The 130783-nt window shown below is 39.2% G+C and overlaps 1 protein-coding gene across 2 annotated transcripts; it reads left to right on the top strand.

The window, feature by feature from the left end:
- Nucleotides 1-37950: 37950 nt before the first annotated feature.
- spon1a (spondin 1a) lies at nucleotides 37951-109425 on the top strand. 2 transcript variants are annotated; one of them, XM_080490249.1, is made up of 16 exons: nucleotides 37951-38354; nucleotides 39667-39773; nucleotides 46433-46566; nucleotides 56600-56673; nucleotides 57149-57271; nucleotides 61533-61681; nucleotides 84919-84983; nucleotides 97107-97308; nucleotides 99660-99800; nucleotides 100640-100715; nucleotides 100828-101010; nucleotides 103896-104066; nucleotides 104641-104808; nucleotides 105183-105347; nucleotides 107387-107653; nucleotides 107761-109425. In XM_080490249.1, the coding sequence occupies exons 1-16, from the start codon at nucleotides 38123-38125 to the stop codon at nucleotides 107922-107924; spliced, it is 2421 nt and encodes an 806-aa protein (XP_080346375.1). In that variant the 5' UTR covers nucleotides 37951-38122; the 3' UTR covers nucleotides 107925-109425. The 2 variants fall into 2 exon arrangements, with proteins under 2 accessions (XP_080346375.1, XP_080346376.1); XM_080490250.1 differs by having other exon boundaries at nucleotides 38110-38354; nucleotides 107393-107653.
- The last annotated feature ends 21358 nt before the right edge of the window (nucleotides 109426-130783 follow it).

Below are 130783 nucleotides of genomic sequence, written 5' to 3'. Positions count from 1 at the left end.
TCATCTTCGGGACGTCTGTATTCTTTTGACAGATGACTGAGCTAAATAACACAGCAGCATAATGTACCTGTATCTCCTCAGTTTGTCCTACAGTTTCCTGTGAAGAGCAGAAAACCCGGCTCCCAAACAGGACTGTGATCTCCAACACCAAAATAAGGAAATGAGTCGGAGGTTCACACGATTCACTCAGTGAGCAGTCAGAACGGCTGGTCATTGTTTGCAGAGTTATTAGAACATGCCGAGTATCAGAACAATATCAGAACAATACATCAATCTTCAACGACAGGTGGAGGTGGGTACATCTTGGACAGGTCGCCAGGCCATCACAAGGAAAATTCAAGGAGACACATTCACACTTATCAGGGATTTAGAATTTCTAATTAACTTTTATTAAAACAGCTTCACAATCACCCCTTTTTAATCTGGCTTTTTTAATTTTTTTTGAAATAAATGTTACTTTTATCTCACTAATTGTTACAGGAGGTCTGTGGGAGGATGTCGGGAACTGTTTTCAGGCACTTATGTGCTAAAAAGTAATTCATAAATTAAGATTGAAGGCATGAGCCTCACTTGCATGTATTTTATCTGTGGGAGGAAACCAGACTACCTGGACAAAAGCTATGTACGTACGTTTGCATAGCGAGAGTATGCAAGCTCTTGCTATACATACGTATGTATTGATTCAATGTTACACTTGGAACTTACATATACACACTGAAAGCTCATAATCTGTGACTGTTGTGACCCCGTGCTATAATTATTATTATCACTAATGTCATTCCTCACTTATTAATAATTGAATTGCTGTGAAGTTAGAGGATACAGGAGACAAAGACCAACCACTGTGGCAACCCCGCACATGAAAATGCAAATAAAAGAAGGCAGTGTGTGTGATCGAATATTTGTCATGGTATATATTCTTGGTTTACTATCGGAGAGCAAGAGACCATTAAAAGTTCCAGATTTGTTTCCCTAAAATGTGGACAAGCCCGCCATAATAACAACATTTTTACTGCTGAAAATCATTTTGTGGCACTTCTCCTTGGGTCATGTTTTGTGAGATCTGAAAAATAAGCACTGTAATTATTTTATTCAAATGTTGTCAAAAAAAAGCCCCCCCCCCCAAAAAAAAGCTGAAACATACCACATCCACGTAATGACAATATTAAATAATTTAATGTTCAAACTAAGACTGTCACATTCTTTTACGGCATTTTGTAAATACCTTTGTCTAAAACATTTGGTGTTTATTCTGTGTGATAAGAGACCATGCCAGCTATTCCAAAGAGTGTGTGTGTGTGTGTGTGTGTGTGTGTGTGTGTGTGTGTGTGTGTGTGTGTGTGTGTGTGTGTGTGTTTGTGTTGATATCTGCAGTTCAGCACTTTCCCACCAGGGCTCAGCCTAAACCCAGCCAACTAATGCTCATACTTCAGGAACAAAGATTTATTCTTATCTAAAATGGTGCACAAGCTTGACCACAACACACCATGATCTTGTTTTCTTTTAAGCAGAAAGAGTTTAATTTAGCATTAAAATGTCACCTGAAGTGGAAAAAAAGAATAGCAGGGACACCAGCTGACAGTGTGTGATACACTGCAGTTGGAATAAAGTTGTACTTGTTTTGGTTTTGACATATTTTAAAAATGGACTTTGTACACACAAACACAAAAATGAAACCTTGACATTTCCAAACATTAACAGAACCTCATATTCAAACATGTTTGAGTTGGGACAACATCTCTACTAAATCTTATTTCATCAACCTGTTTTCAAGTAGTTTCTCTATGCTCACCTACAACATGACAGTATTTACGAGAGTGTATGATTTGTAAGTATCAGCTTGGAAGTCAAAAGCAACTTGCCTCAATATGTCTTGTAAACTCAAAGCTAGTCTTTCAATTATAGAAATGTATTTGTTATTACTTAACAGAAGCTCTGAAAAGGCTAATAAGGCCAAGGATGTTAAAAAATAAGTATAGCTTTATTGGTTTAGCATTCCTCTATAAACATTTTAGAATGTCAAGAAGTGAAGACCTGGTATTGCGAATGTCACCATTTCTAAACAAGCAGTTTCCATTTATCTTTTACAAGAAAACAACTTAGATTTAATGTTCTTACATTGACGAAACATTTTACAGCGTTTGAGCCTGCAGTCATTCTGAATTTTGCACATTCAGCACATGACCCATTGTCTAGACGCACGCACGCACCCGGGTTCTTGTACAGCCTCCGAGGCACATGCAGACTTGAACTGATCCTGCCCAGTCTCTGAGGAATCAATCGGGACTTTCAAATCAAATGAAACGTTTACCTGATTGCAACACATTTGCCCTCTTTGTGTTGTGAAGGTGGCAGCCTTATGTTTGCAGTGTTTGTATTTTATGGACATGTGTGTACCTTTACCCATATTTTGTTCAAAGATAACACAGTGGCTCATCATCATCAGACCAAACCTGCAAAAAGTTGGTCAATGCAGAGCAGCAAGAGTCTCTTATCAACTAATTTATAACATACCATTTTTTAATAAGAGAGAAATTCACATTGAGCAGAGGTGCGTAAGAACTAACAATTTGGCCCTCCACATTAGTCCTAGTTTGTTTTTTTTATGTCAAGAAAACTGATTTCCCTGCCCTGATGTAGAGCAAACGTTCTTCAAGTCATCTTCAGGCATATTCTATAGCAGATTTGAAATGATAAAACAAAACAACAACAACAAAACTTTACACTTGCGGTTTGTTGCAAGGGAGATCTCTCCAAAGTGTTGTTGCATTACTTCTGATACCCCAGCTTACAAAAGTCAACTTGCATCTTCACTTACATCTTTGCTCTCCATTCAATGTGTCTCCTTAAGACATCCCTTCATTTTAATGCAGCAACATGCACAACACCGATACACATACATACTTGTATTTAATGTCGTCTCTCTCAGGTGCGGTGTAGATATAGTGAACCTAATTTGGCAGGTGTAATTAAATGTAATCGAACTCTGAGGGGCCATTATGTCTAATAAAGGCTACTTAAAGTAATTATAATACAACCTTCTGCACAGGCAGCAGCACCAAGATGAGATAATTACCAAAATGGTTATTGCAAGGACAGGTCAAAGGAAGAGAAGAGACATGAAAGTACCAGATAATCTTCTGTGACATTGTGAAGTGATGTTTTCTGACAACAAAAAAAGACAGCTTTTCGGTTTAAACTAGTCAGTCTGAGGCAATACAGGAGACTCAATGACATGTTAAATGAAGCGCAACTGCAGAGTCATAAGGTCTCGATGAGACCAACATATCAAGCCACCCTTAAAATCTCTAATGACAATCTCTATCCCAACAGATACAATTTTGTTTTTGTCTCCATATAATTTTATGTGCCTGAAAATGACACTTTGTTTTCCACTGGCTGAACTCTCTCCTGGTGATGTAATTTTAATGTACAAACTCAGTGGGTGGTGGATTGAAAGCCAGACTCAGAACCAGACTGACAGAGCCTCATTAGCGGCTGCGACTCTGAACCACGCAGTAGAATAAAACAGGAAAATTATTGCAGATTGCTGTTCTTGCAAAAAGACGCTTCAGCTGGTATGAATCATGCGCTTACTGTAAATAAAGCTTTGCAACTTCTTTCTGCGTTGGGGAAGATGAGCTCTAAATAGCTAAACCTTTGGTGAAGTTCTGTGTGGTTCAGCTGCCATTTCATGTAATTCTATTGATTCTTTCTCTGCCTCCTCCAGTCTTGTACATCACTGCAGTCCACTTAAGCTGTCCACCTCCTCACAAAAATCATCAGACCACTGCTATAACCTGGTTACTGTCCATATAAGATTTGTAGTCCTACATTACCACATGATACAGAAAACGCTCCCACTGTATGTTTCCTTGCATGTACTGGCTGTTTAGAGACACTAGGGGCTGACCAAGTTGCTTTCAGTCGATGCGGAAGAGCAGCGTGTCACCTTACAGTCAGCAGGATTGTTTTTCTTAAAGGACATACATTTTAAACTAAAGTGTGAGTTATGAAATTACAAGTAGTGGTCATACTCATAAGAATAAGAATTAAAAAGAATAATAATTGCAGTGGCAGATTTAAGAGTGCTCACTGATACTGTGACCATAAGTATCATTTTATATTTTAACCTTGTAGTCATTTATATTTTTTATTTTTAGTTTGTCTGTTTTAGTGTTGTTTTCATTTTTAATTAGTCTATAACTTTTATGTTTCATTCTTGCAGGAATCTCTTATTCTTGCTAATTGATCTACTTGGAAAATCTATCTTCCGCCTGACGTCTTTTGATGTCTCATGTTGCTGATATGAAATCATTTTTGATAACAAAAATGTCCACTTGCAGGTTGTCTTCAATAAATGGAGGCACGGCTGTACTAGAGGCAGGGGGAGAAACAAAATGGGACATTCTCTTATAGCCAGTGTTCCACTTTTTCTCCCAGCAGATGCTCTGCTTTTGTAGATTTAAAGAAAATAGTTTTTGCCTAATAATGCTGAATGAATATTAATAAGCGGTTGATCTGGGTTTCCCAGTTCTGTTTGATCACAGAAACAGCGTTAATGTGTGCTTAGGTCACAGGCTCTGTTGGCTGCTATAAAGGGAGTAATAAATTGTAACAACCTGCACACTCAATTCAATTTTATCCACTCTCTGATAACATCTGATGAACCTTCAACAGCCGCACCATTACAGTATTTCATTTGCATTCAAGTTAGCACGAGGCTAAAGCACGGACCAGGCCCAACTGATACACAGCTGATAGTGACCACAAAACTGGTCAATAAACAACCATGAGATAAGACACACCTGATATAAAAACACTTTTCGAAGAGACTCAAGAAGCAGCATCAGGCTTGTATAAATTGGTGTGACCTAATTGGGTCTGAACTAATCTGTTATCCTCAGGTAGAAAATAGTATTTTTAGTCATTTTAATGATGTGATGATTGAAAGTCTGACTTGTTTCTGAGTCAGAATCATTCAGCAGTGGCAGCTAATCAAATATGCTTTGCGGTGCTTCATGAAAATCATGAAATACTTTATTTTTGAATGAGCACAAACAAACAGGAGTTAATTAATAAACTGATACATACAACTATAATCTAGAAGATCTGCTCTTGTAATCTGCACTTGTGTACGGCATTTTTATGCCTGCCTATCTTTTAATATATCGGCCAGTCTAGATTGTGAGACTGTGTGTATTGTGTGATCATTAAAAAAGATGTCTGATTACAGAAAAAGACAATTTATATGCTTTGAAGTGTAAAAAAATAAATCTAAATTATGGGTTCCAAGAGCTCGCCTCCAGGCAGCTGACGTTGAAAGGTCGGTTGGATCCTCATGGTCCTGGGTAACCTGAGCCTCATAGCGGAGTCATTAATAACTTTAACAATAGGAATGGGCTATTGTATAGGAATTTGATTTTAAAAAAGCGGTCCCAGGTGGAGAGCCAGACACTTTGCTCCACCTTGTAATGAGGCGCCTGGCAGCGAGGTCTATCAGCCGCCTGCTTATAAGTTGAAAGCTCGGGTGGAAGGAACTCCCACCTGTGACTCCAGAGCTGGTAATAGCGGAAGCTGGTAACTCAGGACAGAGTGCAATGGGGACAGTCTGGTGGAGGATCATGGCAGAGTGTGGTTGGTGAATTTAAATCAGACGAGGTGTTTGGCAAAGGTGGAAGAGGAGCCATGATCCAGAGGAGAGACTGATCCATGCCCCCAGCAGCTCACAGACCCCCTCCAGAATTGTGAGATGAGTTGGGGACCCGATCCGACACCGGCTCGGCTGGGAACCTGTGAATCCTGAACACAGCATTCAGGAGGCACGCCGCTGTGTCTTTGGCAGAGTGCAGTTTAGACATGGGGTTGAAGTATTTTTGGAGAATCCATCTCCCACAGTGAGCATGACTGTGTTACCTTATGACAAGGGTAGCCCTGTGATGAAATCCATCGCAATGTTGGATCAGGATAATCGAGGCACAGGACAAAAAACTGGACAAGAAGAAGTCCTATGTTGGCCACAGACAGGACAGGCAGCCACATCCTTCTCCATACACGGCCACCAGAACCGCTGTCTGGCCATGAAGAGTGTTCTCAAGTGTCTGATTTGGCTCACTGGGTTTTGTTTTGCAAAGCTTGTTTCTCTTGTTCCTCAGACAATTAATGATAATAAAAAAGATTAAACAAACTGCTTGTCTCTAATTAAAGGTAGGACTAGGCATTGATCTATGAACCAGTGAGGCTATATTTTAAATATACATAAGCGGGACTTGTTGAGAATAGAATACTGGATTTCTTCTTTGCCACTTGCTCATTAAATTACAGCCTTGTCCTATTTTTAATAGAAAATATTCAAAGGCGTTGGCTGGGTCGAATAAGCAGAGCTTTGGCTGAAGCAGAAAGGCTGGCAAAGCCTAGGTTTCTTATTTGGATTAATATCCTCAGCACCTGTCTTCAGGGAAATTAATGGGTGTTACTGTAAGCAGCTTTCTTTCTTCCTCAAACCTTTTCTGCTGATTTCTTACTTTATTGACCTCTTCTGCCAGCTCCTTGTACTTCCCTCTGTTGTCCTTCCCATATTTTCCCTCTGTAGATTAATTGCGCAGTGATACCGTATGTTAAAGACCGCTGTGAGTTTCCCTACCCAGCTGCTTGAAATAAGGAGTAGTCAGCAGAATTTGTCTGCTTGGTTTTCACTTGCCACTTTTTATGTACTCCCTCCTTCCTTATTCAGCCCTCCTTCAAGTCTCCTTCCCTTGTCCTCTGTCCGTCTCACTCATCTGCTGCTTTCTGTGCAATTTTCCTGACTGACACTCCCACAATGTGGCCAGTTTTAGTTATATCCTCGCTATTTCTGTCCAAGGCTCAACAATTACTGAAAGTTTTTCAAAATCTGCCTAAATTATAGAGGATTTTTGTACGCGATAGAGTGTTATTTATGTCATAAAATCATATTGTTATTCTGATGTTTCACAATAAATGGGAATGCTTATTTTGGGAAGGACTCTGGCGTTGTTTTTTATTCATTATATTCCGAATGAAGTGGAAGCTGCTGGCAGTCTATGCCTGGTCAGTTTGGATCATCCAGATATTACTGTCTTGCACATTGACTTTGTTTGACATTTTTTCTTTGAAATAAAAATGTAAAAAAAAAACACTATTTGTCATTGTCTCTTTCAGCACTTCAGTTGTAGATTTCAGTAACAATAACATTCTGCATTTTCATGTTGATGCATTGATTTTTCCTGATAGAAGCTGAAACAAGCTGATTCACTGATGAGTCATCTTAATAATTTGGCAGATATTTTGATAATTCATTGTTTCAAAAGGCCCCGTGGTGTTGTTGTGATTAGCACTCTCACTTTACAATAAGAGTATTGTTGGTTAAATTCTTGCTTGTGGGTCTTTTTTGTGTGGAGCACAAATGTGTATGTGCATGCTTTGGTTTTTGCTTCTTAATCCAGTTTTGGGAACATGTTCACAGTTCTTTTGACTTTTCCCAGAGTCAACTATGTTCGAATCCAGCAGCCTATGTGAAGGATGCATGGATTGTTTCAAAGATTATTCCAAGCTAACTCTGTCAATCAATATATGCCCAGATTATAACCACTTAGCAATATAAATACAGTATATTTGCACCTCTGTAAACTGAGAAGGTTTGGACAATTTTGGATTATCAAAACAAAGTCACATTCCTTGTATTGTTTGACTCTAAAATATTTAATATTTCCCCAAAATATCGGCATAATACTTAAATGTTTTTGGCAACATTTATTTTTGGAAGCATCTCATTGAAAAAAACAAAAACAAATCTCTTTATCCTGTTACATCTTAGCATCTTCACTAGTGTGCAAGTGGTAGTCCTGACTAATAACACTCATGATTAGCTCTCCGTTGATACAGAGTCGATAGATTTAAGCATCAGCTCAAGTAAATGTGGAAAGACTGAACTTATTCAATCTGTTAAATTGGATTTCTCCATATGTGTCCTTGTAGCAGTGTTGCTGCTAAAGAAGGCTATCATCATGACTGTTTGCCAGAATTAGGTTACCCTTGGTCTATATAGAGTCATGATGCAATGTTTACTCTTTGTAAGCTTTAACAACAATTGACTCAGCCAAAGTCAATTTGATAGGAGCAGTAAATTCCATGTTGTTGCCTCAGGTATTGATGAAATAGCCTAATTTTATGCCCTGTAACCTCTTAAAATGTCAAAATTGAGCAACTTTTGGAAAATACAAGTCTTTACCAAAGAGTCAATGTGGTATTCTCACGAAGCAGCCAAAATCCATAACAGCAGCTTTGCGGTGCAGTTGTGTTCTTCTCACCTACCTTGGACACCTATCTTAGTAAATTGCGCTTTCCATACTGTGACTTGTCTTACTGCTGCTGTCAGGTATAAGGAAGTGAAATGAGGCAAAGGAGGGAATGGAAGCCAAAGAGGCTTATTGAATACATAAATCACTTCCTGGATAGGGGGTATGTTGTTTCATTGCTAATGGATCTCTGCCACTGCTTCGTAAATCACAGTATGTAGAACCAGACACTGATACTCTGAGCTTGGACTCAGGTAGGGAGAGAAACAAGACATTCTGCTCCTGTTTTATGTCTTCCTGTACCCCCATCTCCACCTCGGAGCAATTTTGGGTTCACACAGAAGAGCAAAGCAAGCAGTATTTAGGTTAGTGCTCGCTCTCCTGCCTCTCTGGGTAAATGGTCACTTACTCAGCCCAGTCAGGGCAGCATTAATCCATGAAGCTGGTCATACTCCCCAAAAGGTCATACTTGACCGGGCAGCTATACTGTTGATTCACATTATTACTCAAAATTATTGTAAAGCAGAGATAAATGTATGTTGTTTGCAAAGACAACCAACATATTCATTGCATGCTAACATGCTATCGTTACTATTCAGTCATTTCTTTCTTGATTGAAATCCCGATGCCACAGTGATAAAACAATTTTTTGTATGCTAATGTAATCAAGGTCATGGAAGGAAGACAAGCAGATTCATGATATCACAGTATAACTAATGCATACGTTCAGCACTACAGCTTATGTCTACAAACCCAGTTCAAAGTTAAAGTAAGTTTGTATGAGAAGACTTAAAAGTGCAATAAAAGCACAAGAGAAACAACTGCCTGTTTAGTCAAGATCATCTCCTATTTTATATCACAAATCCCTGTTTTATTGAGTAAAAATGTAATTCAATAATCTCATCTCTTACTTATTTAGAAATAAGAGAAACCCAACCAAAATACTAATATATCCAGTCCCCCTGAGCGGCTTTTTGGGTAATTGTTTATCCATTTATTGCACTCTGAACTATCTTTGAGATTAAATTGGATTTAGAAGTCATACAAATCTGTGTAGGCAAGCCAATTTATTTCGAAAAGACTACATCTTACTCTAGTAACAAATATACAAGAAAACACTGATGCCATAGATTGGCGCAATGCTTGTCTAAAGGCACAAAAACAAACAATAAACACAAGGTTTCATCTACTGCAATATAAAGTGGTTGATGAGAATGTACATAAAACCTGGTAAACGCCACCATATGTCTAACAACACCCCAGACGTATGCAATAAATGTGTAAATGGGAAGGTTCCTTGTTCCATTGCCTATGAATGTGATTGGGTCCAACATTTTTTGGAAAAAGATAATATGATTCTCAGTCATGTTTCATGCCCGTAATGCCAAACTATGTGTGTTTGGAATATATGAAGCCCTAAAAACTTTTTAAAAAGCTCTTAACAGTATAACGTTTTGGACTTTGGACTCCTCCAGGCACAGAGAGCTAAGAGTATGGACACCCCTCACATTGAACATATGGAGTGGACAAGGGAACTTGTATAATTTATTTATTTACTTATTACTTTGGGAAGACAAATAATACATTATTGAAGATGAACACAATACATAAAATCATGAACATCTGTGAGACGCATCTTTACATTTAATCTGGTCTGAATTATTACTCTTTACTGAATGACCGGAGTATGGGTGGTGCAGGTGAATGTATGTATATGCAGGTTTGTCATAGTGCTATGTTATTGCTGTTCATGATTGTTAGTTGGCGGAGGGATAAAAATAAAATGACAATAAACATATTGTGAAAAAAAAAAGGAAAGGGCGTGGATATGACATTTGTGGCTGACAGGAGTCATTTGTTTTGCATTGCTTAACTTCCTATGACAAATTCTGTCCTTAGATCCCAACTGTCCTGCAGAAGTTGTGTTAACAGACGATAAACACGTCAGCAAGCAAAAAAGAGCATACAGTGGAAATCAGGTGGAAAAAAATCAGTGGGATGGTACAGATAAACATGTTGAGATGCAAATGGGTTTTCAGGTGGCTGTGAGTCTCTGGTGGCTTCATTTCTGTATATCCATGGTATAATGATCAAAAGTTGTCCATTGTGACTGTGGGATATCTGTGACCACACCCGGCAGGGATGACGCAATGCTCTAACTTTCACATCACTGCAACAAAATCAAAACTTAAGCTGCAAACTTAAGCGAAACACAAGTCAGCAGAGATTGTCTATGGCTTCATAATATTCCACCATCATTTATCACACCATCGACTCATTTATCTTACATGAATACATTATTTCATGCACCATGTGGATTACTCTAAGCCCTAATTGTGATGTATGTCCAATTCTTCATCAAATGAAATAAGTTTTTGTTTTTTAATTAAAAGTTCATAGTGCTCTCTGTAGTAATGACTGAGATGTTCTTTCTCTGATCGAAGAAAAACAAACAGACAGTTAACTTTGGCTGTTCTGATATGACTGTTAAAAATACTTGAGGTTTTTAGATTTTTAGAAACAGCCAAAATAGTATTTATTTTCTTGAGTGATGTGTTTTTGTGGCTTGAGCGTTACACAAGGTTTTTGTATTTCTAAATCAAATTACTCACATAATTTCCAAATGTGTTGAACTGATCTATGAAATACAGTGAGAATCAGCAGCTTCAACAGGATTTTAATTGTCTCGCACTTATTCTTTTTAATTAAAGTGCGAAATTGCCAATAAAAACAAGAAAAAGGAAAAATTTAATGTTTGACATCTGTATCACCCCATCATTTTTTGCAGTCTTAATTATTTCAGATTTGAATGTGGAACTATGCCTAATGCTTATTATCAATAATAAAAACATTGATAAACTAAAATAGCTGTGTGGTAACGGGGGTAACAGTCACGTAACATATTTTGTCACTCGAACAGCCTCAACATATTTGTTTAGCCGATTCTCCTTCACACTATTCACACGCGCAAAGAGCACAGATACCTTTTGGAGATACTCAAGTTTGGGCATCTTTCACAAGGACATTTTGGCAGTGGACAATTTGAGAAGGTGAATCAAACTGTCGACTTTGGGACTGGAAGAGAACACGCTGTGATGTCTGGACCACCCTGTGGCACTCGACATGATATCTACAACACTTTCAGTCAAATAAATTAATTGGCCAGAAATAATCATTAGTCATAAATTCAAAAGTTTCAAAATGAGTGGAGCTGAATATATAAGATCAAAAGATGTACTTTATTCTGTTCGTAAGAGATATCACCTCATACCTCATGAAAATAGAGGCGTGCTGGACAAAACCATACTAATTCACTACAATCCCTGTTCACAAGCTCAATCTTCCCACATTACACGAGTGCCAAGGTATTTTTTGTGTGGAGAAAATTACTTGTGAAGGGAGGTAACATTTTGTTCTGTTACTCCAATGCATACCACTAAAGGAACATTGTCCGTGGCCACAGATTGGTGGTTGTGGTGTTAACCCTGCTGGAACATCTTCTGCTGATGCAACCTCAATTTTACAAAAAGCCTTTTCCTTGTTCTCTAACATCAGCGGATGGACGCGAATGACCCCTGAGAGAGGAACATAGCAATTCTTTCTTGTCCACCCTTAATTAACTTAAGGATATTGAACTAACAGCCCATTTGTCTGCTTTTTAGCATTTTCTGAAATGATGGGCTATTTCATAGTAGTGATTCAATTTTTCTGAAAAAATAATCTGTACAATGAATAATCGGTTCACGGTGCTCTTAGTGAATTTCCCCTCGCTGTTGCTCTTCCATGTCACGTCTGTATTGTGGGTAAACCCAAGGTTTACATTGGTCTTTAAGTGAAATTAACACAAAACTATAAGAGCATGAGAACAGCTGACTATTCACGGCTGTGGGAATGTAATTGTTGAGCCCTTTCAGAGGTACAGTACCAGGAGTAGGTGTGTGCTTCATGTTTGTGCGGAACAGCATGGTGAAAAGGCTCTTAGTGAGAAAATAAGTTTGTATCCTCATGACAAACATCCATTAGTGACTTACAAAGCTTACAACTGTACAAATTAAAATATTCCACAGCCTGCCAGTAGTGAGAAGTTGAAAAAAGATATATTGTCCAACAGAAGATACGAATAATACTCAAATTCTGAGGTTATGGAGTATAAATAAAAATAACTTTTTTGTAGCTTTGGTGAGTAAATTTATTTCTTATCCACTAATCCTTCAATTTCTGACTGTTTTTGAGGCCGTATATATTTTTTGCAAGGTTAGAATATAAGCGTCATGGCGCATTATCGGCGACCGCTGCAGTGATTTTGTTTTTGATTATTCATTTTCCACTTGTAGTGGTGGATGATTTTGAAGCTCGGTGCCTTGACGAGTCAGTCTTGAACAGGGTTTTTATGAGCTGTTATTCACAGCTAGACATCTTCCCAGGGCACACTGCGTTGTCTGACCTTCAAGCCAGAATAGCTCAATTCCTCTTGTCTGACACACTAAAGTGGAGTTTTATTGAGAAACAATGACAACACTGCTATAATAACTAACACGCGGCCGATAACTTTGGAGAAAAGTCTAAATATTACCATTACAGCTTGTTTTGGACTTGATGGATGTCATGAGAAAATGTATAACCACAAATTTTTAACGTTTGTGCTTTATGACATGTCCATGCAGTCAGAAACAGAATGTCTCAAACCGGCCATACTGGTTTTTTTTTGTTTTTTGTTTTTAAATATAAACACTCACACAGACAGGCTGTGATCATCACTGTTTGTGTCAATTAATTGATTTCACAACTTTTATAGAAAGATGATTGCTCTGTAAGAAATGAGTTCACATGGTTTCTCTGTTTGACCTTCTCTGGTTTAGATCTGGAAAAATTGAACGGGGGTCACGCTCAGCAAGATTTATTTATCATTTTTGAGGGTATTTGTTTTTTCATTAAAACACTTAGTTTTTTTAAGAATGTAATTTATTGTAACAGTAATAGATATTAAATTAAATAATGAATGGTTAGTTACAGACTTACTGGATTTCTGATAAAAAGGCTCATCCTCCCAAACTCTGCAATATGCTGAGCTAAACTGAATTTAAAAAGAAAAGAATAGATTGCTGTGAATTCATTTCATTTTTATATATATTGGTCTGTCTGTGGTCTATCTTTTTCAGATTAACAACAGGAATGCCGTGTTCCCATCTGAATAGCTCTAAAATTTCTGTCTCAGTACAATGCTGTTTTGGCTTGTCCATATCCAGCGAGAAAGCACACAATGGGTGGCCACTTTCCATAGCGGGAGGAATGATTGGTAATTTTAAGGGAGGCTACAGCCTGGAAATAACATGACAAGCCCATATCTTACCCTCAAACAAACTGACTTGGCTGAATGGGGTTTGAAGGGAGGGACATAGATATGAACGATTTGTTGTAGCTCATTGTATGGAAGGGATTGGAGGACACCGCTCCTTGTCCTTGTGGAGTTCCTGAGGACTGCATATTAAATGTCATTGCCCCTTAATCATACACTGCATCTGGGTGCAGTCTCTTTATGAGCTGTCGCTTTCCATTCAGAGACAATGAACGGTTTTAAAGTCCCCTGCAGCCTCTGTATAAGCATATGGTCCTTCATAGTGAACCCTTAGATTGAGACTGCATTGTGTGCATGACTATATTCCCTTGACTCTGATTCTAGCCAATACACTCACACAGGCACATTCTGCAAATACATGTTACATCTGTGTATTATAACAATACACGTGATGTTACTACGCCATAGTCCTGTGCACACAGCATCATGAATAGAATACAATAGAATACAATGGAATAGAAATACTTTATTAATCCCAGAGGGAAATCATTTTATAGTGTTGCTCTATGCACATAAAATGGAAAATAAAGTTAACAGGAAAGAAAGTAAATAAATAATAAAAATTTCTATCAATATGTACAGGATGTAACATCAGACATTGCCAGAAGAAGGTGCTCATTTACAACACATTTACCTCATTTACTTTCACCATGAGTGCTCGCCAATGAAACATGAATGAATGAATAAACAGTCAAATCCCCTTCTAAGGTTTCCTTTTGTATTTGAAGTCATTAAAAAGCAGCAAGGAGTGAATAATCCGACAGGAGTCTAAGGACCTTTGACTCTATTGGTTTTCTGTGTTGTTAGGTATTATATTTTGAAGAGCGGTTCAAACAGTGTTTCCTGCTCTGGGGTCTGGGACTTCATTGGAAGGGGAGAAGAGATCAAGGGAAGGACCAGAGGCTTTACTTTCTCCGGGGTTGTCAAAATCACACGTGCACATGTCAAATAAAACTTTAACAAGAAACTTTCTCGAATCTTGAGCGGATCTGCAAGATTGCCCATTGCTTTTATTTTTGAAGATTTCTGCTTTGGCATGTTGGTGAGAGTGCTTGTGTCTGCCAGAGGTCGGAGAGGGCATTCTTAGACTATTTTTTAGAAGCTATTTGAGGGAGAGGGCGCCATAAAAAAAGTATGTTTTATTGCTGTTCATCTGCAAGAGAAACGTACTGTCCAGTATGCCACACGTGTGATATAGAGAAAAACTGACTATAACCTAAGAGCATGCTTTGTGTTCTAGTCAATGAAAAATTGTTTTGTGACTGTTGTGACCTGGTTGTTTTTTTTAATTAACATGATTGAACAACATGACGGAATTCTTTTAAAATTAGCGGTTTGGAGTGAAGGGCATTGTACAAAATTGGGGAAACAACAATTCCGAACACAGATTTATAATGTGACAGAAAATATTAATTGATTCTGTTAGTACTTGCAAATGAAGGTTGTTCACTGACAGGCCTCCCTGATGTCTTTTACATTTGTTTTATCATTATTAGGCCAAACAGAAGTACACTAAAAAATCACGAGAGGTAACATCTGCTCTGAAATATTTATTTTTAATTGGAATTTGGCTAATTAGCCCATGGTGAAGTTTCAAAAATTAAATTCCTCTCCTGACTTTTATCAAGGTCATTGTATAAACGCCACGCTCATCATGTTGGCATAAGCACAACGAATCTGAGACACACGGCACTTGATCCACGGTCAGTATGGAACAGCTGGAGTCGTTGATTGCTTCGGTCCTCTGCACTAATTCACTTACGAATCTCATTTAGTGTGCTGCTGGTGAAGAGGAAGGAACATGTTTTAGATAGCGGTCCGCATTTATGGCTCTTTTGAGATGACTATGTTTTTAATGAGCTGAAAGAAGTGCAGTGAAATATCTTTGTTTGAGTTTACAATTATGTGCTGTCACTGTTCCAACATTTGACGGCAAATATTGTTTTATATTTATATTAACAAACAACAACAACAACAACAACAACAACAACAACAACACATAACTCAAACAGGCTCCCAGTGTCCAGATTTAAAGGGCCGAGAGGTTAGTTAAGTGGACTTAGGCTCTGAATTTTGCAGGTGCGTCAACTGGGAATGGCCTTTGCACCGGTGACTTTGAGTTGGACAAAAAAGTATCCATAGATTGGTAATTACTGTGATTGATTGAGGGCGAGGCAGACTTTGGAGCATGTCCTGATGCCATGCCACATACAGTATACTGTACGAGGAGGATACAGAAAAGATTGAATATCTCCAGAATGTTGGTGAGTGAAAAAAACCCAAGGAAGACTCTTTAAATTTGTTTGACCAATGACGCAGAACATCGCATAACATTCACCAGGAATAATGGACAGTTAAAACTAGTTGATTGCAGTAGTGCGATGTTACTGATATAGCTGTTTATAAAGTAAACTGTACAGCATGCACATGGTGTGTTTTTGCACTACGTCAGGTGAAGTTTGTTTTTAGATTATTTTTTAAACAATTTTGTTGTCCTTTCATTATAGAGTTACGTGGCAGACTGACCATGTTTTGTTTCATTAAAATAGAAAGAACGTGGGAATTATATCAACTAAGTTGTGCCAATAATTGACTCCCAAAACAAAAATGGACCTTATTGCACTATGACTGACAGATTGAAGATAAACTTCCGTTTAATGAAACAACAATAAAGAGAAAACAAGTAAAATCCAAAGTAATATGGAAGAGCTTTTGTGACAGAATTATGACACCATCAATGTAATGCTTGCTCTCAAATATTCAAATGTGTCCATAGCACTATCCTATAATGTATCACACATGAGTTGTTAATACTTCAATATGTAAATAAATGCTTGTTTGAATGTCTAAACTTAAATACTGTGCCTCTGAGAAAGCGTTTTGACTATTTCAGAACTAAGTAAAGGTAACAAATGGCAAATGGACTTCACTTATATAGTGCTTTTCAACTGTGTAAGCAACACCAAAGCACTTCATATTGTTACTCACATTCACCCTTTCACTCACACATTCACACACCAGTGGATGCTGCTGCCTCGCAGGGCGCTGTCACTCCAATGGGAGCAATTTGGAGTTCAGTGTCTTCATAGCTGATAATTGATACAGTTTTCTACTATGTAGGGACCCCTGAACTGTAATGGCATGTCCTGTATGGATATCTGAAATACATACCACAATAAACACTTTGAGCACACCCTCATAAGGATTTCTGGAACACAGAACCCATTTGAAACTGTTCCAAAAGTTAAGACTAAATACACAAATACAAGCAAACAGCCAAGCTCGAAGAAGCACTGTCAATGCTAATGAAGGTATTTCTCTCCCTACAAAAAAGGATTTGCCAACTTGTTCACACAGTTTCATGTAAACCAAACAGGCCATTACATTTCACTCCCAGCTGTGGCCCTCCTGATGTTTGAATGAGCTTTGCCAACTGCAGACGCAGTAGGAGCACCAAGCCTTGCATCGCAATGAGACTCTGTAATGACCACTTAGTACTCGAAAGACAGTCTATGTTGCTGCAGGTTTTTTGCACAAATATTTAATCATAAACTTTCCAAATGAGTAAAATATCCTTGTAGGATGTTTCTGGGTTCTTTCATATACTGCAGTGTTCCCAAGCAATGTTTGTTTCCTGCTGCTTTTGACACAACGTTTGAGCAATAATGTCACAACATAACATCAGAAGAGATACTCACGTCTGCATTCCAACATGAATTTGACCACATTTCCACTTTTGACCATACTCATGAGAGGTGAACATGTACCAGGCAGTACAATGGATAGGAACCCATCTTCTTATTGTACTCAACAGTTTTCTTTCTATTTGTCTTTGTCTTAAGGACCAAATCAAAAATAGCAATGCCGGAACCATTTCTCGTCTGCAAATGGTAAACAGACTCCAATCATTTGCACAGCTTCAGCACACTGCCACGCAAGGTGCTCGACTTCCTTTGGGAGAACTCTGTGCTTCAGTTCTGTGATACCAAATACACTTTGACACATGGCCAGGGCGAGAGGAGGGATCGAGTTGCCAACCTTGGTAAGACCACTTACTTTACAAACTGATCCACAGCCAAACCCTCAGATTTTTCTTTTTTTGTTGTCCTTTGCGGTTGTTTGACAATGTAGAGTATTTACTGTGGACAGATCCAAAAACTCACCAAGGATGTGTGACTACTCATGGTTACTGAAATCTCATCTGTAATGCACATACCACTATTAAGTGCAGCTATGACTAATGTAATGCTGTTTGCTGTCTTTGGTCATAGTAAACTAACAGTCCCTCTGCAATGTGTCAAATATCTTTACTTCAAGAAATCACTGGACATGAATTTGGAGGACAGTAGCTGCTTTTGACGGTCAGAGTATAATAATCAACCCAAGTCTGCCCAGTGCAGAAGAGCAAGAGCTCAAAGGTGTAAGAAAGTCTGTAAGAGCAAAGGTGCTTCTAGGAATTCTTTTTTTTTTTAATTTGAGGGAATGGATTCCTAAAAGTCACTCAACAAAAAGACTGTTTGGACTTGTGTTAAATGGTTTAATTGTGTGTTTTATTTTCTTTACAGCTTGAAAGACCAAAAGAAAAAACAAAAAGGGAAATTTAAAGAACACACTGAATAAAATGATGCATGGAAGCATACAGTACATGCGCTCAACTCCATTTATTTCAACTCCATGACTATCTTTCAAGCGAATATATTCTCTTGCATCTCATTATTGGATTGACCTCCACAACAAAGAGGTTATTGATTCTTTTGCACTGTCACAGTTTCTTCTATATACTAGATTAAAGAGGGAAAAAGTACCCTAAACGAAGCCCTGTAATTTATCTCATTACCACCCACCTCAAGTGTGCAGCAAGTGCCTTTGAAGAAAAAAAGCATTCAAATTAGCAAACTGAGGTGATCCGAAGGACACAAACTTCCTACAGGAAGATGAACAAAAAAAAAAAAAAGAACGTACTGGAGCTCCCGCTTTTCCTTTCATCCTGTTTCAACAATAATGAGCAAAATCCTGAGAATTGGTCGAACATAATGAGACCAAAATATCCTAATGATAATCAGTAAAACACCGAGATAGAAACATCCTAATTAACGTTTTGCAAAACATTCCTTCTCCATTGTCTTATCCTTCTCAGGTTTCTCGATTTTCATTGTTTGTTTCATTCTATTTATTACAAATGCACTCAACTTTTTTTGCCTTACTTTGAATTACTGCTTCAAGAATCCGTCTTGCTATTATAAGCTAAAACTGTACTGGGTCTCAAACACATAAAACTGAAAAGGCAGGGCTTTTTATATTTAGCAGTGGGTGATAAAACCATATTTATTACAGAGAGTGTGATTCTGTTCATTTTACAAGGAATTATCTAAAATATATGTCTTCAAAGGTAATTCTTACATAACGATTTGGGACTTGTTTGGGAGCAAAACCTGAATATTTTATCTTTTGTTTCCTTGAATATACAACCAATTCAGAGGAGATATGCATGTATATTAATCCAGGGTACAGGTTGCTTTTAATGTCTGTCAGCTGCAAGCGAACTGAGTATGAATACATCACTGTGAAAGCCTTACAGTGAGTCAATGGGCCGTAACAATATGCATATGTTGCTGTTTTATGTCCAGTCAGCCTTGGTAAATCAGGATCAGGGTAATAACTATTTTACTCTGCAAGAGTAAAATTTCCTTTGTGAGCTACAGAGCTTTTGCAATGCTTTGCCCTGCAGCCATTAGCCACAATTCTGGAAGATAGAACTGGCAGTAAAAAAAATGTGTATTTACCTTTTATGAGATGAAAGCATAAATGATATTAACAGTTGCCGCATTACAACTTACAGATTGCTTGGGGTTACAAGGGAAATCATATCAGTTGACTATTTTTGAGTATTTATAGTCGTGAGAAAAAGAAAACACTTTAAACATAGCTCAATAACCTGAACGCTTTTTTTTTTTTTTTTTAACTTCACATGAGAGTTAAATGTTAATCAATTCACCTCAAGAGTGCTTTCTATAAAGGAGGAAGTGGAAAAATGATCAAACTGAGTCTGATGACCAGAGAGAGCACCGGTGTCAAGCTGGGTTTGTTGTTCTTGATGAATGCATTTATAATGCGTGCTTTGAAACCCATTAGTTGTCCTAAATGAGTTGCAGAGTAACATTGCTGAATTTGTTTAAAGTAATTAGCTTCACCTTAAATTATTCCCCAGAACATATCAGAAGTGGGGACTGTGAACTGAGGTAAACCTGGCCTGAGGTTTGAAACTGAACAGTGTGTAGAAAGCTAGAGTATACCAACCTTAGTAAATGCTGCAATGACCAATGTCATACTGCCTAAAACGTCCTGTGGATTTAAGAATGGTGCTACACTTGTAACTCTCATAACGCAGACAATAAGCTCATGTAACTTAATCCGTCAAAGAAGTTTAAACAATCATTTAAATAAATATTAAGTCAATGAAAAAAAAACCTGTTGTAATAACTAAGTGTTTTAGGATTTTATATGTATGTCTACATTTTTGAACCACTTTTAGCTTTAGTGTTCAATTTCAAATTGTTCCAGTGACTCACTTTATTTAAGTTCATTTTTGTATCATCAAAACAGCTTGTGTTTTGTGTTGCTAAATGTATATCCAATGTGAGTTTCAACATTAATTGATTGGGTCCTTATTGAAAACAGTTATATTTGGGTTTATGCATTTAACACAAGTTGTTTACTGTATTTGAAGTAAAAGTAAAAAACTAACTAAAAAAATTATGTGGATACCAAAAAGAATATACCCACAAAAGGCCACAGTGCATGTTGCTAAATGCATAAGATGCAAATTGTATGTTGCTGAATGAAAAATGTTAATTACTTTTTTTTGGGACGATAACTTCTGAAACATCGTGGTTCAAAGATTGTGTCTTATAGATCTATATTTTCCTCTCAGATGTATATATTAAACCTCAATGTCCATGTTTCCATTAAATTCACAGAAGTCTGAGCTGGACATTGTGGATTTGTTGCTATGGTTATGTAGCTTTTGACAATACTGCCCTGCTGTATCATTATTTGGAAGAGGATAACTGCTCTTCAGCAGGGCAGAAAGATTTCATCACCGCTATCAAAGGACATGCTGTTCTACCTGTGTTTGATGGGAAGTGATTTTGTCAGCACTGATGAGCTACATTATGTGAAAGACAATGAGCGAGAAGGAGAAATAGAGTGATGCAGTAGATTGGCATAATTAAAATCACCTTTCCACTGAGAATTAATTTATCTGGCTTCTTTGGGGATGGTTCATCAATTCCACAATGATGAGGATTCTTTGGGAGTAAATGCATAATCTAAATCCTGCAGCAGGAGCAATGTGACCGTCTTTGTGGGGAGTATGGGACCCTCTCGCTTGCCCTCACTTCCACAGGAAACTTTAGCAAGCTACAGTATGACTTTTTATTCAATACACAGCATGGCAAGCAGACTCGGTTTCAATGCAGCCAAAGCCAAAGAACAATTCACAAAAGGATAAAAGTGGTTGTGTGCACTGGTATTACATATGTGTGATATATCTTATGCACTCAGTGGGGGGTTCTTTGAGAGACATAATGCATTCAGTAGTGTCCTGTTGCTCAGCAGAGCTCATTTGGCACTTAGATTCTAGGCTTCTGTCTCCTAGGTGGTCATCTTGTGCTGACGATGCCTTTTGCCACAAGGGATTTCTATTCCACTGAATTTCTGTACTGTTATTATCTTAATAATTTGAATGGCCGTCGCTCAATCTATATTCTAACACCTATCAAAATTTGTCTGTGTTACATTCAAACTTTGAGGGAGTGAAGCACTACATTTATGTATCACTTGGTAGGGCTGGGGCAACATAGTGGTGCGGTGGTTAGCACTTTTGCCTCATAGCAGGAATGTTTCCCCATGGTCCAAAACATGCAATTGAAGCTCACTGGGGTGTCTAAATTGCCTGGTGTGAATGTGTGTGCGTGCGCGTGGGTTTCAGTCTCTTTGTGTTTGCAGTAGGTGACCTGTCCAGGGTGTATATCCTGCCTTCTTTACCCATAGTCAGCTGGGATTCACACCAGCAGCTTGTGACTGAGAATGAAATAAAGAAGATGGAAATAGGGTAGATCTGGATGGTTGAAGGATTAAAACTTGATAGCACTTCGACATTAGATGTCTGTGTTATCATGCTGACCTCAGTCTGGAATAAATTTATTTAGAATTTAAGAATTTATCAAGCGTTTAATGTGAAATGTGTAGGGGGAAATATTTAGAAGCTCTCACTGACATTGCAAGACGAGTAATAAATTATTGGTGTAAAACGGACTGTAAAACGTGCATGCGTGCGTGTGTGTGTGTGTGTGTTGATATTCAGAAGGGGAGCAACGTTTTATTGTTTTGATTGAAGTTTTCATGATTCTGTATTTCCTTCTAGCAGGCAGAAGGGAGCACAGATCATGTGGACTTCTTCATCTTCCTGCTGTCCTTCTTTTCTAGCTTTGCAGTGTGAATGTCTCTGAGGGGAGGTAGTGGTTCATGCCACCATCACTATCTGCTGCAGGTCCTTCATGTTCTCTGGTCCGTTGAAGAAGCCTACAGTGCAGCAGCAGGCCGGGAGGCTCTTTGTGGATCAATCAGCGAATGATTTCTTGTTTGTCATGAAGGTGAGGCCAGCTGGGATCCGGACATCAAAGAATTTCATGGTGCATTTTACATTATTCCCTGTTTAGGTTTTTTCACAGGACCCTGATCATGCAACTGTAAATGCGTTACTGACTTTGTGGTGAAAAAAATGGTTGTAAACTTTTGTTGAAAACCTGGAAATCCTTTACTGCATAAGACTAACACTTAACAATTAGTTGAAATGTGGAAGTCTTTTTTGCACTCTACTTGGTTTTTGAAACATTTTGGAAGAATAACACTGAGTAATAAATGCTTCCTTCACTAAAGCAAACACAGCTGAGAAAACAGTTTGATTTGTTCATTAACATTTATATGTATTAACATTTATTGTACATTCATGTTTAAGTCTTGGACTTGCTAAACAATAACTTCAAAATGTTAATTTTGTACCTGTCTCTCTCTTGTTTGACTGTATTTCAGATACAAAAGTATTAATTGTAATGCCATGAGCATACAGTATATCACACCTGGAATCCCCCCCCCCCCCCCCCCCAGCACAAATCCTTGATTGAGATTCGATCCGCTCAATCAAATGTTGAGTATGAATCGTTCTCTAGAGTGCAGTCACAGTGAGTGGGAGTCTATGTGGCTCACAGCTGACACTCAAAAGACCACATAAAAACAGTTTCTGGCATGTTTCTAAGCAACACACAAATGTGCAAACATACATAAATAAAAAGCAGAGTTCGGATTTTTTTTTTCCTTCCCCTTTTGTGTTTTCCAGCCTTGTCTCAGACCCTGATAGCCGTCTTTCTGTTTCCAGTTATAAAACATCTCTACTGCTCCCTGCAGTGCTCTTACACCTTCAGTCTCGGGGGAGATCGGTCGATAGCTCAGGAGCAGATGCTTTCCAAATCCCCTTCATCCCATTTATTTATATGCTATTCAAGTAGAAAAAAAAAGAAGATCAGGTTTATAATGAACTTGAAAGGGTTCAGTAAATTTTGTAAATCAATCCCTGACTGGATGTATAACACAAAAGCTAACATTTCACGCTGACTCCCTTCACTTGCTCACCTCATTGCTCTCTGCCCTCTGCTATTTTCTTCCGTTGATCTCGCGCAGCCCAGTGTCAGACGGCTCATTTCAACACTCCACCGCCGACCAGCAGAGTGCTTGACATTGTCTCCTCCTTGCTGAAGTCAAAGTCAGGTTAAGATCACAAGCTCTTCATTAGTATTCAGGTGTAGGAGAGCTCTCCGGGGCTGCGTGGGCCCCAACTTTGGCCAAAGCATGCTTGAGACAAAGAGCTATTGAGAACCAAGAAGAAACAAGCATCCCAATTCATCATTCACATCAGAGCCACTCCTTATTTCTGGATGCTTGCAACCCCTGTCAATCTCAGGGAAATTGAGTCAGACAGAAAGTACTGTGGAGTATGTATTTGTTTATTTCTTTACCATTTAGTTTACTTTCTGTATCAATCTTGAGAGGCACAGAAAGTGTCTCGCAGACACATGTGTCCTTGTAAAACAATAAGTCTATAATCAAAGTCACATTTAACATTTTAAATCGCCCAAATCACAACTTCCAATCTTTAAGGTTGATTTTGGCAGTTTGAGAACAGCGGAAATACAATTTCACTCATCGGAATCGCTGGTTGTCGTTTTTTGTTTTCTTCAAATCACTGTTGTGTGATTTCAAATGCTCAAGTCTCCTGTAATCTGCATTACATTAACAGTGCTGACCTTCCTTGGGGCCACTTGTCTTTGTAGGACACCCGATGGTGGCATTGAGAAGGGCCCTCAGCCAGCTAATTGTCAACCAGGCCTGATTGTACTAAGAGCATATGAAGAGCGCCTTTCCCCTCGCTCAGCGTGGCTGCTGACCAGACCACCTTTACACAAAAGTGCAACCCAAGAATACCCTACAAGTGAGACTACTTGAGTTTACCTCATCTGTGTGTAACAAAAAAAAAAAAAAGGGATTGAAACATGGCCTTGGGCTTTGTTACAAGTGTAAGTCATTTGTAATTTCACTCATAAATCCTTGGTGAAGTGGCCATAACATCTGCTGCCATCTCAGAAGTTTTATGTCACACGTTTTATTCCCCACATCCCAAACACTCTGCTTCTCTTTACAGTCTGAACCACATCTGTACCCAGGGTAGTCATTCCAAACTAATGATGCCCGGAATATGAATTTAGTCCAAAGACTTTCTTCTTACTTCTTTTTGTGTTTCATACTTTTTTCATTATCTTGTTCCCTCATGCTATGGCATAAATTCACCCTGACTGACCTTCAGGCAAAAAAAAAAAAAAAAAGCGACTTGGCTCTTTCTTTCATCTCTACCTCACCTTGATAGCAACAAGCTGCATACTTTTTTTTAATTTGGCAAATTCTATGCATTAAGCACCGGTAATGTGATGGGACTTAAAAGTCTGCCTTTTAATGCCTCGTATTAGGATGAAGACGATAACCTGTACTGCCTTTCATATTGCTGGAATAATGGTTTGCCAACTTTCTCTCAAAATGACTTCCTTTATATATGGGAACCTCGTTTTGCTTGTCTTGAACAAACTCTCCCGGATCAAACTGATAGAATATCAAAGCAGTTTGTTGTACACACACTTTGCCATGCCTTATCACATTTCTCGATCCAGTTAAACAAACTGTCAACTGTTATCGGCCAGAATGTTTTCATGTTGGAAATGTAAAAAGCTACAAAGCTGTCAACACACTGCTCAAACCCTCTAATGCAGGCCTTTCACTCTGTTTTCATTTCAGTAGCTATCAAAGACACATGCACAACGTGAGCTCATTCTGTCCATAGCGTATCAAAACACACCTCCCATCATGCCAGGCAGAAATGAGTAATGCCTCAAGCAAAGATTATATCGGGAAAGAGGGGAGTGTTTTCATGTGAAGGTATTGGGATTTGAAGAAGTGGATGATATGATGGAGAAACTGGGCGAGATGTGCTGGGCTGTTGTGATGATCTCTGAGACTATGAGCTATCCCCATGGATAATGGAACTTACATGTTAGAGAGAATTACGTCTGTTTATTGCCTGGAGGCTGCTGTGGAAGCCAGCATGTCTGTGTATGTGTAGGTAGTGTTGGCTGATTGATGGTTGTGTGCCCATCTTGGAGTGGAGAGCGCTTACATCCCTGTAGTTTTATGTGTATGACAATGTTGTATTGGAAATCGACTGATGCGGGTGCTCTGTGGAGTGAAAGATATTTGATTGTGAGATGTAGTTAATGTCTGCTGTGGAGGCGCTCAAGAAAAAAGGCTGAAGATGGAGAGAGGATCATCATTTTATCCGCAATCTGGAGGCACTAAACAGAACAAACATATACGTTTGTGAAATACCTGCTTGTTTATTTTCTTGACAGATCTTTGCATCTGTTACTTGCCACAATGTACAAATTGTTCATATGATCATTGCTTGTACCGAATACATATTTTAGGGCGGTTGAAAACATTGGTTTTCAGATGTGACAGACTATTCTAGTTGCAGGACAGCCTCATTTACAGATGGAAGTAATGAAAAAGACATTGAACTTTGCAGTAGCCTTTTTATGTGGTGAAAGCAGGCAATAAAATCCTAGGTTGGTTGGCTAAACTATTAATTTGGATGGAGGCGAGGGCACAGTGTGGGGAACTGGAGCTTACATTGTGGTTACATGTTGAATTCAATGTTAAAAGAAGCAGACAGCAGCACATTGCATCAAGCAGGACTTGTTTGGGAAAGTCTTCAGTGTGAATAGCGGATACTTTTGACAACAGTGAAGCATGAGATTGTCTTTCATAATATAAATATGAAGCAATACTAGTCAAGACAAGTTACTGATAAAGGGTTCAGATAAAGCAAACAGAGACAACAGACTAGTTTCTCTTAGTGTGTTTAAATTACATCGTTATTTGTCTTTTATCCTCTCAAAAAAATCGTGAAGAAAAAAGACTTTCCCTTAATATAACCTAGAATTTGGTAAGTATGCCAAACCTGCATATATCCTTCCAAAGATTTTTCTTTTTTCTTCCCCTATATTTTTCTTTTGCTATAAAACAAAATGGCTTCTATCGCATAATATGAACTTGTAAAGTTGTACAGTCATTTTCAAAAGTCCATCCATGTATCTATCTTCAGTGTGGCTTCATTCTGTTCAGGTTCATGGGGTTCTGGAGTTGATCCCAGCTATGAACAAAGGCAGGGTACACCGCAGACCCCAAAAGACAGACAACCACACACTCCCACACTCACACCTATTGAACCAATTTTACACTTATCAATTAACCTCCCATGCTTGCTTTTGGGCCTGTGAGAGGAAACCAGACTACCTGGAGAAAACCCAGACACAGGAAGAAGTCCAAAAAATGTATTTTGTGATAGAATAATTGCCGGTTTTACCCTACACCTTTTTTTTTTAAATATATCATTGTCTTTTCTTAAACACAAAAGGAGAAAAAAAACATGGAAAAGGCAACCTCCTGTCTCACAGAATCTTCCTGTTGCCGAGGCCCTGTGAAACTCGCCCTTAAGAGAGGTTTAAATACTTAAAAAATCCCAAAACAAAACCCTGATTTAGATCCGTAATTTTAAGCACATGAGGGAAATTTGTAAAAGGGAGAGTACAGTTTCTCTGGCCATGAGTTAAACCAGCAAACTCAGCTGCTACAGATAGTATTAATGGTACTCCCCGACCATTCTGCATTGAAACGCCTCAAACAATAAATATTGTCTTAAACTTTCTGAAGTTCACAAAGTTCCCAAGGATAATTCATAAAGTACAATCAAGATTTTTTTCATTTAATAGAAGCTTGCACAACATATCAACAATCCCTCAACGACTGAGCAACAATGGAGAGACAAACTCCACCATCTCAGAGGTGTTGGGCCATCTGCCCTGACCAGCTGGGGTGAGTGATGAGCAGAGAGAGGGGGAGTAAAGAGAAAAATAAGCAGCATAGACAAACAACAAACAATACACACTGGAAATATTGGTGAGGCCAGTACATGCAGATTATAGCTTGGAACGACCCTGATAAACCTGCAGAAAGATAAAGAGAAAAAGAAAGGACAGAGGAAAATAGACACACTACGGGGGTGAGGAGACATAAATATCTTTGTAAATCCTACGTGCTGCACCAACATACTGCACAGTGTGATGGGAAATCCAGCTTTATCTGCATCCAATATTTTCATTTGCATATGTGAGTTGTTACAATATGTAGCCTGTGATACTACCTATTCTTCAAACTCTTTGTTGTGTGAAATGTAGTGAAAATTGAAATCTGAAGATAACGCGCATTTCTCTTTGAGTCCTTTGTGTTACACTTTAATTCTTTTTTTTCCATGCTGCAAAGCATAAGGTATAGCTTTACGCCAGTTTGGTTCAGGGCAGGTAGAATGTTTTCTTTTTCTCTGTGTGTGGTCTACAGTGTGTTTGTCCTGTAAGCAGCCTGTGTTTTTATATTATTTATGGGAGGGTCAAATCCTACATATGACTGAAAAACTTCAATGTGTTTTTTTTTTAACATAAGTTGGTGTTGAACATGATTTTCAGTAGAAACAGAGTAGGAAGTAGTGAGATCACAGATATGGACCTGTAGTGCTTCCGGGCATGACATTTTAGAGGAGAGAACACGAGCGTCTTCAGCGAACGCTCGCGGTTTCCCAGCCAAAGGTCAGGTGCAAGTGGAAGGCTGAGATTGAGAAAAGGTCAAAGCTTTTTGAAAATGGTGGTTACAAAATACTAAGCATCATAAACAAGATAAACACAGCTGGTTCGTGAACTCGCGGAAGTGCGCTAAGAATTGTACCTTTAGATTAGTGAGAAAACAAGATACGGGGTAAATAAATGCATCCATTGACAGTTCATGATACAATAACATAGAGATTTTCAAAGATATGCCAACGAGAGACCGTTGCCCAGAAGAGTGTTGGAGAATGTCACAGCACTTATGGCACAGGCAGCATAGATGTTAATGTGACATTTAAGCCAGACTACACAGTTGGGTGTCTTGGCTTTCAACTTTATATGGACACGCCGCCCCATATCCCTGCAAGAGATGTACACTAAATGTCTGCTGTCATAAGCATCAACCCACAATCCAACATTCACATATTGTCAAGGTTTATGTTCAGTTTATGCCCTGTAATCATCACTGCAGAAGGACATAAGTGAGTAATAAAAACAGAAAGGGGTTGCCACAGTCAGTCAGCTGTAGATGTCACAATGGAATGTGCATATTAGGAAATGGTCATTTGAAACATATTCAGAGTCTGATTAGTAAATGTTCAGTGGTAAATGACTTGCACAGACACAAGACAACAAATGTGGTTAGTGAAAGCAATTATGTTGGTTTGCCAGTTGATAAATAGATAAGGATACCCGATGTAAAGCAAGACGTGGCGATGACTCGATTGAAATCCCATAAAATATAATTTAAGGGTCCTGGGTAAAAGACTATAAGTAAAGACTGAATGACTATGTAGGAAACTGGCACAGTTTTGGAGTTTTCCATCTGCAGCAGGATAATGAGTCCAAATACGCCTGTATGAATGGGAGTACTGACCGTCATGGTCTTTTAACCATAACTAGCTGATCTCAGTCTCACTGAACATTTATAAACTTTTAAAACAGTTTGGAAAACCTGATAACGCATGAGTGTCTTTCATGCAAAAACGTGTGATCCACACAGCACAAAGCTAGAGATGGTTGATGTGTATGTATGCAGAACATTTAACAGAGACATGTCAAAAATACATGTACAACCCATTTGGCTATAATCTGTCCTCTCTTGTAGTTATATGGGAGTGAAGCCAATCAAATCCTTAATTCCTGCAAATGTTTTGCATTATAATGGTGTTTTAAGCAAATATAAGTATTTGATACTTTTAAAGTTTTTGTTTCCAGTTGAATGTTCTGTGCATTTTGAAAAAAACCAACATGTGGATTAATTTCCTGTATCATCTGTTTCATCATGTTTGGGGCTCTGAGTAGCCAAAGGGCTGCTGAAATCAGTTCATTGTTGTCAAACATAGCTTTTGGTCCAAGAAAATACGACTGTGGAAAAGATGTTTCAAACTATTCCAATCAATTGTGTTTTACTGGGATTTTCATGAACTTGAAATATACCCGTTACGTTTTTATGTGGATTTATTCCTGAGCACAGAATGTACAGTATGCCACTCACAGCATGCTTGAAATAAAAATATTGTTTACATTAGGTATATGTGTAATTCTGTCATCTTTTGCTGTGGGACTGTTTCTTTGATTAACCTTATATGATAATTCATTTTGAAGCAGTTGCCAGTAACTTCATTGTTTCGTGATCAATTTCACCCAAAACATTATTTTTGCTAAGTTTCCACCGAATTAATCTTTATAATCCCAACAGTGTATTTTTGCCTTCATATAAACCAGTGGCAAACTATTGTCAGGGTATTCTTTCCTCTGATACAGTAACTAATAGTTTCTGACAGGGTGTGCAATTTCCTCAAAGCCATTTAGATATGGCCCTGGTCTCCTTAGAGCTAAAGACAGGATTCAATAAGTAATGCCTCAGCAGGCCTCAGCACCTGGCGGTCTCCGTCACCCTCTGGCTGACTGTAATCATTTGTGATAGCCCCCGTACGCTTGCTGGCCACCCAACAGCACATGTTTCACTCTGGCTTTTAGACGGACATCAAAATGCATTACCTCCAAAGCAGTAGATGGGGGGCTGAATGTGCGGTGCCAGGGTGGAAATAAAGACATTAACTCTATCCGCAGACCAAGGTTGGTAGACTGCACCAAGTGACATTACAGAATTTTATACATACACATCAAAGGGAATTAATGGCAGTCAACCATAAAGTTGACAGGCTTGTCTGTCTGAAATGTGTCAGTGAAAAAGGTATGATTACGTGATTACTTCCATATCACTAAATGCTAATATTGTAACATTTAATTATTAAAAGTTTTTGACCGAAGAAGAGTTTTTCACCCGCTCTGTCAATATCGTCTAAATACTTCAGTTTCTCCTTCAAATTAAGTGGAAACAACACAGTAAATCATTTCAGGTTTTTTTGCACATAGTCCTATTGCATGGTAAATATGGTCTTAATGACTCGACAGCGGGAGGCTCGGCTGTTTAATGAGCAGGCTCTCCTGCTCCACCATGATCAAATGAGCACCTAATTTGATTTTCCCTCTTGACCTCTATTTCTCTCAGAAAACAACAAAGCACAAGGGATTTTTCAAAGACTTGTGCAGCAGTGGAGAAATTCAGAGATGTGTGGAGAAAGAGAGGATAACAAGGAGACTTTACCCATCATGATATAAGGTACAGCACACTCTTTCTAACACTCAGATGCAGTATACACCGATCAGACCATTATTTAATTTCTATGACACCTGTCAGTTTTTGAAACTTATATGCTGGAAGTGGGGAAAATCATTCCCAAAATGGTATGTGTTGTAAACTGGGGACGGCTAATGGGAGCTCAGGAATCACTGGTGCAAAGCTGTAACAGAGGCTGCCCATTGTGAACTACGTATTCCCACTGTAGCACATATAGGCGAAAACCTCAGCGGTGGCTTTGCTAAAAAGATTTCAGAACAGGCAATGCATTACAGCCTTCTGTGTATGAGGCAGGCAGTGTGACGACAGACCCCTCCGAGTGCCCATACTGACCCCCCATCCTGCTAAAAGCACTCATAATAGGCACATAAGCAAGAAGACCTGAACCAGTGTGCAATGAAAAAAGCTGAACTGATGAATCATGTTGCTATGTTTTACATCATATGATGGTTGTGCATGTGTGTGTGTGTGTGTGTGTGTGTGTGTGTGTGTGTGTGTGTGTGTGTGTGTGTGTGTGTGTGTGTGTGTGTGTGTGTGTGTGTGTGTGTGTGTGTGCATCCAGCTTTCACCTGGTGAGAAGATGGCAGTGAAATGTACAATACAGGAGGGGACAATACAGAAAATAGAGTGTGATGCGCTATGCTGGGGTATGCTGGTAGCTTTCATTCTGACTAAACATTGCACCCCTCTATAGCAGCAATAATATACAATGACAGTTTTATCCTTTAGATAATAAAGTAAATCAAAGAATTATGGAAGATTAAGCAGTTTGCCTCTTCCTGAAAACTTAACATAACTTCATCTCATCAAGCTTGATGTACAAATCCAGATAGCAACAATGCTAACTTACAGGACATAAAAACATCCTTCCGATGTTTCGCTGGTCATTGGGTTAGAACTGTTTTAGTGACATCAAGGTGACTTAAACCAGTAATTCCCAGTCATTAGGCACTCACTTCAGTCAGAGCCACAGCGCTTGGGGCCTAAGCTTTTCCTGCTCTAGAAAACTGATTATTAATTTCATTTCGAAGGATTCTACTTTTGTAAGAGGGTTTGAATCTCCCCGCGTTTGGCTTCACTGTAAATGTTGGTTAACTGTTGGTTAAGTAGTCCAACTGCACATGCCGCTGTCTCGGGCCCACTTGTGAAACAAAGAGTGACATAACTGAAAAGTCTGACCACCTCTCACTGAAGCTAAGGTCAAAGTAAACCATTCATGATAAACTACTGTCAGACTCTGTCTGTCTGGCCTGACACTGAAGAGTCTGCTCAAGGTTTGACATTCAATAGGAGCATAAATCTGTCTTATGTTACTGAATGAGTCCTATTGTTTTGCACATAAGGCCTATAAAGCAGCAGACTGTCAATTGTATAATTTTCGCACTGACTTAACAAGACAGCAGAGGTGTAGATATGAAGACGGTTGCCTTTTTCCTCATTTTCATTTCTCAGCTTAAGCCAAATCAATCACCACCTGGTTGTAGTTTTAACAGAAAGTCTCTTCATAGTACTATCAATTTTCTCAAAGTTGCTTCGAGTGATACTTATGCTTTACTTGCGTTCAACACCAATTATTGTGTGAATATCTATAACGAAATTAGTTTGTGCTTGCTTGCTTGTTTTTGGAAGTTGTGGGTCTGGTTTTCATGACTGTTCTTGATTTGATGCTTTAAATGTGGCCACTTCAGAAGCAAGCAGCAGACCATGGCGTCACTACAGAGAAAAACACTCCGCGGGTGTCTAGACCAACTGAAACAACCTCATGTGCCGATAGCACCACATGCACAGACCGCATGTGCTTCGCCCAGAAAAGAGATTCCTGTTTGCAACACCAGACCCGACTGATTCAACATGACATGATGTAGATGAAGCAGGAAATATATTGTTCATTTTCTGCCCTCTTGTGATTCATTTTTTTAATAATTACATTCACAGTCAACCGTCATTTGCCCTTAGGATGTTATGTTCGCAGGTTATTTGCCACTGTTCGATAAATTATGGAACTTGTCATTTTGAAGTACATAATGAACGCATTATGAAGAGACTGTTACAACTGAAGTCAAAGGCAGGTTCAATTTTATTTACATTTATGTCCTCAGGGAGTTTTTTCTTTTCAGGTTTTAAACCAAATCAAATTTTTCTATATTTATTGTGATGGGTGTTTTTGTCTTCAAAATCTTTTTATTGGTCTAGAAAAGGTCAGCTAAAAGTCAGGGGTGCTATCACATGCCTGTTTTTGCACACACTCGTACCTGTTACTGACAGTACATTCACAGTGTCCTGCTGTTGAATTTCATGAGCTCCCTTGGAGCTGACTGGGGCTAAGTGCCCTACTCAAGGGCAACTGAAGAATAGTTGTCGAGGGAATGACAGCTCATGCCTCATTCAACTTCACCACTCATATCGTTCTTCCGTCGCTGCCAAAAACTACTTATATGAAGAGAAAGAAAAATAAAAACACTAAAATGTCTTTAAATTGTAAGACAACCTTCAGAGCAATAAAGTTAAACAGATGAAGAGTTTTTGATTATAGAAATCTGTGATTTTATCAATGGTAAACAGATTCATTAATGGAATGGATTCAATAGACTCCAAATCCACGTTGTTTTTGCATGTTCTTCAGTAAAATAGAAATGCCATTCATAAGACCAGTGGACCGTGTCAATTTTTTTCTGAGCTGCATTTCATGTATTGTAAAAAGGAAGAAGGCAGGATTGGTAGTGAAGGTGGTAAAGAGATGCAGCTCAGCAGGGTGGTGAGACAAAATGCTTTCATGACACCTGCTGGTGTAGCGTTCTGCTATCTACACGCTGTTTCTTTCCTCCCCCATCATTCATCCATCAACCCAGCGGTAGACGCTCAGGACACAGCCACTCTCGGTTTGTCAGTGCCCGCCACAAAAGCTTTCATTACTATTACATGTCCGCTGACCCCTCGGAGAACTAAAATAAACTACAGGGGCGTACCAAAAAAAGAAAAGAAATTGTCACAAAGGATAAGACGTGGCTTACCTTGTGAGCAATATTATGAGCATAAAGAAATCGGGATTATTTCATCATGTTGCATTTTATCGCCCTGAGTTTTCCTGTTGACGTTTAACACATCGCGTCTTCATTTCAGTCAGAAGAGGACTCATGGTGAGCAGACACTTGTCGAAGCTGATATGGATGAAATAAGAGACGAAGGATGAAAAGAAGGATGACAAGAGATGAAGGCAATAAACAATCAGGAATTTTATTTTTGTTTGCCTTTCAATGCGACACAGAAGGTCAAAATAAAGTGAATCTCATGATAAATTTAAAAAGACATTCCTTTCCTGTAGCCTGTTTATCTACCATGGTTAGAGACAAATACCTCATATGTTCTCTGGCTCAGTCTTCCTTTCACTGCTTTATATTTGCAGCAAGTGGCAGAGGTCGAGCTTTTAATACCATCCCTAAATCCCCAATCCTTTGCATTACCGGGCCCAGCACAGCCTGGCTAGGAAAGCTGGCTGCTAATAAACTACATAATCAGTAAATCAAGAAATGGAACAGGTGAAATATGCATAAATGTCTTGATTAAATGTTACTCAGAAACACTCATGTATTCATAATTTAGTAGATTATATCATACCTGGACAAAAAGGGCACTTTGCCTGATGGAGAGCACTCGGCCATGATCACGAGTGGTAGTTGATCTCGATTGACATTCTGATTGCTAATGCTGATTGAAAAAGTCGAAAAGTGAGTGGCCAAGCATGTGTGCACGTATGTAAATAAGAAAGACACAAAATGGTGTGGAAAATAGAAGAGGATACGGATACCATGCCAACAGTTTTAGAGCACACAACGATCATCCATGTTAGAGGTTTGCGTTGCTGACGGACACAGACAGACACACAGTTACATACACGCCTCCAGACAATTTAGAGACGCTAGTTCACATAATAAGAATATCTTTGGATTATACGAAGAAGTCACAGGACATCCAGACACAAGAAGAACAAATAAATTCCCCAAACTTTCCTTGTGCCAGAAAACAAGCTGGATTATCCTCACTGTGAACTCAATGTGAACCACCTTGTGTTATATACATCACTTCAAACACATGTTATAAATGATAAGTATTCTTTCGAATTCTTTTGATGTAAAAAAAAATAAAAAAAATAAAAAAAAGCGAGGGTGTTTTTAGGTATATTAAAGATCTTAGCTAAATGGTTGCTTTATCATTTTAGCAATATTGACATGCTGGTGTTTTGCTGGCGCTGCATATTGTGTATCATGCTTGGTGCCTTGATATGACATGTCGGGATGTGAACTACAGCCAGTAGCAACATTGCATCAAATCAGAAAAAACTCACAGGTCGTTAATATCCATTCTGACAGCAGACAGGAATGTGTGAATCAAGTCTCATGGTACTCTGTCTTGATTTTTTTTCTTCATGTATCATCAGTAATCAGAAATATAAACACCGTGAATTTTCATAGCATATTGTCTGGTACCATGTACTTCAGCAGAACATTGAATGCAATGCCAGGAGTAACTGTCATGCTTTGCACAATAATTCATCCTGTATATTGTGCTTGAGCGAAATGCAGAGGATTACCAAGACCTCAGGGCCGCTTCATCATAGGAATATCTTCACAAAATGGGAGCTCATATGACATTTCAATCCCAATACCATGATGAGTGAATGGCCTTCAAAGCATTCTTTTCCTCGAGGAGTCATGGGGTTGTGTGGCTTGATTTCTTACAGATATTACATTTCTCACAATAAAGCATATTGTACATGGGAAATGTCACACTTTCCTGTCTACAACAATCTAGTATAACCCACATGGGATGGATGTTTTAGTCTCAGTACGGTCACTTGCAAACACAGAATTGTATGCTTGAGAACAGCATGAGCATGACAACATGGACTACCTTCGACCAGGACAAATTACAATACGCATATGTATAGTTGATATGTATAGTCCCTTCTATTAGATAGAATTCAACATGTGATGCACACATGTGGTTTTGATCTTTTGGAGTTCATCAGCTATTATTGAAGCCCATGCACAAGCTCCCGCAGTGGGGATACAATTTATAGCACCTATGCTCACCTATATTGTTATATTAAAAAAATAACAGGCATGCATAGTGTTTTAATACAGGGCTTACAAGTACTTCTCCGGTACTGTGGAGACAGGCAAACGACGGCTAACTCCAAAGCTGACAGTCTTCAGGGAGCAGGACAGAGAGACAGCCAGTCTCCCAACACTTTCTAGTTACAACAAGTGTAATGAGCAATTAGCTCTCACAAACTTCATTCATTTTAAAAAAGGGGGACTTTTACTTCAATTTTAATAGTAATCAGTTACTGGTGTGCTACTTTCAAAATGAATGACGAAAGTAATGAATTATTCAGAACACTGCAGGCAAGGATCAATTATTCTCAGTGGGTTCTTTAGGTCACTACAAAATAGGTGTATACGCTTTCTTTCTTTCTTTCTTTCTTTCTTTCTTTCTTTCTTTCTTTCTTTCCTTTTATTTTTTTCAATCGTGTTATTCTATTTTTCTCACAGGTCATGAAACTCTTTCCATTGTGTGCTCACATAATTTGAACAGGAGCACAAAGAAGATAAAACCTACAGTGGGTGCCCCTTACTACACTTAATGGTCACATTATTAAGGACTTCTCATTAATGCTAATGCTAATCAGCCAATCGCATGACAGGAACTCAAAATATTTAAGCACACACAGACACACACACACACACCACACACACGGTCAAGATGAACTTCATATCAAGCATGAGAATGGTGAAGAAATGTGATTTAAGCAACTTCAAATGTGGCATGGGTCTTAGTGCCAGGCAGGCTAGTTTGAGGATTTCTGAAACTGCTGATCTACTGGGATTTTCTGGCACAACCATCTCCAGGGTTCAGAGAAAATGGTCTGAAAAATTGGTGAAAATGCCTTGTTGATGCCAGAGGTGAGAGCAGACTGGGCAGGCTGGTTCAAGATGAAAGGCAGAGAAAGAAATAAAGGCAACACTAACCCAAATAACTACTCTTTACAACCAAAGTTTTCAGAAAACCATCTCTGACCATACATCACATTGAACCTTGAAGCTGATGGCCTTCAGCAACAAAATCCCACACCGGAAACTTGAGACTGGACAATAAATCTTTTTAAAATTATTGCCTGTTCTAATTGCTCTTGATTTCTCCTCATGCATTCAGATGGTGCGGTCAGAGTGTGGCATAAACTAGTATCTATAATTCAAGCTGCCGCTGGTTGGTGGAATTCTCTTGGAGCACTTTGGGGCCTTTAGTATTGATCCAGCATTGTTTGAATGCCAGTGTGTAGCTGAGTATTCCTGCTGACCATGTCTATCCTTTTATGACCATGGTGTATCTATCCTGTGACTCCCAGGGGGCACCATGACACCACGACGCAAAGTTCAAATCATCTCATAAGTTCTCTTTGAACATGACAATGACTCCACTGGACTCCAATCGCCTCTTCTCAATTTAATAGCATGTCTATGGGAAGCGGTTCGATGGGACCATTGCATCATAGATGTAGAGCCAATTACTTCCAGCACCTTGCTGAATGAGGGCAGTTCTCAGGGCCTATAGTGGGTCCAAACTGGAAAGAACAAATCCTTACTGAATAAAGTGAATAAAGTGGCTGTTGAGTCATTGCACCATTCTTTAAAACAATTATAAATATGCATGTCCTCATTCACGAAAGATTCACCTAAATAAATGCTGACAAGCCAGTGGTAACAGAATTCTTGTTTAATTAGTCACCATGACAACCATGGAGCATGCTTTATTGTTTTCTTTGTGTGCGTGTTGATGTATTCCTGCACACACACACACACACACACACACACACACACACACACACACACACACACACACACACACACACACACACACACACACACACACACACACACACACACACACACACACACACACACACACACACACAAAACGCGTTGTGAGTTCTGTCCAAGTGTGTCAGGAACTGCTGCCTCCTCCTCGCAGGCAGGCAGCTCTCCCCGGCTGGAATGGCCGCCTGTCTGTTTGCTTCTGTTGGTTTGTATTCATCACCCTGGCGGTTTGTAAATAGCCGTGTGGCCCCGGAGACAGCTCCACAGCGCTCACTTCTCGTTTGGCCATTTCCCCCGGACCCCTGCTATCCTGCTCAGTCTCTCAGCAGCTGCACGCAGTGTGCAGATCCTGCTGGAGCGAGAGCGCAGCACGAGCACCATCTCTCTCTCTCTCTCTCTCTCCCCCCCTCTCTCTCTATCTCTCTCTCTCTCTCTCTTTCTCTCTCCCAGCATAAGTCTACTTGAGCAGTTGGCAAGTTTTCCTCCAGAAGTGAACCGGGCGGGAGTCGATCGGGGCGAGCGGTTTTCCTCTCCTCCTCCATCCGACAGGGTTTCCTTCGTTCGCGTCAACTTGTTTTTTTTTTTTTTTTTTGACGCCGCAAATCTTGGCGATGACAGCCGCCGGACCACATCCCGTCGCCGTGCTCCTGCTCTGCCTCGTCTCCTCGGTGGGCTGCAATATGTTTGCATTCACCGAGGAGCCGTTTGACAGAGTCGGGAAATCGGACGGGTACTGTAGTCGGATTTTACGGGCTCAGAGCAATCGGAAGGAGGGCAACAACGAGTTTCTGCTGCGCGTCGAGGGAGATCCGGAGAGCTACCAGCCAGGCAGCACATACAGAGGTTGGTGTTTTTTGTTTTTTTTCGTCTTTAGTGGCATACACTATAATGTGCACATTGTCATTCAGCGGGAATTTGTGCAAACTTGAGAATAAGTTTCTCCACAATCTACTTCTGATGAATCTTTAAGTGAATGCGCACTGAAAGTGAACTGTGGGGAGCGAATAAAGAAATAACTGCATCTCCTCATAGACAAGAGACCCTCCCATGTTATTCGGGGAACAATAAGCTGAAACATTTCTCAAGAAGACTGCCTTAGGTTTGATCTTCATCACTTGATCGTTACATTCTCATAGCCGTATGCATTGTTTGTATATTATTAAGTGCCCCCATTCATAATAATTATGTAGTTTAAAAGTAGATATTTCTTGAAATGGCACGTATAGTTGCGAAAAAGGAGGTGGGGGTGGGTGGGATGGTTGTTTTCCAGCTATGGAGCAAACTGAATCTGCTCCATCATCCCTGGGGTGAAGCGCACCATGTCTGGAGGGAAGCACCATATTTGCATTGAGCTCCTCTCTTTCTATCCAATTTTGTTTTTCTAAACTCGTTCGCTGAACAAAAGACGCTTAAAGCAACAAAGTAAGCCATGCTTTGGTGTTTTTATACATTCTGGTTTTCAGTAACTTTTCTTACTTTTTTCCTAATAAAATTAACCAAATACAACTAAATTGTGTAGTACTGGAGCTGTAACAGCAACAACAATAATTCAAATGTCGCCATGCTTTACATTTGGAGGGACACAATCTGACAATGCTCAAAAGCTTTATATTTTATTCTTAAAAAAAACCAACCCCAGACCCCTCAGTTAATTCTTGTCTGCTTTCAGTAACCTGCATGAAAAAAGACCCGTTTAAAGTGAGTCTGATTTGTTTTTGTCTAAAGTGTTATTGTGAGCAGTGGATGGCCATGTGCCATCTGTTCTGTGAACTTGATTCCTTCATTGCCCTTCTGCTCCTTTCAACATTTTGCTTATTGCCGTTACACAAAACAGTTTTACATGATTAAAGTGGCAACTTCGTTAGTCTGAAGAGCGGAAACTAAAGTTGCCGACACCGTCATCCTTTCCTGAAGCAATATCCACGTAATCTATGTATGGCTGCATTGCCATGTTGGGACTGTCAGTACACAGACAGGAGTTGGATAAAGGATCCTTTTCTAGATCTGTCACAACGTTCTGTGAGTAATTTGCAGATGCCACAACACCACTCTGGCACGCACTTCGTGAGAGCCACTTTAGCTCCCTGTTCAGAGTGAGGATTATAATTCATCCATGTTAAGTGATGGATGCTCCCTTTTCTTTGTTTCCATTTAGTTACTCTGTCTGCAACCAGCCCCTCCTACTTCAGAGGGTTCACACTTATTTCCCTAAAGGAGGGCACCGAAGGAGACCAGGACGAGGACTACGCTGGGAATTTTCAGGTAAGGTAGCAGCTAATGATTAGACTGTTATGATATAGTCCCCCCCCCCCATTGTTTGAGACACTTTAAGAAAACCGATTCATCATGTGACAAATGTTCAAGTTGCAATACATTTGAATACTAACAAAAGACAAGCCAACCCTGTCAACTGCACCTGGTTTAACAGTAATGCCAATACCGTCTATCCTCTGGAGTCCAGCATAAGCACTGTGCAGGATCTGTGAAGACAGAAAAGGAGATCCTGCTTCTGCCGCCTTCCAGGCTTCACATATCCAAGTGTGATTATTCTCACCTCAGCTCCTCTAACAGGCTTGATATAGCATATGAAAAGAGCCGACCCTCAGCTCAGCTCCACACATCTGTGCTTCACCAGGCTGTCGAGGTACAAGTGTGAAGACTTTAAGAAGCTGTACATTCATATGCAGGTATACATTTCATGTATGTAGGGGGTGTACAGTTAGACTGGTTTAAGGGCTAATTAGCATTTTACATAGGCAGTTCTCGGAGGAGTGCTGTAGGACTGTAGGATAGAGAACAGAGAGGGACAAGAGTATAAAGGAAAAAAGGGAATGCTGGGAAATTGGTGCTGCTACGCACTTGTTATAATGGCCAAATATGTGAGGTCTTTGTAATTATAATGTTGGGTGAGGAGTGAGGTGGTAGAGAGACTAGTTGGTGGACTGTGTGTGTGTGTGTGTGTGTGTGTGTGTGTGTGTGTGTGTGTGTGTGTGTGTTTGTGTGTGAGAACGAGTGCAACAGAGAGTCATTAGAGGAAAGATAATGAGCCTGTGATAAATGATAGATTTATTACATTACTTCATTTCTAGTTTATGTATACTTGTAAACATATAATGCCGTGTGAATCACAAAATGTAACGTGCTTAGTTGTTAATTCAACATGGTCACAGTGTGGGACAGATTGTGAGGTGACAGCATTATGAATCTTTAACGACATTCATAACCTTTAAATACCTCAGTGTTTACTGGTTCTTGTTGTCTTCCCTTCTAGTTTATTACAGCCATTCAAAGTTTATTTCATCTGAGTCAAGGCTGCAGTTTCCATAAATTTACTGCACTTATGTGGTGCATAAGAGCACAAACTGTTAAAATTGTTGAAGGTAGCCGAGCAAGTACGGGACCCTTCATAATGCCTAACTATTAAAGACAGAGAGTAATACTGGAGCGTAATTTACATGGGTAAACCCAGCGTACTATTCATACCGACGTATGGAATCAAGCTATCAAATCACATACAGACACCCAGTCTGAACCTAAGCCACATCCCTTTCCTGCTCAGCGCTTGAAATCATATGTTTTGTTGGAGCATATCCTGTGAAGAAGCAGTTGTTAAATGGCTTTAAAAGCACGCGTGGCTTTCTTGTTTTCCAGACTCTTGTGAACCTGTCGGTTTCAGTTGCTTCCCACATAAAACCCTATTATTTTACTGAGCCCCTCCTGCAATTCACGACAAAGTTCGCACAGCAGTCCTCAGGCTGCTCTGATCACGGTTGCTGCCATGCTGTGGCGCTCTTTGTGAACCTGAGCTTTGAATACGGAGGACATGAAAAAACTGGATCCTTTTATTTTTGTCTCGTGTGCACCTCACATCTCATTAACCAGCATTATCACCGGCCTTTTTCGTTCCCCATTTTTATTTGTCTTTGCAAATGATGTCATGCTGTTATTATTTAATGCCAGTCTCGAGCTTGCTCCTCAGCCATATGGCGAAGGGTGATGCGGCGTGAAAGGCGCTAAGTGTCAGGAGTAAAGAGGGGCAACCTTGGATCATTTGAATCACACTCAGTCCCATTACTCCACACTTGAATACATGAATACACAGAAAATGCTCTGTAAAATAAAAAAATGTGTAACCACTAACTTTTAGAGTTTGGCTAAAAGTAAAAAGAAAAGTGGGCATCTCATCACTTATGACTTGATTTTTGCGAGGGTTTGAGAAGTCAGAGGTTCTCTGCATCGCTTTGGACAATCGCCTGTCTCATCGCCTGTCTCATCGCAAGCAATCTATGACAGCGTATCACACGCAAACTGCTGTCCAAAGAGATATCTTTTCATTATCACCTGCCCAGTGAGTCTTTTATGTTTCATGCGTCTTATGTCGGGAAAGCACACAGACACACCATCCCTGTGCTCTGAAAGAGCTCTGGGTGGACCAGCCTCCAGGCAGTGAAAGGAAAAAAAGAGAGAGAAAGGAATCTGCAACAGAAGACGTCGGGCTTTATTTAACATACAGCTCATTTGAAATCTGCTGGTGTGCCCAATCTCAGCCGTCTCAGGACAGCTCCCCACTTGATGAAAAGCACTTTTATTGAGCTCACTGGGGAGGTCAGCTGCCACTGTGTGTGTATGTGTGTTTCTTTGGCAGGAGTGTAAACCAGCAGGGAATGCTGGCGATGTCCGACGGGACATTACTTCTCAGCGGGATGAGATAATAGGACAAGAAAAGGCAAATTGCTGTGTGTCTGTGTGATGAGACAAAGGGGGAAGTCATGATCTTACATTAGGGCAGCAAAGATATTTTGACACTTGGATTCTATGCAAAATGCACCGATTATGCTTTCGGTGAGTTAGCATGTTATTAAGATTGATGTTTAATGTTATTATTTGAATTCGACCAGCAGCGAGTGTTAAGGCTGATAAGCTGCAAAATCTGATGCATAAATCAAAAAAGACTATTTCATTTTTCCTCTAATGTGTCACATTTTTTTCTGTCTTGTTTGACAATGGGTGTCAGGGTATGGTAAAAGACTTTAAAACTGGGGACTGAAAGGAGATCATAGGTCACTTTGGAGCAAATTGGTTTCTTCTTCTTGCAGCTGGTTTTCAATGCATTCCCATGAGACTTCACCGGCTTTACATGCGTTGTAGTCCAGTCAGGACAACCCAGGATGCCTGTTAGGAACCATGGGAACATGAAGAGGAGGGGGATAATCCATCAGACTGAGATCAGGCTGCATACACATGAACTGGCTTCGCACGCACGCACGCACGCACGCACGCACGCACGCACACTCAAATAAAGCTCTCTCTGACCCTTTTTCTATCATTAACCATAGCCTTGGAATTCATATCTTAACCCTAAAAACACTATGTCGTCATATAGTTCCTAAAATTAGGTGAGACCCTTCAGATTGTGTATGTTCTCAGTATTTGGACCCTACAAAGAGAGTAAAACAAGGGCACAGGCACACATGCCTGGACACACTCGCACACAGACACAAACACTCGCAAAGAGAGCTCATTCATAACATAGCATGACAAAGGAAATTCTCTGGTGACAGCTTTATGGAGTGAGAAAGTTCCACGCTTTCACTGCCCTGATGTCACTTCCTATCAAACGGATCCTTGGTCTCTGCACAGTGAATATTACATCGTTGGCTGCGCTCCCTCATGCAACCAGCTCAACTCATTTTCTGTCCAGTTAAAATCAATGAGATGCTGAGTATTTCAAGTGCACAGTGGAGAGTGGAGAGGGCAACATTCATTTGGGCTTTTCAGTTTGAATAAAGCGAAATCTGGTGATTTTTAGAAAATACTGTCATGATTTTTGCATCTTGAAGTTAACTTACTTATTGAGCATTGGAAGGGAATTAAATTTTGCCAAAGCCTTTTCCGTTCAGTCCTGATGAGTTTGAGAATATATTCAAATGTTCAAATTATACATTTGGTGCCATGCTCCTTTTATTGTGACTTTATTCTAGTAATTGCTTCATCCTGACCAAGAGGCTGCAGCCCCTTTCAGTTAAACACTGAGTCCCGCTTGGAGCTCTTCTCCCATTGTATCGTCGACCAGCCACTCCTCCCTCATTTTTACTTTCTTCTCAGGTGTGACTGTCTTTATTTCCCTTAGCTCTTCTATTCAAGAATGGCTCGGGGCTTTACAGTTCTCATGCACTGCATAAAGCAGTATGTCATAAGGAGCGTACTGAGTAGACATATAGTCGTCACAAAGTGAGCCATTTTGTTCCCTAGTGTTTTCCTTTCAAAGATCGCCTCCATTTCCATAACATTAGCCAATTATTCAAGACAAACGTATAGAGTGTTTAACTAGCACAGGTGCATTTCCAGAACCTATGTGAAGAATTTGGTCAATGTTAATTATATCATAATAATGATTATTTAGTCGAAGCTTTCAAAGAGAAATAAAGCACCTCAAGTCATCACATTCCAAAAGACTTTCCCACCTCTTGGCCTGGTCTCTCAGCTTTAATTACACTACAGCAATCCAACCACCGTATAATATTTGAGCTTTAAAAGGCAAACTATGACCTTTTCCTATTGGCAGGGGATCTTTGTCTCAGGAGCAGGGAGAGACTTACTGCCCTCGCAGGAACCGCACCACTCTCTTGGCCTGGGTATTAAACATGGAATTTTAATACTGCATAACTTCAGCGGCAATCATTGACACCATTTAAATTAAAAAAAGAAAAGAAAAACTCCTCTGTGGGCACATTTATTGTTTTGTAGTAGATGTGGTCAATTTCTTCCGTGGAATTTCATTGGGAAAAGTCGAGGTATTCTGTTACTGGCTTTGTGAAATCTGGCAACAAACCTGCTGCAAGTTTCCTCTGGTTTGACATTTCATAAAAGGCACTTGTCATAATCCCCCCAATTTCCTGCCCTTTTTCACCACCCTTTCAGCCCATTCAGGTGGAGGAAATGAACTTTTTCTCAATTAATACCACATTGCTTCTGGCTCTAATCACAGTCAAATGAGTGATTTGCTTGCCTCGTCTATCCACTCCAGCTCATTAAATCAAGGCTGCAACCAGGAATCAATTATATTGACAAAAATCGATTATGAAAATGTGTTGGCAACAAACTGCATGATATATTACGCGTGTCATGTTATTATTGCTGCTGCAAACTGTGTGATTTATGTCACATGCACATAACTGAGTGAAGTATGCCAGTGCTAATGTGGAGTCACCAGTAGTTAAAAAAAGACCTGACCAGGTTTGGGTAAGATACTAGGAAGAAGTACATGAATACAGTTACTTCATCAAAAAAATTACTTGTGCAGAAAAGTAACTTGTGAGTTGCTTTCAATTGTCTTTTAATTAAGATGTCTTAATAATGTACATTTCGTAATGATGCTGTGACACATTAGCGGCGGGTTCAGCACTATGCGGGTCACAGTACAATGGTGGTGCATACACATTATTTTGTTACATGTTACTTCCAGCACTGGACATGACAGGAGGACAACTGTTCTGATGTTCTCGCCTGAATTTTTCTAAAGGCTGTTAACAACTCACAAGAAGTATTATGAAGCTTAATTTAAGAAAACTGACAATGAACAGCATGAGAACACATGAGCTGGTGGAGCACAACAGCAGGATGTATCATTATATAATCTCTCATATGTCCCATGATGACATATGGAAACATTTCAGCCTCTTGCAGTTCATCTTGTACTGATGTCTTCATGATCCCATTGCAACCAACAGCAGATAACAGTGCTAGCAGGGAGTACATTATTATTTGACATCATCATTGAGGAATCCAAAGCAACTGCGGTTTTCACCTATATTTACTGTTAATTGTATATTTAATCAGTATTTATATTTGATTAACTATTAGAATAAACATATATTTATTGTCTACCTAAGCAAAAAGAAAAACTGACTACTGGCACAGTAGTTGCATGACCAATACTTGCAAATAGACTTGCCATGTTAATGTATTTAAAGCTTGCATGAGATTCTGATAAGAGGATGCAGTGTTTTAGCTTTCCTCAACAAACCTGCCACAAACACATTCAGACAAATCTATGTTAGAAACACAGGTTGGTTCTTGAGTTTCTATACATCTCAGCACCAAGTGAATGACAACGTTGTTTCACTAGAGTGACACATAATATATAGAATGGAAGAACGGAGAGGCATGCCACTAGACTGGATTAATCACTGTTCTGGGTGAAACACCATAACCATCTTTATTGGGTTATGAACCTTGAGGTCCAGAGCAGCTTGTGTCTGTATCCTCAGCACATTGACAGTGATATATTTTCACATGGACCCACACCATAAAAATACCGGCTTCCATCTGGTTTCTCTCACTCAGAGGCAGTTGCTCCCAGCTTTTTCTCTTGCGACCTCTCAAAAAGATGTAAAAAAAAAATTCTTCTGACTAATTCAGTATATCTAGTAGTTATTAACAATTGTACCAAGGTTTGATTACCCCAATAAAAATTATAACTTTGCTCAATTTAACCCAGTCAAAATTGACAAATCCAAGTAAATCACAAGGAAAATCTCTTTATGAAACACCAGAAACACAATAGCTAGTATGTGACTAAATAAAGGGTTCACAAATCCTAAAATGAGATCAAGCCTCTGCTGTAAACATACACTTACTCCCATTATCTGATGATACTCACCAATGCATGAGACATCTCTTGTTGCTAATCAGCGCATTATTTCTGCTTTTGTTGCATAACCGTACAGTAAGGCATGATGTATGCAAATTAAATTCAACTCCTGCTGCTAATAATGTTTATTAGCTGGAGAGCTAACAAAGGGAACCAACTTTCCAAGAAGAAAATCACATGTGCTATTTCTGGGTCCTTCAAAGGTGAGCATTTCTCAAGAGCATTCATTACTGATTTCTTGGCGTGTGTGTGTGTGAATGTTTTCCAGATAATTGATGAGGAGGAAACACAGTACATGACCAACTGTCCACCTGCTGTGACAGAGAGCACGCCTCGCAGGCGGACCAGCATCCAAGTGTTTTGGACTGCGCCCCCGGGTGGCTCCGGCTGTGTTCTTATCAAGTATGTATACAGCAGCCTTTCTGAGAGAGGCAAGTCCTCAGCTCAGTGACTAACACATACACGATACCCCGCTAATGGAAGACGACTGTTCGCTTGTACAACTGTGTCCTTTACTAGTAAGTATTTGTCTTGCAGAGAAGGTGTTCTTTTCTCTCCACTATGATTGATATGAGATTCTATCTCGTCTACAAGTACCATCTTGGAGTAAAAACAGGGTAGTTATGGCTGAGGCATTTTTAAAGCATAATTCATGCCTAAAATTGATCATTTTAGGCATGATTTGTCAGATTTATGATGTGTATGCACATATCGCAAGAATTGTTTGTTGACAATTCTGTAGGAAAATGCAATTATGAAATACTTTACATTTGGTTTTACTCCAGACTTGTAAAATGTGTTGTTGTTTGTTTGTTTTTTTTGCTAATCTGCAGAGGAATACTTCTGGTACACTCAGAATATAGAAATAGAAACAGAGAAAATCTTGTGTTTTTATGAACCTAGTGTCTAATGGGACAAAAGCCTTGCAAAGATTTTCATATCATAGTTGTGACTGTGTAAGATATTACACCTTATTAGCTTTGTATGTACATGTAGTGTCATTGCACCTAAAAATCTAGCTTTAGCTGTGTAGTAATGTTTTGGTGAAACTTTTATTTTGGTCTGAGATCATTTGAATCTGACATAATTTTTGGGAAATCATAACTTCTGAGTAGTGCTTAATGAAAACGTATGATCTGCATGCATATATGACTTTGACCGTGTATTGGAATTCTTTTAACAGTATGCATGAAAGATTTTTAACTAACTTTAATGCTGTGTTTTTTTCTAAAAGCTCAGCTCATAATAGAGTTTTAATCAGATTATATCTCTGTAGCACTCTGAGCTCTGCTGCCAGAATACATCAAGTCCGCAAGTATAATGACACTGTATTTATTTATTGTTCCTCCCAGCGTAAGCACACTGAAATGTACAATATTAATCAAATCTTCTCTCTTATTGAGCTTCATAATATATTCATCAGCTTCATTCAATATATCGCTGACGGACACCAATCGATTTTGCTGTTACGACTCCTCTGGGCTTGTGTGGATAAAGGAGGATAGTCATGTTAAGTTGAAGGCTGATCATCACAGAAATTCTGTACTCTATAGCAGAGATATATTGAACTAAAGGATGTGGAAAGAATCTCAGGAACCATCAGAAGGGTTTCGGATCAATGTATTATTTAACTGTTTATATACTTGATCTGTTTCTCTTGAGCTTTGTCAGATCTATACTGCATTTTCTTACAACGGGGTGATAAAAAGATAGAATTTCTTAATAATGCACATTCCTATGTGACTCCTACACCGGGATGAGTCTCCCTTTTCTTTAGAAGAGACTAAAGAAAACAGAGACTCATGGCCAACTTCCTCATGACCTGCCCTCCTAGAAATATCTGAAATTCTCTGTCCCCTGTCGGCTATTGTAGGGTGTTTTTCCACCTTGAGCTCTGTGTTTTCATCATCACTGGATAGTGTTATCATTGCCTTTTTCACAGTGCTTCATGTTGTATGATACACTTGCTCTTCTCATACAGACAGGCGGGATGATGGCACAATTGAAATCAGAAAAGAGTGTGGATAAAGGGAAAAGTTGAACAGTGCGCAAGAGCACACATGCTTAAGAGTGCAGAGCTGTGGCTGTAGTACCAGCATACAAAGAAGGACAGACAATCTAAAAGCGATGCTCGTGACAGTGCTAATTACAAACTGGCAATGGATATTTGTTCATCATCCTACCTGCAAGGCAGTTATAATGATAGCAGGGATTTACTATTTATCTTCTGCAATGCAACAAAATATTAATAAAGTCTTCCTCATAGAAGAAGCACATCCATTAAGAATAACAGAAGAGTACAGTTCTTTCCTCTCATAAAGAGAGGTCAGAGGGCGATGCATCAATCTTCACAAGTTGTATTCCATACTATCATTGACACATTTACAAACAAATATAAGTATAGCATATAATTAACAGGACAGGAGCTCAGAAGGAACCAACATATAAAATGATAAATGCTTTCTTATAGATTAGCTTAGAGAAGACAGTTTTATTGCCACCACAAGCAGGATCAATGTTTTATTCATATACAGACATGCTCTGTCACTGTCAGCATACCTGCCTGTAAAACATCATTGTTATTAGAAAGCTCTGCTCATTAGGTTAGAAGTGTACGTGTGTGGCATGTGTGTGAGCTCCTGTTGCTTCTGTGACTCGTGTTGTCTCACAAATCTTGCTCCTCGTGAGTGGTTTGCTTCAGTATAATTGATGGGCCGCCGCTGTCTTTTAGATGGAAAGTCTGAGCTTGGTGGTTTGGTTTGGTCAAAGGTTGGTTCATGATGACAGGGTCAGTCAAGGATGCTCGTTCAATCTCCTGAACAGATCTATTTTCAGTAGACTTATACGCTCAGTGAAATCGTGCCAACGTTTCCAGGCTTGTGTTGCTGCTGCGTACTCTGCTCTTGGATCAAATACAGGATATATGTTGAAGTCTTGCTACATGTAGTTGCGCTTTGGAGAATATTCAATACACATGAATGTTGCTGTTTGGTGTGGCTACACAACAATCACAACACCTCATCCACAGTCGGTAAAAAGACTCACATTCTTTACTTAAATAGAAGTGTAGATATGTATTGGCCTAAACAAAGACTTTGTGAAAAGCAGAAGTAATGATTCAACTCCTTTACTCAAGTTAAGGTAAGAAAGCTGAAGTCCTGGAATGTACCCAATCAAAAACAAACCATACTTTTTTTAACCGTCATAGTAAAATATTATTTTGAGGCATCTCAGTCTGAATTCCAGCTCTGGTTTTATCATTAGATAACATTCCATCAGGCAGTTTAATTTAGGGATCGGCTCAATATTTTAAGAGAAAACACCCTGCTCACATACAGTGGCTTGCAAAAGTGTTCTATTCAATTAAATTCAATTTTGTTTGTACTGTATAGTGCAAAATATAACACAGTCAGTTCAAGGCCCTTTTACTGAGAAAATTCAAACAATTCCACTTGAGCAAGCATAAGTGACGATGGAAAGGAAAAACGTTCTTTTAACAGGAACAAACCTGCAGAAACAGGCTCAGAGGTGCCGGGTTTCTGCTATTCCAGTTGGAATTAGGAGATAGTAGGAGAGGAAAAAGACAGAACCAACAGATAGATTGTAAGGAGGGATTAAAACCCTGGTTCAGGTAAGGAGAAGGGTATTCCAATTCCACTGACAGATCCTGCAGGAAGTTAGATAGAGAGAGAGAAGAGAGAGAGAGAAGAGAGAGAGAGAGAAGAGAGAGCATGGACTACATGCGAGAGACAAATGTTAGTGACACGTAATAGTGAAACATGGCGAGTGAGAAAGCAAAGAAGCTCAGTGTAGGTTCTCCAGCAGTCTCAACCTAAGGCAGCTTAACTAGAAAATGGTCTAGGGTGTCTTGAAACAGCCCGAACTATAAGCTTTATTAAACCGAAAAGTCTGAAGCCTAACCTTAAAAGTAGAAACTGTCAGCCTCCTTAACTAAAACTGGGGTCTGGTTCCACACGAGAAGAGCCTGAAAGCTGAAACACTCTGCCTCCCATTCTACTTTTAGAAAACCTAGGAACCTCCAGTAAGCAGCACTCTGAGAACCAAGTGTTCTTCTGGGGAGATATGAGACTTACAGTTCTTAAATATATGGTGGAGTCTGGTTGTTAAGAGCTTCATATGTTAAAAGAAAGATGTTCAATTCTATTCTAGATTCAACAGGAAGCAAATGAAGAAAGAATATTGGTGTGACTTCTTATGCAGCTGTTCAGACACCCCGATAATATGGGATTACAATAGCCTACTCTGAAAGTAACATGCATGCATACATGGATTGATTTTTCAGCATCACTCTGCATCAACATGTGGTCTGATTGCAGAGATCTTACATAGATGAAGGATAAGTTCTGGTTCAAAAGTTGATGATCTAATGAACGTCCGAGGCCTTCACAAAACAGATGGATTAAGTGACTTCTGAAGCTGCTTGGTTCTGCTGGATTTTATTTTGGAGTATGGGAATAAAGGGGCATGAATACTTTTTAATGCCACACGTTTCAGTTTTTGTCCCAAAAAATGGAAAACCATGAATAATTTTCCTTCCTTTTCGCAATTATGCAGCGCATTGTTTTCGTCTAGCACACAACGTTATAAATACAATATAAAATACATTTACATTTGTGCTTGCAATATGACCAAATGTGGAAAAGTTCAAGGGGTATGAATACTTTTTGTAGTGTCGAGGTGACGAGAGGGGAAAAAAAAGGAAAGTAACATGTTAGTTTAGTAAAGAGGCAGGTTAGTTTTACCCTACTGATGATGTGTTGTTGCGATAGTAATCCTATTACTATCCTATTACTATCCTGGTTACTATTGCAACAACACATCATCAGTAGGGTAAAACTATGAGCAATTAATGTTTTTGAAGAACGAATAAAGGAAATAATTGTCATTATTCAACAGAAATGACAGTCAACAAATAATCAGACCGGGATAAAATGAATACTGGATCATTTTGAAACATACTGTTTCAGAACTGAGTGTTTGATGCCACATAGAAAATAAACAGTACGACAACAAATCAATGAAATAGACTATGGTGTAAAACAGGAGGAGTCCCAGATGTGTAACAGTTAAATGTGATACTTACAGATTTAACTTGTGTAACTTAATGTAACTGGCATTGTTATTATTATAAAATCACTCAAATCTCTAACTGTCCTTTCTGTGTTTTGACGTCTATTAGCCAGTTTTTTAAATGTATGGAAAGGAATATGGAGACACACTCTTGAATCTTGAAATTTAGGGATTATAAGTGAACATGTGGATGAAGGTTTATTGAAAAATCCTTCTGATATTCATGTGATTTCAATAGCTGTTTTTTTCTTTGTTTTTTAAAATCTCTAGATTAGTTACCCTTCCAGAGTTCAAAGTGATGTTTTTTGTCACTACCTTCTGCCTGGTTAGTAAAGACACTGGGGTTTAATAGTTACAGCTAATCACTCCCAATGATAGTGATCATTTTAATTTGTGATAGCAACAGCAGTGCCGAAAAAGCGGACGCTGCAGTGCATCCTCATTGTTCTACACTGCGTTCATCAATAAATGAGCAGAGATAAACACCTTATGCAGGATTTGTTTGCCTCTGGGTGAACAATTCAAGGTATTTTTGCTATCTGAGAACAAGACGGAAAATTTGTCACAGCCAAACAGCAGAAAGTTTCTTTTGCACATTCAATCAGTTGATTAGAAATACAAAGCAGCAGCTTGCTAAATGTTCTTACATATAAAACTGATTACATATCCTAATCTTTATTCCATTATTTTGTTCCTGACTGTACTAAAGACACTATCCCACTATATAACGAGAAGGCACAACACAGCATATTTCGCCAAGTAAGAATGTAGTTAATCTTTTTACTTGACATTAGTCTTCATCAAATACTGAACTTAATGAGTAATTGAATGACAAAATTAGATATGACCTGTTCGTGTCCGATGTGGAAAAGTACAACTCCAATAAAGTGGTATTGTCACACTTCAATTGCCATGGCATTTTGAAAAGTCCCACACAACCATGGAAAGGCACATTCAAATATGATCTATATTTTGCAGTCACCACTGAAGTTGCTATTATCTGGTATCTTTTCATTTGTAGGTGGGAAGCAATTTATTTGTCATTTCCCTCTGGCTCGCATGTGGACGTTCGTGTGATGTGTTTTGATGGGCTGTCTGAGTGCATCAGTGGCCAGATGAATGTTACAACCACATGCAGCTGTCAGAGCCTGTTTATCTCCATCAGCACAACGATAAGATGGATGAAAGAGGCCTTCAGGATGCTAAAGCCACAAGACCCACAAAGACTAAATGTACAAGGTTGCCAGCGGATAGTCCTGATATAGAAACTAAACTGCTACTAGACCATTTTTTATTTTTTTTTAAAGGTGTTACACATTACATTACAGTAACACTTTCACAGCGCGACACCATACAGCATAAAGCTTAGTGATCAGGGAGGTGATGACAAATATACTTGCTTTTCTGCTGACCCTTTTTGTCCTCTTTGAGCTTGGAAAGTGGGGGCCGTTACACTCCCAACACAGATGTTTGCTCTCCGGGTCATAGTCACATTGTGATAGTAAAAAGGCAGGGCAGAGAGGTCCCAAACTTTACGGCATGATGCAATATGGCACTGACTCATGAGGGTTGCTGCTTGCTCCTGCTAAATGGACATGACTGAGGAACAACAAGAACAATTTAAATTCTCCTGTTCACAGTGTCAAAGAGCTACACACAATACCTACACCGAAAATAAATTCTGTGCCACATCCGCTTCATGCAGCACAGGTGGATCATGAGAAATTTCCATAGCATCTCGTTGGAAGTTTGCTTTAGTGATAGTTTTATGCCTTTGTCTCTGAGTTCTTCCTTTCTTCTAAATTCTTTCTGTAGTTGAGCAGAAGAAGCTAAATTAATTCATTTAATCTATTTGTAGCGGAAACAGATTGAACAAAATGAAAATGATTTCATTTTGGAGTGTAGCTGCAGCAGATACAGGAATTTGAGGAATTATTTTCCTCTTTTATGTATCGAGCCACAGGAAGGAACAATTTCTTTTTCCCTTAATCTTTTTTTCCTGTTTACTAATTTCTCTCTCTCTCTCTCTCTCTCTCTCACACACACACACACACACACACACACACACACAGACACGTGCACACACATTTAAATCAGGGCAGTTTTGGGGTGATTGTGATCGGCAGTGGTGTGGATCCAGCAAAGTGAGATAGAATTTAAATTGGATGTTAAATAAGCATTACTCTGCTTGATTGTCTGGCCAGCCCAGGAAAGTGGGCAAGCAGTGAGGCAGAGTGTGCTCCTCTCTCTCGGGGAGATATTTGAAATTGGGGTGAGATTGAATTAAAGCATGAACAATTAGAGATGCGCCGGTGGTGTCTCTCACCCCGAGTCATTTAATCCGTGTTTTGTGAGGTCATTTTGGCCATACGTCATAATCACACACCAATATACACTCAATTGACTCACTTCATTGATTAATTGTAACGATTACAGTGTAATGCGAGACATTTTGTGGGTGTGTGTGTGTGTGTGTGTGTGTGTGTGTGTGTGTGTGTGTGTGTGTGTGTGTGTGTGTGTGTGTGTGACTTAAGGTTGTTTTTGGTTATTTTTACTTTGATTTTGTATTTTGTGGTTAACAACTCCTTTAGAACAAACTTGGATTCTGTTTCGCAGCATTGATAATCGATAATATGGAGAAAGTAAAACAGGACCATTCAACTTAAACTTTCTCACATTATGTGAAAATAATTAGGAGATCATAATTTTTCACAAAACTCACCTTTTCTTATTTTTGTAAGAATTTGTTTTTCTACATAGAAAGGAAAATAACCTGCTGAGAGCTTTTCGGTTTGAAATGGAAGTTTTGAAGTGATTATCTAGTTGGTGGGACTTTTATGCTCTCTGTTCTTTTGTTAGTTGCGTTGCTTTTTGTCCAGACCTTCAATTTACTTTCAAAAGGTAATTACGTTTGAGAAATACTAAGAGAACTGACAGTATCATATTACTGCCTGGTTATTGCTGTCATTCATCATATGAATATGGATCGCATACATACTCTTTCTCAAACGAATCAATAAATATATATAACAGGACTCGTGCAGGAACAACAATTTCTTACACATTTGAACAATCAAGCAGTATCCCCGTTCAATGATGACTGTTGACCTTAAAAGCACAATGTTTTCTTCCTGCACTCCCACCCTAACATGCACACCCGTGTCTATGCTCTTCCAATCACTGCCAGATCTCCAGAGGAGATTCCTTAACATTTGGCAGACATGTTCACTTTTAATTCCCATGTGAACTCATTACATCTTGGTGGGTAAAGGTCAATCTCATATTTGACTTTAAATGTGTCTTATTTCTGTGTATGCAAATTCTCAGAGAAATATATTCCTGTTAACCGGCGATGTTCACGCACACTCATTGCATCACCCATCAGGATTTGGTTGCGGTCAAGCAACAATGTTACTGTGACCTTGTGTTTTGTCCAGTTTCCGTGCATGTTAAAACATCAGGAAAGCCTGGACTTATTTAGTTGAATGTGCATGTACAATAGGATAGGGGCTTGCAAGGTAGTATTTTTTTAAAGATTTTTTTAGCAAAAGCAATGTTTCAAAGATGTGCACAAAGGCCACATGAGGAATGAACAGTCATATTTGATTTTTTTTAGGAATGATTTGAGAGTGACTGATACAAATCTATAAAAATTAACAAGTGAAGAATCTCATTGTATTTGAACTTATGTTTTTTGCAGCACAGTGGCGTAGTGGTTATCATTTTCACCTCAAGAGTCCAGAACCTTTATTTTCAGAGTTTGCAAGTTACTCTAAATTGCCCATTGGTGTATGTGAACTCTTTACAGCAATGTGAATTCTTTTCAAGAACATAGTATGTAGTTTCAAATCTTAATTTCATGATTGTCCTGATCCTCAACTGCATCTTCTGTAGGATGATTTTGACAAAACTGACAGCGTCATCATAAGTGAGTGCAAACGGATCAATTTCACGCTCCTGTAATATCTTACAGGCAGAAAATGAATTATTATATGACACTTAAAGGGCATACATTGAGATATAAAGATGAATGTATTGATAAATGTGTGGCATTCACCAGAAGTAAAACAATCAATAACCCATTACTACTCTGAAGAGTTTTGCGATTTTCTTTATTAGGTATCTTGCTTGATAATACTGTCAGACATTGATACAGGTATTACATTCTCTGTAACATCTTAAATATGTATTTTTTTTTTAATTGTTTTTAAAGCTGGTCCAATTGATCAATTCCCCACAGAAATGTCAGGAAATTTAAATGTAAATGTTCAGCATTTGTTCTTTAAAAAAAAAAGGAGTTTATGCACATTAGTCAGCATTAGTTGACTAATGTGGATAAACCTTGAATTGGCCTTTAATATTATGTATAATTTCTGACATATCAGAGATCATTTCACTCACTGGTGAGCTTACTTTAATACTCCAGGATAAATAGAAAGCAGACCATCCAGCTGGATGGACGCCACCTGGATTAGAAGTTACCCCTGTTCAGCACGTCCTTGTTGGGGTTTATCTCCCTGGAAACCGTCTTGCAGCCATGGCTCTTGTAAAGACTGGTGTATGTGAGGAAGTTAGATCCTAGAAGAATTGTTGTTGTTTTCTCAAGTCTGTTGGCCTCTGAGATTGTTTGTTTGTGACTGATTTACATGTCAAGGCTGCTCTCAGACCTCTTCTCTACCAAGCCCCCGGACAAGCTCTTGAGATAGCTCAATCTGGAGGTTTCTCCGCCAGGCCTCACATTTAGGCAACATCACTGTCGGCCTGTCAATCACTTCCTGCTAACGTAGTGCTTGGGCCACGATGCAGTACAGCATGTCTCTGCATTTCTGTGAATTTCCTGAGGGAATTTCTTAAGTGCTGTAATTACTCTTAATGGAACTTTTTCTCTCGTTCAGTTTTTTTCATTCAGCTTTTCAGCCCGCCAGTTTGCTGTATGTATGTTAATGGTGATGCATGCTTTTTGTGGTCTTTGTATGCTGAATTGAAAGCCCACCGTCTGAAAGGCAGCTTGATTCTCGTTAGATTTCCCTGTGTGCTCATAGACCTGCTTTCAGGAATATACTGGAAAAACAAGAAGATGATTATGAATAACTTTGCACCTGTTACATCTGCCACCATCCTCGGCTCAGAATCGTATTATCTTGAAATCAACTTTTGTGTGTTGCCTTTGATTATCTTCTCTTAAACTGTCAAAGTGCCACAATTGGTTTGAAGATAATTTTAACTTTTTCCATTTCGTGTCACTGACTCTCACCCACTCTCTTAATGTCTACATTTGCTTTTTAGTATACCACCAACAAACTTTCCGATCACCGAATGTCTCACTTTCTATCTCTCTGTCTAGGGCCAGCATAGTGCAAAAAAGAATAATCTATTTCCAGGATGAAGGATCACTCACCAAGCGGATGTGTGAGAAAGGTAGGTTTCCTTTATTGACACGGAATAAATAATTTACCATGAATTTCTTGTTCCTTCCATTTCCCTGCTGGTACTCGATTTCACTCCCCGCTGATATTCTCTTTTTTTTTTTTTTTTATTCTTCTTCTTCTCAATTTTCTTTCATTCTTGATTTTAACGCAGGGACATTCCTGTCAGCTGTTATGCGCTGGCATGTGAATGATTGTAAATGAGTATGACCCCCTAGCTGTGCATGACATTGGATGCCACACTGAGCAACAGATCAAAAGAACCGCGCTGAACGTCTTCTCTTTTTCTCATGCCCTTCCTCGCTTTTGGCTTCCCACTTTCTTTAACCACCCATTTCCTGTATGACGGGCACCACTCTCGTCTTCACCTTACACTAATGAGAAATCTCTCTTCAAGTATCTCACAGTTTTCCTGTGTGTTTCCTCCCTGGGTCTTTTGGCTTTTCTCTCGTCTCATTTCTCTGCAGAATCCTTGTATGGAGATCCTACAGATAAACCGCTGCTCAATTGTTGTGCGTGTGGAACAGCAAAGTACAGAGTCACCTTCTACGGAAACTGGTCCGAGAAGATCCATCCCAAAGACTATCCCCGTAAGCAACAATCACCTGTTGTCTTTTTTGTCCCGTCAACTTCTGTCATTCACATTTCTGATCAGGGGTCGTCTTTACTGGCAGGAACAGAAAATACGCAAACTCAAGGACTGGTTGAAAATGTCTGTGTAATATAGTAAACACTTACATTCTGAAGTATGCACTGCACTTTCTCACTTGCAATCTCTGTTTTGAGCAACTTTTGTGAAAATCTTTTAGCACAGCAGTTGAGAAATTCTTTTTAACAGATGACATTGACATTTTGAACATATTTGAAGATATAATTAAAGACAAAGTCATGTTTTTTCATAATAGGCATAAGAGGCTGGGACATTTAAACTCATACAGTAAATTCTGTTATTATAGGATTTGCTCACAAAAATACAGAATATAAGCAAGCTTGTGTTATAGCATCGATTTCAGCACTGGAACCAGTAAAAAAAAAAAAAACCCATTATGGGCACGTTTTAGCTCTGTGGTTTATCCCTTCCACGTGGCTCTCAGAAGTGATGTGGGTGGTGAGCTACGGTACAATGGATGGGTGCGATGTGCATATAACCTTGAGCCACACTATCAGGATGTGAATGGACTTAAAGATTACACTGCCTCTCTTGTCTAAATCAGCCTCTCACCAGTCAGATCAATATACTGATTAGAGTGGAATAAGATAAACCCTGAGATCGAAAGTCGCCTTAATTCACTGTCTTACGAAGCGAGCGGCTTCTATGTGACTCAATCTCCCCCACATACAGTCGAAAAGACTCCCACCTGGCAGAAAGATCAACTTAAAAGAAGATAGGGCAAGCCATGTGGCCTCTGTTTTATCCCAACTCCTGGGATTATATATAACTTGATTTCTCCTTGCACAAAGTCATTTCCTGGGTAAGTCGCTGGTAAAACATTTCAGCTATCACAATATTATTCACTCTGTACAATACGCCACCCGCAATCTATCCATATTTTTGTGGTTTGATCTGTATTTTCTTGGTCCTGTTTAAAGTACTTTTTTTTTTCGTACTTTAATGCAATCCATTGCCATGAGCAGTGGACCACCGTGGTTGCACATGCTCACAAACTAAAATTCAATGTAAAACGGGCCGATGAGAGTGTTTTTTTTGAGTACTGCTAACATGATAACCTTGACAGTTCTATTTTCTTTCTCCTTTTCGTCCCCATTGTCAGGCATGCAACAATGCATGGCTATTCAGCCCAAGCAATGGCAGCTCACTTGGAAGCTGGGAGTACATTGTGACAGAGACTGGCCTGGTTGTCAACAAACACTTTTGATGGGATTAGCCCAAAAAAGAGAAAGAGACTGAGAATGAAAGAACAAGGCATACAGCTATACAGAGTCCTCCTTCAAGAGAATATAAACCATCATACTGGCTTTGCTACCGAAGGCAGGCACCGTATTGAATTACAGTATACATGCACATAAGAACAACACCTACTCACGATCATGTATTTTCTTTGTCAAATAACTATGGTCTTCCTCTTGGCTTAAATGCTTTATAACATAGATTAAAATTGATTTGCATACCTGTACCTTCATAAATATGAGAATGTTTTTTTCAAGATTCAGTGATCCAAACGTTTATGGATGCTACAGCTGCATTTTCATTTTCCAACTTTTTTTGCTTTTAAGCCGAAACACCCACATAAGAATTGTCCTGTTTTATCACCCTGCTTAATACTTAATAACCCATATAAATAGGCAGCAATTTTATACATTGAAAATGTTTTTTTTTTTTTAAATCACACCATCCATTAGCTTTCCATTATTTTTAGATGAGGTTGTTCAAGGATATAACAAAGAATTTATAGTCTATGTATAAAACTGTCAGACACAGATCAATGTTTTTTGGCAAGGGAATCACTTGTGTCATTCTTGATTTTGGGTCCAACAAAGTTTTAGATGCTGGTGAACACAATAATGTACGTAAAACTGTTAATTGAAAACTCATGTTCTCACTATGGCCCCGTTTACACAACAACGGATACGAGTGTATCCGCATAACTTTGTTAACTTTTGGAGGATCCGTTCACACGACACCAGTGTGCGGATCCACTGAATCCACAAAGTTTTTATCCAGGCTCCGAAGGTGGAAAGATTCTTTCATGGCCGCTATTCCCTCCTGCAGAGACAAACATGGCGGACCCATAGTGGTATGACTCGCGTTCCGTTTTCTAGTTTTATCGTCCATATCAGTGGTTTTATAGTTGAGACTCGGGTCGGGTGCTCTCCATTTTCTTCACCTTTATTGCGTATTGTTCTCTGCACACTTGTCCGTGTAGTTTCATTACAAAATCAAGTAAGTATGCCGCCCTCCCGTGGCCCGGCATACTAACTACATCGTTGTCAGTGTGTCCGCTGCTGCAGTGTAAACACACCTTTTTTTTTAACGGATTAGGTGTTGTCACGTGAAACGTTGTCATGTAAATGGGGCCTAAATCCACTACCTTTTTCGTTCCATACTTTAAGTTAAATTTAACAGGATCTTCAATTCGATGCTAGTTAATTATGGGTAATATATTCAGGATACACCCAGGCCTGTGCTCCTGTCTTTCTCAGGGCAAACAGAGTGACAGATAGTCACACACACAAACACTCACACAGGCAATTTAGAGTCACTAATTAACCTAAAATGCATGTCTTTGCACTGTGGGAGAAAACCAGTGGACCCGGAAAACAACCAAGGCAAGATACTGCCATTACAAAAATATTGACATGGTCCAAGTCTTTTATTTGGTCCTTTGAAATTATGATCAAAACCAATAAAACAGAGGCTATAAAAAAAAGAACGTTTTTTTTTTTTTTAAGCCAGTTAGTGATAGAATTATTTAATGCCTACAATTCAGTAAATGTAATCTTACTTTATGAAAATGGTAAAAGCTCATGGGTACAGCATGGTACAGTTTGTATTCACACTGCTGCTGCTTTTCCTCTGATGTAAAGACAGACATTTCAGGCATAACACGCTCACAGCACAATAATTAGTCAAATGTTTTAATATAATATTGATCTACTGCTAATTTAGGTAGGAAATTGGCTTCAATTAAATTTTAAGAATCATGTAAGCAACATGAAGCTCATTGTCCTGAATTAACCAGCCAAGGGCAGTTTGAGTCCAATTTAATTAATTCACTCGGCTGGCTGGAAGGGTGTAATCATCTTAAAATGAGGAAAGGATGCCTTCTGTCATGTCTCCAATTTAACATCACCAAAGAAAAGACAAGTGAACAGTGAACCATGGTGCTTATTTTGTACTGAAAAAAGTAGGAACACTAAATGGAAAAAACAAGGATTATCAGAGAGAACACCTGCCATTTCTGTAACATCGAGTGATTTCAGGATCTATGAAACAAAGAATGCTGCAAACACACAAATACAATTAGGATAAATGTGGATCATAACATGTTTAGCGCTACACCCTGATGCAAAGTCACAAAGTGACATCCAGAACGGCAAAGTAGATGCTTTATTAAGGGCATGAGGATGGAAATAGAGCCTTTGACCTGCATGAGGTCACCTCACCCAGATTTAATAGGTACTGTTAAGGTGTGCAGACCAATTGTGAAGTTGACAGGATTCAATTACGTGGTACAGCATTAATCTTTCAGCTGACAAGCTCTCAGAAGATAGAAATAGGTGGCCAGTTCTTTCATCTGTGATGCATTGTGTGCTGATCAGACAAGCCAGACCATTATCATGCTTTTATCTGAATGCAGCTAAATGTCATCTCACTGCATGTGCACCTAGGCAGGGGCATATATGATAGCAGAAAACATGATAGGAGGATGCAAGATCATAACAGCCGGCCAAGGTTGTTGTTGATATCAGACCACTGAGTGCCAACACTGAGATTGTAAAGATATTAGAAAATGACCTGTAAACATGGGCAGGGTGCCTGTCAATCACAGATGAACACTGTTACTCTATGCTTTTTAAAGTGGGATACTGTCAGGTTTGAGCTTCTTCTGTCCTAATAAAACTACCACTAATAAAACGGTGTACTGATTTATTACAGTCATATTCCTACAGCCACAGGATACTTGTTTTTAGTAGAGTCCAACATACTTGGGCCCACACACACACTTGTCTTCAGCCCTTTTGTCAAAATGAGCATGAAATGTAAGAAATTGATCAGCATTAAAATCACTTGAATTGTGCCTCAAGATTGAAAAAATCTTCATTGAAATGAGACAACTGTTGAAACATAGCATAACATCTCCTGAGATGCTTTATTGTCTGGATTTACAGGCCGTGCTAATCACTGGTCGGCCATCATTGGTGCCTCTCACTCTAAGAACTATGTGCTATGGGAATACGGCGGTATTTCCAGTGACGGAGTGAAACAAGTGGCTGAGCTGGGCTCCCCGGTCAAGATGGAGGAGGAGATCAGACAAAAGGTAAGAGAGTCCTGGGACATGGTGATTAAAAAGAAAAAAGCACACCTGGAACACTGTCTTTTAATTCAGTTGTTATTATATAATGACAATAAAGTATTCTATTCTATTCTATTCTATTCTATTCTATTCTATTCTATTCTATTCTAGTCTAGTCTATTCCGATCTGTCAAAATTAGTATTGAGGCTTGGTTCTGAGAATATTTTGTATTAGCAAAAGCTGGTGAAAGATGAGTTGTGTAACACAGTAGGGGCTGTGAATTTAATGTATGATGAACAGCTTTGACATTGTTGTCCAGATTGATTAGTACTTTCAAGCATCTGGGCTATTCTTAGCTTGCCTCTACATCACCAATGTACTTTCATGATACACAGGATCAGGAGTAGTGCTGCTGCTGGAACTGGCTTGTTAGGTAAAAGAAAAGGTTAGAAGTAACTCCCCCAGGTGTGTCATTAAAACGTATATATACATATTTTAAGGGCAATTAGAGAGCGAGAGGAAATGTGGCAATAGAGCAGAAAAATGTCATGCAATAAATGGTAAGACCATCCAGAAATCAGACAGTGAGTTCACTGCTGACACGCATAATGTGCCGTACCACTCGGCGATCAGGTCACCCAGACCAGTTAATCTTTGATCACACAGTGCACCCTGATATGACTCAGGAGGAGTTCGAAAAGAAATGAGAGGTAGCTGTATTGTCTGTCATCAGCCATGTCTCACCTACTGTGCCCAAAGGAAATTTACTTTAGTTTCACCTTTAAACAGCTTTTTACAGCTTTGCCTCTCACTTCACTGCAATAAATCATAATTTTACACAATTTTTGCACCCTTCTCCTTAGATTCTTCCTCCCTCCTTCGCTGCACAGCTTTAATATTTCAATGGTAGTAGTATAGTATGATATATATATATATATGCATTTTTGTGTCTTCATGGCTGTTTTTTTGAATCCTAGAATAACCCATGCGAGCAGAGCAGATGGTCCTGCAGAGTGCTTATTGTTTGCTAATATTGAAGACCTGAAGTCGCAGCAGATAATGAGAGCATAGTGTGAGCAATGGGGTCTCCGTGTTTTTGCTCCCTTCCTACTGCTTTTACAGCACATTCTTTTTTGGTATTATTGTCAGCCTGAATCATTATGTGTGATTCCTCTGAGCTTCGGGGCATAAGTGAAAAGGTCTTAGATTTGATTGACCAATGCAGTAAATGTGCTGCAAAAAAAATCAATGTTATCAGTGATTTGTAAATGAGCATGGTTGTGTTTGCAGTTTACCGACAGTGATAACACATGAAACTGCTATTAATTTACTTACATGAGATTGAATATGGCCACGTGCATAAACCAAGATAGCCAATCATTTGTTTTCTATAGGTGAGCTGTGAGTATGCACTGGACAATTGTAGGGCTGCACACTATATGGAACAAAGATTGAATGAGTAGAAATGAGGCAAATTTACCACCGAGCGTAATCATTTCATCATCACAAGTGGCATGGCATAAAAGCCCAACAGAGAAGTGGTATTGGTTGATATGTGAAAGCGAGGTGATGATTACACATTCAATCAATATAAACCCTGATTGGTCTGAGCCAAGCCAGTTGCATGCAGAATAAGGCCATGAATAATCAACGTTTTAAATCCTCTGTGTACGGCTTGAGTATCGTCATTTTCGTATATCATCCTTAGTGTTGTGCCGTCTATATGCTCAGGTGCACTTATAGTGTGCCATTGATGTGGATGAACATTATTTTGGCTCTCTGAGGCACCTGAGTTTGCTGTGGATGATTTTCATAGTTCTTTGACAACAAGGATCTACAAGAATGTTTTGCTCCCAAGTTCACGTGTTCAGTGTTTCCACTTTTCCACAACTCCTGAAACACGAAGTGTCTGTCGATGCCCTTGAGGTAGGGAGGCTGGGTGAAGGAGCCTCTCTCCTTTGAGCCGTGCAGCGCTTCTTGGTAAACGCTGACACAAACAGAAAGCTGATTCGCTTTTGTGTCAGGTGAGGCGTCAGCGGGGAGAAGCTAGCGATGAATGCAAAATTGATATTCATAGCCAGGCTTCACTCCAGCCAAGGGGTGCACTGATCAGAGTGTTCATACAAACTTTCATTTGCAGAGCCAAGCAGGCATGCAGACCACGCAAACATCTGCACACACACCGTTTCCCCCGTGGCTATCCTTGTGGGGACAGTCATTGACTTTTATACATTCCTTGGCTCCGTACGTCAACCTTAACCATCAAAACTAACTGCCAAGCCCAAAATGCTAGTCCAGCCATGACTTAAATACAAGCCAAAGCTTAACCTTAAAACCACACGCCAACCATCAAACAGTCCTTTGACGGCGTGTGACAGATTAAGAACTGGTCAATGATCTAAAATTGAAAGTGGTCCTTACAAAGATAGTGCGCCACAGTTGGCACCGTCACTCAGCCTTCTTTATCATGCTCATGTCAACTCAGAGTACGATGGCTTTATTTTCATCCGACTTTGCTACCGTTCCAGAGATAGAAGTAATGTACATTTGTTTCGCCTGCCTATCAGATCTGTGGTGGAAACTGTTTCTACAGGCCTTGTCTTTTGGGAATAGACACATCCTGAGAATATTTTTTCTTGAACTGCAATACAGATAACAGTGCTGGGTTTTTTTTGTATGGTTCGTCTTATTGAAAGATTTTGGTCTTTGAAAAAGAAAGCTTAGTAGTAGTACATCAAAATTTAAAATAGATATGCTTTATATAAAGTTGGTTAAGTTTTCGTGATTGGACCATCTTTATTTTTTTTCTTGTATATCCCTCGTTAAATCTCTCAGATGGAGCTCCACACATATACTGTACTACTGATGTGGATCAGTTCCTATATTGAAATGAACTGCACAAAGTTAGGATGCAGAGTGGATGAGAAGGTATCTAGATCTGATTCATGCAGATGCAGACATGTCTCATATCCACACGCAGAAGTTTCAGGATGTGACTTACAGAATGTAAAGGGGGGCTGCCCCCGCCCTTTCCCCCCGCCCCCAGATTGGGCTTCCTGACTGTAAACAGATGTGCAGAACTGCTCAGTTTGCCAAGTACAAATGCTCTTATCAGAGAACTTGGCAGCGCAGGGATGCAGCATGGGCCCGTCGTTGTTGTCCCTCCTTTCATGTTTGAGGTGATTTGTATATGCATTCAGTCATTACAGAAGCCCAGTGTGTCACTAATGAGAAGTTTAATGAGACTCTCTCCATGGACCAGCGACCAGGGCCCAGGCCTCAGACGGATTATGAAATCTCCCATTTCCTCTCGCAGCATGGGGTGTTTTTCATTATTGCACAGTACAGACGCTCATGGAATCCTCTATTATCATGAGCTCGGCAGCTGTGCCATGGAGCAGCGGCAACACCACTCAGGCAAAAGCCAAAAAGAGACATTACAGACTAATGACAGAAAATACAGATCCGTGTCACTTGATTCAGCTCTGTTCCTAAGTACATTGTTTATGTTTGTTCAAATCTTTTTGTGGAACCTTTACAGAAGTGACCCCTACATTATTTATGATTGTGCAAAGTGAAAGGCACAATATTTCAGAGCAGGAATTAGGTAATGAAACGTATTCCGTTGGTCACTTGCATCTTAATGCAGTCAAATTGTTTGGTCCAATATGGAAGTAAAAAGCAAAAAGACAATTATTAGGGAATGAAACATTTGTTTTTTCTTTTTCCATCAAATCTCCTGCTTTTCTTCTTGTGCAAGAATGCAAAAGATCATTTTGCATTTCAGTTGTTATGAGAACAGCAAAGTCTGCCATCTGTAAGTGGGAGGTCTTCAGTTAGTAGTGTGGGTGGAGAATAATAGATATGCTGGTTCCTTTGGGTCCTTGACTCCGGCTCAATGAGCAGGTGTATGTGTCTCTTATGTACTGAGAATTACTTCTCAACCACTTTTCAACTGCAGTGGAGTATTTATTCTCCACATGTCTCTTGGTGTTTCTCAATCACCAAAGGCATACTGTATCACTGATCAGATCAATCAGAAAACACATCAGGTTTTGCTATAGCCTAAAATTTAACATTTAATGTTTTATGAGCTCACGGGGAAGGCCACCTCACTATTCAAATGATCTTCTCATCTTTCAAGATGAATAGTTTTATGACAAGGATATAAGAGTTTTTTTTTCTTCCAATTTGATTTATTTATGTGGTTCTGCTTCCCATTCCAGAATGCTACAGGACCATTGAGTAACTCCAAGACCACCGACAACTGGATTTTACTGTTTCCATTGCTGTTCGAGACTGTATCTTCCTGTATAAAATCATCCTCGCATCTTCTTGTGATACATTCACCAAAAAGACTGAATTTATTACCTGTAACTGCACAGTTGATTAAGAAATAACAACAGTCAAGCCTTGAAGAGCAGTTTCTTCTCTTCCCCGGGCTGGATACAGAACTACATGAGAAAGATTAGGAAAAAACGCTGTGACTTCAACCCAGTTATTTTCTTGCATCATTAATTTCTCTAATGTCCTTCTCAGATCCAATCTCTCATCAAACATTAAGAGATCAAACCCTTCTTCACCTTGATGCCATTCAGAATTGGTGTTTCAACCCTCACATATCATTAATTTCCGGACTCACTAATTATCTCCTGCCAGGGTTTATAAGAGAAAATCCAGGATTCTCTGCAGAATCTAAGGATGTAGTTTACAATAATGACATTCATTCCCTTTAGTATGCCATAAAAATGTGAAAGGGTTGTTTCTTACATATACACAAAAAGTACACATCCGTAGTTTGAAGCACTTAAAGTTAATATAATTGTACAAATGCGTTTATGGGACTCACACAAAAAGTATTGTGCTGTTTTCTCTACTGTGTGCAGTCACTAAGACAGCAGCTTGATAAAAGGGGTCAGTTTGTGGTTGGGCTGGTCTTTAAGTACTGTTCGGATTCACAAGTTCAGGTTTCTCCACTTGAGTGCCTCTGAAGTAAATCCTTTCTCAGCCATGTTAAAATGTAATGAAGCACTGTCGGCACGCTCACCCATTGAACCCACTTCAAAGAGGTGATGGACTAAATCTTTGTTCGTGGAAGATCCTTCAATTGTGACTAGACATGTTTGAAACAATACAAGTCTGATCACATATGTCTCTTATCAGAGTGCAGATTTGCTGATTTACACCACCATGTCACTCCAGCACAGCTGGATTCAGAAGATAGAAATAATTCAAATATGCAGTGGGATTTTTGTCTTTCATTTACTGTTTGAGTTATCACACTCACCCTCGGCCAAAGCACAGCGTCCACCGTGTTCCTTGTATTTCTTGTGCAATTTTCTTTACGCGTGTTGCTGCGTGAAATCCGGTCTGCCACAATAGAGTAGCAATCAACTCCAGGGGGGCCTCCCAGAGGGTGAAGTCCTGACCCCAACTCCGTATCCAACTTTGCCAAGCCATGGTAGATTATGCCAAACCCCAGTGGGTGTATAGGAGCATGAATACGTTCCGACTTGTTAAATACCAACTCTCTTGGCCACGTCTCCGTTGGTACACCACTCTTGTGTTTGCTTGCCTTCTGGGTATCTTCTTGCCTTCCTTAACTAAAAAGAACATTTCTTTTAATTTCAGATGGCAGTTTTCTCTTGGCCTGTCAAGATAGCTTGTGAGCTTAGCAGAGATATTCCTGTTTGGGAAAACAAAGCTCAGAAATGCCTGTCTTGGCTCCCAAGACTGTTATTACCATGGCAGAATTCGAATGTAACAGCTGGCAAGAATATTTTGGAAAGCAGTACGGCAGGCTAAGGAAATATGTGCTTTGAGTGTGCTATATGTATTTTTTAATGAAGAACTTGAAGTAAGATGTCAGGTGTTTTCCATTTGCTTCTGGTTGGTATTCCAGTCTGTTGGCATCTTTCTCTCTCTCTTTCTGTCTGTGGCCCTAATGTTGACTTAACCGGTCTTTAGTATAGCCGGCTGATTCATAACGCAGGGCTCCATCTACAGTCTTGGGGATAAAAGATGGATTATTGTGGAATCTCAGACATCTTGGGTAGATGTGACTGCAGTACAGCATCATGCCAGTGCCCATAGACCTCAGTTAAATAAGAGAGTAATGCCAAAAGAGGAAATGAGCAGAAATAGTTAGTGTGTTTTTCATCACTTTAGGTTATATTTTTTTGTTTGTTTTTGTCGTGGTTGATTTATTTGGATGTGTCAAAAGTTTTCTGTGACAATGATATGACAGTTTAGGGAAAAATTTCAATATAGTGTTTAGTACACATTGTAATATTTTGATTTAGTGAGGTTTCTATTTGTGGTGTCTATTGGAAACCTTTTATTATTAACAAAAGCTGCAAATGTATATTTTGTGATGTTTCATACATAAGTCCCCCGGCTAGCTCAGTAGGTAGAGCATGAGACTCACAATCTCAGGGTTAGTGGGTTCGTGTCCCACGCCGGGCGTCACCTCCCCGTGGGCTCACCACCTGCAGGAAGGTTCTTAATCGGTGCATTGTGATCTGGGTGACGGTGCTCAGACTGCCACCCCTGCGACCCGGAAACGGATAAGCGGAAGAAAATGAATGAATGAATGAATGTTTCATACATTTTTTTGCTTGTGTGCTCATGAATTGAATGACCTGTAAATTAAACCTATTTAATATTTAACACCGACTGTATTGTTGTTAGGCTCGCATTTAGTGGTCAGAATTACACAGCAAAACATCTACATGACAAAATAGTGCTGAGATCGCAAAACAAATGGAAAGTCTTTGAATTGGAATTGGTCACTTTTTGAGTAGAAGACCACAATACATAGTTAAAAGAGAAATGCAAGAGACTGTATGCCCTTCCAAGCTCACTCAACTATCCATCTATGTAATGCTCATGTTTCCTTTGCATTCTATCTGTTAGGAAGTAAAGCCAGTCCAATTTATTGTACATTTGGTGTGACCAATTGCAGATTACACTATGATATACTTGCCTTTAAGGTTTTTGCAGAAGAGAATGAAGGTGACGTATTTAGAGGTCACAGCTGAACCTGTTTATGGTTATTGTATTTTCAAAGGATTCAATGCTCTGAGTGAACTTTTGGAGTATGAAATAACACAGTGCTTATTTTTTTTAGATTCTCAAGGCCAACTAAATACAGTAAACCATAAATCTGCACAATATTTATTCATGAGTTGGCCTCGAGAAATCTATTTTCAGTAATGGTTTTACCTGTTATGTTGTCCCTATGTAAATGAGACCATGGCTCTGAGGCCACCCATTCATAGCAATCTCCATATCATTTGGTATGTTGGGAACCTAAAGGCTGTTATTGTGGGCATGGGTCAAACAGATGAAGGGGACAGACACTGATTGACAGTTAAGGACATAGTAGATGTTCAGACATAGCCACAACAAAAACCAAACAAACAAAAACCCCAAAACAAAACAAAATAAAAACATTATTTGATCATTTGCCACTAAGTTTTGTTGCTGAGTCTAGAGGGGAGAGTCATAATCCAATTACCTGTTGGGATATTTGGTATAAATTAGTGCCTAATAGAACAGAATAGAATCTTTTGTCATTGTTTCTGAAGCAATGAGATATTATTGATTTAGCTGACACTGTAAAATGATAATCAATGATGATTAATAATAAAAATAAAAAATAGTGCAGGTCGGATTTGGCTTGGATGTTAGACCACATCAAGTCTTATGTGTGTTTTTGTTTGGAGGGGTAATAACACATAAGATGCATAAAAGCTGCACGTGTCGCTGACGCATGAATCATAGTGGCAGTTTCACCCGCGTCATTGAGTTTTATTTATGAAGCACCAAAGCAGTGCACAAACTCTACCTCTGCAGAAATAGATGAGAAGATTTCTGTTCTTCCAATTTTAGGTGAGAGGATAGTAAAAAAAAAAAAGAAAAAAAAAATTGATTACCTAATGTAAATGTTGAAGGATTGTTGTTGAAAAAAATGTCGTGTTGTGCAAGACACAGAAGTTCTTTCATAAAGAGCTGTGAGTATCAGCGATGTTGCTATCCATTTGCTAATGTTTGTGACAAGTGTAATATGTAACAGGGAAAAAAAATGCTCACGCAAGCTGCAGAATTTGAGGCAAGACCAACAACTGTAGTCTCAGAAGCTACTCTTTTTCTACTCAAATGTATTAACTTGAACGTTAAGCTGATTTGTTGGTGGGGGTGCACACAGTTTATACAAATTTAACATATTTTGGAGCTGAGCGCGACAGCAGCACAGGAGTCAACAACAAATGAAGTTCCAAAGCATGTTATTATTTCAGTTTATGTGCTCGGTTAATTTATTATTTTTTGCTACGCACTCTCGGTCTCATTATGTGTTGAATCATTCAAGCTGCAGATATGTACCCTGCCTGGTATCAACACTATTGTCAGTCCACAATAGCTTTTTGTAAAGCGAAAGCAGCAGTGATTTAATTTCCAGAGAATCTACTTTTGCATCAGAAAAGCTTTTGTTAATTTGAGGTTATTACTTATTCTGTTACTTTTAGTGCGGCATTTTGTATTTCCAATGCATTGTTTTCCTTCAGATACATTAAAAAGAAGCCCTTTACTTTGTGTGAGTGGTAGGAGAGAGAGAGAGAGAGAGAGAGAGAGAGAGAGAGAGAGAGAGAGAGAGAGAGTTTTGTGTCTGTTGATGTGTGTTTAAATCTGTTTACACACTGCTATTTTCGAGATTGTCTCCTGTGTTCAGACAGAAAGCACCCATAGCGAAAAAGAACATTCAATTTTCAGGACGAGACAATGTTTTAAGGGCGAGCGAAGGTTGCGTTTTTTTTGCTGCGGTTAGAGTTCGTAACAGTCACGGCTGAGTTTAGAGAAAGTTTGAAGAAAATGAATGGAAGTCAGTGCAATGGTTTTTGAGATGCATGAAATTGTGTATTTGTACACACGCTGCACACAATCTCTGAATATAATTCCTCCCTGTCCTCAAAGCACGAATACCTAACATTTATTACGCACATGGATGACAGGCGGTTGAAAGGCAGTGAAGCCGGGGTATTTTTAAGCATGTTGGAGTTTTAGTGTTTGAGGGTCAGCAGCCTGATGAAATAACCCGTTGATGTGTTGAAGATTAATGAGAACAATGTTGCACTTTTGTCTTGCTATATAGTGATTGCTATATTATTGAGTGTTTATTTTAGTCCTTGACATGTCCTCCACAGCGTTGACTCATCTTCTTGATGTGATCCTATTTCATAAAAATCCACATTTTATACTATAAGTTTCTGTCTGTCCATCCGTCCATCCATCCATCCATCCATCCATCCCGCTTATCCTGTTCAGGTTTGCCGGTTAGTGGAGTCGATCCCAGCGTACTGTGGGTGAGTTTCTGAATAAGTGTTTAAAGGAGCTAACATATTAGCCAATGCTGCAGAGATAAAGCCCAGACAGGTTTGTACACTGTGCAGCTCTACAAAGTGATGTTTTGCCCTTAGCATGTTTTTGTTTTTTGTTGTGTTTTTCCCTCATGGCGGTAATGCCTACTTAATGTCTCTGGTGTGTTTTGGGCCAAATTAAGTATTCTGGTGCATAGCTGATTGAGATACAATTCTTAAATAATGCATGGATGGGTTATATCTGTTTTAATTTAAAGCATTGGGGCTCAGTTTGAATTGGTAATAATTGCGCTCTTCTACTGGCAGTCATCAGTTTCAAAGTTGAGAAAAATCGATTAAGGGGTAAACATATTTTTTACGATGTTTACCACCAGCTGGTTCTACTTCACATCATACTTTAGAGTCATAATCGCAATCATTGAGCTTGCAAGCTGATTGGTGAGCACAAAATACATTAATGGCTTGTTTAATCCTTGAGACCTGATGAAAATCCACTTGTGACTGAGGTGGTTTGTCTGAATTTGCTATCGTTAATTAAACAGCATTGCACCTATGTGATGCAGGTTCATTACACACTCCGCAGTGCAGTACAGCTGCCCACAATAGCGGCTGACCCCCTTATAGAGTAAGAATTCTGAAAGTAAGAATGAAAGTTAGCAAAATGGAAGAAAGGCTCAGAGAGCGACAGGCACCCTGAACTGGGTCATCAAAGGCAGTTACCTCAATTCATCTCTAATAATATCCCCTAGCCCTGGGCCCAGGTTTTGCCGGAGTTGCCTGCATGATGGCTCAGGCGGCTTGATGAATGAGTGTGCCGGGCACCACTACAGCCTCCCAGAGTGCACTGCAAGGCTCAGAGATTGCCACCGAGGACAGCCACGGTCAGCAAATCAATTCACAGCTCTCCAGAGAAGCAGTGAGCGCTCGCAAACTCATCTGCCTTTAGCACTGACAACTCTCTTGTCGCCACGTTTTCTCCCTCACTGGTGGGATGTTCTCTTGTCTTGTTTTGAGCGAGATTGCCGTGACTGAAGTGGCTTCACCTATGCGATATCTGAACTGCAGCCTATTCTGCAGAGCAGGATATGGGAATGTCAGTGGAGATTTAATTAACACCTGAAGGCAGTGTAAGCCTTCGCGCTATGTGCTGATAAAAGCCGGTTTGCATCCCATTGGAATTTCCAAGCATTTTTTCTGGGTCTATTAATAGTTTGGAGTACGTGCTGGGACAGACAGATCTGAGATTTTTGAGAGGAACTTTGATTACAACATCAGAGGAGCGCCTATCTCACCCAGGGAAAAGGCTGCTCCAGACCAAGTGGGCTTTTGGCTCACAGGCAGAAAATAGCTCTTAATTTCACATAATTGTGCTGTCCAAGGGAATACTTTGACCAGTCTGAATACAGAATGAAATATTCAGCCATATCCAAACTGTGCAGAGCCCTACTGACTCATGCAATGGGAATAGTGTAATGCAACAATAACACGAGTGTCCAACTTTCTATATTACCTCCACCAGAGGTTTATTCATTAGCAGGATTACAATAGACTCTGAGCTTGCGTTCCATGTACTTTAGTAGAAAACAAGGTCCTATTTGCACGAGGGGAGGGATTCTACAACCTCTCTCTGGCTGATGCGTACCATCCTTTGTTGAAATATTTTCATCGCAACAGGCAATATACTCTGTTTTCCTCACACAGTGGTTAAAGCTTTTTTTGAGTGAAAACATGGCAGCAGACTGTTATGTATCCAGAGGGAAGCTCAAGCTATTGACCTTAAGATTACATGCAGGAAGCACTTAGTCTCATGCTAAGCAGCACATTTATCTAGCTAGATTTTACTAAGGAATCACATATAATTCATGAAAGGATTTACAGAGGTACAGTAGCTTCTTTTCTATTTCAAATTTGTCTTCACTACATTTGCTTTTCATTCACCCCGTCCCCCCAAAAAAAAGTATTTTGTTTTTTGTTGAATAATATTACATATACATTACATCTTCAGGCAAACAACAAACACGGCAACAACACAATAGCTCACATAAAGCATCATTCGTTTAATTCAAATCTTTGTCAGTTCTTGATATTAAGTATATGAGGTATTAGCTAAAACATCCCAGTATATACAGATGAGGGGGTTGCATACAAAAACAGATTACTCTGACTTTGGGAATCCCTGTAAGAGCGTTGACGATATTGTGGGTCCGACATATTGAAAATTAAGATCCCAGACTCTGAAGAACACATCCAGCCTTGAGTGGGACACACAAATAATACGTTCACTTGGAATGCAGTACCTGACTATAGTGCCATGACTTTATAGTTGGAGCAGCCGCATCAATCCAAAAGGATAAGATATTTTTCCTATGAGCAAAGATCAGGATATCATTGGTTACACCGTTATCTGTGAGACCAAGTAAGAGACACTTAGGATCCCAAAAAAAGTGTTTTAATAAAATACTGTATTGGTCCAAATATTAGACAATTTACAAGGCTCATATAATTGTGAAAACGTCTCGCGGAGCTGCAGCATATCGAAACATTCACCTCTAGCTAGTATGATGACCAAGTCAACATTCAAACTGGATGTTGAACTGACTCAGTCGTATGTGGATTGCATCGAGCATGCGCCACCGGGCAAAACACTGGGAAAGTAATCATATAACCTTATTATATGGGTAAACATAACAGCCCCCATTCTTTTCTCACACCCCATCAAAACATTCACCCCTCAGTTTCTGTTCCCACAAATTGTACAAAAGACTCAGGTCATTAGTTGGTAGTAAGAGTGAGAAAAGAGACAATTATATAAATGTGATGACTCCATATTATAGTGTATTGGCAGTCGTCATCTGGCCGCATTGACATAGTTTTAATCATTGTATTACTGAAAGTGTTTTTTCATTTCAAAAAGACAAACAGTGGTTACAGGTAGTGGTTGCATCAGATACAAATGTGTTGTTTCTCATCTCAGATCGCACTTTCACCTAATATGAAAACAGACAAAGCAGAAATAATCATGGTACGCTGATATATTCTCCAAGTTGCAAAGCATATGAAATATTCATCTATTCAAAGCATCTTGCTCCACACAGAGGAAATAACCTTTGCCGAAGATATTTATGAGTTTGGAAAAAAAAACAGATGTATTTGCATTGTAATTAGCACTAATGATCTTTTTAGCATGATGATTGTATGAGTGTGCGCTGTGGTGCTTATACCAGGGGAACTGCAAAGGAGTTGCTGCTGAAATAGCATCATTGATATTTTTCCGTTGCAGTGAGTGATATTACCTCCCTCATGTTAGCCTACCAGGAACTGGGAATAGCCATTAGTGTAACTGTTCACCAGAAACTGTGTGAATAATCTCGCCAATTTCCAAAACAGCCGCCCCCCCCCCTTCCCGCGCACATTTGCTTCAATGACAGGCCGGCTCTGCTGGCATGAAAGATGCTTATGCAGTTTTATTTGCAGTGGGAACCCGGTCATCTCTGATGCCTCATCTGTTTTCTGAGCAAAACTCGAGGAAATGAAAACTCAATGAGAATTTAACTCCAAACACTGGCTTTGAAATAAATATTTCATGAACATCAGATATATTAAGGGGAATGTTGATTAATTCAACATTTAAATGCATATTATTTAAACATATTCCATCCACTGATACACGCACACAGTGTGTGTTTGAGTTTTCACTTTTGCTGTTGGTGTACGGTGAGCGGTGAATTTAAACATGAGGGCCTATTAAGTTTCCTCACTCCTCCTGGTGGAATTGAAACACCATTTTAAATGATTTTCAAATAAACGGAAAAGATAAAAACATCTATTTCGATACTGCCTTTGTTAAAGTGCAGTTGAAACTAATCAAATACATGCCATTTGGCAATAAATGTGCTCCAGCACAGAACAGGAACATCCTCTCTTAGTGGTCATTCACTGTTGGATACGTGGTGCGATCGCCTTTTGTTTTTCATTGTGAAACCTGGCTGCGGCACCCTGAGGGGTTGAATGGTATATTCACTTTGGAATGGACGAGGAAGATCTGCCATGACAAACCTGTGAAAACTGTGAGACATACTCAACAAGTGCTTCTATTTTCCTGCCAATTAAGTGCCCACATATAAGAGAGTGTGGATTACAGATGTGTGACGCCCTTTATTTAGAATTTGGAGAGATTTCAGCAAGTGGAGCATCATCAGCAAATGTGAGGATTGTAACTGCCTTTTAAACAAAAATGGCAGGATGTTTTTGTTTTTTTGTTTTTTACAAATGAAAAGAATATCCATTCATCCCTTTTCTCCCGCTTATCCGTTTCCGGGTCGCAGTCTGAGCACTGTCACCCAGATCACATTGCACCGATTAAGGACCTTCTCCTGCTGGTGGTGAGCCCACAGGAAATGAAAAGAATAAAAAAACATATTCAAACAAACAAGCAGATGCTTTTAGAGGTGATAGCAATATTGGCAAGAGCAAAAGAAAAATAGATGAGTGATTTTTTTTTTTAATGGAGTGACAGAGTAATTTAGGGGTTGGATTGGACCATAAAAAAAACAACACTGGTGATTTCCTTTTTTTTTTCTTTTTTTTCAAGTATTTTGGAAGCATAAAGAAGTGTCATTTGCCACTCAAAACAATTGTGTGGCCTGAAATTCAGATTACTTTTTTTTAAGCTACTTGTTTTTTTTGCTTGTTTTGCTCCGTTATGTTTGTGTTTTTATTTGATTATAATTTTTTTTTTGTTTTGCTGTTGTTCCCACATGTCTGAAATACATTTTTCAGATCAAAATAAAAAAATAAAAAAAACCTCTATACTGCATATTCACACATGTTAAATATGAAGTTTCACAAAGCTCAAAATGCAATGTGTTTTTTTTTTATGATGACCTTCCGGGGAACTTCCTGATATTTTGTCAATCAAATTTTGCACTATAATTTATGTTCGCTGTTTATACCCTCAAACCATCTGGTTACTGGTGGAGGGTTCAGTGTGGAGATACTAAAGAAGAGCAATAAATGTTTCAGTAATAGGCATATTGAGTCAAGAAAGTCATCCTGGAAATGCTGTTGGAACATTACTTGTGGCAAGCTTTATTACAAAGTGTTCTTGTCAATTTATTTTGAGGATGTATATATTTTTAATATCTAGTTAAACCCAGTGCACCTTTCAGAGAGCCATTTAATGGTCAAAGCTTTCTTTGCAGTATATAAGCACATGCCATCTTCACAGCCATATTCACATTAAACCATTAGAAACGTCAGTGGAGCAGGCAGATGGTATTATACCACATTAACACGGTGACTCTGTTCCTAACCAATTCTTATTTGCAATGATGCCAGTTTAAATGCCGTTTCTTGCCTAACAGGGAATTACAAATGCTAAATCAAGCATCAGAAATGAAGGTTCACTGCGCTTGTCAGAACTAGATGGAAATTATTCATGCAAGATTAATCTTTTCCCTTCAAGATGAGAGAGTATGTCGTCTGCACTGGATGATGTGTCTTCTCTAATGGATACAAGCAGTTCTCTGCTGTGGAAATGACTCCACTGAGCTTTTTACAATATTTTCTTTCTGTGACATGACAGATTTCAGTTTGTGCAATAAACTTTTTTTTAAAAGCATTTTTATGGTGTATCACACAGCAGCAGCCAGCCAGCCAATTAGGTTTTCTATTTGCCAGTAGAGCCATGGGAAGGGTCAAGCCAATATACCCTGTTAATGAAATTTGTATGGTTGTGAGGTGCATTCTTTGAAATAACTTTGGGGATGATTTTTTTCCCCCCCTTTGTTTTGGAAATCGTTAGGTAATTCTGTTTTTCATTGAACTTTTCACATTTCCATTGTTATATAACTGTGAATTGTTTTTGTTATACTGAGGAACTCTTGACTACAACAGCTGAACTATTGACTTCCATTATACCTACCATTCTTCCATTTATTACTTCCAACCTTCCTCCCGAAATTAAACATTTCGCCTTTCATTTCCAATTTCTCTAGAACATTTTTTTTTCAACCTTTTTTTCAGGGTATAAGGGGAAGGTTTGGACAAAAATTAATGTTAGGCCAACTCACGGGCACAGATGAGTTTAAAATAAATCTGGAAAGAAATTCACTGTAAGTCATCGTAGTGCTACTTAAGGTCAGTCGTCTTTTTGTGACTCTTGATAAAGAAGGAGTGACTTTCAGAGGGAAGTATTTTCTATTCGTTAAAAAACACATGATATTACTCATGGCGCACTTTGATATAATAATTCAATATTGAGAAAGAGAAAGAGAAATGAGTGGCAACCTTGCAGAACAGACCCTCACACTTTGCATTTCAGACTCTACTGTAATACGACCAATGACTCACACTTGGGATTTTGCTGCAGTTGTTCCAGGTGGTCACAGTCTGGTCTTTGTTGGCAGTGCACACAAACATGCTCAAAGCACATGTTACACATAGAATCACTAAATCTCTATTATGTGGATGCATGCACTGAATTCGTTAAACCTGTTTAAAGCAATGCATAAAACATTTTCAAACAAGCGCGGCAGAATTTTTAATGAATGCAGATTAGTTCAAGTTTTTTGTCTCATAAACCCTGCAAGGAATATCAGAGACATATTAAAGCAAACTCTTAGGGTAAAAAAGGACTGCCATTAACAATTATGAGGGGGCTATTTATTTCACATTTGTACTGCAGTTAATACAATCTTGTGAAACAAACTCAAACGTACTTGGCTTATAACACATGCATGCTCACAGAGACTTCTCGGTGTATGACCATTTTGCCATTAGAAAACCACTTAATGCATGACCAGGCATCTGATTACATCAGCCTGCCAATAGAAGACTCAGGTGCAGCATGGATCAATATGCACAGAAACATACATCACACATATGAAGAAGCTTAAACACATGTTTTTTTTTTGATTGAGCCTTTTGCTGTGATTTGTTTTTTATAGCATCTAATCCACCGTAAAACAAACAAACAAAATTAGGTAAATCTCTTGGCTACTTCTTTGGATACCTGCACACATTTACATTTAAAATGTTACAATGATGACATTCACTAATGTTCCATTTCCTATCAATACTGTTAAAGGAGATTTATTTGATTCAATGTAGTATTATAAATCCTGAGGAATTGGACTACAGCACCCAAATAACTTTTGCACATCTTGATTGTACGTTATTATTTTTCCAATTATATTCATATACTATACAGAACTTATCCTCCGCCACATTGTCCTCACTGGATGATAAATAATAAACCATTTATGTCTCAGAAGCACAAGGGTTCCCACTGGGCCTGCAGAACAACCTCTCTGCGCAGCAGTCTGAGTAATGGACCAAAAGGACAAAACTTGGGGGGTTGCTAAGGTTTTCTGTGCCAGTCGGAGAACCATGCACGACTCGGGTATCACCTCACTGCAGCGGTATCTAAAGACTATACCCTCAGCTTGCTGTAAGCCAATTTCATGGCTGATCTCCTCAGTGTGAGGGAGCACGACAGGTCAATTCCACCCCAGCAGGAGAGACTTGGCCTGGTGGGTTCAGAAGACTCTGACAATGGGCTCATTTCCAGCGCTTAGTGTGCCTATTTAAAGGGCTCACAAGCAAGATCTTGTAGGAGTATAATTACACATTAATACATAAATATAAACACTCATCAGTGTCTCGATGGTTTGTCTATCTTTTAATATATATTTAATATATTATTATTTGTTGTCTATGTTGATCAGTTGATCAAATGAGGTGATAAGTATTTATTTACACATCCACATGTTAATATGGTGCTGTGAGGCAAATGAATGTGCAGGGACAAACTGAAGTAAAGGATTTTACCTCAGGTTGGTTTGTGCAACTGAGCATAAACAGCGATGCGTCACTTATAAAGTATTGCCCTCGTGCTTGATCTGTGCCGAGAGCTGCAGAGGAATTATGCAGTTTGAAAGTTTCTGTGTTGCTCCTAACTTTATCAGACGAAAAAGATTAGGTACAGCCCATAGGAAATGGACACCAGTATTTCATTCCATGCTTTCCTCACTTTTGCATCTTATTCTTTGCATGGATAACACGGGGAGAGATGCAGGCAAAGGTGCAAATGGCCAGGAAAGGTGTTTTCATTAGAAATGAGCAGCTTTTCTTTTAGAACCATTTAAAGCAACTTGAATTTGTCATCATGAAAGTGAAAAAAGACATGCTCAGCTTTAACAATTTTAAAGGAGCTTTTATTGGTTCGGTGTACTTGCTGCACTGTATAACGCCACTGTCCAAATAATAATAGGTTCAGTTGTTACAGCAGACATCACAGGGTTGTTTTGCCCTAATGTGTTTTTTTTGTCCAGTTTTTTCCTTCGAATTTACAACTTCACATTTGATAGGAATTGGATTCTTTATTGGTGTAATTCACAGACCAGCTAACCTTTCTATATCTATTCTGGTCCTACTGACAGGATTTGGCAGGCAAACTTGCCATAACTCCTACAATGTTTATGAAATCTACAAAATTCCCAAACTTCAAAATACCAGAGAGGTAGAGCTTTGTGCTCATATACCTGACATCAAAGAGGTCCCCGGGGGGCTTCAGCCATACGACCATCCAGACAAGTTCACCAGTGTATCACACATTTGTAACATGAACAATCAAAACACAAAGTGACATTGAATAACTGCCAGATATTGATCGTTGACGTTATCTTGGAAAAGAAGACAGAAGCACCGTCTCATTACACAGTTAAGAAAAAAAGTCAACAACCAAAATATAAAGAAAAATCCTGATCCTGAATATTAAAGTTATGAGGAGGTTATATAAAAAAAAAAAAAAGGGGGAAACTTTTGTTTACAAATCTATTTCCCTGTTTTAATACCATCAATTAATTTCAAGTATTTTTGCTGTCAGCTCTCTCTCTCTCTCAGTCCTCACTCCACTTGATTAATCCGCTGGATTGCACGCATCAGTCAGACTCAATACATTGAAGAATTAAAGAAACTGAGCTGCACAGACTGGAAGTCTTTGCTTCTATTGGAAATCAAAACAAATTCTTGTTGGCTTCAGAGGAAAATTCACTATCTGTAAAATTGTAAGTCTAAATCAAAAACTGTGTTTTCATACTACTACTACTACTACAACTACTACTAATAATAATATTACACATTTTATTTGTAAAGCACTTTACATTTTGGAAAAAATCTCAAAATGCTACAAGTGAGGATAAGGACATAAAAACATACTGATAAAATGAAACTAAATAAAGATAAAAGTAGGCATCAAAGTTTGAGTGATGGATTAGGAAATAAAAGATAAAATCGGATAAAAACAAGCATCAACAAAGCTGGTAAGACGCATCAAAGAGTAAAAGAGTTAAAGGTCATAGGTATTTGCAAATAGAAATGTTTTAGTCCTTTTTTGAAGCTGAATATGCTGATCATGAGACCATTTCTTTGAAATCAGAAACAAGAAAATAAACATAAACAGATCACCATACTGATAGACGTGACCTTGGTTCATCGTCAATAACTAATTTCACGTTAATAATAGTATAAATGCCAAAGTAAATCCAATGATCTAATGCGATATAAGCTGAAGCATCTGTCCATTCGACTACTATAACAATGAAACAGTGCATAGGGGGTGCAACTATACAGCAGGGAGTGTCTGCACACTACAACTGATTAAAACAGATTGCATTCATTTTGAATAGTTTTGATGGGAATTGTGGGAAGTCATGCTGATTGAAATGTAGATGAAGGTCAAAACCTTTAGACACGGCATTTGTTCTAGCTTCTCCCTAAAGCCAGAACTGTTGTGCTAATTATCTTGTGTTCGGGGGAACACCGTCATGGTCCGACAGAGACAAAACATGAAGAGGGAGAAAGATGAAATGCAATGCGCTGGATTTATTCATTTATTCACTGAACTTTGTGGTGATGGAGGCATCACAGTTCCTGAATTCAGCCTATTTTAATGTAAAAAAATGTAAAAATTATTTTTAGACAACGAGCGCATTATTTCAAGCAGCACAAGAACTGATGAGACTCGGCGCAGGGTCATGCAACTTAATCACCAGAGAGATATACATAAATTGGCAAATCGGTAAAAAAATAAATAAAATGCTGAAATGGGATGGGATGGTTGAGAGGGTGCAGTGTTTGGATTTCTAATGGCTTTCTGTACCACCGCATAAAAATTGAAAGGACACTTCTCAAGTGTACTCTAATGAGTTCCTGAGAGGTTGTCCTTTAGCTGCCATCCTGTGAAATTTAAGAAAATCACAGATTTGCTTTTCCCCAATATTGATTTAGCAGAGGGAAATGACTGGCTGACTGAGCATTAACTATTATGGCAGAGGCCTCCAACCTAGTTCTCTCCCTGCTTCAGCATACCAGAATCTAAAGATGATGTCGTCACAAGGATTGTGAAAAAGCCCAATAATGAGCCCCTCATTTTAATCAGGTGTGTCGCAACTGGGAGAGAGCTAAAACATCCAGGACAGGGGCCCTCGAGGTTGGAGACAAGGGACAAGTTATGCGACTAATAGGGTTCAGCTTTATTCCTGTCATTAGTGGAAATAAAGAGGAGAGGCTCCGCTCTCATGTAAAATTTGACATTCTGTCGCTGTCTTTGACATAGGCAGGAGGAAACGTGAGGAAAGAAACTGGCTAGTGGGAGGATACTAAATTGTGGGGTTAAGTAAACCAATTAACAGCTGCCCAGCAATTGCTTGAGTTACTGTGTAAATAAGAAAAGAGAGTGGCTGGTGGTTTTGGGTGAAACAAAAGTATAACTAATGTATTAGTACAAATTTACTATATTATTGTTTCTGAACATATGAAAACAGCAACATAAAAGAAACATGTCAAAACAGCTTAACGGAACTAAAAATCAAATTAACCAGGGGATAAACAACAAAAGTCACAACATCAATTCTATTGTAGAGTACAAGCAGGCTGTTAAAAGAAGGGAGCCCATCTCCTTTTGTTAATGGAGAGCAGAAGAGACACGCTGTTGTTGGCAGTTGCTTTAGAAATGATAATAGGGTCCCTGGGCATAGGCATGCCCAGTTATATTTAGTAATTGAGAAATGATTTGAGGACCTTGGGATTTTGTACAAAAGTAATGATCTGTATATCATTAGGCCCATAAATCTCTGTGCTACCAGCCATTAAACCCAACAGCAAAGTTGTGTGAAGCAGTAAAAATCATTTTATTCTGGCATCCTAATGCATGGAAATGCTCATCTCTAATGGATGGACTCAGAGCAGAAGGTTGTTCACTCTTTCAAGTTGGAAAATCTCGAGTAATGCATTAGCAAGCGTGCAAGAGAAGAGTAGCAGCTGAATTTCACGACAGATTTGAATGCGTTTGACAATGTTTCCTGTTTTGTTCTTTATGCGTATTCATAGATGATACATCACCTTTCTTATGTTTGTAATGCTTTATTCAGTTATTTATTCAGCATTGGCAATTCTGTTCTAAATGACAGCTATAAGAGTGAAGGTTTTATGATCTTTAAAGTCAAAGATGTTGAATTAACAGCAATTTTTTTTTTTTTTTAGCTCAGTTTACTTTTATATTACTTAGTTCTTGCTGCATATAATTATTCCTGTGATTCTTTTATTAAACATTCTTTTCATTTTTGGTTACATCTTAGTTTTTGCAGCCTTGAGCTGCCATCATCCCGACTTTTATTTTAATTGTCAATACCATTAAAGTCAAACTCAGCAAACTTTTTTTTTTTATGGACTTGTTGTTGCAATACAAAAAAAAATGTTTATGAGAATTTAATCATGTATATAAAAAAAATAGAAGAACATTTTATAGACCAACTTAGCCTCTTTGAAATTGGGGTTGTGCTTTGCTCATTAGATCTGTTTCTTTCATCCTCTGTGTGTGCGTGCCTGTGCTTGAGCGTGTATTGAACAAGAAGAAAAAAAGAGAAGTTCAGCTAAGAGTATAGTGCAGAGAAGAGAGAACAGAGTCAGTGGCACCTCTCATCAGCAATGATGCAGTCAGCAGGAGACTGTAGGGGCAAATAACGAGGATGTGATCCAATATTTCCCATCATGACAGGCTAATTACCAGAAAGCCACCCCTTGTTAGCTCAGAAGACATTTTGATGGAAAGGATAAGTGTCATGATTCATTGCAGATATGTCAATATCATGTCCACGAGCTGTTCAAAGCAGCCTCGGGCATATCTGCCCCAGCCACCGGGGCTAATATATTCTGACCAGTTTTTAGCAAAAAAAGTATATACATGTGGCGTGATCTACATTAGTAAACTCCAGCACCATTTCTCAGAGATTGGTAAGAGATTGACTTAGAGAGCAATAGTTACTCTGTCACTGAACAAAGCAAAATGTCTTCGTTCTCTTCACTCTCTCTTTGGGAATCTGGGTGCACCCATTCCTCTCCCAAACCACTTTAGACTGATAGATACACACACAGTCATCAAAACTAAATATGTCGCAGTATATTGTATTCTTTCATTTGTATTCTTTCACCACTCATATAAATGACTCGCAATCAGCTTGTCTGCAGACATTATACGCATGTTAGCTTTCTGCGGGCCAGGAAACTAAGTACCCTCTTTTTCACGATTTGAAATCATTTTCTTGATCCTGAACCCAAACTGACAGTTTGACTTTTTCAGTTTTGTGCTTGTCGGACGCTGTTGCTTTAACTTTGCAAGTGTCTCACCATATGATTTAAGTGTTTACTCAAAAAGGAAAGGCTTCCTGTGTCGTGTTGTCAAATCATGCAAAGATTAAAAAGTATATAATACATGAATCCTTGGTCTGGAATAGGATTACCCTGCTTGGCTTATCAAGATTTGGTGCAATGGATTTAAACAACAAAAGATGCTGACATGTTGGCTAAGAGAGCAAAAGCAATTATTAAACAATGCAAGGGCCAGAGGAAGCAGCAATATTCTTGTCATTTAAGCACATTTCTGCACATATTTACATACATTATTCAATCAGAGGTAATGACCTTTCATCCGATTTGCATTCATTAAAGATGTGTTCTCTGGAAATCAGGAGTGAAGATGGAAAATATGTTTATTATTATCTTACTGACAAGATTAAGCATCTCCATGACAGATTCCGCTCAGGCACGTATACTGTAGCTTACACATACTTACGCAGGTTTGTTCTTTTGAGTACATGTATGGCTAATCTTTTTCAATTCTTCCCAAAACAAGTGTGAAGACAATAGATGGTTCAGAACAAAAGAGAGGCCTTAACATTACTTACCTCAATCCTACACAACAACAATACAAAATTGTGATTGGTACACTGGTCATGTCCATTTGTGATTTTCGTGTGTTTCATAATAGTTATTCCTCACACTAAAGTGTTTTTATAGATCACCTTTTTTAATTATACATCTTAAGGACATTCTTTGTTTTGGTCTTGTATTTATTTGCCAGAAAAGTTGCAAAAGTAACTTGGTCCGTTATAAAGCTTAAACTATTAGCATCAGTGGGAAATCATAAACAATACTGTTTCTGTTTTGTGTAAACATTCTTTGTCATTTCAGTACTGGTAATGGATATGCCAGTACTATTGTAGGCCATTAAGTACATTAATATCCTGAATATGTAAAAGTATTGAAATGGAGATGTCTTGAGAATTTCATTCAAATCCATGACCCGCAATTTCTTCCTAGTATTTCCATATTTCCTTTCTGTCCATCTAACTGCTTTTAACTCCTTTGACCACACATATATCTCGACCTGCTGATAATAAAGAGTGGAAATGGAAAAAAAAGTATTCCACTGATCCTTTTCAATCATTCCCTTGTGAAGCACAGTCATCGGAGAATGAAGGGTCGATTAATCCAGTGGGCTGACATTTAATTTTTCTGTCTTTTCATCTGTCTCTTTCCTGTAGGGTGATGAGGTCCTGACAGTCATCAAAATGAAAGCGCAGTGGCCAGCCTGGCAGCCACTTAACGTGTAAGTGAAATATTTTAAGTACCTTAATGCCTCCTGCACATCCAATATGCACTGCAGGTTTTATCAGACAATTATTACACTTCAGCTAATTCTCACAATCACATAAAGGGCGATCTTTCCTCTACTTGACTTCACGTGGAATGAATTAACATTGTTTTCATTGTTTCATGCCTACTGCGTGACTAGTGAGCAGGCCTTCACCCAAACTGATGCCAGTTTCAGTTCATAGAGTGCATCAACTTTTCACCAGAGCGTACCAGAGTAAATCAGCTCCTCCCGAGCAGACTGGTGCCAAGGAGGAGCAATATTAGTCACATGGAGATTTCTTAAGGTAAAAGACAGTGCAAAAGCAAGTTTATTTATAGAGCAACATTCAGAAGCAAGGCAATTCAAGTGCTTAACGAAGAATTACAAGAAATACATTAAAGCAAGGCAATTAAGGCGATTAATCCTAACCGATTAAGATTATGAAATACATTAGAACAAAGTGATCAAGAAGATAGTAAATAAAGTAAAAGCTTTATCAAGACAAAGGTGATGTAATAAGTCAAATCTATTGTTTAATGGAAAGCCTGAGCAAAGAGTGATGTTTTAGTCCTGATTTAAAAGAAGTGAGTGTGTCAGCAGGAAGTTTGTTACAGGGTTGAAGAGTGATTTGTTTCTTGTGACTGAAACACTTATTAAATCTTACGGGTTTGGGTGTTTCATTTTCTACAAGTCAATCTGAGATGTGTTTAGGCCCGAGACCATTCAAAGCTTCATAGACAAGAAGGAAGATTTTGATTTTGATAATTTACCACTCATGCAGCCGGTGCAGAGATCGAAGCTCACTTGACACAATTGTATATTTGCAACTCAGGCATGAACAGTTACTATTTTCTAACCCCCTTAGCAATATTAAGAGCCACACAGGAAGAACGAATAGCATTGTGTATTGGGTCATTTTCAAAATATGTTGAAGGATCATATTTCACTTCATCCATTAAAAACATGTCTGGAGGCAATGCAGTGTAAAAGAAAAACAAAGTCAATGTTTAGGTGTTAATCGTATAAAAAAATAATGTCACAGTCTGTAAATTAACAGCATCTGATGGAAATAAAATATTGTTAAGGTCTTTTTAAAAAAATAGATTCATAACAGTACTCAGTATAGATCAAGTGCCCAGATGTAAGTAGATAGACAGATAGATAGATAGATAGATAGATAGATAGATAGATAGATAGATAGATAGATAGATAGATAGATAGATAGATAGATAGATAGATAGATAGATAGATAGATAGATAGATAGATAGATAGATAGATAGATAGATAGATAGATAGATAGATAGATAGATAGATAGATAGATAGCTGTCCCTGAGCGTTGAGCCTACCAGATGAACCAGTTCATTCCAGAGCTGACGGTCTTGTGCCAGCTGCTCTGCATTCTCCACAGCAACTCCATGTTGTTGGAGGTCGCCCGTACAAATAATAAATAAATACTGTACATAGAATTGTTAAAAATCTGTAAATCTGTGAATATTTACAATGTTGAACATTGTGTAAAGAAAGGTATTGAAAAGCGACTAAAGGGCAGATATAATAAGATTATTCTTCTTTTCTGCTCCTTTTCATTCCAAATGTGTTGAACTGGAAGTTTTTGTTACTAAGACTGTTTATTTTCATTCTATTTCATTTTTACTTTTGAATGAAATAAAGAATTACAACAACAACAACTTAGAATGGGATCAATATGCATCAGGACTGACTGGGTATGAAGCAATAAAGTAAGAAGGTGCGCCGTGTTTTTAACACTTCTAAATCTTTTAAAGGAAATTCATTCCATAAAGATGTCACATTTATCTCACGCACTTTTCTGACTTACTGTGAAGGTAGAAACGGGACTGATTTTAAGATTGATAACATCTGCAGCCCAGGGTCTCCCTGGTACTCTCTCCTCTATCGGCTCCTTTCACTTCTTATTTCTGAGTCTTGTTTGGTAAATTCCTTGAATCAGTATGTAATACGCTGACCATTAATAATTCTTGGGTAACACTGTAGTGTTTGTGACGGCTCATTTATACACAAGCAGCCCCACTATGACAATCCTATGATTGCATTTGATGTGATTTGAATTTGAGGACATAAGAAATCAGTCATTTATATTGAAACTGATTAAACTGTAGAAGTTAGACACTATTTCACTATTTGGCGTGTTCTTTTGTAGATATGTCAGCTGTGATGGATTATCTTTTTCAAGTTCTCTGCGAGCTGATCTTTAGAACATATTAAAATAACTGGAAAGCAGCGTGTGCCTGCGGGGCAGGAAATCAATCTTACAGCATTGTGGGTTTCTGTACCAAAGCTTACAAAGTTTGAAGTTTCTGAGGCTAAGTTATCATTTCCAAAGTTGGACCCAGAGCTTGCTGAAATGTGGAAGCCCAAATGAAAGAAGCCCTGGAACTGCCAGCTACACAAGCTCACAATATGCCCATTAATTCACCCCTACATTAATAAATAGGACCCATTTAATTTATTTCTCATGTAAAAAAGAGGAACTTTTTAAATTTTTTTTTGAACTTCAGCAGCACAAAGGCTTGTGTTGTGTTGTTTCTACTACCACAGGGCCTCAGTGAGGGCTCTGAGATTAGTCTCCAAAGGGAAGAACACAGCCAGGAACAGAGGCCACGATATCCATGAGGGCTAATTAGCTTACTTGGTGCTGCTTATGCAGCCAAATAATTATTTCGCACAGTGATTGTGTACAGTACACGTAAGTATGTCGGCTCAATTACAGTGGTTTGGAGCACAGAGAGGAAATGATGGTGTTTTTTTTTATTTTTATCACTAACTTTGTCCATGTCATGGATGTATTAATCTAAAACTGTTATTTTTTAATCAAATAAAAAATGCATCATGTTGATGTTTAAGGCATGTTAAAACTATTTATTTTTTTGTTATCCACAACATAGACCCTTTTTTTCTATTTAATAGTGCCATAAAGAAACACGACCACAACAAAACATATTTGTAGCATGAAACAAAGTAAAGCAGCTTAGAAGATAAGCCTCCACACATCTTATTCACAGATTATAAATTTTGCACCTCACAAGGTCCCTCTTTATATCTAGCTTTACATATTGATCATTCCACTTTATCTTGCTTAAAGTTTCTTGGGGCGGCATCCAGTCCTAGCAGACATTTTGAAAAAGGCATGGTAAATGGACATTTTAACACTTCTGCTGTCTCAAGGCGCTTTTATCATTTATGTTCGCCTATTAATGCAGACATATATTTCCACACTCACACACCAATGGGGAAAGCTGCCATGCGAGGTACTGTCACACTATTGGGAGCAACATTGGCTCAGCGTCTAGACCAGAGACACTCAGCACATGGTCATTATGACACACACACACACACACACACACACACACACACACACACACACACACACACACACACACACACACACACACACACACACACACACACACACACACACACACACACACACACACACACACACACACGACTAACAGAGACACACAATAAAAATCGCTCAATTCAATTGACTATGGGCACTTTAGAGACGTTAGTCTAACCTGACATGCATGTCTTTGGACTGTGGGAAAAAAAATCCATGGACGCACAGTAAGAACATGCAAACTCCACATAATCCCCGTTTCCTCTGCACAAGAAGTCCAGCGATTGAACGGGATGGTCCGGTACTGTTCAGGTTTCCACCGCAAGAATTGTGGACGGTACCGAAATAATCGCTCCAAAGGTTGAGGCCTTTCCGTCGCCCTTCCGTTGGGGTACTCAGAACAATTGAACGGTCTGATTTTGAGGAGCCATTTGCTGATTGGACAGTGATTTACTACACACCCTCAATTTTAATATGTTGGCTGTGTGAATCCCTAGTTGTTAACATATTCAGCTTTGCACTGGTTGTTTTTTTTAGTTTTTGGTTTTTTTTGCTGCGCAACTTTGGTCCCAAAAGAGCAGATGCGAGGCAAGGACCGAGACCGGGACTCGAGCGCAGCGCTATGGCCGTAACCGAACCGGGATCGGAGCTCGGAGGCAGCCGCGGACGTCCGTCGGCCAGCTCGGAGCAGCACCGGTGCACTACTGAGTCCACTAGTTGCGTCATGTCGCGTTGCTGGCTGGGGCTCCATTGCTTGGGCCAGCATGTGTCCGCACACACTGGCTGGCTCTGGAGCTCCGGTTCCCCGACACCAGAAGTTATGGAACCTGCCGGTGTATGCCGGCCAGCGGCTTGAGACGCGACGTGATGCAACGTGATGATCGAACTTGGACCGCGTCCACACATGGGGGGCACTGGAGCTGCTCCAAGCCCCTCACCCCGGTGTCCGTCCTCACATCGCATCCGTGCTCTCGGCCCCAACGCGGAAGTTGCAGCTGTCACATCGCCGGTGACGCTAGGCTGTCACGTCGCCGCTCCTGGGGATGGGTATCAGTTTTCTGGCAGGCAGTGACTTTTTGGCACAACACCGGCGTTCACTCTCTCAGGACCAACACGGAAGTTGCAGCTGCAGCTCTGTAGCTGCAAAAAAAAAAATAAGCGAACAAAACAACCAGTGTAAAGTGGAGTACGTAATCAACAACAACAGAGGATTCATGAGGTCTAGATAGACCGGAGAATACGGTAAATGTTTGGTGGCTTTTGTTAATTATAAGAACTATATTCATTCCTTTAAAGAAACAAAAAAATAAATACAGTTTAACTATCTTTTGATTTCCATGCAGCCTCCTTTCATAAACTGTACAAAGCAAATACATACACTGTGAAAGCTATAAAAGTCTTCAGTGTTTGCAAACATCAATTCATTTATCATAGTTGGCTTGACAGGATCACCTGATAATACGGTGTTAAATCCATTCTCTGAAACTCCCAAAGCTCATGTAATACTCAACAATCAGGGATTCATCTAAGCAACTGAGTCTGAAGATTGGGACTGCAATTAAAAATATCAAAGCCCCACCACTTAACAGTTTCAGGTGTTTTGTCTGACAAAGCTGTGAAAAGATGTACAGAAGTCAACACATTGGATGTGGAAAGGTTTTGGAAACCAACTCAACTTTTGAATAAAGTCACACATCTGGTGCCTGGGGAAGGAAGATAAAAACCTACAATACGCCTGCAAAGAAGCTGAGGAAATACACCACCCTGAGCTGACACATACAGTTCATTGTTCATTGTTCAATGCTGATGCACTAAAAGATCGACATGAAAGCTACTATAAGAAAAACGTACTTGCACCTAATATAAAATCTAAAGTAAGTAGGACTTGCATTGGTTTCCAGCACATTTACTCAGAACTCGCCATACTTGCATAACCCAAAAACCCGAACCCTCTTCAGCATGTGTTCACCAAAAAATAGGGGCCTGAAGTAATGTACCCACAGTGAAATGAGTGCCCATGGAAAGAAATATACAGAATGACATGAACACATTATTTGCAATTGCTTGCAGGCTGTTAAGAGGGCCCAGAAAACATTGGTCATTCAGTTGGAAGATTTATTTAAGATACTTTCAACTTCTGGATATGAAAGTAAATGTTTAAGGGATTTAAACAGATGTTAAACACTGTATGTACGACTACTCAAAGTGGTGATACTACTCAATGTGGAAATCTGTCTACTCAGGGTCTTTTTTAGCTGTGCAATATCGTACGTGCGTACGTGCTTGTTTTTAAAAAATCCCTGACATCCGTTTTCATCTTTGTTATGTATATGCAATAAAACTAACTGTGTTTCATGTGTAACACTGTTGTATTTGGTAAAAAATGGTGCACTGTTTCAATCGGTCATAAAAGGTAAAATAATTGCTGTAACAAAGGGCGAAAGCAGCAAAAGCAGCGGAAACACAAAAGGAGAAGAGAGGTGGGCGAAAAGAGCAGAATGAGGCTGAAGAAATGGAGCCATTATCACAAACATTACTGCAGTATGTCTCGAGCAGTCCCCACAAACCCAGAAGATTCCAAGCAAAGAGAGAAGTAGAGAAAATATTAAATGTGACAATACACTTTCCAGAAAAAAGACACACAATTGAAGCTCATCTACTAATACACCCATATTGATTGAAGCGGCTGTGATATCTTTTCAAAGAGCAAGATAAAATGGAAAAGGGTAGCACTGTAGACCATTATATCCACATAAATACTCTATGAACTTCAATGGAAATACATGCAAAAGTTTATAGATATAATTGTCAAGCAATGTCTTACAAACTGTGTGTGTGTGTGTGTGTGTGTGTGTGTGTGTGTGTGTGTGTGTGTGTGTGTGTGTGTGTGTGTGTGTGTGTGTGTGTGTGTGTGTGTGTGTGTGCGTGTGTGTGTGTGTGTGTGTGTGTGTGTGTGATTGCCTTTTATGGTCATGGCGTAATATAACATGCAACAATCATTTATCTTGACAAATCTATACTGACAACAAAATCTAACATTTTGGAAGTTGATGACTGTTAAAAGTCAAGAGACAACAAAACAAAGACATACACATTCACAGAAAGTGCAAAAGATAATGCATTTCTCGTAAGAGCAAATGACATTTTAAAAGTGTTCTGCTCTGCTTAATACTACTATAATACAATTCCTTCACAACTTTTTAAGACATGAGCACCGACTAAAGTAAACCAACTCTTATTTAAAATGTGTAAATTTATAGGGAAACGCCAATTTTAGGAGTTTTTTTCTCTGTGGCATGTTGTGAACATATAGAGAAATGTACATTGTAAGTGTATAAATAGGTGATTGTGGAGCAGAAGTTAACACAAAAATCATCAAAAATAAAGTTATGGCCGAGGTAGAATTTGATTTAAATTCTTCTGAAATTTAAATTCTACTGAAATTGCCTACCTGTGTTTAACCTTGAATCAGGTCACTCTTTCTAAGCAGCTTCTCAACAGGTACATTCATTTTTTTCTGATCTATTTTGCTAAAGTAGTACTCATTTCAACAGTAAAAGCTTTTTCTTTTTCTTCCGTTTTCCCTTTTATGATAATTGTATACGTCTCTCTTAAAGTCTTCTCCAAACTGTCAACTCGTGTGATGCACACAAAAGAGAAAAGCCGACAAACCCTGTATTCAGTGTGAGCTGATTTGTTACCTCTGCATTCTGAAGTGAGGAAAAAAACACGTGTGTGTGAACTTAAAAGCACTATGAATTGAATGCACAAAAATTCAACTTTTGCACTCGAACCGTACCCGTAACCGAAATAAACCATTCATTCATTCATTCGTTCATTCATTCAGGTGATTGTCGACTCTTGTGTTCCGAGTTTTTGTAAGTGTGCATTATATTTAAAATTGTTTTGTAAGCATTGAGAAAAGACAGGCAATGGTCCTGATAAACAGTGTATTGTGGGAATAAAATGTAAGTTGTTTTTTGTTAATGGGTATACCAGTGTAAGAGACACTTTTCTTTTTAACTTAAACTGTATCAAGTTGTATCAAACCTAAAAGCCACAAACTGATTCAACGTCAGTGTCTCTTTAAGTCAAGGACAATGTATTATGGATTATTTTTAATACGTCCCCTGTTGTTTGTAGACTGTTGATCAGCTTTTTCCAGCTCTTAGTTTGAAATGTAACAGTATTTGGAAATGGTACATTTTTTACCCATGGAATGAGTGCAAAAAGCAGTTAGATTGTGAAATGTAATGTGATGATAAATTGCATATCTAACTTTTCTTCCATTTTAACTCCGTTCACGCCTCCTTTAGAGTCAGACCGGTGCACTCACCCCACTCTAGATTTGTTCAGCCTGTAATTACTGAGACACAAAGCTGAGATGTCTTAATTGCTTTCTACCATTGAAGACTTAAGATAAAGTTGTGTTGTTGATTTCTTCATATAATAAAAACAGAGGGCGTGAAGCAAATGTTTGAAAAAGCAGCAAAGAAAGTTCCCTTTGCTGAGAGGAGAGACAAATATGACATTTAAATGTAGTTGATGTCACTGACTGTCAACACAGGTAGACAATCTTACAGTCAGCAGACATTGAGGTAGTCGGTACTTAAACTTATTGTCAGAACAACTGCTGAAACTTCAGTATATCACTATTTTTGAGGCTTTGGACATCGCTGTGGTGTTGCACTTGCCTAAGATGCCACCTTGAATATCACAACCTTCTGTGCCAAGCCTGAAAAAAGGTTCCCCATCAAGCCCCCTTTGCTAATGAAGCCACGATTCCATCACTCACTTGGTCAGTCTCGGACGCTTACATCGATTGTCTGCACATCAGTTGTCTGGTGCAATTTGTCTAACCCCTTGACGACCCCATAAAATGTCCCAGTGCTATTTGATTTCTGCATATTTACGTCTTTCTGAGGGGAAAAAAGTAGTAAAGTAGCCCAGATTTGATTGACATTTTCCGTATCTAATCGTGCCTGATGTGTGTTACACGCCTCCGACAGTTCAAGCCAATATTGGACGACAGCGAAGCTCTTTGGTGCAGGGGAGAAACTGCAAATAAATAATAAACGCCCTTAAGTGCTGGATGAGTCGTCTGGCTTATGACTTTCTTTTACAGAAAGAGAAGAGGATGGACATTTGTGTGAAAACACAAAAATTATTTTGTTTTACTATTATTTTGCACAGAACAACACATAAACAGACAACAAGCCCATAGACACAAATGGGAAATTTTTTTTTTTTTTTTTTTTTTTTTTTTTTTAAGGTCTATTGTGATCTTTAGGAGATGTTCCTGATTCCTCACATCAGAGTCTGATGCGAAGCCACCTCTGACTCTCTTTGTTGCATCGTATCTTCCCACTCACTTCCAAATCACGTTCCTCACTACAGTATCTTTCTCCTTTCGTTTCCTCACTAAAGATACTTTCCATTAGTCCACCCCCTCTCTGTGCCACTTTCCCATTTATACTGGATTAAACTGGTTGCCTGACAGCTTCAGTACCTTCACGACACTCAAGTTGGCTTGTTGTTCTCTTCCAACTCCCACTCTCTTGTCAGGCTTCTTCCTAATAACCAGACGAATACTTTGGTGTTCTGTAAGTTCCACTTGATTAGCAGTGAGGAAAAAAAGGTATTTGTGAGGAGTGTAAAATGGAAAGCTTTTGAAGACAAGGATACAGCTGGTAATGAGCTGCTTTTTACATTTCGGAGTTGATAGTGGGGCTTCATAGTGTTTTATAGTTGTATACCCAATTTCAAGGATAAAATCTCGTCCACTAGCCTACCGGGCAGTATTTTTTGTAACCTGGAAATTGCTCCTTTTAATGATGTAGAAGTGGCCAGAAAGAATCACTGTCCAGCTGTTCCGAACAGGTATTTAGATTTTTTTAACCCCTTAAAAATGTCATATCCATGCATCCACATTATTCACACCCATCCTCTGCAACATCAGGGGAGCTCTTATGGGGAAACCTCAAGCCGCCTAGACCAAATGAGATGTACTATCTTGATATATCATCCTCTAATTGGAGATGACTCCGGCGAATCCTAATCAGATGCCAGAACTATAACCGAGCACACTCAAATTGCTCTTCTCAATGTTGAAGGGCTGCAACCTTTTCTGGACCTTGGCACATTGTGATCCTGGTAGGGTCTCTAAAGGTGGACAAATCTGTAGTGAAGATTCAAACAGACAACTAAAAAAAATTAAAAAATAAACTGTGCACATCTTGTCCAGACGAGAGTCAGTGGAACTTGCATTGATGTGTTCCTGGTGATGAAGTAGCCCAGGTGTTCCGATAGCCCTCCCAAACAAGCTGTATGGGAGGGCTTCGTGGGCCCACCAGCCACAAAGTCCAAAATAATCAGGTGGTGCAGTTTTATTGAGTGAGCAGCCTGTTTCATTGCTGGCGTTAAAACGGCAAAATCTGAACTCTTTTTTTTTTTCATTGACAGCAGATAGAGATAACGAAACTATTAAGTTATCGCTATCTGCTGTCAATGTTTTTCAATTTCCTTTCAACTCATCACTTCTTTATAACGGATAGCACAGATGCTTCACACTTAGTTATTACCATAAACTTGCATTTTTTAATTTGGTCTTTTGTTGCAGAGAATGAATTAAACCAGTCAAAATTGCCAAAGGTGGACTAAAACTGCGCTCTCAAATAACTTTATTTTGCTTGTTTAATCCATAAAGGAAAAAAAACACAGAGTATATCCAACTAGAAAACGTGATTAGCCACCCACACAAGTGATATGTGAAGCAGTGAAATGCAAGTGAGTTAGTAGGGGAATCATTAGTCCCGAATATGTAGCAAAATCATGACACCCACTAACATTCATATCAACGTCCCTCCAAAAATATGCCTGCCCATTTAAAAACCAGAGACATTTCTGAATTCCTGGAGTATTTCAGTGAGGTTATCGAGGGTGATTAATCCTTTCCTCATTTGCTACCAGCCTTGCTCTGTCTCCTCTTTACTGTCAATTACACTTTACTTTTTTATAGAGCCCAGGTGGCTCTCTGAGATAAACCTCTGACTTGCAGCGCAGACGAAGCAGAAGCCCGAGAGAGTTGAGTCAAGTTTTGTGTTCCCAGGGGATAAGGGCTGTTTCACAATGTCAGAGGCCATCATTAGTGGAGTGTGAGAGGGCAGGGCCGAGTTGGCTGGAGTCGCAGGGATTTGTATGGGCATGATGACAGGTGAAGAGGAATCACCAGCTAATTGTCTAAGTTATAACAAGAAGCTTCCCATTCCTAATTAATGTTGTGTTCATTGGGAGAAAAAAAATCCTAATTAGTTTTAGCTGTCAATCATTGGTCAATAGAAAAGTAAGAGAGAGTGTGTGTGTGTGTGTGTGTGTGTGTGTGTGTGTGTGTGTGTGTGTGTGTGTGTGTGTGTGTGTGTGTGTGTGTGTGTGTGTGTGTGTGTGTGTAAAAACTATAACTGGGAAGATACTACTTTAGTGGGGTCCAGAATAAGGTTACAAGTTCCATGTTCAGGCAAGGGGACATTACATAAATGTGAACAGCCTGCATGCACATGTGTGGAATTGAGGTTGTGTTTCGTGGGGACATCATCTGTTTTAAGAATCACATTATAGAGAATTGCCGTCCGTATGGGGATAAAATGGGAACATGGGAGATTGAGCCTTTTGTGCAGCTGCACCACGTCTGTGGAACTCCCTACCCAGCCACCTCAGAACCCCACAGACTGTGGCCTCTTTTAAAAAGCACTTGAAGACCTACCTTTCTAAAGAGGCTTTTAACTCTCCTCAAGGACTGTTTTTGAATTTTAGGTGTTTATGCTGCTTCTTTTTTAACGTGCTTGTAGCACTTTGAGATTTTTTTAAAATGAAAAGTGTGTTCAAAAAAAAAAGTATTATTCTTAGGCCAATATTATTATTAAAAACAATTAAACTTACAGATAGTGAACTATATCTTAAAGTGAGACTAAAGTTAGGGTGGTAGGTCACTGCAGCATAAGAAGTAAGTCTGCAGGAAATGAATGGAATCTGCAGTATGCAATGTCACGGAAAGATCAGAAAACACATTGTATATCTTGTGTGCATGCGTGTTTGTGAAATTAAATATGATGTGGAAAAGGCTTCAAGTTTATGATTAGTAAATTTGTCAGAATTTTATTATATTTTTCCTATAAACAGTCATGGATTGCCCAATTTATCAGCTACTTCCTATCGTTCTTAATCCTCTTTTATTTTCCATTCTGCTTTCATTTACATTTAATTTCAGTATTAGATATATTAGATATTCAAGTTATTTCTAATATATTCTAGTTATATATTATAGCAGATCAGATATTCCTATATCTATAGGTACTGTATATCACAAGGAGCTTCATCAGGGAAAATGCTATGTCAGTTTTTTTTACAATATCTTCCTCTATACTTGGTGCCTTTCAGGATGCTTGCGATGCGGCACACTTTCTAACTCCATATAACTAAATTAAAAGAAAGTACAGGAGAAAAACATTTTATTGTATTGCTTTAATCGCAGTCATAGCTTTCCCATTCTCACTATGTCGGCTAGAAGTGCAAAGTTTGGTGAAGGGTGTTTTTAACCAGGCAGGGTGATTTAAACACTACTGTACTCCTGGTGTTCTCAAAGTGTGGCCTGGTCCTTGTCAGTGAGGCTACAGCTTTACTCTCACAATGTTTAAACTGACTTGTGCTCACTCTCCTCAGGCGGGCTGCTCCCTCAGCTGAATTCTCAGTGGACCGGAGCCGTCACCTCATGTCCTTCCTGACCATGTTAGGCCCGAGTCCGGACTGGAATGTGGGTCTATCTGCAGAGGACTTGTGTACCAAGGAGTGCGGGTGGGCCCAGAAGGTGGTGCAGGATATGATCCCGTGGGATGCAGGCACTGACAGTGGGGTGACATATGAGGTGAAGGAAACATCTATACATGCGATCACCCTGATGTTAAATTCAAAATCAAATCACCGTGTCTCTTCATTAATTTGCCACAAACAAGCACAATGCCACAGTATATTGAGTAATTTATCATCCCCTGTCACATGCAGTGTTCGTTTAACTCATGTTCATTTGCAGTGTTCTTTATATTCAAATATAAGTGCAGTCACTGTAGGTCTCCAGGGGAATACATCACATGGCAATCATTAATATTTTCCATACGAAATTAAGGAACCTGCTTTCAAATTGACCTAGAGGAATGGATTTCATTCAGGAAGGAAAGTCTTTATTACTATGATGCAACAAAAGCTGCAGTGTTCCCCATGTGGTGACTCAGCTTGAGTTATGAGCCCGTAGACATCACAGCCTTCTTGGAAAAGCTTCCCCCTTTCTCCGACCTGGACAACCTGTCTGCTTTGGTCTGATCGCCTGCTGAGACTTACCCTTGCTTTGACCTTGTCATCATTTTGACCTCTTCCTCTTCATCTGCCTGTCAGCTCACATTCACATTCACAATCACTTTCTCACTCTCACCTCTTCACATACTGCCGGGCTGCAACAATTCAAGTGCCATCTCCGATCCAATTCTCCTCTAACAGCCTTGAACAATGTTCCTCCCTCCCAGCCGTCACAGTGAGGTGCTGTCTGCTGCGTGCTCAGTGTCTCCAGCCAGCACTGACAGATTAGGCTTTATGTTTGACCAAATTCTGTGACTACATTTGTGAAACCTTTGGCTGATCCCTTCACGCTCACAAGATGAACTCACTGAACTGTACTCCCTTGTTTATTTTGGCCAGCCACTGGAATAATATTACTTATTCTCCCCTTCCTCCTCCTGTGCTTTTTTTTTCCTCACTCATCGACTTGCGTGCGTGTGCTTGCTCAAACTTGGCGACTCAGGATTAAATCTCATAATGTGCATTTGTAAAACCTTTTGTAAAAAGAATTAGAACCATTTGGAGCAGTCATTTCCAAGCTTCCTGCTTATTATAAATGTGTGAGAGAGCCGAATGGGGCAAAGAGGGAGACACACAAGGCAGAGATATATTGCATGTGGGGAAAGGAAGAAGTACTCTGGAAATAGCAAGAAACAAAGTATTATAGTTTGACCCATTGATTGACCCACCCGTCAACATAGTCAGCAGTTGTATCTGCAGCATTACAAGCAGCTCACACAGGCTGTTAGGATCACTTAAACCCCTCAGTCCCTGATTGCTACAATTACCCTTAACAGTCATTCTCCTTCCTTTAATACTTAACTCATTCACATTTGAGCATACAGGCACACATTTTATGATTCAGTGTGAATTGGATTTTAGAACGTTATTTCATTCCTGCAAGAGCGACGATAATTTTCCTCACCTGCATGTGAACCATCCTATTTTGTCCGATGTGCAAACTGATGGGAAAGCCAAGAGTTCGTAACCTAACACAAACTAATATGTCAACAACAACTTCAGCACATAAATGCTGCAGATGTGACAGCTGGTGAAACCTGTATCACTGGAGTTACCATGATTTTTTGTCTCCACATGAGAAAAACCACAACATTTGGACACGGAGACATGTTTGGAGGTAGTACTAAGGTTAGGATCAACAGTTGTAGCCTTGTTAGAAAACGTCTGCAGGGCATCAAGGGAGAAAAGTACATTTTCTAACAGAAACATCTTTTAAAACTTCTATATGCATTGTTGTGTGTAGACATGTGTGTGTGTGTGTGTGTGTGGGTGTGTGTGGGGGGGTGTGCGTGTGTGCGTGCGACTTTGCTGCTTTGGCTATCTGTTGTTTAAGTTGTTAAAGGCACGGGTCTGTTACAAAACAATGAACTCCATCCTTTGTCTCATTAATTTTACTGTACCTTTTAATTAGTGGCTCCTCATTACCCTTCCCCTCATTTTCCTGTCCCCCCTAAATGCGTTTCTCTCTTACTCTACAGTTTGTTTTTCTGTGTGGCCTCGGCGGGGGAGTGGTGAAGAATGAGTTGGTCTTCTGCCTCCAGACTGCCTCTGGCAGTGGTGCTTCTATCAACCTCATGCTGGCAGACCTTTACTGTTGACTAATAAGAGGAGCTCCCATAAAAAAAATAAATAAATAAATAAAAAATACAAATGGTTTTCCACAGCTGCTCTCTGACTTTGAAACTTGTCCTTTGTAGGACTTTTGTGTTGAGTAACTTTGGGTCACTTTGTTCTCTTTATACTTGTGCACATGCATTTTTCAACAACAAAAAATCCTTAGTGGGTTCTTTTTGAAATCCCAAAACCCACTGCTTTGACCCATGCGTGTTCTTTTTCTTCTTGTGTCTTTGTCTGTGGTTTTTTCAGTCACCCAACAAGCCCGCAGCACCTCAGGAAAAAATCCGTCCCTTGACCAGTCTGGATCATCCGCAGAGCCCTTTTTACGATCCCGAGGGGGGCGCGATCACTCCGGTGGCCAGGGTGATGGTGGAGCGTATTGCCAGAAAGGTCAGACTATTTTTTTTTTGCCTATCCTTAATGTCTCAATGTAAATACAGTTAATTGGTAGTTTTGGTGAGACAGGAAAGTGTGTTTGTACCTCTTAACCCTTGTATAAATAGACTTGATGAATATTGTATATATTAAAACACACCACAGTGTAAAAACTCAATCATTGTCCCCGCTGACCGGAGAAGAAATGATCAACAGTTGATTTTGAATTTGAACAGAAGGTAACAAAAATATTTAGGAAACAACTCACCGAGTTGGCTCATTTATTATTTTAACCAAGATCTACTTATAACCAGTGATAAACAGTGTCAGCATACAATGCCAAGTGTCACAACATGGAACTGCATTTCCAATCTAATATTATTATATTTAAATACGGATTAAATTCTTGAATTTCCTGTAAAAAAAAAGAAAGAAAGCAAGAAACAATCTGCTAGAGTAGATGACTAAAATGGCAATAAGATCTCTTTCACTTCAGTTGTTTGTTTTTTAACCGGAACGAAAAAAAAAGAAACCATTGTATTTTAAAAGAGTTGAAAAACAAATCCTGATGGGATTCATATACAAGTAGATGCTTCCCACAGATAATGTACATTGTAATAGTTGGTGAAAAACTGAAAGGGATCAAGGGGCAACAGTCCTTCAGTGGCACCTAGAGGCAACTGTGAGGAATTAAAAGGAGTTTTCTAGTGGTTACTCATATTATTCGACTTTTAGATGCACAGAAAGCCACACACCAAGATTACAAATGCAGAGCGTCTTCTTGTGGATTAAAGGTTTCTAATAGAAAGCCATCTCAAAGGAAGGCTCGGTGGCCTGTGTTTGTGTGTCCGCAGGGCGAACAGTGCAACATTGTGCCAGACAATGTGGATGACATTGTTGCAGACATTGCCCAGGAGGAGAAGGAGGAAGGTCGATATCCCATTCCAATTTCACTCTGTCTTTCTCAAACAAAAACATACAAGATTGAAAGCATACTGAACAGCTTTTTAAAGTGTGCCCTCTTCTCTTCTCCATCCGGCAGATGACACTCCTGAGACATGTATCTACTCCAACTGGTCTCCGTGGTCAGCCTGCAGCTCGGCCACGTGTGAAAAGGGCAAGCGGATGCGACAGAGGATGCTGAAGGCCCAGCTGGACCTCAGCGTTCCTTGTCCACACACTCAGGATTTTGAGCCCTGCATGGGGCCTGGGTGCAGTGATGAGGGTGAGTATGCATCTGAGTGACTGAAGGTCAGAGTTTTGGCTTTAAGAATAGAACAAAATGGGAATGAAAAACATCACAAATAATTTGGAAGATTCAGCAGCCCCGAAGCACTTTATGTCCACTTAAATGTCTGTGATAATGATCGCATCTGTTAATGTTTGACCATCTAAAAACTGGGGGCATGTTTTTCAATACCGTCATTGTTGGTGCTCGCTCATCACTAATACCCAACATACCGTTCTACTGCTGCAATTAAGTCAGAGTTAAAAAAAACAGGCAAAGAGGAGTTCTTTGTTTATATGACAGGCTTTTAAGTTTTACAGCAAGATGAGTTAAACTGGAAACGGCAATTAAATATAAAAGTAAATAATAATTCACTTAGGAAATGTCTGCTTGTTGTTCAAGTTTTTTTTTTTTTTTTTTTTTTTTTAATATATTTTCATCTCTTCATTATTTTTATTTTTATTCTGTGCACAACGATTTTTGCCTCAGGGTGCGAGTCCATGCAGCTTAGTCATCCTGTCTCTTAGTGTTCAACAGTGTGAGCTCATCCAACACATAACGAAACATAATTACTTTGATTAGCAGAAACACCCCGGTGAGTCAAAATTCCTTTTGACCAAGACGTCAATAACAAGCATGGGTGATTTAATATATTATGTTGTACAGATAATTAAATGATGTAATGAAGGCTTCAGACACGCTTTTACATTCAGGATCATCAATAGGTTTCATTACCTCTTCTCATCAGTGAAAGAAGCCTTTTACTGCCGATTGATAGTGTTGATAGAACAGGCCATGCTTTACATCTTGACTGCTTTCATCATATAGTTTGAAAGCCCTCAATTATTAAGTTTTGGAACTACAGTTACATTTCATCGTTCAATAATATGCAACAAACTGTTGTACGGGGACTACGAATAAAATACCCCACCGCCAGTCTTCAATAACACAAGCATATAAAAGTAAATAAGATACAATAGGGGAAACGGCACCACAACGAATCGAGATGAACAATAAAATGAACAAAGTTTTCTAAATTCGTCACAAGATTCAGCCTCTGGAGGGACCAGACCATGAAAAACTGGATTGTTTGAAATAAAAACCTTCTTTCCTTTTTCACACCCTCATCGTGTTCAATGAGTCCTGGTTCACCCGAGAGACAAAACAAAGGATGTGTTTAAAATAGGCTGTGTTTCCATCCATCCATCCATCCCTCCATCCATCCATCCATCCATCCATCCATCCATCCATCCACCCGTCCATCCATCACAAGGAAAACACAGAAATGGACAGTCACAGACAGACTTTCATAGCTAAGGGAATCTTAGAGTCACCAGTCAGCCTCATGTTCCTGTACTGTGGGAGGAAACAAACCAGAGTGTCCAGTAAGAACCCAAGTCTCTCTCGTTGTGAGCTGACCGTGCTCGTCACTACACCACTGAATTTATTCAACCGAGTTTTTCTTTTCTTTTCGTTCTTTTCTTTTTTCTGCTTCTGTATGACTGTTGGCGTCAGAGAGTCACACTTCACTTTGGGACGAAGGTGTATAGTGCGATCAAGAGATTAGGAGAAATTGGGTGCAGACATTCTTTTATTTCTTTTTCTTCTTTAAACCTCATTACAAAAGGATCTGTCACACTGTCAGTGGCCATGAAGCATATCTATTACTTCCATTACTTTCTCACTACAGGTGTCCATTCTGTTTTTTCATTGTGTCATGACATAATTATTTCTTAACTAACAATGGCCACTAGTGGGTGTAAAAGGATTATTAGAAAGAAATGTGTTTTGGTTGATCTGACCTTTAGAACATAAATTAGCACCAACTATAGTCCTCTGCTGTGTGCTTTTTTAAAACTTGAATATTACTTTTTTGTTAGTCAAGCTTTTGACCAAGATGTTGCATATGATTATGGAACATGTTCAAATTGAGGAAACTTAATTTGAAATATTACATTGTTGACAGGCATTGTACACCGTGGATGAGTTACCAGGCTTCACAGGGTAAACGGGTAGAATTAGACACATGCACATTCATATAGGGTCAATTCAGAGTCAACAGTTAACCTTAGAAATATGTTTAGTCGTGGGAGGAATCCTGAGTGCCCAGATAAAACCTATGAGTGCTCAGGGAGAATATGCAAAGACTCAAAAGACTGGACTCAAACCAAGGATTGATCAACATATGTTCACCAGCTTTTAAATTACAGTTCTTCATACTAAAGTCAGCTTCGAAAGTGTAGCATAGAGACATTTTTGCGGGTTTACTGGCCGTGACATGCAAACTTTTCTCTTTCTCAAGTTGTAGTTGTTATTTTTATGAATAGAAATGGCTGTGAGTTGGTTGATTCATGTTTCTTATTCACTGAGAAGTGGCATTGGTAATAAATAGGATTCGATTTTTTATCATCTTCTAATGTGTTGGTAAAAGCTGGAATAAAAGCTTTTTACTTTTAGATAAAGAAAAAAAAAGAAATGCTGTTGTGTTAGTAATCACCAATTTCATTTGGATCTTTTCCTACCACTTCCAGGGTTGTAATTGATATTTATTAGAGCAAACGAATGACAAATCTCTCCTCATGTATACTTTAGATGTACATCCACACACTGTAATCTCTTGCTCTCCTGCTGAAAGACTTGTTTGGTTTGGACTTTATTTAAACCTTGCTGGATGGTTAACAGAGACTTTCATAATTACATTAGGAGCTAGAAATAAATGTAAGCAAGTGCTTGCAATTACCCTTCCTAATTAGTTGCCGTCATGAGCTCGGATTGCTCTGTGTAAAGCCGATAAAGAAATGTATATTATATATTGCGCAAGATTAGTTGGCACTTACTATACAATTATGCTATCCTTTCTGACATATTGTTCCCCTCTAAAGATGCGTCCACCTGTATGATGTCAGAGTGGATCACCTGGTCTCCCTGCAGTATGTCGTGTGGGATGGGCACACGTTCCCGAGAGCGTTATGTTAAACAGTTCCCCGACGACGGCTCAATCTGCACACTGCCCACAGAGGAGACTGAGAACTGTGCCGTCAATGAAGAATGCTGTGAGTTTTCAGGTTTCTTCTGTCTCCATTAAGCTCCTACCTCACGACGCACCCGTCAACTAACAAGTTGAATGCACAAAAATGTGAGAAAATAGATGAATTAATGACAAGTTTACTTTAGAGTAGAGTGATAAGAGTACAGTCCGAAAAATGTCACATAAACTATCTGTAAGTCACAAGTCAAACTTTCACAAACTGAGAATTCCCGATGGATATATAGGGGTCAGACATAAAGTGAAAATGAGATCGGAAAAAAGTCAAGCAGCTGCTGGATGAAGATCAGACTAACACGCTGAGCATGCATTTCTCACTCCTTGTGGTTTTCTAATTAAAAAAGAAATTATCCAATTTTTGTCTGAAACTTTTTGAAAATACAATTGACATGTTTGCAAGGCCCTACGGTGCGCAAACTGGAAATCACAAAGTGCTGCGAATGTTTCGAGACACTGTAAAAACTCAGTGAGAGAGTGGCTTTAACAAACCTAGTTTTTTATGTCTTATCGTCCAAACTGGAGCGCTAATGTCGAACAACATTGTTATTTTACTGTACTTAGTCTTTCTCTTTTGTTCTTAGCTCCCAGCAGTTGCCTGGTTACAGAGTGGGGTGAATGGGACGTCTGCAGTGCCACTTGTGGTCTTGGCATGAAGAGGAGGGAGCGCATGGTGAAGATGCCTCCTGCAGACGGCTCCATTTGTGGGGCAGAGGTTCTAGAAGTGGAGAAGTGCATGATGCCAGAATGTCGTGAGTAGAAACACCAACAGGACTATCCTGACACCTCCTACACTACAAATCTGTTGAAAACTCTTTCATTATGCAAATGGGAACAGCGGCCTGACACCAGCCTAAGTGCAGACAAGCAAACCCACATATGAATTCCCTGTAGTAAATGTCTGAACTGAAGCTGAAGAGGACATTTCCTCCGTAAGCTTACAACTTTTTGTCCTTTCGTGAAAAAAATACTGAATAGTTGCGATGTCCGTGCTTGTTGTTTACAATTCTGTTTCAAAAGATATATATATATATATATATATATATATATATATATATATATATATACACAGTGTGACAATACACGTCTTCAGCAGTGGATTCCTGAGAGCGTCCAATGTGTGCAGATACCATTCCCTGCATGCTGACACCATGGTCTGACTGGAGTGACTGCAGTGTGACCTGCGGGAAGGGCCTGAGGACACGGCAGCGTATGCTCAAGTCGCCGGTGGAACTGGGAGAGTGTACAGAGGAGTTAGAACAGGTGGAGAAGTGCATGCTGCCAGAGTGCCGTAAGTAGGAAATATCCTTATCCACCTACACACACACACAAACACTGAACATCAACATATATAATTTATGGTAATTCATGAAAACACCATCCCCCTTCTGAACCCTGGTGCCTTGTTGTAAAAATGCACAGCATCGTTGGGAGTTCAGTGCAGCCAGGGCAGAAAGGTGACTGAAGCAACTTTCATCGGATGTATTTTTAACAGAAACTGCGGGAGTGAGTGTGAAACAACTGATGAATTCAGGTTTGACCTGCAATACATATTCTCCCAAGAGATAAACTGGTGTGAGAATCCAGAGAGGAGGTGAATCAGAGGTCTAAGTGGAACAAGGCCTTATGAAAAATAGTAATGGTCTGTGACCTTTAGATTAGAATGTGTGTATCTTGAAAATGAAACAAAAGGCAGTACAACTGTAACCCAGATGACAATACCATATAGTGGTTTATAAATTTTCCAATACTACATCAGGTTTCAAGAGGCTGTTGGCTGTATCATTGATCATCCATATGCTTTATCCAGCTCAGGGTCAACAGGCGTAGAAACGGATCGCAACTGACTCTCGATGTAGGCAGGATCTGCCCAAGGCAGGTCACCAGGCAATGCTTAGACCTTTATATTAATATCTAATATCATTTATTTAACTTTATCCTGTCATATTGACAGGACTGTGCTCTTTCTGTGTGGAGCTATGTTGCAAGAAGCTTCTCTTCTCTTCTCTTCTCTTCTCTTCTCTTCTCTTCTCTTAAAAATTAGGGTCTGATCTTTAAAAGTTTTGCTTGTATAAAAATGGCCACAAACATGAGATACATGTACACCTGCTCCACTTAGGTCCAAGCTCATCTACTAATGGGGTGCAGTGGAGATCACATCTAATAACCACACAAAATAACATGCATTATCAATTTAGTAAATTTGTCTTGAGTGAGGGAGATAATGCTGAATGATTAATGTGTAATGTTCAGATATATAGTATCGTATATGGCACTCCATCCAACCACCTTATGGCAAGTAAATGAACACAGAACCAATCTGGCTTCTGGCACAAAATCCTCATTTCAATTCTCATTTTGACACAATGTCACTCTTGGTGTTATTTTTAGTAAATGACCCACAACACACACATAAATTGAAAGCGCCACCATAGCACACTTTATGCAGGATCTTATTAAACCAGGTCCTCAGTGTGTAGACAGCAGCCTGTCTCTTAATAGAACTCAGACTAGAAGCAGCAAAGAACAATCTGTTGGAGTACCTGATGAAACCAGAAACAAAAGCCTGAGTACTGGCTACATGGACAACACTAAACAAGAAACGATTACGTACTTGGACACCTTATCACATTCAAGTAATTTGCGAACAGTGTTGGTGCATGCATGAGTAGCATGTCCTGTGTAGGAGAGGCAAAACCTCCTGAACATCACAGCTAGAAAAGAGGTGGAAACAACCATTATGTTATGGGGCTGTTTAGTTGATGGTGGAAACTTGGCTGATATCATGCATTATATCTCGGTTGTGATTTGTCATGGCCGGGGGATGGTGGATCAATTCCTTTTCTGGTCCTTGCAATCCCTCATCTGCTGGATTACTTTCATCACCGGAGGGGATTAAAGTAATCCTGCCCTCATAGTGAATGAAGCTACTTGGCAGCATCCCGTCAATAAACATCAAATAAATATATTCTAAATATAATCAAAGCTGGGGTGTCAGATCTCACATATTGAGAGTAAAACTAATCCAGAACTCAGCCTCACCAGAAGGTGTCAATTAGTTGGATTTTTGTATATTCCCACTAAAAGATACTGTTGTCAAAGTTTTATCCTCAGGAAATAAAGGCTATTTCTTGATAGGTGCTGGTTGGTGGCTTTCACTTTAAAATTGAAACTGTAGTCTATCTTTTACCTTCAACGTCATTGTTTGAATGTCGTTTTAAAGAAGATTCTATTTATGTCAATGCATGAATCAATGCAAAGTTGATCTGAAATTTTTGTTGCATTTTGTAAAATATACATCACTCTGACCTTCTGTGTCTGTGTCTTAAGCCATAGATTGTGTCATGTCAGAGTGGACTGAGTGGTCAGAGTGCAATAAGTCCTGCGGAAAGGGGCATACGATCCGGACACGCATGGTGACAATGGAGCCCCAGTTTGGTGGAGACCCCTGTCCTGAAACCATCCAGAGGAAGAAGTGTAAGGTCAGGAAGTGCAACCGAGGACAGGCCAACAGTGATGAGAAGAAACGACGCAAGGAACAGCGTGAAAAGAGGAGGAGCAAACAGGGAAGAACCGAGGGCGCCTCCGACCATCCAGGTTCGGAGCTAATTTCATTTCAATCGATCATAACCACGACATCACAAAGGCGATTGAAAACAGTCTCCTGACTCTCTCTCCTTCTTTTCATTCTTTCTGTCTTTCAGGGTGTAGAATGAGGCCGTGGTCCAGTTGGACAGAGTGCTCCAAGATATGTGCTGGAGGTGTTCAAGAACGACACATGATCGTGAAGCAGAGGTTTAAAGGCGCCCAGCTGTCCAGCTGTAAGGACAGGAAGGAGATCAGGGCTTGCAATGTGCACCCCTGCTAGGAAGGAGTGAGGGAGCAGGGGAGGTGTGGACAGGAGGAGAGGGTGGGGTAGGCTGACAGTGAGGAAGAGGAAAAGGCGCAACTGTCACATAACAACCCAATGCACTCTGTTTAGGGCTGAAATGATACATTAATGAATCTGTTTTGGTTAAATCCAGAGTTAAGTTTTTTTTCCTCAAGAGAAAAACAAACTAAATGATCTCCCTGGAAAACCCTGGATTTAAACTCGGCTGATTCTTCTGTGCTTTCAAACTAGCTCTGATACACATTTGACTTTTGCAACATTACTGTAAACTCGTCGTGGTATACACTATCTTTGAAATTATAATAATTATGAACAATAAATCGATTTATTAATAAAAAAAATAAGTTATATCTTGTGGTATCCTTAGGTAGTACTTGCAGACTTCAAAGCACAGGTGCCCAGCCATTCCAGTGTTTTATATGCCTTCAAAATGTTCAGTTGTTTCTAGAATACAAAACGCCCGTTAACTTTTTACCCAGCTATATTGTTGTACATGTAGATGCACCACAGTTGACATCTATATGATTTTGAACATTGTTAGAAAATGTTATTTTTTTCCAGTGGAATTTTTTGATAAGAATGTGTCCCAAGACCAAAGTCTTGTGTAGGTGTTTTGTAGATGTTCCTCCTTCCTTTTCGTTATCTCTGTTCCTCTAACATATTAATATTTTGGAATAATATCACCTTTACAATAAAAGTAAATGTGACAACTTGTCACATGGATCTGTCTTTTTCTTCAGGGGAATGAGGTGTAGCGTGAGCGGCTCCTGCTTTACACTTGATTTGCCACTAGATGGCGACAGCAAGTCTCAGACGTATTCCTCTTTTCCATTAACGATTCCTGAAGCTCTGACTTCTCGCACAACAGCTCCCTGTACTGACATACTTTATCCACAAGGGGGCAGTGTGATGTACGGTGAACACCTTCATGATTACAGTCGGTTCATTTCATTAATTTGGTGAATTGATTTGCAAATGACACTAAAAGCTGTCTGAAACTGATTAAGATCACATGCAACGTGTCGTCATTCATGTGGCAGCATGCTCCTCATCACACTCAGTCGAACAGGGAAGTGATTTTACAAGACGCAAAACAGCATTCATGGTCTTTTGTCAATCTACACGGAGGGTTTTTGTTCTTAGTTTAAAAGGATGGCGAAGGTCGGAGAGTTTTCAGATGGGCATGCTTTCTTAGACCTCCGAGGAATCTGCACCCTCCCCTCTTGTGTAATCGTTGGGGGGAGGGGATGGTGTCAGGCTCTCCTCACTGTGGAGCTCCAGGGACAGGGGTGAAAAATTCAATACACACATCACAATGCCATTCCTGTTTCCATGCCAACACAACCACACATGGGGGGAAGCCTACACACTTCACAGGCGGTGGGAACATGGAGGGGGAATTATCACAGGCGTGAATGAGATGTTAAAACACAAATTGCTATGGAGGCTGTATGCATTGGTAAATAAATATGGACATAAAATATGATCTCATCTTTTATTTTTTGATCTGCTCAGGAACCGTTTTAGACCTCATCCAGTCCAGTGTGATGCCTGAGGCTGGTTTTAGCACAGCAGCATCTCTGAGCTCAGGCAGGAAATCAAGTCAAAGATGCAGTTATGCAAGGAGACCTTTCTTGTATCTGTGATTTTATAATGAGTTCCCCCTGTCTGTGGACACACTAATGGATATTTATGTTGTAGGGGCAGGTCACAGTGTGTACTTGAAGACTGAACCCTTCATCCTTTCCTTCACTTAATGTTATTTCCTTTCCGTGCGAGCTTTCAAGCTCACACTGAGGGTGAGAGAAATGCTCATCGCCGGTGTTAAGATAGACTATTAACCACGAGTCAGATTACATCCCTTATCATCACTCAGAACTATTATTGTATTTATTTTACTGCCTGGAACATTTGTGAAAGGCAAGATTCATGTAAGTTTCTGCAACATCCTGTCCTTATTTCAAAGTGCCTCAGGCAAAACAAAGATGTGAGGAGAGTGTACAGTGGGTGTTTGCATGAGAGATTTTACAGTAGGACAAAGAACATGGATGATCATTTCTGAAGTCTCAAATTTAGGATATATCCCTTGAAAGTAATATATCTGGCATATCTTTATCCTACATGAAGTTCTGGGTAATAAGGCCATAGCAATAATTGAATCCCTTTTGTTTAACAGTAAGCAAAACGCTCTCACATACACCTGCAAGTGTTAACACCAGAACCATAAATAACAGCCAGGCTTCAGATACTCATATAAACCTTCTGAGGACACATCATTTTACATCAGCTCAAACAGTTTCGACAGCCACTCCCACCTCGTGGTGCATCAGGCTCAATCTGAACCCTGAGTGTGGTAGGAAGGTCATCTACCATGGGGGAGAAAATGGTGCAAGTTGCAATGATTTGTTGTGGCTGGCCCTGTTAAAATGTGCAGTTGAGTACAACATTTTGTACTGCCTTGTTTGCAGAAGTTAACTTTGGCCTGCTGGTTCTTAAAGTGAACACAAAGTTGCTCATAGGAACTCTCATAGTTTGTGAACAATTGTTATGTAATTGTTACACAACATCAAGCACACAATCTAAAGAACCAGCAAAGGACAAGCTGAGTGTGAGGGTTCGATCAGTGAGGAAGAAGTCTTTGGGAAACATCAAACAAAGAAAAAGAAAACTTGTGCATAATGATTTCATTTCATTTTAGTGTGAGATGGGACTGCCCTGTAATACATGGAGGGTAAAACTATGACACACGTTCTGTTAATTGCCCAAGTCACAGAGACAAATTAAAACTTTAAAAAAGCTTCACTCCAAAATCATGTAAAAAAAGTACATGTAAAAGTTGTGAAATGTACAGATGATATCTGAATATTTTACATATACTTAAAAATCCAAGTGTTTATCCAGCATTAGAAGAGTTGTGCCTGTTTTGTGCTTGATCTCCATTACCAGGTGAAATATATTTTGGAAAACCTTACACACAAAGCACTACAACAGTAATTGTTGTAGTGTCTCATCCTACTGGCGAGACTCATAACCAGGTTGTAATAAATATTCAAACACACACTCAGACGAAGAGAAATGTCTGCAGCTATACAAGGATGACACATCGTATGCACATAACTTTGCATGCACATACAGTAACTCCCACAAATGTGATCAAGGCATATTTTTGACGTGTACCTGGCAGTACAGATGGATCACATAGTTCGAAGATAGTTTTTTTAGTTAAAACTAACCAACACACCAACTCTACCAGCTCTGTGACTTACTGTCTCCCTGTACTTTACCCACAGCACGCTCAGCATGTCATCTTTACCTTCACACATACTGCATACATACGTCTTAGGCTGGGAATATCTCACTGAAGATTCACCTTTAAATACATCTTTATTTCCCCTTATGAGTTGAGTTTTAAAGGATTGTTCACATCTTTTTACTGTTTTGACATCCATCCATTTTCGACACTGCTTATCTACTGTTCAGGGTAGCGGGGTTCTGGAGCCAATGACTGGATTCACCCTGAACACATGGCCAGTCCTGTTTATATAAATGGTCACTGCCTTTAATGGCATGATAATGGTCATACAAGCAGGTGGTCATAGAAGTAGCTTAAGACACTCCTGACTTAATTCAGACAATAAAACATCTATACTGTGACAAAGGCTTAGAATTGTTGAATACACCAATCAGCCTAGTATTGTGTCGGTCCTGCCTTTTCTTCTCATACACAAAAATTGTGATAGACAACATATTTTGATCCTTTTCTATCAGAACCTGCATTCATTTCTGCAGCAGTTTGAGCTCCAGCGTTTCTTCCGTCAGATCGGGCCATACGAGCCAACCCTCGCTCCCAGCATGCATCAGTAAACCTTAACCATCCATGATCCTGTCACCGGTTCACCACATCTCCTTCCTTGGCCAACTTTAATAGAAATAAACCACTGCAGACCAGGAACACCACAAAAAGCTGCAGTTTTGGAGATGCTCTAACCAACCATCTGACCGTCACAATATTTCCTAGTTAAACTCACTCAAATCCTCATGCCTTTTCTCCCTGCATTTATAGTATCGAGGACAAGATATTTACTTGCCATCTAATATATTCCACCATGATAGAGAGATAATCAATGTTTTTCACTTCTGTCACTGGTAATAATGTTTTGGTATATAATGGTATGTGTCTACTATGATGAGACTAAATTATAGGAATTTTTTTTTACTTTATTTAGTATTAAACAAATTCAGTTTCATATTGATGTATTCAAAAAAAAAGGCTATAATAACTATGATGGCATTTTTCTGACTAATCATTATTGTTGGCCCATGATTATCATAAAACTCATTAAGATTTAAAGCTCTTAATAAAGATCTGTAATTTGCCCCGACCCCTGGTGTAAACAAAAGAACACAATATATTAATGACACTTATCATACACACTTTTTAAGTATTTAATCAAATGTGTATTGAATAATTCTTTACAGAATAAAATCTTCAAAGTACTGAATCTCACACAGGCAAGACAGAGTTTGAATTTAAAATAATGAGTTTCTGTCTCTGAAATGATCCTAAAAGACAAAGCAGGTCCTGATTTTTATTCTGTCATTTTAGAATGCACATTTTAAGAAAATGACAGTTTTATCCTCCACTTTTGTGTTTTTAAAGATTTCAGATCAGATTTCTTCTCAAAAGAATGAAGGAAGAAATGAGTAAGGCATCCTGCTGACCTCCAGATTGTTCCTGCTGCTGCACAACCGGATGATCTCTGTTGCCCCCAGGAGAGGTGCACCCCTGCACTGGTACAGAGCATATGCTTCATGAAGACAGAAATAGATTCAATCTAAGTTGAGTATGAGCTTTTATTGAATGGGATTGGGTCATTCATTGACAAAATCCATAAAAGCAAGTGGAAATTTAAAAAAAAAAAAAAACAGCCATATAGATTTTAAAAGAAAATAGAGATACATTGTCGGCCCCTCATTTATTTGGCATCACAAGCTGTTCTTCAGGCTGGACAGAGAAAGACGGGAAATATAGGATTTCATAATCTAATAAACTTCAGAGGGAAAATCAATAAGGTTGCGAGCCCTGCAAAGGTTCTTTTCCGCAAATTTATAGACTACAAGACCGCTACAATCAATGTCCTGAGTTTATAGCCGACTAAGACTTGGACTAGGATGAATCTGTGAAATGTCAGTTAGCATTACAGCATACTCAGAATTTTTAGTGGAATAAACAATTACAGCCAGCGAGGCAGAGCCAGGGCCTCCTGTGTGACGTTTACAGTATGGGCTGCTGAAAGTCTCCCTCAGGGCAGCGCTCGCTATTTGCCTCCAAGGCTATGCATGTTTAGATCTAAAGCTGGATTGACTACTTACTGTTTTTTTTGTTTTTTTTTCTCTCTTTCATTGCCGGCATTGCTTTTAGTCGCGCTGGCGGAGACGATAGAAAAAAGGCTTCTCTGTGCAAAAGAGGACTTTATTGTTGTTTTGCTGTTGCTGGGGAAACATGTTCTGCTGGAATTCACAGAGCAACGATATGAATCTGACTATGAGGCTATTCAGCCTCACCATGGGGCTTCTCTAGTCTCTGTTGTTATAAGTTGAAGTTCTACAAGATGGCAACTGGTAACGAAAAGAGAAAAATGACAATGAAAAGCAAACGCACAATCATTAATATATATATTGGTTGAGACACTAAATCCAGTATCAATCTTCTATGTCTATCTATATAACTGTGTTGCAAGAGGCCAGCTCACCCTGGACATGTCACCAGTCCGAGCACAAATACACAAAGGTGTTCATTATAGGCTATTTAGAGCCACAACTTCAAATCATCTGCAGATTCTGGGAGAATGTTGGAGCACCTGAAGATTTTTCACACATTAAAAAGCAGAAAATGCAAACTCCACACAAAGAGACCCTAAGATGGAACTGGCTGTCTCCTCAGCGCTGACCGTGACACCAGACAATATACGTTAATCCATTCACTGTATCTACTTCATTTAGCTTGAGGTCGCAAAGGGCTTCTGCCAGTCAGGACTGGCAATGGACAAAATCCAGGGTACCAATAGAACAAGTTGCCCGTCAAAGGAAAAACACACACTCACCATCATACAGAGAGAAGGTAGGATCGCTTGATGGAGCTGAAATATACCTAGAAAAATTTGCATTTCTATTTATACAACCTAGAGTGTCGAGTGGTAGGCGGATACATTTTCACTCTTTGCTTACAAACTTTTCTGTGTCCTTGAGACTGCAATGAGGTTATTTTATGTTTGTGTTATTCATTATACTGATAGAAAACTTTACATTATTAATGTCCAGATAACTTACTCCTTATAATTTACCACACACTTGGACTTAGTTGAAAACAAACCCCCAGACAATACTGTAACACACAGAGAGATAAATTATAAAACCCTGGAGGAAATACGCGAAGAAGTCATTTTAGTCCAGGGGCAAACACGCAAACCTATTCTGTTCTGAAGGGGCAGGAGCAGTGAAACAGTAACACAATAACCTTGTTGTTCAATTTTAGATGTTTGCCTTTATGTAAGTGCAAAGAGGTAAAGAAATAGCCTTCATTATGACTTTTCATATGGGTCTCTCTGTTGTGCTACGTCGTCTAAGACAAATTAGCAACAGCAGTTACTGAAAAAGAAAATCCAATTAATATATATTTTTTTTCACTTTAAGACTTTGCAATATCGTCCAACAGGCTGGATCGGCGGAGGGTCGTTTCCTGGGTCTTAAGAACCCGGAGTCTGAAAGTTGATGCGATTTTGCAAAGTTAAACATTTGTTAAATTTGTGCTTCAGGGTGTCATTGTTACCATGACAACATAGTCATGCAAATTATAGTAAAATATAAATGATCATACGTTCTTGTAGGGACTAGATCACACATTTTTCAGTGATTTCATTAAGATTGCATGTGACACAGGCACAGAAAGCCTCGAGCAGCCTGTTTTTGAATGATATAAGATCAGTGGAATCAAAGGAAATAAATGTTAGATTTGATGTTAATCAGAGCCGGCTGACACTTAAATGACTTGAATAGTCCCAATGATGCAAAGCTCTGTTGTTATCAACGATTTTGAATTTATTTACCAAGAGATACGACATGTTCACAAACCTCAAATGAAATGTTGGACCTACTGTCTCTACTTTGTTTTTTAATTATTATAATGAGTCACATCAGCTATTGTCATGACAGATCATCGTGTAGTATCATTTTTAATAAAGAAGTATACCAGTGTGTGTTACATCAATAATTAAGTATGTTGTTTTCTTTAGAGACTATTCCATAATCCACTGTGGTGTCTAATTAAACTAACCTCATTTGTTTTGATTTTGCCTTGAGAGCAGCTTCTGAAGAGAGCCTACGCTACTGGCTGTTAGTTGGTTGTTCACATGTGGGTGTGAGCTCAGAATGTTTCTGTGGCTGTATCCTCAGACAGTCTATGTGCAGAACTGTTGGATCCATTGCTCAAACCAGACTTGTTGGGTCAAAATGAATCGACATCAGATTGTTAGAAGACGACCATGTATTTAGAGCTTCTGCTTCAGAATTGACTTGGGTGTCTCTGGTTCTCTCCTGCAAAGTCACTAAATAGGGCAAGTCCAATCGACTTCACAGACACATCCCATACCAGTTCAACCTCCTGGTTATCAAGAAAGAAACCTGCTGGCATTACCCACTGTCAGATGCAAGCACGGCCAGACAGCTTGTAATTCTAATGCTGCCCAGTTATGGAACAATTTCCAAAGCTATTTCTTAAAAAACATTTCTCCTTGCTTTGTAAAAGGCAGAGGAAACAAATGCAGAAGCAGAAGACAGACTTGGTTCTAGCAGTTTATCACTGGCATCGTCAGCAGACAGTTTTACAAAGTGACAAGCTGAAGCTCGAGGAACCATGAGGGGATAAAATTTGGTTAAACAAACTTGTGAAACAATTTTGGAAATTACAGCGCATAAGACCAAAGTCATGGCGATGCCTTTCTTAACTTGACATTTTGTATTTTCATTCCCATTTTACCATAAGGTTATATAGCTTTACTTCTTATTTGTGTCTCCTTCGTATTTAATTTCTTTCTTTCTTTCTTTCTTTCTTTTTATTTTTTGGGTTGGTATGACTTAAGAGATGAGCTTCAGAGTTCATTAAATAAGCAGCTATTTTCCTTCAAACTCTATCAGGTTATCTCTGCAGGCTGAAGCCGGAGCTCCATCAGAAGGATTACTTCACGAGCAGTCCTTGACACTTTATCAATGTTTTACATTTACATATCTTCTTGTATTGCATTTAATCCCTCTATTTTATTTGCATCTTGCATCTTCTTCCTTTAAACGTATGTATATATGCATGCCTTGTTTTCTTCAACGACGTAAAGCATCTTGAAGTGGCCTGTAAATGAAATGCGATATACAAGTAAACCGGCCTTATCTTGCCTATTAATCAAATAATAGATGTAATGTTTGCTTCACAATGGAAACACACCCTGAGGTTTTATGTCTTTGTTTGGATTGATTGCTGAAAACAACAGTTTTGAAAGGCTTGGCTAAATAGGCTAATTGTCTTAGTGTCGTAATCCAAAATCCAGTTCAGCACCAAAATGGAATCAATTATTCCATCGCCGGAGGACAACAGACTAACAGACACAAAACACGACCTCCTCGGCAGAGTTAATTCTTTTTGTGGGTGCCTGTGATGGATATTAAAGGACTTTGTGAAGCTGTAAGGTTGACTGTGGTTGAATTACTTCCACCGTCTCTAGAACTTCAGTCACTGCTGCCAAGAGCCAGCAAAAAGCTTTGAGACCTCAAGGTTGTGACAAATCCCTGATCCAAAGTTGGCACATGTCATGTCCCGTTCTCTTGCTGTCTCTCCGTGTGTCTATAGTTTCACACTGCACTCGATGACATGTTCGTTCGTCAGATTAAAAAAAACTTTTCTCACACATAAACCGGTTGAATACATTGTGAATGAAAATCATTTTGGCTCTGTTTCAGAAAATAAATTCTATCACATAGATCGATACATTAAGTGATTTTAACTTGGCACCCACAGATTGACCAATAGCTGCAAAATATGTTGAAATACTAGCATTTTGAAATGATCACTGTTTACCCTTTTCCACAAGTAAAACATTTTCAAAAAATATCTGTGCGTTTAATAACTGAATTTCAATACAATTTATATGTGATTATTGTTCTTATTCAGTTTGTCCTTTGTTACACTAAAACATTATATATTGAAGAAACATTAGAAAAGAATTATGTTTAAAATGTGTGTCATATTACCCTGTTAGAAAAAAAAGCCACCCACTCATTGCACTGCAACCTGATCATAAGAATAAAAAAAATGCAGAATATACAGTTTTCAATTCTTTTTTCTTTAGTTGTGGTTTTTAAATAACAATCATCATTCAGCTGGATTTTATTTACAGCGTATATTCATGGCTACTTCCAGTCAGGCTCCAATCCAATTAGATGAAACATACAATCAGAGATGGGGGTTTTCTTCTACACACACAAAAACTTACTTTTAATGTCCTGTAGTTCCATTTGATTCGATGTTTGGAAGAGACCTTGTTGAAATTGTACTTCACTAGAACATTGCTGCAGCTTTGATTTATTCTGAAGTTTCTATTAAGTTTGGCATTTCCCTCATCCATCTGCTACTGTGCACTATTTTCCACCTATTTAGAGCAAAATCCACATCAATTGTTTCACTCACCAACAAAGCAACCACGATTTGTGTAAAATAATCAAGGTCACATTCTAACCACAACATCCACCCCCCTCCTATACCTGCTTTATCAAAGTTAGGCTTCTGAGCTTTCTCCAGAGCATTTACGTTTTTTTTAAAGAAGTATTTTTTTTCTGCACACTCTCGTCTCATGTATCTGTGCATCATCCAGTCATCTGCTCATGTTTCATTCTGCCCACGGGGTGTACAGGTACATGGTCTTAGATTAAATATCCCGGTGTCAACACAGAGCCGCCAACAAGCTTGCAATAACTGTTCGTTTGGTCTCTACAGATTTGTAGGAGATAGATGGATAAAAGCATGGCTTCTGGCAGATTACATCCCTGTTATCATAGCTGGTTGCACAGAGGCTCCACACACCTGTGAGGTGTGCAGCAAGATGGTACGGTACGCCGGAGATGTGATGGAGCAGCAGGAGCGCGGTCCATAGATCATGATTCGCGATAGGAACGCTATTTTTAATCGGTGAAGTAGGAATGCATGCTCAGGAAAACATTATAAAAGTACTCAAACTATTAGATGGACCTCTCAGGTCAGCCAGATCATTTTTGGCAGCTCCAATATTAACTGCACTGCTAAGCAGGCCGCGCTCAGTTAGTGCTGGTGGGAGGAGCAAGAGAAGATTATCTACGAATCAATGAGTAGAGCTCAGCAGAGGAATGACCTGTTTACACAAGCTAATGGCTCCCAGAGCAGTGCCAGAGCATGTAATGGTTCCCTCTAATGTTTTCCCACATCATTGAAATCCTCCTCTCTTCCTTTCCCTCTCTTGCTGTCTCTGACACTCTATCATCTTCTCTCCCCACAAAGGAATTCTTTATCACATGCAATATAAGTATCGTTTCTTGAAATCATGTTTATTTCCTTAAAATGACCCCTGGTGTCATTTGCTTTTGACCAAGAGGCCTCAAGTTGCGTGACAATGCCAACTAAAGTGGCAAATGAAAAGTGTAGGAAAATGTAAAGCGGCAGATGCTAAAGATGCATGTTTTTACACATTGTTTCAAGGGACCTCAGACCTATTTGTCTATTGCCACGACTGTATAACATTGAGTCGAGTCCAAATTCAGTCATTTGGATGATCACCTGTGATATTTCTAATCTAAGAACACATGCAAAGTCTGAATTAATTAAATATTTCAGCTTTTTCCTCAGCATGTTACTATTGACTAACTGAAGATTGGACTTATTCAACTTCATTTTTTGATGGAACCAATCAGATACCATGGTCTGACTGGAAACTAGATAATTACTTAGTCTGGATTATTCCATTTTTCAGATGCAGGCATATTTTTTTGTTTGCTGCTTCTTTTGTTTTTTTTTGCCCTCATGTTTCATAAATTGGATGTTTGAGTTTTACTGTGCACAGTGATGCCAGAGGGAGGTCAGAAACTGGAAAGGTAATTTTACATAAATCAGCCAAAAGAAAAAAAGGCTTTGTGCACCTAATGACATTGTCATTTTCAAAAGTGACAGCACAAATAGTTTGGAAGTCATTCTTAGACCAATGAAGCATACACAGGTATTATTAGGAAACCTTAAACTCCCTCCACTTGAGGAATGTTGTGACTGATAAGAAAACTAAACACTAAACTTTTCTATGAAATGGACTCCTCTGCACGATTGTTTCATTCTGTTTCTTGGTACAGAAGGCAGAAAAAACATGTTATGATGCAAACTGTGGCAAATGATCTTTGTAAGGATTGAAGAGAATGTCAGTCTGTGTGCAGTGAAGCAAAGAAAAAGTAGCATGGTGACTGTACTGAGCAGATAAAAGTCTCTACATCTGGCTCCTAAACACACCCATCTATACTCCATACTCAGTCAAGTTGATCATTACATGAAATGTGTTATGCTGTTCTTACTTATTGTTATAACTATTGGAGAAAACGTGAAGCTAAACACACAAACTCAAACCAATGATCAATTTGTATATAATTCTATCTTCTTTCCACCTTCTATACGTCTATCTACCAGTCCATCAGAGAGTGTTCACAAAGAGAAAGAAAATCTCCCTCACACACACACATTGTTATGCCTATGAGCTGTTTGGTGTCAGAAACCCACTATAACTGCATATCTTGAACCCACACACAAAAAAACATGCAAACTCCACAAATAATCTGGATTTTAACCAGTGTCTATAACACATAGTACATTTAATATGGTGTTTTTATGATCACTATAATTTTGGCAATTTGGAGATGTAATCAAAACATGAGAAAAATTACATTTATAGACTGACTGAGCTTATAAGAAGACGGTGCTCGACATCACCGGTGTCTTCTGATCACGAAGCTTAACACAGACAACAGATTTGTATTTTGTGAGAAATCTTTTTGTTGCTATTGAAAAGCATTTCGCTGCTGTATTTTTTAAGTGTAAACAACAAAAGCAGCGAGTGGTCTTTGAATATTCTGATATATGGAAGATATACTTCCTTGCTCATCTGCAGCACTAGGAAGTGGAGGATTCAGTGAAATGATGTTGCAGTGACCGGACATAATGTTATCACAGAAGGTTATTAATAAAGCTCAGTGATCCTCATATGAAGCCACATGTCAACCTGATATATTGTAGCAGGTTTCTTTCCCTTGTCGAGGCACACGGTTGTGTTGATTGTCACGGGTATTTGCATCTTAACAGGTTCCGCCACCTTTGTGACTAACACTGTTATCACATGATAACATTGCGCTACACAGCCATTCCCGAAACACAACGTTTTTTTAATTAAGTTAAGCACATTGTTGCTAAGCAATTTAGACTGTATCAGCCGATGAAGTAAACCAGTTAAGTTAATCTGGAAAGAATGCATCATATGCAGGATTTGAGAGAAAAAAGCTTTCCTGTCGACAAGCAATGATACTGAGGTGTTATTGAAGCAAGCTGGCATAGAGTTGCACTAATGTCCAGTTGGGAAATGCATAGCTAAAGCTCATTGCAATAGTCAAGCCAAAAACTGAATGAGAATGTATAATGTTGCATTGATAACAATCAGAAACTGGTGAGTTATATCTGTTGGAGGGACGGATCAGATTTGCACTGTGGCAGAACCAGTGGTCTCCCTCACATGGCTTATTGACTAAACAGGTAGCCAGCCTCAGTTTAGGTAATTTCCAGCTGTTCTGCATGAGAGCCACCCTGATCCAACACTTTGGTGAGGAGAACTGTGATCAATCCCCTCACCCAAGAATGGAAAAGGATCGCCATAACCAGAAGATATAAGAGCTATAGAGGTACTCGCTGCACTGTTACCATGGCAACAGGCCGTGTGTGTGTGTGTGTGTGTGTGTGTGTGTGTGTGTGTGTGTGTGTGTGTGTGTGTGTGTGTGTGTGTGTGTGTGTGTGTGTGTGTGTGTGTGTGTGTGTGTGTGTGTGTGTGTGTATGGGGGGTATCATCAGTGGAGATTGGCTGTTGGTGTTTGGTGCAATGGTTCAGCTTAGTTGGTTCTTCTCTCTGAGAGCCGCAGAAAGTGGTTCACTGGTTTTCAATCTACCTTGATCTGATGGAAACTCGCTGAATTTATGATGTAAAAATTAGAACGATGGCAAATGTGACACATGAAAGTGAGAGATAATCACGTTGAGTCTTGAACATTTAACATGGACTCGCACAATAGCATGGGAATTTACTCTTAAAGGAGCCTTCTCTTCATTTTGTGTATCATTTATATTCAAATCTTTCTCAGTGTCATTGGTTAATCTACATTTAATGTACCAGATTTTTTTTTTATTTCACATATATATGAAAGCATTAAAAACATAATTTTGAGTATAACTGCAGCTCAGAGCATTGGCATTGTTATTTTTTTGCATCATTGCATTACATTTTTCAAGAATGCGCCGACACAAGCACACGCAAATATTGTTGTTTTCCTAATTGAACTACTGCAATACTGTCATGTCTGGTGCATTTGGTTATTGAAGCTTGTAATGTATGCCTAAACATACTGGACCCAGGGGACATGTGTGCAATCTACACATCCAGCATCACAGATTGTGTCTGTTAAATTATTACTGACATGGTAATGTTGTCCCACACTACTCACTGTCCCTGAGCACCCACTGTATGTTCAATATCTTGTGGGTCTCACAAACATGCATTATACAGCGTATGCAAGTAGGCACATTAACACAAACATGGAAACGTTTCCACACAGACAGAGGCAGTACTGTGAACCTTCGCCCTGCCCTCCTCCCCTGAGTCTACTTACGGAGCTCTCTCACAAAGATGCAGTGAAGCTGTTGATGTTCGGGAAGTGTGTCAGACTAACAGAGAGGATACTACGACGCTTGGAGAGCCCTCCAGGTTAAAGAAATCACTCTAACACAATCAATCGTAGGCAGCACAACAGGAAATATATCAATAATATTGTGTGGCTTACGACTCTGGCTCCATTGTCACTAATGACGTGATACATTCATCTTGATGAACCTAATATTTCCATTTTTAAACAGTGCTTCTCATTTTAATCATTTATTTAATTAGATATTAACAGGATTAAGGCCAGCTGTCTCAGAGAAATGAATAGAAGCGTGCCGTCATCTCTCAGCTTGTTGTCTTTAAACAAATAAAATAAAACAGCTAACAATTGGATTCATTGTTTCTTTGTGTTCATGCAAATTATTTAATCTGTAATTGCTATAATGCGCCATGACCACACAAAGAACATCTGGAAGTCCCCCTACAGGATGTGACTACCAGAAATGTTGTAATTTGTGTGATTTAAATTGCAGTAATGATTAGCAAGGCTGCAGTGTTCCCTCGTGCCTTATGGCCAAATGAAACCAGCTTAATGGCCCCATCTCTTTCAAATGGAAATTCAATTTAGTGTGTATGATTGAAGGAATTCTATTTCACAGCTCTCGGGCTGTGGAGGAGCATCACTATGTATAAATATTTTAATCACTGAGTTCCATACAGTGCTAATATAAATGCAGCACAAATTGCAGTTTAGTCTTGAATCAACAGATGTCGAGGATCAGATTTTTGATGGTGTGGGTGTCCAAGAGAATAAATTACAAGCTTCAAGGCCAGAAAATATGTGAAAAGAGCAAGTGGCCCTGGCATTACTTCAACCTAATGTTTTATGAGGCTCACAGTTTGGACTATTGCTTCAGGGTTTAGCGTTGACATGTTGGATAAAGTAGTATAGAGGAGTACTGGAGGGATCTAATGAAAAAAAGAGGTGTGCAACCGTATGTTGGGTTCACAATAATGACAATGTAATTGTCTACAGCTATAGCTGTTCCAGCTGGACTTATCTCTGAGTATGCTCAGGGTGACGATGACAGTAGTTAGTTTAGAGTGAGAAAGGAGTGTCAACACAATGTGGCTGAAAGGTACCAGCACACAGGTGGAACATATTAAAAGTTAAGGTTATGATTAATGTCAAATGTAGATGTGTAAAGTTTAGCAGCTCGAGCTGACAGTACAAAATTAATACAAACAAAAATAAAAAACGAAAAAAGTATTAGTGCACAGCAAGCTTGTGTACGAGGTGTTAGTCTGTGTGTGTGTGTGTGTGTGTGTGTGTGTGTGTGTGTGTGTGTGTGTGTGTGTGTGTGTGTGTGTGTGTGTGTGTGTTCCCCAAGGGATGTTACACACACGCAAGCACGCATGCATGATTTGGTGTCTTTTTATAGGAGCATCCTCCCACAGGCCTCAGCAGGTTTAGCAGGTGTTAGCCTCTGTCTGGGCGTATCCCTCCTGAGGCGACACACAGTCTTGCAAAGCAACACATCTCTTTCCCTCAGCTGCTCACAGTCTGCCAATCATCCAGGTGGAGATGAGGGACAGGCGGACAGGGTCCCTATAAGTAATGTCTTACTCAAGGTTTGTTTGAGAATTTTAAGTCAGTCAAACCTTGTTTTTGTTACTAGAATTTCAACTTTGTAATTCGGTTGTGAGACTTTATTACTCATACAGATAATTGACACAAAGCTTGTGATAAGTTTTTTTTGTCCATGGTCTCTTTTAACTTCTGTGCAAATTGTGTTTGTATTTTAGGAACTTACATACTGTTTTGTGATCAGTATTAACTTTTTTTTTAACCAGTCTTTCTTATAAACAGTATATTAGTACTTTCTCTACCACTGAGAGACGTGGTGTTCTGACAGAAGATAAACTAAAGAGATATTTTGGATGGGATCGTGCATAAAGAAGTCAAGAAGCATTCAAAATTACAACAATGGGACATCAATCGACGGGAATACTAAAACTTCAATGCACGTGTGAGCGTGCATGCTTAAGAAAAGTGTATTTCAGTCTTGTGATGGTGGCTCTGTTATGAAGCCTGCCACTGCATGTCAAGTATGGCAACAATGTTTAAAAAAGAAATTAGGAGGAGCTCATTATGTGGTCATTGTTTTGGTATTCTTCGAGAGTTTTGCTGACAATAGCTCATGAGCAGACCTGGTTCCATCATGCAAAGGAAAATATTCAGGAAACTGACAAATAGAGTGTCAGTTTTTGCTTTGGGAACAGGAGAGCAAGCAATAAATCCTAGAAGCATGAAAGAAACAAAGGCACCACGATGCTGCTGCAGAGACTTGGTGAGGTCTGTAATTGTGGTCATACAGGATGTCGACTATGTTAGAAAAAAGATCAGACCATAGCCAAGGGAAGTCATGCTGTACCTGGGATAACTTTTTTTTTTTTTATCCATATCATTTCTTTCACATGTCTTCTGTTTTGACACACACAGAAAGTATATGTCCTTGGCGGTTTGTGTCCTAAAACCCAAACAGATTTCAGACCATTTTCCTTTCAGAACCATATTACAGTCTTCACAAATACACAGACATCAACCGATATGTTGCATTTAGTCAAATTAACAGTTTCAATCTATTACAACCACCCCAAAGCCCCAAGTCCAATTCTATGTTAACACAGATTTTGTGCATCACTTGTGGTTAATAGATTTCAAAGACGAAGATGGTGAGAGAATAAAATCTAAGCTATCTTGTCTAACTATCTCTTTTTCCAAAATATCATAAAACACAGGTTATTTTTTTGCATCATTCACACATAGTAGAGCACAGCCAGTCTTACATTCAGGTGTCTATAAACTTTTTAATCACTGATTTTATCACTGACAAACCAAAACCTATTTATTTTCAAAATATATTTTGATTTCTTTTCTCAATCTGCATCATCATTTATCTGATTAGTTTAAAAAATGGAGACCAAGTCTCACACTTAAGGTTGCGCGAGTCTGTCTGTTGTGCACATCATGGCAATGAGCTGTGGAAGTGGTTCAGAACGATTCGCGAGTGTGTTGCTGCATTGACGAGGCTGCATTTTCCCAGCACCATTAGTGCATTGTCTTCTGTGACAGTGTGTCCTCCAGCTGCATCATTACTGAACATGGAGGAGCCCTGTACAACACTCTGCATCGAATCTGTCTTCTCTCACCATTAAAGTAACAAAACACGCTGCGCTCCGAAACGAAGTGGCATTACTTCAGGAAGAAATACAGGGACTCTTCATATAATCAAGAGTTACTTGTAAATGGCTCCCTCAATTATACCTGTCCCATTAGCGTGTAAATATATATGTGTGGATCGGTAGATTATCGATGGAGGTTATATAGATTCTAATGTTGAGTGTCTAGAAATAATTGATTTTATGAACTAATGACAACAGGAAGACGCGGCAACAACGCAGCTGAGATGAAGCACAAGCCTGCAGACAGCAGCAGACGCTGCCACACAGGCAGGCTAACCTTTATGCTGAATCATGACGCTGCTGTTAAAGCAAGGTTAATGTTAATGTCAATTACAGTCTGACATCTTTACTGGAGACAATTGCTCAAATGCTTAGAGAGGAGAGTGAAGAGAGACAGCAGCTCTGTGGTAAAGATAAGAAAAGTAACATGTGACGACCTGATTTCACAGTGTAAAATTAATCACTAATACATTGCTGCCAAGTCCAATGTCGTGTTCTCTATCTTTAACCTTTTCTTAAATTCCAAATGTTAAAATTTGAAAGGTGGTGAGCAGAGTACTGACAATTTCTAATCAAGCACAACTATAGACATTGTTTGAAATGTACTAAATACAAGTTCTTTTTTTAACAAGTATTGGTTACATTGTTAGCACCTAAAGTATATAACAATAAACTATACAATGATTATGGTTCAGTGATTTTATTCATAAACAATTGGAGACATGAAGTAGGAGTTTCTTTGGTAAAATAATACATTTATTGGCTACAAAAATGCGGATCAAAAGGTTTTAAAGAAAAAAAAACATACTTTATTGACCCCCAAGAGGGAAATACTTCTCAACATCTTACCTATAGTTAACCTTAACTTTACATGCAAGGAGTAGGGAAGCAGTAGGGTCGGTGGCTCAAGGGTCTTGCTCAGGGACCCACAGTGGTGGCCTGTCATCAGGAGGATTCAAACCAGCAATCTTCTAATCCCAAGTCCACTTCTCTATCCTCGAGAACAAGTGTCTCATGATTATAAAAGAAGTGAAGGAGATTGCATATCATTCATTAAGCATCATTCATGAAAGTACAAGTATCTAGAACCTCATGGTGTTCTTATGTATGTAAAGAATCACTTCCAACCCCGGTCATTGCATCAGATCCTCGAGTCCAACATACATCATTCAGTTCTGACGAGTCCACGGACATGAAGTCGCACAGCTCAGCATGATATGGCTGTGGTCGATGTTTGCATAAAATTCTCTGCGAGATCTTAATGCTTCTTTGTGTCTGAACGTACAAGCGAGCTCAGTCACTCACAGCTAACTGTAGGTGAGCTGCTTAAAGCAGCTGAGCTCAGCTTAATGTGTCTTTTTACTCTCACTGCAGGCAAGCATGCCATTAAACCACAAGAGAAATGCAGACTTCTACTTGTAGCTCAGCAACAAAGCAAAGAGATACTAAGCTGATACCTTGGGCTAAGTGCAGGATTTATCACATTGCAATAGATGATTCTCCTTTTAAGGATCTATTATGACCATTGCTATGCAATACCTCTGTAAAGCAGCCATCCATAGAGCTTGCTGGTCCTGCAGACCAATTTGATCTGAACTCTTATCCTGCCTGATGTCTCTAGTTAACTTCAATAAAAATGATCAACACTTTAAGCATATTTGTTAAGTGTGACCCCCAGAAAAAAGGTTGAAATAATGAATATGTTCCTGAATAATTTGCACACTATCATAAAAACACCCGTTAAGCCAAATCAAAAGCAGTTACATTGTATTTCCTTCTTATATGTTCCTCCCCCTTTTTCTTGAATATGTTCAGCTCCAGTGATTGAAATGGGTAAGTCACATATTTCATCAGTAAAATAAAACAATTTGTTTGCCAGGAAAAGAAACTGCCTATGTCAGTTAAAATGCCAACCTACATGAAAAGAAACAAACATATGCGTGTAGGAATTTTGATTAAGCTGTGCGAGCAAGTAACGTTTTGTCTTAAATCTAGTTTTACCCCATTTGATTGGAAACCCTGGTGCACTAAATACAAGCTGTCATCAAATTGAAAGGGGGAATGTATTCATAGTTTATAAACCATAATATCACTACAGAATGAAAACACTGGGGATGCCAATGAACTTTCTTTCCATCCGTCCCTTCTGTAGCCACTTTGTCCAATTCCACGAGCGTGTTGGAGTCGATTCCAGCTGAGATTAAGTAAAAGGTAAGTTATCTATGGACAGGTCACAAGTCCCTCACAGAGCAAGCACAGACAGACAGACAAGCATACAAAACATCTATACAGAGCAACATTCACCATATCTGAATGTCTTGGACTGTTCAAGGAAACCAGGGTACCTGAAGAACATGGAAACCATTCACAGATGTGCCGTTGAGCAGATGGGTATTCTCGTTGTGAAGCACAGCCGCACTTTGTGTGCTTCTTTACTTGTGGTGTTTATTTCATCACAGGACTTCTACATCCAAAGACTTTTGAGTTTAGTACTTCATTTCATCTAATTTCAAAGTTGATGTTTTTTTTTCTGTTAATATTCTTGTATAGATTTCCGAGTGATCTTGATACAGACATGGAGGACACATTTAACTAACTACCAAGACAATCAAACTGGACATTCATTAAAAGGAGGCGGTATATGTTTCAGTATATGGTGTACAGTAAATATTTCTCAGGGTTTCATCATTGTCTAGGTTTTTTCTTCTTTTTTTTTCTTCTTCTTCTTGTGTGTATTTTTTGTTTGTATCATACCTGCCCATCTGACCCCTTTGGCAACTTTCCGTTTCTGCACCTGCTCCCTATCAGCTGATTCCTCCTGTGACCCACTAAACCAAGCCGCGCCACTGTCCCTCACCAGCTCATTATGTCACCACTATCATGCGCCTCCTTCCAAAGGGACTTGTCACATCATCTAAGCTGCCTTAGTATTCAAGCTGTACTAATTGGCTTGAATCTCACATGCTTACGAGATTGCTTGTCATCTATGTTCTATTTTTTGCAAAACACTGACAAGATAATGGAGGTATGTGGCTTGTGATGCTGCATTCACTGTAAAGCTAATTTGCAATTGAGCCAAGAGATATAAAACCTTCATTCAAGAAAATGCTAAACAATGAGTAAAATGTTAATAACATCCTGCAATGATTGGATTTTCTTAGAAACTTGGATTCTACTCACCCCAGAATAATGACAATGTATAAAATGTTAAATATATGACATTTTAATATTACTTAAATATATTTCAATATAATAAAACATAATTTCATTTTTTATTTAAACTTTAACCATCATCCCAACATTCTCACCAAAATTCATCTGTCTATTAGGACATTTGTTTGAATTATAGCTCCAACTTATAAATATAGGAAAGAGAAAATGTAATGACGCACATTATATACAGTGTAGTTAGCACTCCTGCCCCATAGTGTGAATATCCCCGGTTGGAGCTGTACTGTGTGGAAGTCTTTTCCTGTACATCTGTGAAATATGGTCTGGGTACCCTTGTGTGCTCCAACAGTAAAGAATATTTTAACATAATAATAATTGAGGATATTAATTTTCCCCGAGGTGTGAATGTGACTGTCGGCGCTTGTCTGTCTTTTGGTGTTTGCATTTACCCAGAGTCACCTGGGCTCGGCTCCGGCACTCTGCAACCCGGAGTTGGATAAACTCACATAGACAATGGAAGAGTGGATTGGAGAAGCCTTTAAAGCTTTTTTCTTTAATAAATTTAAATGTGTAAATTTGCCTCATAAACCTTTAACATGCTAAAATAATTTAATAATATATCTTTGATAAGATGATACATTCCTGCTGTTCTGTCATCCTGTATAGACGGTATACAGCACAAATGAGCTCAGCGAAGCATGGCTCTAGACGTACTTTGACCACAAAGAGAGGAGAGGAAACGTAATGCACTATGACCACTGTCTTGAGGTTTCCAGTAGAGAAACATTTATCCTATTCCCTAATCCAATCCATTTTATTCCTTCATAATAAAAGACTGTTCGGGCTTGCAAAAACTGACAATTGGCGGATGATGGAGATTTATCAATAAACTTTGTAAATAAAACTTTATCCGTCAAATAACAAAACTTTGCTAATTTTGAAGGAATTGCATCAATCTGTAAATTTAATCTAATTAATTTTTTTCACTCCCTGCATTAGAGTACAATGTCATGTCAGCCCATTTATACTACAACTGCTACATCTGGTGCCTCCGCACACGCGCGCGCACGCGCACGCGCACACGCACACACACACACACACACACACACACACACACACACACACACACACACACACACACACTTTCTTAGGATAGGCTTTGCTTTTACGTCTTTGTTTCATACAGACCTGCTGCTCAAACCCTTAATAGAGAAAGAGCAATTACACTAAGAAAGAATTTCCTCGTCCTCCTCCTCCTCCCTGCACAGCTCTTCTTAGAGCCACACTTTGGTTTATTCAAAGAAAGCTGAGACGCCTGGGCAGCAGATGTAAGATTTTGTGGAAAATAAGCACTAATGAATCTCTTCAATCCTTGTTTCTTCTCATAGTGTATATGGTGTTCTGTCCTCTCTGGCTGAAGATACCATGTGTCAAAAGGGTGCTCCACACGTCCTATTTTAGGTCTCCATTTGACCCACACCCTCAAAAAAGCCAAAGAAATCTGGATTTAATTAGAGTAAAATAAGTGGCAGTATTGCTCAGATTTGCAAATGCTAGCATTGTGTTTTGAAGTTAATTCTATTCACACCCTCTGTGTGTGATTATTACGTAATTGGGATATTTCATGGTTTCTGCTCAACAGTGATCCTCTTTATGTTTAACACAACTCAGTCTAGTCGTAATACACAAGTGAAGAAGATCAGAACCACCAGAGCACCAAGGATCTGAAATGAATGAACTAAATCCTGCAGCAGCGACACGCCACAGCATTTTTGAATTATAATCTGTTCAGCGTTTTAAAGCCCCAGGTAAAAACTCCTACAATCTCCATGGCCACAGGAAACACGGATTAAAAAAGAAAAGGGAGCCATAAAGAAATATGTGCATCTTAATGCACTTAATTCCCCTGCAAAAATGGGCAGTGGTGGCCTGGAGCTTAGAAAAGCGGACTTGGGATTGAGCGCTCACAGGTTCAATTCCCAAAGCTGACAGGTTACCACTGTGGGTCCCTGAGCAAGACCTTTGACCCCCATCAGCTCCCTGTAATGTGAAGCCCAGTAATGTGGCTTCACTGCCGCATCCTAGAAAAAGAATGATTCAATGTGGAAAAGATGAATTTCCCCAAGGTGAAAACAAATCAACTATGATTTGTTTTTTGGGGGGAATAAAATATCTCCAGTCATTAGTTGCTTATGATGACTGATGCGAAACAGAAGCACCAGTGCCGTTTCATCACTGGTGTCTTGTGGAATTCGGTCATGCATCCTTCCTCTTCTCCCTATACACTAATTATCTTGGTTATGCAATCAAGTCACATGGTTTCCAAACAACCCACAAGACCAATAAGACACTCAATTTGTCTGTTCTTCTTTCTCTTTGAAACTACAGAGCTTGTATGTGCATTTCATTCAAATGCTGATTAGTGAATGATTGTGCACCATTTATAAC

This window comes from Lipophrys pholis (assembly GCF_963383615.2).
Source record: "Lipophrys pholis genome assembly, chromosome: 2".
Lineage (NCBI taxonomy): Eukaryota > Metazoa > Chordata > Actinopteri > Blenniiformes > Blenniidae > Lipophrys > Lipophrys pholis.
The sequence above is the reverse complement of the archived record's forward strand: the minus strand, read 5'-3'. Positions and strand labels throughout refer to the sequence as shown.

Excerpts from the sequence above, each read along its gene's own strand:
- spon1a (XM_080490249.1), top strand. The coding sequence starts at position 38,123 with ATGACAGCCGCCGGACCACATCCCGTCGCCGTGCTCCTGCTCTGCCTC. Across the intron at positions 46,567-56,599 it reads TCCGGCTGTGTTCTTATCAA|GGCCAGCATAGTGCAAAAAA; the intron begins GTATGTATACAG and ends CTCTCTGTCTAG. Across the intron at positions 104,067-104,640 it reads TGCCGTCAATGAAGAATGCT|CTCCCAGCAGTTGCCTGGTT; the intron begins GTGAGTTTTCAG and ends TTTTGTTCTTAG.